The sequence below is a fragment of the Canis lupus genome, chromosome X (assembly GCF_011100685.1).
Source record: "Canis lupus familiaris isolate Mischka breed German Shepherd chromosome X, alternate assembly UU_Cfam_GSD_1.0, whole genome shotgun sequence".
Classification (NCBI taxonomy): Eukaryota; Metazoa; Chordata; class Mammalia; order Carnivora; family Canidae; genus Canis; species Canis lupus.
The window spans coordinates 75,569,458-75,673,923 of record NC_049260.1 but is presented as its reverse complement, the minus strand read 5'-3'; the positions used below and the strand labels follow the sequence as shown (position 1 = coordinate 75,673,923).

At 42.2% G+C, this 104,466-nt stretch overlaps 2 protein-coding genes across 6 annotated transcripts; one reads left to right on the top strand and one right to left on the bottom strand.

Moving 5' to 3' along the window:
* Nucleotides 1-28,272: 28,272 nt before the first annotated feature.
* Nucleotides 28,273-47,149, top strand: TAF7L (TATA-box binding protein associated factor 7 like). Of its 3 annotated transcripts, none has more exons than XM_038587865.1 (13): nt 28,274-28,565; nt 31,529-31,596; nt 32,528-32,606; nt 33,910-34,043; nt 34,701-34,827; nt 35,071-35,126; nt 38,388-38,429; nt 39,218-39,365; nt 39,687-39,800; nt 40,585-40,854; nt 41,051-41,163; nt 42,519-42,578; nt 46,289-47,149. In XM_038587865.1, the coding sequence occupies exons 1-13, from the start codon at nt 28,307-28,309 to the stop codon at nt 46,331-46,333; spliced, it is 1,515 nt and encodes a 504-aa protein (XP_038443793.1). In that variant the 5' UTR covers nt 28,274-28,306; the 3' UTR covers nt 46,334-47,149. The 3 variants fall into 3 exon arrangements, with proteins under 3 accessions (XP_038443794.1, XP_038443793.1, XP_038443795.1); XM_038587867.1 differs by lacking the exon at nt 28,274-28,565 and adding an exon at nt 29,135-29,288; XM_038587866.1 differs by lacking the exon at nt 42,519-42,578 and having other exon boundaries at nt 28,273-28,565.
* Nucleotides 47,150-49,850: 2,701 nt separating this feature from the next.
* On the bottom strand, nt 49,851-94,784 carry DRP2 (dystrophin related protein 2). 3 transcript variants are annotated; one of them, XM_038587862.1, is made up of 23 exons: nt 94,323-94,784; nt 83,416-83,592; nt 79,211-79,395; nt 77,190-77,346; nt 75,053-75,173; nt 73,029-73,297; nt 72,294-72,440; nt 71,732-71,810; nt 69,521-69,581; nt 69,146-69,207; nt 68,018-68,092; nt 66,588-66,789; nt 66,280-66,365; nt 64,555-64,712; nt 64,038-64,204; nt 61,847-61,958; nt 60,278-60,414; nt 59,902-59,967; nt 59,596-59,661; nt 58,604-58,747; nt 56,572-56,809; nt 54,275-54,395; nt 49,851-53,960 (listed from the first exon to the last, which is right to left on the bottom strand). In XM_038587862.1, exons 2-23 carry the CDS (start codon nt 83,530-83,532, stop codon nt 53,836-53,838), a joined length of 2,895 nt encoding a protein of 964 aa, XP_038443790.1. In that variant the 5' UTR covers nt 83,533-83,592; nt 94,323-94,784; the 3' UTR covers nt 49,851-53,835. The 3 variants fall into 3 exon arrangements, with proteins under 3 accessions (XP_038443790.1, XP_038443791.1, XP_038443792.1); XM_038587863.1 differs by having other exon boundaries at nt 79,211-79,374; XM_038587864.1 differs by lacking the exons at nt 83,416-83,592; nt 94,323-94,784 and adding an exon at nt 80,555-80,687 and having other exon boundaries at nt 79,211-79,374.
* Nucleotides 94,785-104,466: the final 9,682 nt, after the last annotated feature.

Sequence of the window (104,466 nt, the reverse complement as noted above, 5' to 3'; positions counted from 1 at the left end):
ACTGGGAGGCAGGTAAGTGCACTGATCATGTAGGGCATTATAGGCTATTGCAAGGACTTGACAAGATGGGGAGCCACTTGAGGGCTTTTAGCAGATGAATGATGTGAAATAACTTAAGTTTTAGGAGGGTCTGGATATTGTTTGGAAAACATGTACAGTAGTAAAAATAATGGCACTTTGAAGTACAGGAGAAATCAGGCTCTTAGGGCAAGTATCTAGTATATACTTTGTATCTGTATATCCCACTGATTTTTTTTTCCCCACAAAATTTAGTGTTCATGGAAACCCTCAAGTCCTAAAGGAAGGGTCCTTTAGTCTGCCTTATTCATTCTTCCTTATTCTTCCTTTTTGTTATACATTGCTGTTTTATTATTTATTAACTATATCATTCCTTCATTTAGTATTAAAATATTCTCATCACATTTAGACACAAACTTAAGTGTTTTCTTTTATAGTGTTAACTGTTTGCTCAGCTAATGTACATAATGAGAAAGAGGTCTGTCGGATTTATACAATATGCTTGAGCAGCAAGTATATGTTTCAACGCTACTAGGTACAAGATAATGGGAAAGAAAAGGTAAAACATTTGTCCCCCTCATCAAGGAGGTTAAGTATACCAGAGCAACAATTTGTGAGCTTTTGTTTGCTTTGTTAATCTCAGAACCTTACTTTCAGAATCTTGCTAGAAAGATGGTACTGTCAGATCTAAACAACACTCAGTATTCTCATTTCAATATTCAGAGTAGAATGCTTAAGACTCCAGATCTGAAACAAAAGGACTGGATTAGCAGACTCTTTCCCTGAAATGAAATCTTAGAAGCCTAATATATAAAATAGGAAAACAAAGCTGCTCAGGCAGTGGCAGGGATATCTGGAGGCCCACTATTGTCACCCCCACTCCTACCTCACCCACTCCTGTGGTGCCTAAGGCACTGTCTCAGGACCTCTAGGATTTTCCTAAGCATACTGTGAAAACTGAATCGAGACTATCCCTGAGGCCTATGCCCATGAGTTTATGAATGAACATTAGGGATGACAGATAAAAGGAAATCAAGAACTTTGTATTTATTTATGGTAACAAATCTCTATGGAGTTTAGGTTTAAAATTATAACAAATTGGGGCACCTGGGTGGCTCAGTGGTTGAGCATCTGCCTTTGGCTCGCTCAGGTTGTTATCTCGGAGTCATGGGATTGAGTCCCGCATCAGCCTCCCCACAGGGAGCCTGCTTCTCCCTCTGCCTATGTCTCTGCCTCTCTCTGTGTCTCATGAATAAATAAATAAAATCTTTAAAAATGATAAAATTATAACAAGTCAATAAACTCCATGTAAGATAACATTTACATGCAAGGCAATCAGTGGTCCTTTTTTTTTTTAAACCACTTCACTCCTATCACTACCTTAAAAAAAAATCTTGGCCCAGGAAGATTTTGTTTCAAAGACCACCCAATAGTGCTTCTTTTAAGACTTCATACTCTCTTCCAGCCTCATTTTCTGGACTCAAAAGAGGCTGGTGCAGAAAAGTCTGGTAACTTGCATTTTTATTCCATGGTAGAAAAGGGTTTGTTTAGATTAATTGAACTCTAGTCCAAGAACAACAGATACAGACCACAAGAGACAACTCAAAAGGTGTGGAGGAAAAAGCCAAGAACTATGGTAAGGACGGGTGGTACTAACCAAAGTTGTTGAGGGTCTATGCTGCCATTCCTTTCAATGAATGGCAGAGAAGGTGATCACAGCTGTCGGGGAAAGCAAACACTTCATGTCAATGACTGACTACATAGGTACTGAAAGTAACCAAGGCCTTGTTCAGATAGTTCATTTGAATGCTACACCAATCATAAGACAAGTCAAAAGTATCCAGTTGAGGGCTGGTTTTGTGATTGGCTCCCATAAAACTGCTGCCTCAAGGCAATGCCCAAACTTGATAACTGACACAGAAAGTGAGCCAACAGAAGAATAGATAAGAATATACACTAGGAGGTGACTTGGGCCATCATGAGGTCCCACTAAGATAAGCAAGTGGAACTGGTCACTACACACAGCAAAAACAACAAATCCTGCAGTAAAAGAAACTAATTGAATTACTACTTTATTACTCAGATAAGAAATGCTAAAGCAATTTGACAAATTGTTACATTCAGTAACACCTTAACAAATGAACATTTCAACAGTTAGCCATTTAATGTGTGAACTAGTAAAATTGGTGTTGTGTATCTAAAGCTATATATATTTTTGAAGATTTTATTTATTAGCACAAGCAGGGGGAGTGGCAGGCAGAAGGACAGGGAGAAGCAGGCTCCCACTGACCAGGTAGTCTGAAACGGGGCTAGATCCCAGGACCCTGGGGTCATGACCTGAGCCAAAGGCAGATGCCCCTAAAGCTGTATCTTTATTAAAAAAAAATCACTCAAAAAAAGCAAAGCCTATACAATATACACAGAAATACATAGAAGGGACAATTAAGACATAGCAAGCCAGGATTCAGACATACTGATTGGGGATTTATTATTATTATTTTTTTTTTATTGGTGTTCAATTTACTAACATACAGAATAACACCCAGTGCCCGTCACCCATTCACTCCCACCCCCCGCCCTCCTCCCCTTCTACCATCCCTAGTTCGTTTCCCAGAGTTAGCAGTCTTTACGTTCTGTCTCCCTTTCTGATATTTCCCACACATTTCTTCTCCCTTCCCTTATTTTCCCTTTCACTATTATTTATATTCCCCAAATGAATGAGAACATATAATGTTTGTCCTTCTCCGACTGACTTACTTCACTCAGCCTGATTGGGGATTTAGATGAACAAAAGGGCCAAGAGAATTTTGAGATGTATCTGCAATATAATGATAATAGCTATGCTTCACTGACGGTATGCATACCATTTGCCACGTATTGTACTAAGTATTTTACATGGGTCATCTTTTTAAAAAATTACAACTATGAGAGAGGAGCTACTACTACACTAAACTACCTCTTAATGTATTTAAAGATAGGAAGTAATGTTTCTTTAAAAGGTAGGGCCAGAGTTACCAGAACATTTCATTCTAGAAATAGCATCATATAGTGGAAAGAGCATAGGTTTTAGAGTTAAAGAAATCTGGGTTCAAATTCTGATTCTGCCTGCCAACACCTGTGTGATCTTAGGGAAGTCATTTAACCTCTGATCTTCAGTTATCTATAAAACTGAAATGGTAATGCCCACCTTACAGGGTTGAAAGAGAAGATCACGTGTAAAGCACTTGGCACACTGTAGATGCTTAAAAGGTAGCTATTTATTACTATTATTCAGAACTGAGCATCTTTGATAACGTAGCAGGGTCATTATCTGGGAGAACAAGAGAAAAGTCACTTAAAGAAGTTGACTAATTGAAGTGGCAGAGCTAATGGAGCAAATGACATTAAGAATTTTGATTTTTAAAAAAAGAATTTTGAGTTTTATCGCAATCAACGGGAAACTTGGGGAATTTTAAACATTGGAGTAATATAATATTTGCACTTTTTTTATGATAGTCACATAGAGGAGAGAGAGAGAGGCAGAGACATAGGCAGAGGGAGAAGCAGGCTCCATGCACCGGGAGCCTGACGTGGGATTCGATCCCGGGTCTCCAGGATCGCGTCCTGGGCCAAAGGCAGGCGCCAAACCGCTGCGCCACCCAGGGATCCCTTATTTGCACTTTTTAAATGACAACAGTATTACATGCATGTTTTAAAACTTCATATAAAATTATTTAAAATAAATGAGAGTCTTCCCCTTACCATCATGTATATATTTAGAAAGATCCCTTAAGCAGCTAGATGGAAGTTGGATTAAGGCAGAGAGAACGGTAGTAAGAGTATTTCACTAATTCAGGCAAGAGACTGGATGACTGGATTCAAATAGTGCAAGTGGGGACATATTAGGAATATGGGGGAGCTGTGAGAGAAATCTGGAGTATCATGGAAAGGAAGTAAAACATGATAGGAAAGGAGGTAGGGTGTAGAATAATGTGCCAATGAAAGGACGCCTTGAGGTTCAAAGGGCCAGCAAAGGTGAGTAGGGAGAGAGGAAGATATCAACTGATCATGTTGAACAGGCAGCAGAGAGGAAGGTACACAAATGACTATCCCCAGTTCCACAGTTCCAGTGTCTGGGTAACCCCTGGAAATGTTTCTTGCCATTTTGCAATTTGAGGAACATAAGGAACATCACCCTTGAGGAACATCACCCCTAAAGTCAGAAATACTTAAAAGATTACTCACAAATACAATGTTCTGTAAACTTATTTTTAAAAGATTTTATTTATTTGAGAGACGAAGAGAGAGCATCAGCAGGGGGCAGGGGCAGAGGGAAAGGGAAAAGCAGACTCCTGGCTGGGCAGCGAGCCAGGAAAGTTGAGAAGCCAGGAAGAAAAAAGATAAAATACCACTTGAGTTTTAATACAATACTTTGATAAGGAAAGGAAGCAGGAGTAGAATGACAACAAGGAAAAAGGAGCCAGGGACTCAGCAATATTTGTTAAACCGGACTTGAGACCTATAGTCATTTCCATAAGGCTTAAGCTATTTTCTATATTATGTGACTGACTTGTGTACTAAACTAGTATTGTTTAAAAACCGAATGTGGTCATCATATTGCTTGTTGTACCTTGTCACGAAAGAGGAACCATTATCAACACTGTCTAGTTCTTTTTCTTTTCTTTTCTTTTCTTTTCTTTTCTTTTCTTTTCTTTTCTTTTCTTTTCTTTTCTTTCTTTTCTTTTCTTTTCTTCTTTCTTTCTTTCTTTCTTTCTTTCTTTCTTTCTTTCTTTCTTGTCTAGTTCTTTTTCTAAACGCCATCTTTCATTATCATTTTGTGGCAGGATACACCACCTGGTGGAAAGAGCTAATCCCCATTATTCAAGCAGTTTCTTCTTTTTTCTTCCCTCAGGCAGGTCCCAGGGATGCTTTCTTTTCCTCTTAAAGCTGCTAACACTTTGGAATTCTTCTTCATACCAGATTAACTTTTATTCTCAATTCACCCCATTTTTCCTATTCAAGACAAGCATGTAGGCCCTTAACATGTTAAGGGTTTTGCTTTGAATCACTCTAGGGAAATAGACATGAGGACAAAATATAGAATAAATGTGAGAAAAGGTTTTGGAATTTCAGAAATTTATTTTTTTTAAGATTTTATGTATTTGTTCATGAGAAACACACAGAGAGAGAGGCAGAGACATAGGCAGAGGGAGCGTCAGGCTCCCTGCAGAAAGCCCAACGTGGGACTTGAGATCCCAGAATCCCAGGATTATGCCCTAAGCCAAAGGCAGATGCTCAACCACTGAGCCACCCAGGCGTCCTGAATTTCAGAAATTTCTAACAGTCAAGTGATTCACATTCCCTTCCTTACTGATATAGTGATTATTAAGATCTCCCTCAGTCTTTATTCTTGAGTGAGATTTCATCAAGCTTCCCTACTTCACACAAAACTCAGAAGCCATAAAAGATTGTTATTTTGTCTATATAAAAATTTTTGAACAGCAAAACTTTCCATAAGCAAAGTTAAAAGAAAAACAACAAACAGAAAACAAATATTTGAAACTTTTCTACAAAGGACTAATTTCCTTATTATATAAAGGGGCCCCTACATATCAGTAATAAAAGACCATTCAATAGAAAAATAGACAAAGGATATAAAGAGACAATTCAAAGAAATGGAAATACAAATGGCTCTTGAACATGTGAACATGTGAACATATTTAAGAGAAATTTAAAAACCGACACATATCATCTCTCACCTGTTAGACTGACAAAACAAAAGTCTGATAACACACAGTTGTGGGCTGATATAAGGAAACAGCTATCCTTACATTGCTTGTGGGGGTATAAATTGGTACCATCTCCTTGGACAGTAGTTTAACAATATCTACCAAATTATATATGTACAAACCTTTTATTCCAGAAATCTGACTTATAGGAATTCATCCTATAGATATACTCACATGTTCAAAATGACAAAGTTCTTCACTGCAGCATTGTAACAGAAGGGGACTGGAAACAACCCAAGTGACTCTCAATAAGATATTGATTAAATAATGTTGCTACAATGAGATACTTAACTCTTCAGCTATAAAAATGAAGAACCCCTTTATATACAAATATGGATTGAGCTCTAATATGTAGTTAAAACAGTAAGATTCAAGACACAATATGCTACCGTTTGTGTAAAAGGGAGGAGATTAAAATATATTTATACATTTGCTTGAAGAAGCATAATTATCTCTTTTTTAAAAAAAAATTTTTTTTTCAATTTTTATTTATTTATGATAGTCACAGAGAGAGAGAGAGAGGCAGAGACATAGGCAGAGGGAGAAGCAGGCTCCATGCACCGGGAGCCCGACGTGGGATTCGATCCCGGGTCTCCAGGATCGCACCCTGGGCCAAAGGCAGGCGCCAAACCGCTGCGCCACCCAGGGATCCCGCATAATTATCTCTTGAAGGATATTGTTAACACTGGTTGCCTCCAGGTAGTGGAGCTAGGTAGTTAGAGGGTAAGGATGGGAGGAGACTTTGCTATATATCTTTTCTGTATGCCTTTTGAATTTTGAATCATGTAAATGTATTACCTATTCAAAAATAAATATTATTTTAAAAATAAAATTTCTCCCCACTTCAGAACTCTGAACTCTGTACTAAAAAGTGGAGAGGTATGATGGAAACCACTTTCAGGAATAAAAGCTCTATATTTCAACTGCAGTACTTTCAGATGCCCACTAGTCTCAAATAGATTATTTCTATACCTAAGGATCTCAAGCAAGTGTAGGATAAGGGTGGGGTGAATAAGGCACTCACTGTGTGTACAGAACTTAAGGAGATACAAAAAGAAAACTTCCATAATCTAGATAATTCAGTATTTGTCAGTGAAAATTAATGCAAAAATCCATGATGAACAGAGTATCAGAATTTTAAAAAAGGACAAGATCAACAAAAGTGCCATACTGAGCCACATTGGAGTCTGAGGCAACAGAAAAAATGTAGGTCCCATATACATGTTTTTATGTAATCTTGAACGGTTAATTTTTTCCAGAACACTAAAACAGTTGAAAAATTGAAAAGTAGATACATTAAAATTCACAGCATTAAGATTAAATATTTCATTTACGCCCAGTCCAGAATTTATTAAAGTTTACTTTCCTGGCTTTAACGGAAGCAAATTCATCAATAATGTTTTCATTAAAACCAGTAACATAAAAAAAATAAAATAAAACCAGTAATATTTTCTTTTTTAAAAAAGATTTATCTATTTATTTATGACAGAGAGAGAGAGAGAGAGGCAGAGACACAGGAGGAGTGAGAAGCAGGCTCCATGCTGGGAGCCCGACGTGGGACTCGATCCCGGGACTCCAGAATCGCGCCCTGGGCCAAAGGCAGGCGCTAAACCTCTGAGCCACCCAGGGATTCCCCGCCAGTAATATTTTCATTAAGTATTTTCTGAGGCCTAATAAGAATATGTAGAATTTGTGGGAAGTGCTAGTAATGTGGTGCAACAGAAATGCAAGATAAATACTGGAGAATCTCAATAAGAATCACAAGGTAGACATGGGGGATGCCTGGATAGCTCAGTGGTTGAGCGTCGGCCTTTGGCTCAGGTCATGATACCTTGGTCCTGGGATCGAGTCCCACATCAGGCTCCCTGTGGGGAGTCTGCTTCTCTCTCTGCCCATGTCTCTGCCTCTCTCTGTGTCTCTCATGAATAAATAGATAAAATAAAAAATAAAACAATCACAAGGTAGACGTGGACTATTTAGTTATGCCATGCTAAGGAGTTTGCACTTTATTTTGAAGGTGATGGGGAACATCTAAAGTATTTTAAGCACATGTTTAAAGAAGATTACAATCACAACAGTGCCAAGGACTGAAGGACAAGACTAGATAGACTTTTTAAGTAAAAAGGTAATTCTGAGGTAGATAGGCCGGATTTTGATGACTAGAGAAAGAAAAAATGAGGATGACAAACCACTCAAGATTCACCCATTTACAACCTGTTCTGTATCCATATTATATTATACATTCACTCCTGAAATGTGTGAAAGGAGATAAATTACTCTCTCCTTTCTAAAAGGCATGCCAAACAGCTTTTACTTTTGTAACAGAGCTCACCAGAAAACTTGAGAATCATTCACCTGATCAATTTTCTCACATTAAAAATGACCCATCCATAATATATGCACATTTGTGACACACATCCTCCCCACCTTCAACTTAGTCCTTTGCAAGAAACTGGCAAGAAGAGCACCTGGGTGGCTCAGTGGCTGAGTGTCTGCCTTTGGCTCAGGTCGTGATCCCGGGGTCCTGGGATCGAGTCCCACATCAGGCTCCCCACAGGGAGCCTGCTTCTCCTCCCTCTCCTATGTCTCTGCCTCTCTCTTCCTGTGTCTCATGAATAAATAAATAAAATCTTTAAAAAAAATAAGAAAAAAAAGAAACTGGCAGGAAATCTGGTATCCTGCCAAATGTACCAAGACTTAGATAAAAATAAATAAATAAATAAATAAATAAATAAATAAATAAATAAATCAGCAGAACTTAGGTAACTAGTAGGTTGACAGTTTTGTTTTCTTTTGTAGGCAAGCAGAAATATTTTAAAATGAAGTAGGGCAGGAAAGAATCCATTTACATTCTTCTATGAAAGGGGAGGGCCTTCCCAATAAAGGATTAACAGCTAAGTCCGTGCTGCCTGCCATCCTAAGATTATTTTCCTTTAAAAATAATTCTTCATGGGATCCCTGGGTGGTGCAGCAGTTTAGCGCCTGCCTTTGGCCCAGGGCGCGATCCTGGAGACCCAGGATTGAATCCCACGTCGGGCTCCCGGTGCATGGAGCCTGCTTCTCCCTCTGCCTGTGTCTCTGCCTCTCTCTCTCTCTCTCTCTGTGACTATCATAAATAAATAAAAAATTAAAAAAAATAATTCTTCATGTCCATTTCCAGTAATGTGGTGAAAACAACCTAGAAGTCTTTCCATACTGTAAAACATATAGAAATACAGAATAAAATATAGCATCCTTTCAAATGTATAGGTGAGTTTGAAAGGAAGTAAAGGAAATCACTAGGGGTCCAAACACAAAGTGGAAAACCCAAAACTAGAGAATTTAGCAGGAGTTGAAGCTTTAGCTGGTTTAATGGTGGGATGCAGGTGGCTTAGGTTTTGGTGTTTATTTTCCCCTAAAGATTTTATTTATTTATTGAGGGTGCGCACATAAGTGGGGCAAGGGGAAGAAGGAGAGGGAGAAGCAGACTCCCCACTGAACAGGATCCCTGTTGGGGCCTCCATCCCAGGACCACGGGATCATGACCTGAGCTGAAGGCAGCCACTTAACAGACTGAGCCACCCAGACACTCCGTGGTTTATGTTTTGAAGACTATGCAGAGGCATGGAACAGAGCCTTGGGCCTAAGTAACAGAGCAAGGGGTTGAAACTAAGACAACTGCAGAAAGCTGAAACTTTCAGGACTCCCTACAAAAAAATGTATTCACTAGAATAGGGAAGACAGCTCCATATCTGGGAAGGTAGAAAAAAGGTCTCTCTATGAGGATTTGTAATTTCAAGCCTGCTTTTACATGGGTTTGGGGTTTAAAATGTATCCTGCAAGGTCCAAGAATGCTCCAGGTCAAAATAGTAGTAGAAAGCATTTCCTAGCTGTTGAACTACCCAGCAGAAGCAACAGAAAACAGCTCTAGAAGGACCAATCGTCCTCAAGATCCCCACAGGTAAAGCCACACCGACCACTATTTTTAATAAAAAATTAAAAAACACATGAGGTAGTACCCCACCATAGCCAATGCCTAAAGATAGAACAGCAAGATTAGACTCCAAATCCTCAGATAAATCTTTAGTGTTAGAATCATCTAACACTATCACTCTATAAAATGATTGCAGACCTAACTGAAAACATGAGAAAATGACATTAATTTTTTAAAAAGACCAACTATTTTTCATTGGTAGGAAGGATCTCATTTCAATCTGCCTGCTGTTAAATTAACATTTGTTGATTGCTGCTTTTTCCATTCTTCTTTTATCCCTGGCAGAAGAAGATGAACATGAAGTAGGAGAACCAGAGCAGAGTGTTTGAGCTCCTTCTCCTGGGGCTCTCCATTTGGCTAGAGCTACAAGGCGTGTACTTTGCCCTGTTTCTGGTGTGTACCTGACCATGGTGCTGGGGAACCTGCTCATCATCCTGCTCATCAAGCTGGACTCTGGCCTCCACATCCCTATGTACTTCTTCCTCAGCCACTTGGCCCTCACTAACAACAAAAAAGACCAAAATTTAAAAAAAATAATTCTAGAAATGAAAGGAAAATAGTTTTAAAATTAAAACCTCAGTGGAGGGGCACTTGGGTGGCTCAGTGATTGAGTGTCTGCTTTTGGCTCAAGTTGTGATCTCAGAGTCCTGGGATCAAGTCCTGCACCTGCTTCTCCCTCTGCCTATATCTCCGCCTCTCTCTGTATCTCTCATGAATAAATAAATAAAATCTTTTTAAAATAAATAAATAAATAACCTCAGTGGACAGATTAAGCCACAGGTTGAGCGCAGCTAAAGAGAAATAATGGTAAGCTGGAATATAGATATACAGAAAACAGCACAAAGAGATACAGAAATAAAAATATGAAAGAGAGGTGACACATAGAGGACAAATGGGATGAAAAAGTAATATTCAAAGAAGTAATGACTGAGGGTGTTCCAGAACTGATGAATTAAAGATGTGAATTCTCAGATTCAGGAAGTCTGAGTCCTCAGCAAGATAAATACTACTCAATTCCCAAACCACTTTGGTGAATCTTTAGAACATCAAAACAAATGATCATAATGATAATACTTACCATTTTTTATGTGCCAGGATTGTTCTAAACACTATTTAAAAGATAACCATTTTAATATATTAGCATCTTTTCTTCCAGCCTTTTATCCATGCATATTGATACATAGACATATAGATATATATCTTTTGATTCATCTATATATCTTTTATATACATAAATTTCAAAGAAAAGTCAGAATAATATTATGTATAATCTTGTATTCTACTTTTTTAACTCAATATTTTTCCATAAGCATTTTCCTGTGTCAGTAGGCAGCAGCAGCTGCAACAACATACACAATAGCTAACATTATAGTGTGTTGGTTACGACCATGGATTTTGAAGTCAAAATTTCTGTGTTTGAATCCCAACTCCCACTTACTAGCTATGTGAATATGTGAACCTGGGTAAGTGACTTGTCCCCTCTCTGATCCCACTTTCTCATCTATAAAAAACTACATACATCCTAGAGTTACTGTGAGTTACTATTTACTAAGCTACCTGCAAGCACTGTGCTTAACACATAAACTCGCCGAATCTTCCTTCACAAAACCCACATGGGCTGAAACTCTTATTGCCGCTATTTTATAGGTAAGTGGGGCTTAGAAAGACTAAGAAGTGATTTGCCCCAAATCAGCCAATGATGGTACTTCAACCTGAATTCAGATCTGTCTTGAATCTAGATCTGTCTTCAAAACCTATGCTCTTGATTGTTTTTTTTTTAAGTTTGTTTGTTTGTTTGTTTATATATTTATTTATGAGAGACAGAGAGAGAGAGAGGCAGAGACATAGACAGAGGGAGAAGCAGGCTCCTCACAGGGAGCCTGATGTGGGACTCAACCTCCAGACCGGGATCATGCCCTGAGCCGAAGGCAGACGCTCAACCACTGAGCCACCCAGGCACCCCTATGCTCTTGATTGTCACGCTACACTCTTCTTTGATATATTTGAATGGCTTCAGAGTATCTATAGATCATAAAGCTCACCATCGTCTTCCCCAAATGTTGCACATTTACATCTTTTCCACTTACTTATTACAAAAAAAAAAAACTGGTGAAGAATATATTTGCCCATAAAACATTGTGTGTGAGTTAGGTACCCTTTAAGGTAGTTACTCTGAAGTGGACTTACTAAGTCAAAAAGTATGAACATCTTAAAGCTCTTAATACATGCTGGCAAACTCCTTTCCAGAAAGGTCAAATTCATTTATGTACCACTGGTAGTGTATGAGAGTAGGGTTGAACATTTCACATATTGACCACCAATTTATATGCTTTTGTTCATGTTTCTTTAGAGATGTTCATTTTTCTAATTTTGTTTGCATTTTGTATATATTATATATGTTAGATGTGTATATATGTTACATATAATATATTGTCATATATTAACTTTCATATATAGTTATACGTTATGTATATTGGTTAGTGTTAGAAACACACACATTTGTGTATATATATTCTTTTTTGCAGTTCTCATGTAATTTTTTTTCTCATGTACTTTTTTACTGAAGTATGGTTGATACACAATGTTACATTAGTTTCAGGTGTTCAACATAGTGATTCCACAAGTCTATATAAGTCTAAAGTTATGTTCTGCTCCCCACAAGTGTAGCTCCCATCTGTCACCATATAACACTACTACAATACTATTGACTATATTCTCTATGGTATATATTTTATCCCCATTAGTTATTTATTCCATAACTGGAAGCCTTTACTTCCCATTCCCCTTCACCTGTTTTGCTCACCCCCCCTACCCCTGCACCTGTGGCAACCATCAGTTTGTTTTCTGTATTTATATCATATATATATTTTAACAATCTTTTTATTTTAGAATAGCTTTAGAGTCACAGAAATTGTGAATGAGACATTTGGCTGGCTCTCTCAGTCGGTGGAACATGTGACTCTAGATTACGGGGTTGTGAGTTTGAGCCCCATGTTGGGTGTAGAGATTAGTTAAAAATAAAATCTTTAAAAAAAGAAAGAAAAATCATGAAGATTGTACAGTGAGGTTTCATATACCCCACACTCAGTTTCCCCTGCTGTCAACAGCTATGGTACATTTGTCACAATTAATGAACCAATATTGATACCTTATTATTAACTGAAGTCCATACTTCAGTTATATTTTCTTATTTTTCACCTATTGTCCTTTTTTTGGTTCCAAATCCCATCCAAGATACCACAATATATTTAGTCGTCATGTGTCCTCAGGTTCCTTTGGCTGTGGATATTTTTATCTATCATATATTCTTGCAAATCTTTTACTTCCAATTTGTAATTTACTTTTCTCATTTATGTGTGTTTTCTGATGTGTATAAAAATTAAAGTCTATACATAGAATATATATATTAAATTCAAGTATATCAACATTTTCTCCTGTGATATCTTCTGCTGTCTTTATACTTAGAAAGTTCTTCCTTATACCCCAAATGAAGGAAATGTTTGCCTATATAATTTCTTATTGTTTCACATTTTCACTTTTCATGTTTATATCTAATTCACCAATCCATATGGAATTTATTTTGGTATGTAGTATGAAATAGAGGCCTAATTTATTTTTTTCCAAATACTGGCTATTTCTCTGAAACCCTATCTTACAAAATCCTTCCTTTTCCCACTGATTTCTGATTCCCTATTACCTATTAAGGTTTGCTTCTAGGCTTTCCATTCTTTTCCACTGTTAGAATGACCAACCATTCCAGTTTGTTCAGAATTGTCTCAGGCTTAGCACTGAAAGTTCTGTGTCCTGTGCAACCCATCAATCCTAGGCCAACTGTGATATTTGGTTACCCTATCCACTGCCTATTCTTGTGCCATTGCCATACTATCTTATTTATTGTTACTTTTAACACATCTTAATATCTAGTAGAGCAAGTACCCTCACTGTTCTCTCCAAAAATGGGCTGTATATTCTTCTAGATGAAATTCAGAATATTTTACCAAATTCCAAAATAAAAAATCCTATTGGAGGGACGCCTGGGTGGCTCAGTGGTTGAGAGTCTGCCTTTGGCTCAGGGCATGATCCTGGTGTCCCGGGATGGAGTCCCACATTGGGCTCCCTGCATGGAGCCTGCTTCTCCCTCTGCCTATGTCTTTGCCTCTCTCTGTGTGTCTCTCATGATTAAATAAATAAAATTATTTTTAAAATCCTATTGGGGTTGCATTACAATTATAAATAATTTGAGAACAGATATTTTTGCAATATTGAGTCTTCTCATGCAACACGGCATACTTTTCTTTTTTAAAAAATATTTTATTTATTTATTCATGAGAGACACAGAGAGGCAGAGACATAGAGAGAGAAGCAGGCTCCCCATGGAGAACCCGACGCAGGACTCGATTCCAGGAACCTGGGATCACGACCTGAACCAAAGGCAGATGCTCACCCTCTGAGCCACCCAGGTGCCCCGGCATACTTCGTTCAAGTCTTTTTTTATGTTTCTCATTAAAAATTAAAAATTCTTTTCATATAGGCACTTACATGCATTTTATTCCTAGGCAATCTAAAAATTTACACTGCAATAGGACATGGGATCTTTTCCCCTCGTTATATTTTCTAAATAAGTAAAAAATATTTTCACATATATCCATACAATTTTAGCTATATGCATAATTGTGAATATATGGATCCTTTATTTAATAACCACAGCCTGTTTTTCTTCTTTCTCTTTCTTTTGTTTTTTTCTCTGTTTCTGGCTTGGCTACCCCAACTCTTCTCCATTTCTACCTGTCACACATATTAACAACTTAATATATATCTTTCTATCGCCTCTATACAGAGATAAGGATAGATAGACAGATACACTTTTGATCATTGATTGTTTCTTAAAATGGGGTCATATTATATGCATCTTTAAAATTTTTGATATTTCCAGATTGCTAGTTACGACTATGATACTAAATATTTCTACCATCAATGTGTAAGATTACCTGTATGGAAAAAACACTTTTCCTCCTGTGTTTCTACTTTACTCTCGCACTACTGCCACACAATACTTCTGACACCAGATATGTGGGTTTACCACATATCGAGCAATTCTCTGATATCGGCAGGGTGTCCTACAATTCAATTCTAACACTATCTAGAGTTGGCATCAAATCCCACAAGTTAAGGGCTCACTCCCACGAGACTGCCCCACTTCAGACACCAGTTCAAAGTCCCAGGTTGTCACCTGCATTTTTACCGACCAGCTATAATTTGGGGTTCAAATGACCCATTCCTTTTTTTTAAGGTATATAAGCTTATTTTTATTTATATTTTTATTTTATTTTTTTTAATTTTTTTTCTTGGAGTTCAATTTGCCAACATATACAATAATACCCAGTGCTCATCCCGGCAAGTGCCCCCCTCAGTGCCTGTGACCCAGTCACCCCACCCCCCCGCCCACCTCCCCTTCCACTACCCCGTGTTCATTTCCCAGAGTTAGGTGTCTCTCATGTTTTGTCACCCTCTGATACTTTCACTCATTTTCTCTCCTTTCCTTTTATTCCCTTTCACTAATTTTTATATTCCCCAAATGAATAAGACCATATAATGTTTGTCCTTCTCCAATTGACTTATTTCACTCAGCATAATACCCTCCAGGTCCATCCACGTCGAAGCAAATGGTAGGTATTTGTCGTTTCTAAAGGCTGAGTAATATTCCATTGTATACATAAACCACATCTTCTTTATCCATTCATCTTTCGATGGACACCAAAGCTCCTTCCACAGTTTGGCTATTGTGGACATTGCTGCTAGAAACTTCGGGGTGCAGGTGTCCCGGTCTTTCACTGCATCTGTATCTTTGGGGTAAATCCCCAGCAGTGCAATTGCTGGATCGTAGGACAGATCTATTTTTAACTCTTTGAGGAACCTCCACACAGTTTTCCAGAGTGGCTGCACCAGTTCACATTCCCACCAACAGTGCAGGAGGGTTCCCCTTTCTCCACATCCTCTCCAACATTTGTGGTTTCCTGCCTTGTTAATTTTCCCCATTCTCACTGCTGTGAGGTGGCATCTCATTGGGGTTTGGATTTGCATTTCCCTGTTGGCAAGTGATGCGGAGCATTTTCTCGTGTGCTTGTTGGCCATGTCTATGTCTTCCTCTGTGAGATTTCTGTTCATGTCTTTTGCCCATTTCAGGATTGGATTGTTTCTTTGCTGTTGAGTTTAATAAGTTCTTTATAGATCTTAATAGATCTTATACTAGCCCTTTATCTGATATGTCATTTGCAAACATCTTCTCCCATTCTGTAGGTTGTCTTTTAGTTTTGTTGACTGTTTCTTTTGCTGTGCAGAAGCTTTTTCTCTTGATGAAGTCCCAATAATTCATTTTTGCTTTTGTTTCTCTTGCCTTCATGGATGTATCTTGCGAGAAGTTGCTGTGGCTAAGTTCAAAAAGGGTGTTGCCTGTGTTCTCCTCTAGGATTTTGATGGAATCTTGTCTCACATTTAGAACTTTCATCCATTTTGAGTTTATCTTTGTGTATGGTGTAAGAGAATGATCTAGTTTCATTTTTATGCATGTGGGTGTCCAATTTTCCCAGCACCATTTATTGAAGAGACTGTCTTTTTTCCAGTGCATAGTCTTTCCTGCTTTGTCGAATATTAATTGACCATAAAGTTGAGGGTCCACTTCTGCATTCTCTATTCTGTTCCATTGATCGAGGGGTCTGTTTTTGTGCCAGTACCACACTGTCTTGATGACCACAGCTTTGTAGTACAACCTGAAATCTGGCATTGTGATGCCCCAAGCTATGGTATTCTTTTTTAATATTCCCCTGCCTATTCGGGGTCTTTTCTGATTCCACACAAATCTCAAGAGGATTTGTTCCAACTCTCTGAAGAAAGTCCATGGTATTTTGATAGGGATTGCATTAAACGTGTAAATTGCCCTGGGTAACATTGACATTTTCACAATATTAATTCTGCCAATCCATGAGCATGGAATATTTTTCCATCTCTTTGTGTCTTCCTCAATTTCTTTCAGAAGTGTTCTATAGTTTTTAGGGTATAGATCCTTTACTTCTTTGGTTAGGTTTATTCCTAGGTATCTTATGCTTTTGGGTGCAATTGTAAATGGGATTGACTCCTTAATTTCTCTTTCTTCAGTCTCATTGTTAGTGGATAGAAATGCCACTGATTTCTGGGCATTGATTTTGTATCCTGCCACGCTGCCAAATTGCTGTATGAGTTCTAGCAATCTTGGGGTGGAGCCTTTGGGTTTTTTAGGTACAGTATCATGTCATCTATGAAGAGGGAGAGTTTGACGTCTTCTTTGCCAATTTGAATGCCTTTTATTTCTTTTTGTTGCCTGATTGCTGAGGCTAGGCCTTCTAGTACTATGTTGAATAGCAGTGGTGAGAGTGGACATCTCTGTCTTGTTCCTGATCTTAGGGGAAAGGCTCCCACTGTTTCCCCATTGAGAATATTTGCTGTGGGCTTTTCATAGATGGCTTTTAAGATGCTGAGGAATGTTCCCTCTATCCCTACACTCTGAAGAGTTTTGATCAGGAATGGATGCTGTATTTTGTCAAATGCTTTCTCTGCATCTATTGAGAGGATCATATGGTTCTTGGTTTTTCTCTTGCTGATATGATCAATCACATTTATTGCTTTACGAGTGTTGAACCAGCCTTGCATCCCAGGGATAAATCCTAATTGGTCATGGTGAATAATCTTCTTAATGTATTGTTGGATCCTATTGGCTAGTATCTTGTTGAGAATTTTTGCATCCATGTTCATCAGGGATATTGGTCTATAATTCTCCTTTTTGGTGGAGTCTTTGTCTGGTTTTGGAATTAAAGTGATTCTGGCCTCATAGAAAGAGTTTGGAAGTATTCCATCTTTTTCTATCTTTCCGAACAGCTTTAGTAGAATAGATATGGTTTCTTCTTTAAACATTTGATAGAATTCCCCTGGGAAGCCATCTGGCCCTGGACTTTTGTGTCTTAGGAGGTTTGTGATGACTGCTTCAATTTCCTCCTTGGTTATTGGCCTGTTCAGGTTTTCTCTTTCTTCCTGTGCCAGTTTTGATAGTTTGTGGTTTTCCAAAAATGGATCCATTTCTTCTAGATTGCCTAATTTATTGGCGTATAGCTGCTCATAATAAGTTTTTAAAATCATTTGATATTTCCTTAGTATTGGTGGTGATCTCTCCTTTCTCATTCATGATTTTATTAATTTGATTCTTTTCTCTCTTCTTTTTAATAAGGCTGGCTAATGGTTTATCTATCTTATTAATTCTTTCAAAGAACCAACTCCTGGTTTTGTTAATCTGTTCCACAGTTCCTCTGGTCTCTATTTCATTGAGTTCTGCTCGAATCTTTATTAATTCTCTTCTTCTGCTTGGGTGTAGGATCTATTTGCTGTTTTTTTCTCCAGCTCCTTTAGTTGCAAGGTTAGCTTTGTATTTGAGTTCTTTCCAGTTTTTGGATGGATGCTTGTATTGCGATGTATTTCCCCCTCAGGACTGCTTTTGCTGTATCCCAAAGATTTTGAATGGTTGTATCTTCTTTCTCATTAGTTTCCATGAATCTTTTTAATTCTTCTCTAATTTCCTGGTTGACCCTTTCATCTTTTAGCAGGATGGTCCTTAACCTCCATGTGTTTGAAATCCTTCCAAACTTTTTCTTGTGATTTAGTTATAATTTCAAAGCAGTATGGTCTGAAAATATGCAGGGGACAATCCCAATCTTTTGGTATCGGTTAAGACCTGATTTGTGATCCAGTATGTGGTCTCTTCTTGAGAAAGTTCCATGTGTACTTGAGAAGAATGTGTATTCAGTTGAGTTTGGATGCAAAGTTCTGTAAATATCTGTGAAATCCATCTGGTCCAGTGTATCATTTAAAGCTCTTGTTTCAGCACATGAGAAAATGCTCCGCATCACTGGCCATCAGGGAAATACAAATCAAAACCACAATGCGATCCCACCTCACACCAGTGAGAATGAGGAAAATTAACAAGGCAGGAAACGACAAATGTTGGAGAGGATGTGGAGAAAGGGGAACCCTCCTGCACTGTTGGTGGGAATGTGAACTGGTGCAGCCACTCTGGAAAACTGTGTGGAGGTTCCTCAAAGAGTTAAAAATAGATCTGTCCTACGACCCAGCAATTGAACTGCTGGGGATTTACCCCAAAGATACAGATGCAGTGAAAGACCGGGACACCTGCACCCCGAAGTTTCTAGCAGCAATGTCCACAATAGCCAAACTGTGGAAGGAGCCTCGGTGTCCATCGAAAGATGAATGGATAAAGAAGATGTGGTTTATGTATACAATGGAATATTACTCAGCCATTAGAAACGACAAATACCCGCCATTTGCTTCGATGTGGATGGACCTGGAGGGTATTATGCTGAGTGAAATAAGTCAATCGGAGAAGGACAAACATTATATGGTCTCATTCATTTGGGGAATATAAAAAATAGTGACAGGGAATAAAGGGGAAAGGAGAAAAAATGAGTGGGAAATATCAGAAAGGGAGACAGAACATGAGAGACTCCTAACTCTGGGAAACGAACTAGGGGTGGTGGAAGGGGAGGTTAGTTGGGGGTGGGTGTGACTGGGTGACGGGCACTGAGGGGGGCACTTGATGGGATGAGCACTGGGTATTATTCTATATGTTGGCAAATTGAACACCAATAAAAAGTAAATTTACAAAAAAAAATAAAAAATAAAATCGAAAAAAATAATAAAGCTCTTGTTTCTTTGGAGATGTTGTGCTTAGAAGATCTGTCGATTGTAGAAAGCAGTATATTCAAGTCACTAAGTATAAGTGTATTATTTTCTAAGTGTGTCTTCTCTTTGGTTATTAATTGATTGATATACTTGGCAGCTCCCACATTTGGGGTATACATATTCATGATTGTTAGGTCCTCTTGTTGGATATATTCTTTAAGTATGGTATAGTGTCCCTCTTCATCTCTTACTACAGTCTTTGGGATAAACATTTTACTGATATAAGGATGGCTACCCCTGCTTTCTTTTGAGGACCATTTGAATGGTAAATGGTTCTCCAACCTTTTATTTTCAGGCTGTAGGTGTCCCTACGTATAAAATGAGTCTCTTGTAGACAGCAAATAGATGGGTCTTGCTTTTTTTTTCCAGTCTGAAACCCTGAACCTTTTGATGGGGTCATTAAGCCCATTCATGTTCAGAGTTACTATTGAAAGATAGGAATTTAGTGTCATCATGATACTTATTCAGGCTGACAGAAGTTCTAGATAAAGCATCTTATTTCTGCTTACCTAATACACTTAGTGCACCCAGGGGGTGCTAGGGCAAAGGCACAGACTACAAAATTGGTAGCTGTTCCAATTCCCATTGCACAGGAGACACAAAGCTCATGACTAAGTAAGGGAACACGCCTATAAACAAAACTTGGCACATCTGTACGATTTTTTACATACACTGCACTTCCTAAAGTCAAGTCTAGCCCATGTAAAGAAGCAAAAGCTCTTATATATACACTTGTGCTATATAAACTCCGAACATCTACCAAATTCCAGTTTAGTGCTATGCTTTTTTCTCAATTAAATAAATCCCACAGCAGCTATAAAATAGGATAGTTCTTACCGATGTCCTAGTAGTTATTATTATTCCAGTGAGCCAAGATTGATAGTTTTTTTTAGGTTGATAATTTCTAATGTGTTATGACCCACCAATCAAAGTATCAGCAAATATGTGCAAATGACTGGTAAATGAGAAGAAAATACATCATGTTTTCCAGAGAAATGAGCAGTAGAGAAGCATTTAATTTCTATTTCACTATGATTAAGAAAGCGCTACTTCTGCCAGAAGAGATGACTAAAAAGGCAGGATTTTATTGAAAGGTTCACAGACAATCTCAATTTCTAGAGCCTGACATCAACTTTATCCTTATCTCAATCTGTTATTTGTTCCCAGAATGCTCCCTCATTTGGAGAATTTTTCTGGGAAAGTTGTTTACCTATAGTGCAGGCCTTGAACTGTGAGACTCAACTATAGGCCAAGTCAATGAGAGCTGAAGTTAAGTTTGCTTGTGACTTAGCACACAGAAATGGATCTGAATGTAGGGCAGAGACAGAAATATACTCTTGAGATAATTTTTTGTTATAGAAAAGTAAGTAATGTTTATGTGACTATTTCTGTGTATATGAGTGTATAGGTAATTATGGGAAGAAATGATATTTTGCTGATAATATCTGAGAAAAAGCGAAATCCTGAATCTTAGCTGGCTTATTCTAAACCTGACTGTGATCTCTGAAAAAAAAATTAACTTGTTTTTTTATATGAGCATTAGGTAAACATATTTTCAATAGGTTATAAACTGAAGACTGCTTACTGAATATTAGTTCAACCTACCAGAACCATTCCTCCAGATATGTATGACTACAGTGACCTAAAGAAAGGCAGAAAAATTATTAACTATCAATTCTAGAACACTGTAATATAATAAAGTAATACTGCAACTATTTATATTTTTCCTCAGGTTAAAAGACAATTGAAAAATGTAACTGAAAAAAAAAAGTAACTGTTCTTCATAAGCTTTAGTAAGGAGCTTGTATTTTTTCTTGTCACATTCATGAAACTTCTTTTATCTCATTTATGAAACAAGATACTTACCTGTTTTTGAAAAATATTGATTTTTTTCTGATTATAAAATTGACATGCATGTTAAATGCAAAGAAACAAGAAAATACAGCAAGTAAAAGGAAGAAAATGTGTTAATGGAAAGTAAAGCACAAAGGAGAGAAGAAAAGCTAAATAGTCTTTTTATTTTTATTTTTTAGTTACTTTTTATTTATTTATTTTTTTATTTTTTAGTTACTTTTTAAAAAGATTTTATTTATTTATTCATGAGAGACTCACAGAGAGAGAGCCAGAGACATAGGCAGGGGGAGAAGCAGGGTCCATGCAGGAAGCCTAATGTGGGACTCAACCCTGGGGACTCTGGGATCACAACCTGAACCAAAAGCAGACACTCAACCACTAAGCCACCCAGGAGTCCCTGTTTTTTAGTTACTTTTTAAAAGTTTATTTATTTATTTAGTTAGTTTTTTTAAGTTTATTTATTTTAAGTAATCTCTACACCCAACATGGGGCCTGAACTCATGAACCCAAGATCAACAGATGCATGCTCTTCTGACTGAGCCAGCCAGGCACCCCTATACAATCTTTTTTTAAAAATGTAGAGATGGCTCTAATAGAAGTGCTGCTGGTCATTTTAATAAATCCTATCTCCTTAAGACAGAGCTTCCTCCAATGAAAAATGCTGGAGCTGAGAGTTAACACTAAGCCAAAATTGAAGCCAGAGTGGCCAGACATTGTCTCCTTCCAGCAATAGTTCTTTGGTGGGATAAAATACTGGGATGGACAATTTGTCCAGAAATAAAGAATCCCTGTGTTTGAGCTACATCAGCAAAAAGACAGAGCAGGAAACTCCAAAAGTCCTTCCGTTCACAAAAGCAGGAAATAAACTGACACTGTCAAAATCAACTTTATAAGAACTCTAGAAGATAACAAAAAATTTATAGCATCTTTGCTTGTTGAGTGACATCACCAAAAATTGCAGACTAGGGAACTCCAGGGTTCCATCTCTCCACAAAAATATATAGATGTTAAAAGCTGCCAAATTTTGTGAAAAGTCTGGAATCTAGTAAAAAACTTACAATAGGTAGTGTAAAAAGAAATGGCTGCTTTGCAGTAAAAGAGTACAGTGGTGTTTCTGATCACCTGCCTACCAACTTCCTACTTCCCAGGTCTCCAGCAGCCAGGAATATGACATCTTGCAGTCATGGCACAGGTTGATACCACCAGAGAGAGCAATATGGGTCTTATTCTCAAAGATTAAGGGCCTGCCTTTATTTCACCTGACTTAGAGCATTCCTCAGGCTTTCTGGGTAGTTTTTGCAGAAAGCATTTAAAGGCAGTATTGTCTGGAGCAGCCCAGGAAAAGAATAATAATTAGGACAACCAATAGATAGACTGAAAGGCCTGAGAAAGAAGAGGCTGCAAAAGGAAATATGTGGGAGAATAAGAGTTTTTAATAGCTTTCATGTGTACTGGGAAATCGAGAGAGCCACATGCATGCCCAGAGCTGCACACATGATCAGAAAAGTCCTGAAAAGACCTAAGCTTTCACTTCTGGCTGACCTTCAGGATTTGTGCAAGCAAGAACTGAAGGCTAAAGCGGAGTCATTAATGGACTTGGCTAAGCATTGAAGGAGTCCCCCAACACAGAACCAGTTGGCAAAAATTGGGAGAGTACTTTTTCTTTCTCTTTTTTCCTCTTCTGTTTTTCTTTTCTTGACTCCAGGCATTTAAGGAAATTCTGTCAAAATACTAGTTGACCACTAAGCTAATTGAATGCAAATTCCACTGAACATATTCCAGAATAGAGACTTTACAAAAATAGTTTAGACTATTAAACATACAAACAACCACCTACATCAAGAAGCTAAAACAAAACCCGGGGAGTAGCGAGAATAATATTTCAAGGGTTGCCATATTGTAATATTCAGAATATCCAGTTTTCAACAAAAATTGCAAGGCATGCAAAGGAAGTAGAGAGCATGGCCCATTCACAGGTAAAAGGAAATTAATAGAAACTTCCTTGAAGAGATGCTGGATTTACTAGGCAAAGACCTTTTTTTTAAGATTGTAAAAATTTATTTATTCATGAGAGACAGAGAGAGAGGGGGGCAGAGGGAGAAGCAGGCTCCCTTCAGGGAGGCCGATGCGGGACTCGATCCTGGGACTCCAGGATCACGCCCTAGGTCTAAGGCAGGCACTAAACTGCTGAGCCATCCAGGGATTCCCCCTAGACAAAGACTTTAAATCAATTGTCTTAAATATGTCCAAAGAGCTAAAGGAAGCCAAGAGCAAAGAACTATAGGAAATCAGTAGAATGATGTCATACCAAATAGAGATGATCAATAAAGAGATATAATTTATAAAAAAGAACCAAAAAGACACTTTGGAGTTGAAGAGTACCATAAGTAAAATGAAAAATTCCCTAGAGGAGAGAGTTTTGAGCAAGATTTGGCCAAGCAGAAGAAAGAGTCAGTGAAATTGGAGATAGATCAATCCAGATTATCCACTCTCAGGAGTAAGAAGAAAAAAGAATGAAGAAAAATTAAGAGAGTCTAAGAAACTGGTGGCACACTATCAAACATATTAACCCATAATCCCATATTAACATAATGGGATTTCCAGAGGGAGAGAACAGAGAAAACGGGGAATAAAGAATATTTGAAGAAATAATGGCTGATAACTCCCCAAATTTGATGAAATACATGTATCTACATGCCAAGAAGCCAACAAACTCCAAGCAGGATAAATTCAAGAGACCCATAAAGATACTCTATAGTCAAATGGTCAAAAACAAAGCCAAAGAGAATTTTGAATGCACAAAGAAGTGATTCATGATGTACATAAGAGCCTCAATATGATTAACAGCCTATTTCTCTTCAGAAATCATGGAGGCCGGGGCACCTGGGTGGCTCAGTGGTTGAGGCTTTGGCTCTGGTCATGATCCCGGGGTCCTGGGACCCAGTCCTGCATCAAGCTCCCCACAGGTAGCCTGCTTCTCCCTCTGCCTATGTCTCTGCTTCTCTCTATGTGTCTCTCATGAATAAATAAATACAATCTTAAAAAAAAGAAATCATGGAGGCCAGAAGGCAATGGGGTCACATATTCAAAGTGCTGAAAAAAACTTGTCAAGCAAGAATTCTGTATCAGTCAAACTACACTTCAAAAATTAAGTAGAAATTAAGACATTCCCAGGTAAACAAAAAACTCGTTTGCTACTAGTAGATCTGACCTATAAGAAATGCTACAGAGTCCTTCAGGCTGAAATGAAAAGACGTTAGACAGTAACTCAAAGCCATATGATAAACTAATGAACAGTGCAAAGGTAGCTACAGAGGCAAATGTAAAAGCCAGTATTATCATATTTTTGGTTTGTAACTCCTCTTTTCATCTTATACAGTATTTAAAAGCAAATACATACCAATAATTATAAATCTATGCTATTGAACACACAATACATAAAGGTATAATTTGTGACATTAATAACATAAAGAGGAGGACAGAGCTATAAATAAAGGTAGAATTTTTTATATAATTGAAGTCGAGTTGTTATTAATTAAAATTACATTTTTATAGCTTTAGAATGTTATATGTATTTCCCATAGTAATCACTAAGAAATATCTATAGAGTATATATACAAAAGGAAATGAAAAGGGAACCAAAATGTGTCACTACAAAAAAAAAAAAAGAACTAAACACAAAGGGAAATCAGGGACAAAAAAAAAAAACCCCTATAAGACATGTAGAAAACAAATAGCAAAATATCAGAAGTCCTTCCTTATTAGAAATTACTTTAAATGCAAATGGATTAAATTTTTCAATCAAAAAGGAAGAAAGATTGGCAGAATAAATAACTATTGGGCCAAAGAAGAAATCACAAGGAAAAGTAGAAAATAACTTGAGACCAATGAAAATGAAAATGCAGCATAACAAAACTTATGAGATATAGCAGAAGCAGTGCTAAGACAGAAAGTTGCAGCTATAAGCCCATTTAGAAACATCTTTAATCTACAACCTTACTTTACATTTTAAGCAACAAAAAAAGAACAAACTAAACCTAAAGCTAACAGAAGGAATGAAATAATAATGATTAGAGCAGAGATAAATAAAATGGAGAATAGAAAAACAATAAAGAAAATCAATGAAACCAAAAGTAGATTCTTTGAAAATATCAACAAAATTGAGAAATCTTTAGCTAGACTAAAGAAGACTTGATAACACTGGAAAAGAGATTGAGGACATTACTGTTGACTTTACAGAAATAAAAGGATTATAAGAGAATACTATTAACAATTGGACATAAGCAAGTTGGACAGCCTAGATGAAATGGAAAAATTCCTAGAAACACAGTTACTGAAGCTGAATTATAAAGAAATAGAAAATCTCAACAGATCTATTACCAATAAGGAGATTAAGTCAGTATCAAGAACCTCTCAACGAAGAAAAACTCAAATCAGATGGCCTCACTGATTACTTCTACCAAACATTACACATATTAACTCCTATGTTTCTCAAACTATTCCAAAATATACAAGGAGAAAATACTTCCCAACCCATTGTATAAGTGAAAGAATCCAGATACAAAAGGACAAATATTGTATGACTCCACTTATATGAGGTACCTAGAATAGGCAAATTCACAGAAACAGAAAGTGGAATAGAAGTTACCAGGGTCTGTAGGGGAGCAGAAAATGGGGGAATACCTGTACATCTAGTTGTATAGGGGAAGTCTTTGTAAACAGACACAGTCAAGGAACCTGGGATTAAATTATGTATTGGGTCCACCATTTTACTACATGTGTGACATGGGTCAAGTTAATTAACCTTTCCAAATCTCAGTTTACTTATCTGGAAAGAAAACCCAGGAACATAGTTACACCAAACTCATAGAGCAATTGTAAGGGTTGACTGAAATAATGCATACCAAATGGTTAGCAAAGAGCTTACGCATCTAAAAGGTGCTCAACGAATGTTAGCTATTATTAGCCTTCCAATGGTTTCTGGCCCATAACTCAATAAATTTCTGTTGAAGGAATACATGAAACTGTATGTGCTATAATGATGAAATTGATCGAACCCACAGTTGGGGGAGAGGATGGGGTCCCGAAGAATTTATTGGAAAGACAGCAACATGACAAACCAGAGCCCAGAAATATATCTGTATGTATTTGACAATATTATAATATGTATATGATACGTTTTTATCTGTACATCAGTGGCACATCTTGGATCAGCTCTCTCCCAACAAGAGAAACCACAATTTTCATGCCCTTTGCCTTCTTGCACATCCCATTCCATTCTTCCTGAAGAAGGGGCTGGAAATCTGGCAACAAAGGGAAAAAAAATCACATAAATGTATGCCTGTATCTTAAGGGTAATTTTTGTCTCTTTCCATGAAACTTTTACCATATTTTAAGGATCTAATAAATATTTAAAATCAAATCTGGCAATGAGATTCTCAATTAACGTCTGTTAGATGATTGAATTTTAAGTGAGCAGTTACTATGTACCTTTCTACCTATAGGATGTTCCCATGACACTTTTGTCAGGGTACTATTTTTATTTATATACTATTTATATCTGACTCTTTTAATATTTTTTAAAAGATTTTATTTGAGAGAGAGCTAGAGAGAGAATGAGCAGGGAGAGTGGCAGAGGGAAAGGGAGAAGCAGACTCCCCACTGAGCAGGGAGTCTGATGCAGGGCTTGATTCCAGGACCCTGGGATTATGATCCCAGCTAAAGGCAGACACTTAACTGACTGAACCACCCAGGCATCCCTCTTTTAATGTTTTTAAAGTAATCACTACACCCAAGTGGTGCTTGAACTTCGGACCTCCAAGATCAAGGGTCACACACTCTACTGACTGAGCCAGCCAGGCATCCCTCTGATTCCTTTTTTTTTTTTTTTAAAGTTCTGAAGGGTTCCTGCCTGGCTCAGTCAGTAGACTCCTGACCTCAGGGTCCTGAGTTCTAGCCTCACAATGGGTATAGAGATTACTTTTAAAAATCAAAAAAAAAAAAAAAAAAAAGTCTTGAAGCAGATTTCAATGTTACTGCACAAGATAAAAATAATTAGGGGATTGGGAGAGAATATGGTTATTTAAGATAACAGAAAGATCAGCATATACCAGGGTGCCTGGGCGGCTCGGTTGGTTAAGTGTCTACCTTTGGCTCTGGTCATGATTTCCAGAATATAACCTGGAATTAGGCTCCTTGCTCAGCAAGGAGTCTGCTTGTCCCTCTCCCTCTGCCCCCCTCCTGTTCTCTGTCTCTTTCTCAAATAAATAAACAAAATCTTAGGAAAAAAGATATCAGCATATGGAAATAAAGTTCACAGTTGTTAGAGGTGGGCTGCAAAATTGGTTCTGAGCTTCCTAGCAGCCATCACAAGGAAAGTTAATTACATAATTCACATTGTCAATATGATTAAAAACACAATCAGCTATTTTAGCTACCAAAAAAATGGAATTTTTCCTTTGAGTTATTAAAGACTTATTTTGCGATGCAAATGCCTTTAAGAATATGCTGTACTACATGAAAAATTAGTTTCATTGGTCTATTTTGTATTATAACCCTTGATATAAAGATCGGTGGATGGATTCCAAAAAGGACCAAAATAATTCTGCCTATCTGAAACTTTGATAATTTAGCTTCACTGAATGAAAAAAAAATTGTTTTTCTTATTCAGGAGAAACGATTGTACAATAATTAGTCTTCCAAAAATATTTATCCGTTACGATTAAGTTTAGATATATATTAGGCAGTAGAGATTTCACCACTATCATCTCTAACAGGCACCCATGCTGTCCCTTAATATTATCCCTACGTCTTTAAGGAGGATACCTTTGACATCATTTCATGAAAGTTCTGGAAGCTTCAAACTCACGTGACTAAACAGGAAGCCATTTTACAACCTCAAGGAGCGTAGACCATGGAGCACCCTGAGGTACCGCCTCCCCGCCCGTTAGAAAATGATTCGACACCAACAGCTTCAACATCAGAAGTAACGAGCTCACAAGATCCGCAAATTCCGGTCGACAACGAAGCTGAAACCGCTGGCGACCAGGCCGCCAGTACTGCCAGCCGCCCGGACACCCAAACTCCAGGCGACCATGTCACCCAAGCTGATGCCGACAGCGGCAGCCAGGTTGTTACGTCAACTGCTGTGGAAAACTTACAGGAAGGGAAAGGTAAGTGGCTTTATTTATTTATTTTTCCTCATAGGTTATGGATATTGTTTGAGAGAAGCGAACCGCCATAAGTTTATCTGAACTGAGACTCCCTTTAGGTGAAATAAGTGCTTATCACTTGCACGTCCCCGTCTGAAAGGTGTACAGTAGTGTCTCTCGCTCAAGAAGAGAGCAGTTCATTAAGTTAAAGTATTTGGGGCACGGAGTCTAGTTATTTAGTGGCTTTGCGTGGCGGCGTGTTTGTCACCAGGCGAGGTCGCCTTGCCAAGGGACAAATCGGTAAAACCTAACGGATTCGAGGAGCAAACAAAACGTGCCTCCCCTTTTACAAATACCACCGTGTACCGCCCCGCAGGTGCCCCCCCCCCCCCCCCCGCCCCGTAGGAGAGGACTTTGTTTTGAAGCTTTGCTCAGTTAGGTCCCCGCGGCGCTCAGCGCCCCTCCAGCCTTCCTTGCCCGGCAGGGCACGCGGTGAACCGGCCGCCGCCTCGAGGCCACCCGCTGGTCCAGTTGGCCCCGGCCGCGGAGGCGTGGCTAGGCGGGGAGGGGCGGCGCGCGCGGCTCCTACCTGTCGCCAGGCGGTGGGTCCGCAGCCCGCCTCCACGCCCGCTGCCCGTGAGCCCACTCACGCCCTCGCCGGAACCCGCCCCCCTACCCAGGGAAGAGAGGCGGCTTCCCCCCGCGCAGCCTTTCCGGTCCTGGCGCTACACAGCCGAGCCGCGGGTGAGTCGGGCGGTCAGAGGGTTCCCCGGCGGGTCAGCGCCCCGCTCCCGCGCGCCGCGCTTAGCTCCGCAAGCCCGCCTGGACAGCGAGGCGCGAAGGCTGGGGACCCTTGGCCCCGCGAGAAGCTTTCCTGGGAAATTGGATCAAATCCTATGAGCTGGACTCATCCTTGGAAGCTTAGTGCCCCTGGGATAAGGATGGAGTGGTCATTGCTTCCAGATTGCAGCCAGGGACTGTGAACTTGAGAAAATACCAATTTAGGCTTGTGCTGACTTGTGCTGCCTGGAGCATGCTGTTAGGCACCCTCTAGCTGGCTACAATTCTAATGCCAGGTTTGATTGCGCTGCAACGAGGCGGCGCTGGGGGTGAACGGTGGAGAGCAGTCCTGTTAGTTTAATTACTTATCAAAGAGTGTCTGGGGAAAAAATGGATGCCTTTTCTTAAAAGAAATACGATAACCCGGTTCATTGGGTAAATGAAGGTAACAAATTTTTAAATAATTAAAGCTCATTTCAACTAGGGTTATCCATCTCCTCTGAAATTGTTTCGACTCTTAAATTCTTTAAGAGAGGAGATGCTAGAAAGGTACTGAAACGAACAAAAATGCCCTATTTGTAGTTCTGCAGAAAAATCTGAAGGTTACTTCTGATTTGATAAAATCTTGCCTAGCAGCTAGTTCTTCAAATAATCTGTATTTCTGCCCTCAATGTTGTATTTGCTACTTTTCATTCTGTTAAGCAATGTGCCCAGCTCCAAGATTTTTAATTTCATTTATTTTAATTAATTTTTTCCCTTATGTTTACGTTCAGTTTCTGTATTGTATTTAGATAGATAGATAGATAGATAGATAGATATAATTCTATGAAGCAGGAAGAGAAGAAATGACTATCACAAATAATCTCTCTCTCTCATCCTGGGTGTCTCCTTTTCCACTGCTGACCTCTCTCTTGCTTTCTATGCATTTCTGGTAGTTTCTGAAGTCATATTAAAGGACTGGTGAATGATTTCACCATAATAGGGTCTCAGACTCACTTGTATGTGTTTTTAAAAATGATTCCAATGCTTTTAAGTGAGATTCAAATGGTTTACAAAGTATTAGGAGCTGTGACTATCTGGAGATTTTAATCTAATTTAAGGTATAAGATTTTATAACTTGGTGTATAGCATAATGTCCTTAAAGCATAGGAAGACCTTGTCAGGTTTCATATATGTATAGCACTTTCTTTCCACCCTGTGAGAAAAAATTTCCTCAGCAGTGTGAGCCCTAAAATCCAACATGCAAGCCACTTACAGATATATCCCAAATAGGTGGAAAATTAGATTAAAAATAAAGATGAACGTTGATGAGATTATTCACTTTACAAAAGGTTGGGTTTTTTTTGTTGTTGTTGTTGTTTTTGTTTTGTTTTGAAATAAAGGAATCCATCTTAGGATTCCTTTAAATAACTTTTGGAGTATTTCAAGTAAGTGGTGGTTGTGAGAACTAAATGAAATAACAGACCAAATGCACACAGTGAAGTTCCTAGCATACAGAATGTACACAATAAGTGTTAATAATGAATTCATTAATTGGGTTTTATAATATTTCATATTATCCCTTCAAGAAAGGGTTTATTCTGTGAACTTAAATGTGCTCATATAGATGGCCTAGCCATAAGAACGGGACTCCTGACTTTTCTCCAAGGTAGCTCAGAGCCGTTGATGCTGACTTTAGAGTTGTAAAAGCTACCTGCTCTCCCACTAGCTTAATTCCTACCAATCCATTAAGGTGAATGAAATATTAAAAATTAAGCTGTTCTCTTCAAATCATCATAGAACATTTCTGCCAGTGGTTTTGGATGATTTTGGCCTTTGGTTGGCGCTCTTCCCTATAGAGGCATGTAGTTTGCTTCAGTAGCCACCACTGTGTTGATGAATTGTGGTCCTTTACCTAAGGGTCTAAGAATATTAAGACGACTAAATCATGTTTCCTAACAGCTGTTACTTCATTGGTTATCATGTAATTTGGGCTATCCTTGGAAAACGTGCATATATATTGGAAGGGATATAAGATGACTTTTAGAAATAATCAAGTTATGTCAAATAAGGTACTTCAAGGTGTGCAGGCATCGTTCCAGTGAGGATTATGGGCTAGATCTTGTATAATGTAACCAGTACTACCAGAAGTGGTCAGCAGAGGGAGCAAGATGAGTTTTTGGTCACTGTCAATTTTGTTTTTGCTTTCATGAACTCAAAAACAGAGATGAGTAAAACCCAGGATGAACCTCCTCATGAACTTGAGAACCAGTTTATATTGCGTCTGCCTCTGGTAAGAAACCCTTGTATCTCAGACCAAATATCTTTAGTACATATGTATTAGCTCTGCTTGGATCCTTTCTTTTTTAATTTAAATTCAATTAGCCAACATATAGTACATCATTAGTTTCAGATGTAGTGTTCAATAATTCATCAGTTGCATATAAGCTCTGCTTGGATTCTCTAGCATTTCTATTTAAGGTATGCTATAAAAACTAAGAACATTTGTTTCCCAGGAATCGTGTTCTATTAAACAGTCCTATCCTAGTGTGTACTCTTTTAGCTGAATTTCTTTCATCTTGTACATGCTGCCTATCATGTGGGCTGATTTCCTGACAAACAGCTGTGACAGTGAGGGATTCAGTCACTTACCAGAGGTGCTAACAGTCTGTTCACTGGACAGCCAAGATAAGACTCCTCTAAAATCCTTTCTGTCACCTCAAAAGGGGCAATTAAAGGGGGACCATCACTATTTCCTCAAATTCATCACCATGCAAGGCTCTTGAAGCTCATCTTAACATTGTGTTAGTGTCTCTTCTCCCTTTGATACCTGCATTCAAGTAGTATTTAGTCTAAGAAAGCTATATTAAAAACAGGTTTCAAAAAGGTATTTTCCCAATTAGAGCTACTTAATATACCCAGTAAACTGCAGCTAAGCCTTTCCTTAGCAACAACTGAAGGGCAGCAGTGAGACGCAGGAATGCAGAGCTAGAAAAAGGCATTAAAAAAAAAAGAAAAAGGCATTAACTCTAGCTAAGAAACAACAATGAGGTTAGTCAGCCTCACCCCAACTTGACTTAGAGCACAGTATGTCATAGTGCATGGCATTATTCTTAACATTTGGGAGGTTTAAGATTTAATTTAAGAGAGGACTTGTCTGTGACACATCTATTAGTTGCCAAGTAGACAATTCATCCTGATTTTTCAATCTACCTCCTTTTTAGGAACATGCATCTACTGTCAGGAAGATAGTACATTCCAGAAGTGTTGCCATGAAGGATAAACTAAAAATTGACTTATCTTGTAAGTAGTTAATATCCATTTACCATACATCGAACAGTAGCTTATTATGGGATTGCCATGTGCCAGACACTATACTAGATACTAAGGGTGTAGCAAAGAACAGGATATGGTCTCTGCCTTGAAAGACTCTAAGAGAGGCTTAACTCATTCTCATATCTTCTTTTTTGAGGAAAGGAACTAGAAATTATGTAATTTGAGGTAATTATTATAGTATGTATAAGGAAAAACATGGGAGTTGACTATGCAATTTGTATCCTGATTTTTGTCTCCTACATACAAACTTTGTGACTTCTGACTGTCCAGGGGAATGAAAAATGAATGTACTGTTCTTTGTTTATGAAAGTGACATATCTTTCTCTTTTGAATGATATTTATTAGGTGTTTTAAATACAGAGAAGTACATAAAGAAGAAAATTTAAAATGGCCTATAATGCCATCATTCAGGTAGCCCTTATTGACATTTTTAAAAAGGTAATACAAGTTCATAGTTAGAAAATTTAAATAAAACAAAAGTTCAAAAAGAAGAGTGAGACTCTCCTTTGCAATGCCCCAGCATTAATGCCAAAGGTAACTAATAATAACTTTCTCCTCATGTTTCCTTACATATAAAATTTTTATGCACAACTAACATTTAAATCGTCTATATCTTTAAAGGTTCCTTAAAGAATTAAAGACACAAAATGAGTCATGTCCAACATCATTCTGAATTTTTCTTTTTCACGTAATATTAGAAGATTACACTTGAATCCTCTTGTGTTAAAAAGGACATTCAAAAAAAATAAAATAAAAAGGACATTCATATTTGAGACATCTGGGCAGGAGTCAGAGTTGTCCATATATGAATATATATATATTCCTACGGTGCATGGATATTGTGTAGAATCTTATCTTTGTGGAGATTATAACTTCAGTTTTACTAGCACTATTCTGAGATCAACCCTTTCTTCGCTTGACCCTTTGAAAATATCCAGGTACAATGACATAAGTGAGTGCTTCTAATGGTGTCAAAATGAATGGGCTAGCATGGAGTTTGCCTTTCAGGAGAATGAAACCACTTCATCCTCATTTAGTTCACAGTGATTACAAGAAACTTAGCTGCTTTTGATCGAGCAGCATAAACATATACCCTGCCTTCTTTTCTCTGGGAAGTTACTAATTACATACACAATTCTAGCATTATGAGAAATAGTAGGTTTCGCTGAAAGACTAGTCTGTCCCACTTAAGTCTTCATTACTCAAATCCTAGGAAGCTTAGGAATGCACTGGGAAGATGTTAACTTTAATTTTTCCTACCTCTCTTCAGCTGATGGACGTCATGCAATTGTTGAGGTAGAAGAAATCTCACTAGCCGCAAAGCTGGTTGATTTGCCATGTGTTATTGGAAGTCTGAAAACTCTTGATAAAAAAACTTTTTATAAAACAGCAGATGTTTCTCAGGTATGGATGAGTTTTCTTAATCTACTAGCCCTTATACCCTTTGAGGAGTCCCTTTCTCCCTACTCTCTTTCAGTGCTCCTTCCCACTTGGTGAATGGCTGCTTATCATTTCTAATTCCAGCTCAATTGCACAGGAATACAAAGGCATGTTCTGGTTTGGTGTTTGATCCATAACTTTTGACTGTTTAATTTTATCCAAATAGCTTTTAGATAAAAAAGGTTTATGTTTGCCATTTGTAATGATTTTCACCTGAAAAAAATGAGGATCTGGGATCTTCTTCTGAACTTTCTGCTAAAGCAAGATGCTGTTAATTCTGGAAATTTATATTTGTTCTTTTCATCATCTTAATTGTTGACTTCCTGTTTGTCTTTAAATCAAAATGCTAAGATATGTTTGTTTTTAACATGTTTCCTCTGCAGTGGTAAGAATTTGAACTAAAACAAACAAACAAAAACAAAACCCAGAATCCATATACAATGCTGCTGAGACAGAGAGAACGAATAGGCATGTATATTAATACTTGGTTTTCTGGAAACGTCAAGTTAACAGTCTCCTTATTTCTATGCTCCAGGATTTCTGGTAGTAAAGATGATCGTGATTCATAATAATCCAAAATTTGTGGCCCAAAGTCAACTTCTTTATCTTTGTTAAATTTAGATGCTTGTGTGCACTCCTGGTGCTGAGCTCCAGTCTTCTCCGGAAGAACCAGTTACTTCTACTGGTCTCAAAGCAATTAGGAAAAGTGAAAAAGAGAGACAGAAAAAATATATCTGGAAGCATGGCAGTAAGTCACCGGCCCCTTGCTCATTCTGGCTGACTATATTTATCTGCTAAATCCTAATTACTTGTGATCCAGGGACCTGTTACCACACTTAGGTGTTTGGTTCATTAGGCATCCAGACACTTTTAAAGGAACAGGTCATGTCATGCCAGTGGCTTATAGCATGACCTTTCTCTTTATCAAATTCAGATAGAATGTGACTACTAACAGTCATATATGCATTTCACCATGTTGAATTTATTTTAGTTACTCCACCACTTAAGAATGTCAGAAAGAAAAGGTTCCGCAAAACAACAAAAAAGGTTAGTTTCATGCTATTTCCGTGTCTAGTGGGTAGATTGGAAGAGGATTATGGGCGGGGAGGAAAGGGAGATAATCAGTTGGGGATTAATTTGTTCATTCATTTATATGTTTGATAAACATTTATTGTGAGCTAAATGCCAGGCACTGTGTGGTAGCAATTGGGACTATATACTAACAAAAACAGACCTGATCATTTAGGGATCTGGATGTGTCATGAATTTGAAACTTCTGCTAATGTTTTCAGTTTTCAATTGCAAGATCTAGTTTTAAAGCGAACCCATCTAGAACCTGGGAATTGAGAACTGTGGTTATATTCCTAACCTTATCTCAGACTTGTAGAACCTAGAGCAAGCTATAGGAGTATTGTGGCTTGGCTTATTTTTTAAATTAACTTAATTTTGAAATAATTGTAGGTTCACAAGCAGTTGTAAGAAATAAAAGAGATACCATGTCCCCTTTATCCTGTTTTCCTCATTGTAACTTTTTGCAAGACTACAGTTCATTATCACAAACAGGAAATTGATATTATATAATTCACCAATCTTATTCACATTTCTCCAGTTTTACTTGTGTGTGTATTTAGTTCTGTGCAATTTTATCCCACGTGTATGTTTGTGGGCACCTACACAGTCAAAATACTATGTAGTTCTGTCACCACAAGGATCCCTCATCTCGCTCTTTTTTAAAAATATTTTTTAAATATTTTAGACGGAGAGTAAATGGGGGGAGGGGCAGAAGGAAAAAAATCTTCAAGCAGACTCCCCACTGACCGTGGAGCCCAGCACAGGGCTTGATCTCAAGACCCTGAGATTATGACCTGAGCCGAAACAAAGAGTCGGACGCTCAACCAACTGAGCCACCCAGGTGCCCCATTGCCCGTTTATAGTCACACTCATCTTCCTTATACCCCACTCCCCCAGTCTCTAACCTCTGGCAGTCACTGTTATGTTCTCCATCTCTGTAATGCTGTCATTTTCAGAATGTCATATAAATGGAATCATGCAATATGTAACCCTTAATACTGGCTTTTTTCCCACTCAACATAGTTCCCTGAAGATCTGTGCAAGTTGTTGCACGTGTCAATAGCTGATTCCTGTCATTGCTGATTAGTATTCTGTCATATGGATGTCCCACAGCTTGTTTAATTGTTCACCCATTGAAGGACATCTGGGTTGTTTTCAGTTTTCTACTGTTGTAAATAAAATTTCAAGCAGGTTTTTGTGTGAACATAAGTTTTCATATCTTTGGGATATATGCCCAGGAGTGAAATTGCTGGGTCGTATGGTACTTGAAAGTTTAGTTTAGTTTAGTTTTCAGAGAGGAGGAGGGACAGAAGGAGAGAGAATCTCTTTTTTTAAAAAAGCTTTATGTATTTAGAGGGAGAGAGCAGGTGGAGTGCAGGTGGAAGAGGGAGTAGCAGAGGGAGAGGGAGAGAGAGACTCAAGCAGAAACTAAGCACAGAGCCAGATGCTGGGCTCAATCCCACGATGCAGGAGATCATGACCTGAGCCAAAACCAGGGGTTGGATGCTCAAATGACTGCACCACCCAGGTGCCCCAAGAAAGAGAATCTTAAGCAGGTTCCATGCCCAGTGCAGAGCCCAATGTGGGGCTTGATCTCACAACCCTGAGATCATGACCTGAATCCAAGTCAAGTCAGATGCTTAACCTACTGTGCCATGTAGGTGCCCTTTGAACGATTAATTTTATAAGAAACTACTATACTATTTCCAAAGTCGCTGTAACATTATATATTCGCACCAGCAGTGTACATGTGATCCAGTTACTCTGCATCCTCACCAGAATTAGGTATTTGTCACTAGGTTTTTTTTTTTAGCCATTCTGATATGTAGTGATCTCATTGTGGTATTAATTTGCATTTCCCTGATGGTTAATGATGTCAAACATCTTCTCATATGTTTTTTTGCCGTCCATATATTGCACTTCAGTGAAATATCTGTCCATGCCTTTTGCCCATTTTCTAGATGGATTTCTTATTATTGAGTTTTAAGAGCTCTTTTAATATTCCAAATACTAGTCCTTTGTCAGATATGTAGAAATTTGCAAATATTTTCTCCTAGTCTATAGCTTATCTTTTCATTTTCTCCGCAGGTTCTTTCAAAGAGCGAAAGTTTTTTGTTTAAGTCCACTGTATTGACTTTTCTTTTTAAGGATCTTCCCTTTGTGTCAAGTTTAAGAACTCTTTGCCTAGCCCAGATCCTGAGGATTTTCTATTTCTTTTTTCTAAAAATTTTACATTTTATATTTAAGCCAGCAATCCATTTTTGAGCTAATTTTTGTAAAAGGTGTAGGTTTTAGTCCAAGGTTCGTTTTTAAAAATACTTTATTAATTTATTTGAGACAGAGAGAGAGAGCACGCACCTATGTAAGGAGAGGGGCGGGGGAGAGGGAGAAACAGGCTCCCCTTGGAGCAGGACCCCAGGATCATGACCTGAGCTGAAAGCAGATGCTTAACCAGTTGAGCCACCCACGTGCCCCTAATTCAAGGTTCATTTTTTTCTTGCATTTTTCACATCCAATTGCTCTAGCAATATTTGTTTAAAAGACTATCTTTCCTCCATTGTATTGCCTTTGCACCTTGTCAAAAAGCACTTGGGCATATTCGTGCATGTCTGTTTCTGGTTTCCCTATTCTGTTCTGTTGATCCATATGTTGATCCTTCTACTGATATCACAGTGTTGCTATATAAGAAGTCTTGAAACCAGGAAGGCTGTTCCTACTTTATTTTTCTTTGTCAAGATTGCTTTAGCCATTCTAGAGCCTTTACCTTTCCACATAAATTTTAGAATAAGTTTGAAGTTTAGAAAAAGTTTTTTAAGATTTTAAAAATTTATTCATGGGAAACGCACAGAGAGAGAGACATAGGCAGAGGGAGAAGCAGGCTCCCTGCGGGAAGCCCAATTCAGAACTCGAACCCAGGACCCCGGATCACGACCTGAGCCGAAGGCAAATGCTCAACCACTGAGCCACCCACTATGTCTATGGAAAACCGTGTTAGAATTTTGGTAGGATTTGCATTAAACCTATATATAGATCAATTTGGGGGAGAATTGACAGCTTTACCATGTTGAATCAGTCTATGAACACAGTTGCCTTGGCTTTTATAATGTTGGTCAACAGCATTTATTGAGTGCCTGCTAAATGTGAAACTAAGTTAAGAATACTTTTAGAATTCTTTAAGCTTTAATCAAGTAGAAAATCATAATATAACTTCACTGTTTATTGTGTTTTATTTCATAGCTCATTGATTTCAAACAAATTGAAGAAATCAGCTTTCCTGAGGTAGAGCAATCATCATATAACTTTACTGTTTACCCTTAGTATGTTTTCCTCAATAGCTTATTACTTTGAAGCAATCAAAGAAATCATAAAGGTTATTTTTAAGCCTTCCTTCTCATCTGCCACTGCCATACATGTAAACTGAATTGGATTAATTGAAAAATGGATTCATTGTTCAATGTGTGATAACTCCTAGAGGAAAAGATACAATTTGGCTAGTGACTGTGTATTCCAATCTGCTTTTTTCTCTGATACTTATTTTAAAAGCCATTTCTTGGAAGCCAGTGTTTGCTTTTACCAGCAGTTGTTTGCAATTGCTTGTTCCCCCCTGCAAAGTTCTAATTTCTATTTGTGGCATGACGAATTGGTTGCTGTGGAGATAATTGTCTAAAATTGTATTTAAAGGAGAACATGTAGCTAAGACCCAGTTTTTATAGGAAAATCTGTAACAATAAAGATATGAAGAAGTAAACCCTGGGAATTTGGATCGCTGGCGAAATTACTTCTAAAGAACAAATAAGGAATTGTAGTTCTTTGCCAATATGGATAAGGGCAAATAATTAATAACTGAGACCTAAGGTTGTGCCTCTGAGAGAGGTCTTTAACACAGAATTGCAGATTGAAAAGATTAGATGTATCAAATAATTTGTTTGAATGGGGAAAAAAGTTTACTACAAAAACCCTAGACCCTGGTGGGTATAAAGATTCTTTCGTAAATAGCATTGCTTAAAGTAGAAATTTGGTTGGATGTATATTGAAGAGCCTAATTATTTGAATTCATTTGTATGTAGGACAAGGACATTTCTGGAAAACACAGGATGTTAAATGACCTTACTGGTATCCCGCCTTCCCCCACTTTGGTTCAGTACATTGAATCTCCTGATGTGGAAAAGGAAGTAAAAAGACTCTTGTGTTCAGATGCTGAAGCTGTCAGTGCTCGTATCCTTTTATACTAAATATTTTCTGTGTTGTCTGTTCCAGCCCATATGCGCTTGCTGACAAGTCCTCACGTATTTGTGTGCAATTGTTGATGTGTAGAACTTAGGATTTGGGGAAATGTTACTTCCTAGCTAGGAACACTAAACTCACATGATAGAAATGTATTTACTTGCGTGACTCAATATAAGGTACTTCTTCATACTAGGAATCCAGATAGAATTTGGACTAAATTAAATAGCATTTTCAGCCAGAGTGCCTCTTCCTTTCCAACTGTGCCTTCTCCTTTCTTTGTACTTGTTCCTTGATTGCCCTACCTTTCAGGATGGGAAGTCATTGCTGAAGATGAAACCAAGGAAATTGAAAGCCAAGGCTCCATCCTGGGTTTTGCAGTGTCCCCAGGGCTAAGTGACTATATGCAGGGTCATATCTTGTCAGGTAGGTTTATAGCAGCAAAATAAGAGCTTCAGAGAGGACAGGTGTTGACTGTGTGAAAAGCCATTCTCCATAGACTCACTGGCCAATCACAGAAAAAGGAGGCCTTTGTCATTTCATCCATCGCTGGTATTCTAAATGCCTCTGGGCTCTTAGATACTCTAAATGTCTTGATCATTGAATACATGAATGAATGAATGTTAGTGTTTTGCATTTAGTTCCCTCATTGTTCTGGGAAGAGAATAATCTTTTTTTAAGATTTTATTTATTTATTCATGACAGACGCACAGAGAGAGAAAGAGAGAGAGAGAGAGAGAGGCAGGCAGAGACACAGGCAGAGGGAGAAGCAGACTCCAGGCAGGGAGCCTGATGTGGGACTTGATCCCTGGTCTCCAGGATCACTCCCTGGGCCGAATGCAGGCGCTAAACCGCTGAGCCACCCGGGGATCCCGAGAATAATCTTCCTTCAAGAAAATTATTTATAAAATGCATTGGTTTCTGGTGAATTTGAGGGGAAGGAGGATAATTGCAGCTAGAGTGGGAGTCATTTGAAAAGATTGAGATAGGGATGCCAGGGTGGCTCAGCGGTTAAGCGTCTGCCTTTGACTCAGGGCCTGACTCTGGGGTCCAGGATGGAGTCCCACATTGGGCTCCTGCAAAAGAGCCTGCTTCTCCCTCTGCCTGTGTATCTGACTCTCTCTGTCTCTCATGAATAAATAAATAAAATCTTTAAAAAATATAAAAGATTCAGATAGTTTCGCCTTCCTCTCTTCCTTAAAACCAATAGAATATGGTATGCTTCGGGAGATGTCCAGTGATTCTAGCAGTAACAGTGATGATGATGATGATGACGACGACGATGACAACGACGAAGACGAGGATGATGATGACGACGAGGATGAGGATGAGGAGGATGAAGAAAAGGACAACTATGGTGATGAGTATGAAGTTGAGGAAGAGGAGGAAGATTATTATGAAAAGGATCTGGAAAGGGAGCTACAGGCCAGGTTCTTTGCATCTGGCCAATATGAGGCAAAGGAAGAAGCCAGTTCAGTAGGTAAGTTATAAAGGAAAAACCAAAAGGGCGAGACAGACTGGGTGGCAGTGCTGAAGATTGACTCTAAACACATGTTAGATGCAGGACTAAGTTTGAGAAGTTATTGCTGAGATGTATACTGGAGTTTTAGTTTCTTTTTATCTCGGCCCACTAGTTTAGGCTCTGTTTAGATAAAATTTCTGTTTATCTCTGTTAGTCATGGATATTCAGAAGCAGATTCATTACATGGAGAGAAAGCTCCAAGAGATTCAATGCAAAGCACAAAGACAGAAGGATCTCATAATGAAAGTGGAAAACCTGACGCTCAAGGTAAATTCTAGCTGGCTGGGATAAAGATATCCTGATATCTTACTTTCAAAATTCTATCTTTGTGTTTCTACTCATGTTGTCTCTGTGCAGCATTCTTATTCATTTGCACACCTAAAGAGCCTCTTAGAAACCCCTAATAAAACATAGCCCTATTCCTTTTACCTGAGTAATTTTGATCATCTCACATAAGCATTTTTGGGAAGAGACCAGGAGGCCTGAGATAATAATCACCAATATTGAACATTTATCATAAGAAAGGCACATAAAGAGCTAACCATTTTACATGTATCATCTCATTTCATCCTCACATTCCTGAAATACAGGTACTGTCACTAGTCCTATTTTATAGATAAGGAATTGGAAATTCAAAGTTAAGTAACTTGCCAAGGACCACAGCAAGTGGTAAGACATAGATTGAATCCTGTTGTTTGTACCAAAATGTATTCATTGCAGTAAAAGAAAATTAACTAAATTCATTTCTAAATGTTATGATGCATGCCTGAAGAAAAATAAATATTTTGCTTTATTTTTGTTAATACATATTTCAACCAAAGGAAAATGTATGTTTAGGCCATGTTTGCATGCTTATTTTAAAGATTTTATTTATTATTTGTTCATGAGAGACACACAGAGAGGGGGAGAGACATAGGCAGAGGGAGAAGCAGGCTACCCGCAGGGAGCCTGATGTGGGACCCGATCCCAAGACCCCAGGATCATGACCTGAGCTGAAGGCAGACGCTCAACCACTGAGCCACTCAGCTGCCCCTGAATGCTTTTTTATTGTAAGGGAAATTCTGAAGCATCTGGAAAATTCCTTGCCAGATTTCATTTTCTGGAGAGCTGTAGTCATCAAAATGGAGCAACGTGACATAGAACGATACCTGTTTAGAGTGTTGTCCTTTAGAATAACCAAGTGATCTAATAGATGCGGGCACACTGTGAAAGATACACCCATATGGTATTATTATGCTGTTGCATGAAGTACTAGTTAGTAATAGTAATATTCTAACCTAGTGCAGGAAAATGAGTGAGTCAGCATCCAGTTCCAAGCCAGCTTTTTAAATAGTTCACCATAGTCAAAGGATTTGTGCTAAAACTAGAAAAAGGTAACATGAAGGCATTCTAACCATTTATTTTAGGGCAAGAAAAAAATTCTGTGTGTAGGGTTATACAATCAAATGACATGGCTCTGTAGTTAGGGGGTACAGTTTTTAGACTCCGAATCCTTTAAAAAGAGCGCTCTTTTGTTACAACTGACCATTTTCTTATCAAACCATTTGTCAAACTCTTTGTCTCACTTGATTCTCTTTTCCCTTGAGACTCAGCATTCATCATTTATACAATTTGTTTTCCAGAATCATTTACAGTCTATGCTGGAGCAGCTTCAGCTACAGGAAATACAAAAAAATGAGCAGGTGAGAAGTGAGTTTTTCAATCAACCAGAAAACATTTGATACAAAGAATCCCTCACCCCATCTCCAATGTCATTTCTGCTGTTCCTTTCACATAAGTAGTAACGGCCAAATATTTTAAATGAGGGTAGCAGGTTGGAAAGATTTTTGTGAAAACTCAATCATTCAACAGATATTGAATGCCTATTAAGTGAAAAGCACAAGATGTCCATACAGTGTTGAATAAGACAGATAATTGTGCTTGTCCTCATGGAGCTAACTATCTACCACAGAAGATTGGCAGTGAGCAAATTATCATACAAATATAAAAGTGCAAGTCACGAAGTGCTGTGAAGCAGAAAAAAAATCGGTGCTATTTGTATAAAAAGAGTTGTGAATTAAATGGAATTAAAATGAGCGGCCTCTTTGAGGAAGCGATATGTAAGCTTTGACCTACAGGAGAAGTCCAGGCGAAGAGGGAATGGAGAGCCTCTTGGGTGAAGCATATGCCAGGTCCCACGTTGGAGAAGAACTTGGCCTCTTGGAGGATCTCTGGAGTATTTAAAGCAAGGAAGGGAGTGACTTAACATAAGGTTGCAGAAGTAGGCAGAGGCCATAGCATATGGTCCCTTGCAGGCCATGATAAGGAGGATGAGTTTTAGTCTTAAGTGTAGTGGGAAACCCATGAAGAGTTTTAAGCAAGAGAGTCACATTTAATTTACACTTTTTAAAGATCACTCTGATTGTTATCTGGGGAATGGATTATAGGGAGGCAGGACTAGAAGCAGGGAGGCCAGTTAGGAGGCTGTGTGGTAGTCTAATAAGAGGTGATGACCACCTGAACTAAGGTGGTGGCAGTGGATATGGGAAGAATAGAATTTTTTTAACTGTAATAAAAATGTTTTTAGGGATCCCTGGGTGGCGCAGCGGTTTAGCGCCTGCCTTTGGCCCAGGGCGCAATCCTGGAGACCCGGGATCGAATCCCACGTCAGGCTCCCGGTGCATGGAGCCTGCTTCTCCCTCTGCCTATGTCTCTGCCTCTCTCTCTCTCTCTCTCTGTGTGTGACTATCATAAATAAATGAAAAAAAAATTAAAAAAAATGTTTTTATAACAGCTTTGTTGAGGTATAACTCATATGCCATACATTTAAATTGGACAGTTCAGTGGCTTTTAGTATATTCACAGAATTGTGCAACCATCACCATAATCAATTTTAGAACATTTTTATCACCCCAGAAAGAAACCTGCACTCATTACTAGTCACTCCCTGTTTCTTCTGAATTCCTCCCACCTGCCAGACCTAGGCAATCACAAATGTACTTTTTACTAATCTATTTTCCCTATTCTGCTTATTTTATTTAAAGGAAACACATAATATGTGGTCTTTTCTATCTGGTTCTTTCAGTTAGTATATTTTAAAAGTTAGTCTATGTCATGGCATGTATCAGTAGTTTATTCCATTTTGTGGGTGAATAATATTCTAATATTCAATGGTGTGTGTGTCTGTCTGTGTCTGTGTCTATGTGCACGTGCATGCATGTGCATGCATGTACATACCATACCATACATACGATGTTTTGTTTATCCATTCATCTATTGATGGACATTTGGGTGTTTCCCCTTTTTAGCTATCATGAATAATGCTGCCATAAACATTCATATATGGGAGAATGTAATTTAAAGATAGAATTGATGGGACTTGGATCAATTAGTGGGTGTTGAAGAAAGTGTTAAGGATGCATGCCAGATTTCTAACTGGAACAACTGTATTATTTAAAGCCATGAGAGAATGAACAGAGTGAAAAGAGAAGAGGTTAATGTGGGATAAGTGAGGGTCAACTGGCTGTACAGAAAATGGATGCTGACTTCAGCCCTAAAAAACTGAGGATCACAATTTCAAAGAAACTGGAGGCCATATGATGATGGGCTTAGCATGGGGCTTTTAAGGTGGAGACACCATCCCTCATCCCCACTCCTCAGACCAGCAAGGCGAGGGGAATTCTGTATATTCCCTTCCCCTCAGCAAATCACTTAACCAGGTACTACTTAAAACAACCACATGAACAGTTAATGCCAAATTACTTTAGGACCCACCAAACATCTTTGTTTCCGTCCATCTAAGTAGTATTGGGGAGTGCTACTTCCAACACAGAAATGTAGCCATAAACTTTATTCACTCACAGTCCTTTATGTTAGCTCACTTAGCGTAGATGGGTGCCCGCCTTAAGCTAGGTTCTGCAGGGAGCTACAAAATACTTACAGCCCAGTCTCTGCCTCCATCTGGAGAGAGATTCATGAGAGAGACAGGAATTTAAAGGAATTAGGGGTCACTTTTGTCCATAGAGATGAGGGAAGACTTTGTGGAGAAATGATGTTTGGCTGGAGCCTTGAAAGGTAGGGTTTTAATAAAGATATAAGGAAAGGAGGGCATTCTATATAGAAAGTACTATAGCTCAGGGGTGCTGTTGACAGGCTAGAGTTGAGATTTTTGATGGAAGGCATCATGAGCCATCAAAGCTTTTCTCACTGGGGAATAACTCAGGAAGACTTCTCTGCCAGCAGTAGGTAGGAGGAATTGGAGTGGAGAGAGACTAGAGGAAGATATGAGTGCTAGAAGGAATCAGAGCTTAACAATTGATTGGGTTTACAGGACAAAAAGGAGAACAAGGAGGAGTCCGAAGCCGGAGTGACTGGTAAATGGTATGCCACTAGCAGACCACAACAGGAAGGGAATTATTAGGGGTGGCGGGGGTTTGGGGGTGGAGAGGCTAATGAGTCAAATTGGAAGCATGGTGCCTTGGAAGTACTTTTGAAAATGGAAGAGTAGAGGTTGGCTCATGCAGAGAACCGATCATTGAAGCTGTGAGGCTTAGATGAGTTAGGTCGACTGTTTAGCCAGAAGTCTGAACCTGGAGGTGGTGAGAGGAAGAGCCTGTAAGGGGGAAAGAACTGGAGCATGCAGCAGTTGATATCACATCAGCATATGAGGGTAAAGAGCCTCTAAATTACTGTAGTAAGCAATTCTGGTAGTTTGGTAGGTTATGTGCAGCATAGAATCATTTTATAATGCTCTGTCCTTTCATTTTCACAGAATGAAAATTTACACTGGTACAGAGTGACCTAAATTGAGTAACACTCAGAAACAATCTTTGTCCCAAAGATAGTAATGTCTCTCTTAATGTTATTGGTCACTTTGCCATTTCAAGTAAAAAAGAAATTAAATCCTACATCACAAAAGGTTCAGGACTTCTGACTTAGAAAGAATCAGAATAAGTAGAACATCATCAGGACTCCTGACTGGTCAGGTCTCCGGCTCGGTTTCTAAGTATCTAGCATAACATGGCAAGAAGCAGCAGCTAAGACTTGGTTTAAGATCTGGTGTGTTCCGTGGGAGTGAAGGCTATCCCAGCTGCTTTATATTCTTCAAATGTGGCTACAGTGATCCCTCTGTACGCTTTTCCCAGAAGCACAAAGTCTTAACAACAAGCATGTTGAATTTTTAAGCATATTCAATTTTAAAGCTTCCTTTTATAAGTTTGGCACCATAAAAGAAAGCAGCATGCAGCACTCGACTTACCATGGCACTGTTCTTTGGAACACTGCAAGACGAAGATAACCCTATAAATACCAAATTACAGTAGTTCTCTTTGGCTCATTCAAGTAAATTCTAGGTCAAGTAATGGAACTTAAGATTTTGGATGAATTTTTCATGTTTTTCCACCTCTCCCTACAGCTCATTTCCCTACGGGAACAATTGAAATGTTTTTTGGAGAAGTGAGAGAGCCTTCGCCCTGGCGCAGGAACGTTGGATTCACTATCCAGCCTGAAGACTGGATGAAATTGTATGTGTTTCTGACCCTTTTTTTGAGTCATTTGTATTTGTTTATCTGAACTTTTGTTTTCTAGTCATATCTGAAGTTTAGGGTTGTGTAGAAAGGGACAGAATATAAAAACATAGTAGACCTAAAAACCCAACTTCAATATGGAACTTTGCTTCTCTTTATCAATTTGAGAATTGCTTATATTGCTTCTGTTGTGTTGATGCCATCAAATGATTCAGCCATGCTTGCCAAAGACACTCTAGCCTGAAGGCTATATAGCTGGTTTGAATATGTTTCCAGTTCCCTTTTCCTATAAATTTTAAATATTTCCTAAGACACAAAAAGAATCTTTTCTACAAAGATACAAAGATCCCAAAGGCTAGGACCTGCCACAGTGAATTAAGTGCCTACCTCGCAGCAGTTAGCACTAGGTTGTGTCCTGTCTCTGTTTAGGTGATAGGGGCTGCTTTCCTGCTCAGGGATGATTTCTTGCTGCTGTTAGCTTTGTTCTGTTGTGTTTATAAGTTGTGTCTGGTTATTATTTGCCAGCTAAGAGAATAGTTAGAGCAGAGATGAAATTTTGAGCTGTTATCTATATTCTGAGCCTCTTCATTGAAATCCCCACCAGAAAAGATTAGGAAAAATCAGATGCCTGTGATGCCTATGAAGACTCCCTTAAAAACCCTGGATGGGTTTGTTTTTTTCTGCTGTACTGTTAAGGTTTTCTGGTCTGTGTTCTTTAAGCAATAAATAAATTCCTCATTTTAAATGGATTGCTGTCACTTTATTAAATTGCTCCCATGATGGTTGTACTCCTATCCAAAAGAAAACTGGAGATACAGGCAATAAACTACCATTAGGAAATGACAAGATGGTGCCAGTACTGGGCCATCCTCCTAAAGAGCCCTTGGGATAACTTCTAATGAACTAAGCAGATCGTCTCCTATTAACCATATAGCACTGGGATTTCGAGAAAGTGTCTAGAGAAGTGATAAAAATGGCAGCTCCAAAAAAAAAATGGCAGCTCCAATATTCGAATCTCATTACATTGTAGTGGAAAGAACACAAGGTTGGAATCCTGGTTCTGCTGTTCACCTTGGGAAAGTCCCTACACCACTTAGAGCTCTAGTATTTTCTCATCTGGAAATCAAGGGTGATAATACTTATGACCAAGAGGCATCTGAGGGGTTTCTGGAAGTAGTCCAGCTAGACCCAGATCTAGTCCCAATCGACAAAGTTGGTGCTGCTCTAGGAAATGAACTCCCAAGTTTTCTGGGCCACTTCTAGTGCTCCCATTCCCAGTTGAAGTTAATCAGCTAGAGGCAGTGAAGAGCAGATCAATATGTATGGGCAAGGCCCATGGATGAGGGTGGAAGGCAAGGAATACTGGGGGCAAATGCAGAGAAGAAGTGGGGTGAAAGGAGCTAGACATGTTAAGGGCAAACAAAATGAAGACTAGGAGAGAAGTTAGAAGACCGCTTGAAGACCAAGGTGATGGGACACCTGGGTGGCTCAGTAGTTGAGCATGTGCCTTTGACTCTGGTCGTGATCCTGGGGTCCTGGGATTGAGTCCTGCATTAGGCTCCCCATAGGGAGTCTGCTTCTCCCTCTACCTATGTCTGTGTGTCTCTCTGTATCTTTCATGAATAAAGAAATAATCTTAGAAAATCATGATATAAAAAATTTTTTTTTTCAGGAGCACCTGGTTGGCTCCAATTGGTTGAGCATCTGACTCTTGGGTTGGGCTCAGGTCGTGGTATCAGGAGCAGACAGAACCGTGCTGAGAGGCAGGATGGTAGGGAAGACAACAGCAAGAGGCAAGGGCGAAGCCACATGTTGGCAGTCACCTTCCAAGCCCTCTGCTACCACATCTCACTGTAACCCAGGGCAACTGCTTCACCATGCCCTCCAGTCACCCAAGGCTTCCTGCCACCCTGACCCTTCACCTTACCCCCACCACGCTCGCATGCTCGTGCGCGTGCGTGCACACACACACATACACACAAGCACGCATGCACACACATACCATGTCTCAGGAAGTTTTCGTTTTTTACGGTCCCGTAATCCTGAATCTTGCATGTCGCAGACCTGTGCTGTCCGACATGGTAGCCACTAGCCACATGGGGGTTTCGAGCCCTCAGCGTTCGGCTAGCTTGAACGGAGATGTGCAGTAAGTGTAAAACACACACTGGTTTTCTGGAAGGCGAACTGTTCCATGCTGGTGTCCTGCCGACCTTGCACATATTGACATAGGCCACGTTGTCAAGGGTTGTGTGCAGGCTGCCGCAGGCCTTGGCAGAATGCCCCATGAGCCTCCCGGAACATGGGAAGATAGGCAGTCTCCTGAGAAGTCGCTACAAGACCATTTCTCACTCACCTCCCTATCTCCAGGGAAGCTTCTGGGAGGCGGTTTCTCATCTGCCTCCCTCATTGGAGTGAGGCACCAGACTTTCAGCCTGCCCCACCACCCCCAGAGGGTAGAGCAGTGTGGAATTGGCTACTCAGCAACAGGAGGTCCCACCATTCATGTTGCATGTCCTCGGGCCCCTTTTGTTTCAGTGGCAACCTGTGGCACAAGGGATGCAGGGAGGTGAGACCCTTGCTGATCTTGCTTTTGCTGCCTCTATGAGTAATAGAGTGTCTGGATTGATGTGGGTGTCTTGGGTTTTTTCCCAACTGATTCTGTCAACCCGCTTGACAATTTCTAAGATTTAGTGAAAAAACAAAAAAGGGATGCAGCGTCTCTCAGTAATTGTTTTATACTGATAACATGTTGAAATAATCTTTTGGATATACTGGGTTAAATATTAAAATTAATTTCACCTGTTTATTTTTAAAATCTGGCTGCTAGAAAATTTGTGTATGTGACTCGCATTAAATTTCTATTGGACAGTGCTGTTAAGGATTGGTGAGAAAAAAATTGGTGGTGGGGAAGAGGGACTCACAGGGTTTTATTCTGCCAGAAAATGGCATTTGAAAAAAACTATTGTCATAGTTTTATCGCCATAGCTACAAGAACACCTTAAACATATATATCCATAATAAAAGATAGGCCTTTGAATTGAATAAATGTAACTTTATGGAAACTCACTTCATTGTCCTGACTTTTCTCATATTGCTTTGGGCTGATGAAAAATCCCTCAGATTGATGAGGATGGTATTTAAGAACTATTGCTATAGAGAGCTCCTCCCATGAGGGGATAACTAACTGGCTAATTTGTGTGGGACCTTGAAAGGCAACCAATCTAGGTAACAGTAATGGATGGGGCCTAATGCAGGGGGGTTTCTTTTTTCTTTTTCTTTTTTCTTTTTTTTTTTTTTTTTGGTCCAGCAGGTGTTGAACTCATCTGGTGGCCTGTGTTGTGTAGTATTCCTGTGCCGCCTTGGCCCACCCTCTCTTTCCACACCCAAATGAGGGAAGGATGTAGAATATCAGAGTATAACCAGAAGAACCAAAGTAAACAAATACAAATTTATTCTTTTCGAAGCAGAATTCAAGGGAAAGGGGAAAAGCACCACGGTGAGTGGCAAAGTTAACCAATTTTTCCCCAGCCACACCCCTGTCCCAAACTTTTCTAGACTTGTGTGCCACCCTTGCCACTTCCCCCTCCCCTTGATCCCTTCCCCAACTTCTATTCCTGAGACCAGTTCTTGCAGCCAGCAAGCAGCACAGGAGCCTCCACTCTGGCCTCAGTACTGCCCTGGGGCATCAAGAACATTCAGCAGGTCACCCCAAATGCAGCAGCTGTGGAAGGAGATCGAGGCTAGGAGCTGAGCCCTGACCTTGAGCCTTGCCCTCTCCCACAGCCGGTGGTGCTAAGAAAGTAAGGAGCTCAAGTATTCCTTTGTTCCTAGGGCCAGATTTTGGCAGGAAAGCCTAGAGATAGAGCTGCCCAGCTGAGCAGCTAAGTCTCCACAGCCCCAGGGCAAGGCCCTCAATCTCTCCCCCAGGACTGTTTATTTTTAAGGCAGCTTACTTTCTTGGCTAGCTGTCACCTATGTCAGGGGAACTTTAATGAGTTTCTTGGCCTGAAACAGGGTCAGAGGCCATGAGTCGTTCACTACGAATGTGTGCTCAAGGAATGTTCTAAGCACGAAGCTGGACATGGAGCCCAGGTCCCAAATACACACCTCAGGCAGCACGGATATTCCTTAAAATTAACCTGGAGGGAAAGCATCTCCTGGCTTTGGCCTCTGCCAGACCTCAGGGTTTCTCCTTACTGTGGCCTACTGGCCCTGTTCCCGGAGCACAAGGGCCTCAAGCGGGTTTCTCCACAGGGAAATATTTCCAAAGCTGGGGACTTGAAGGAAATGGGCACTTGAGAGCCTTGATTTCAGCCTTGCCATCCTGGAGGGAAGGGCACATGTCCTCCTGGGTAGGGCCCTCCTTAGGGAACCATACAACACAGAGCTTGATATTTTATAGCCAGTTAGCCTTTCCTGACAAGTTCCCAGTCAACATAACCCAACTCTGCTCTCACTTGGAGCAGAGGCACCCTCATAACAGCTTTTGGGCCTGTGTCAGATTCTGTCCAGAATAAATCGCCTATCAATCCCAACTGTCCCCTGATACCATTTGACAACCACCTCAGCAAACACATTCCTTTCCACTGATGCTAATCTCACAAGTCGGAGGTTTTCTTTAGGCTGCCTGCCCAGAAACTCTCTTTGCCACTCCTCTGGCACAGGGCCATAAATTAAGCAGCCTCACAAAAAAAACCTATAGGAAACACAATACATGACAGATGCCTAACAACATGCAACACATCTCAGTAAATCTCACCCTAATTTAGATTCCCAGTGCCCAAGGACCCATTTACCTCACCGCGGGCAAACTGCCCACACATGCTGCTGTGATGGTCACTGGACCCTCGAGTGATATACTCATCTCGGGCATTAAAGTACACACAGGACCACACACAAAATGGCAATGGCCCCATTAGTGACAATTCAACTCTTAACCTGCTGCTTCGGTCCACCTACAGCACAAAATCCTACATAGCAAGATCTACATCTTTTCTACCATACCTAGCCCACGCAGTTGCCACAGGCCCTCAGCAGCCCAAGATCTCTTGGCGGGGGTGGGGAGGGGGAGGGGAAAGGGGAGGGATGGTTATGGAAAGGATTTTCAAGGACTTCCCCAGTAAAAGACTGTTTCATAACATCTGCCTTTCTATGGCTTAGGCAGGATATGCCTCAAAGACCCTGAGCTCCCTACCTATATAGCAAATTCCTTCTATCCCATTCCAGTCCACAACCAGGCCCCTACAATTATCCCCCCCACCCCCACCATAGACAGAGGCCCAGGCTCTGGTTTGGTGCCTGCCTACTACCTGTCCACCATACACCTGGATACCTAGTCCTCCCATCCAGAGACCTTATGAGCACTAAGGCAGATGTTGTGGTTAGGTCTGATAGCCTGGACCTAGGACTTAGTGCTCCCTGGCCATTCTAGAAGGGACTAGTCCTAGGCTTCTGAACCCAAGCTGCTGCCCTCCTTCCCCTGCAGCAGATACATCTTAGCTTCCCAGCAGTTCTACCCATGGCTGGCTACTTGATTATAACAGAGCACCCCCACTATCTCACACCCTCCTGATCTTGGTGGCAACCACTGCTTTCCTTAAGTCCCTGAGCCAGACCTAGGAACTGGAAGAGGCCGGGGGTATTCTCTGTGTCTTAGCCTGGCAAAGGCCAATAAAAGCCTATCTGTTCCTTCTTGTCTATATGGGATGAGTAAAGCTTGCCTTTGCTCTATTTTGACACCTGATCCTTTATTTAGGGGAGACCAGGAAAATTCATCCAAGGCCCAGGTCTCCAGGGAAGAAGATTTGGAATGAGTCAAGAGACCAGAGTGACCCTTTCTGTTCGATTCCACTGTGGCCACAGGCTTCTCTTGCTTTGGTCTTGAGGACAGCTCACCCCAAACATGAGTGGAGAGACATCCTAGGGGAGCAGCCAGGATGCCTCTATCTGTCCAACCAGAGGATGGGGCTAACAAAGAGCAAGGCAGAACATTAATACTTTAAGAGGTATTAGAATTTAATGTGTGAGTGAGGCCAGAGGAGTACTGAGGTACAGTAATATGCAGGATAGATATATATGTATATAAACAGGCAAATTAAATCAATTGCAGGGTTCTAGGTTATAAAGCTCCTCTTGTAAAATGCTGCCTCAGTGGGCTCTGACTCTGTTCCCAATTTCCCAAGCCAACTCCCTCCCCACCCCAATCACCTGCTATCCGCTCTGAACGGTTTCTGGATAAAGGGATTATGGTATATGTAGTCTAGGAAGAGTTAGTTTACTTTGAGGATTGGGTTCACCTTCCAGAGTTAGAACCGTTTTACGCAAAGGAAGGCCTTGCTGTTGTCTGGGTGGAAAGTGGCCAGCTTCCTGATTTGTGGCCAGTGGCTCCTAGGAAGGTGCCACTATTTAGGGTTGCCACTCGCATCTGCTTTATGATTAGCAGGGGAAAATCAGCCACCCCATCTGATTCCACCCGAAAGAAAGAAGGGTCACAGCCTGCAAGAGTATTGGGCAGTCACACTCCTCTAAGCTGGTGAGTGGCATCCCCTTCCTCACCCCAAGTACAGCAAGATTCCCTTGCTGAGGAAGCTGCTGCCCCTACCCCAGGGCTGTGAGGGCAGACCCGGCTGAGCTAAGGGTGGCTTCAGCTGGATCCCCAGAGCAACTCAGCTGGTGTCTCGGAATGCTGAGGCCTTCAGGAAGGAGGATGATCAGGGGGAAAAAAACTAAGCACATAAGTGTTTCTTTAATGTTTCCAAATGTAAGGTGTAAGTAGGAATCAGAATGAATTGGTCCCCCCTCCCCCCTTGAGGAAGGTCTGCCAGGGCCTGAGGCAGAAGGAACGGAAGATATTCAAAGGGGAAACAACATTAGGATGGCTAGAGAGGTACCATGAAACTAAAATCACAGGACACATGCTGCCAAAACATTTTCAGGGGCATGTTTTTTGGGGGGTGTGTCTTGGGGATACCTTTCTGCCTCCCTGAGTTGGGCCAGAGAATAGGGCTAACTCCTGTGGATTCATAATGTTGTAACCCTGGGGTCAGTAGGCTTCCTTATTTCCATAATTCCATGGAGAAGGGAAAGGGGTAATGGGCACTGCTTAGCTCTGCAAGGTAGATTCTCTGCTCCCCATCAGAATGGCCTCCAAGTGCCATTTGCCTGGACTACAACAGAAACATATGTCAGCGACTTGTCTCAAACTTGAGGGTTAAAGGGCACATTTCTATATTTGGAGGAATCGTGCCTCTCCCTCCTCCAGCCCTGAAGCATCCACTTCACATACCAGCCGATCCCTGCTGCTGCCCAGAGCCCAAAGAACTCTGGCTGAGGAATGTGGGCCCCATAGGGACTGGAAAGGTTGGGTGAAGGCTGAAGGAAGAATTTGCCAGAATCGGGAGAGGACTATGGATTATAGGATGGGGATCTGGCTCCATCAAGAGGCCAGCAGGGTGTTGGCAGTCACATCAGAACTTCGCACACTGGGGAAGGCATGGCGGAGCTTCTCCATGATGTCCTCCAGGCACAGACTGACATCTTGGCTCTTTGACCCCACATCATCTAAGTTGGGAAAGAGAGATTTGGGAAGAGAACTAGGGATCCCCTGAAGAGGCTAAGGGGCTGAGGTGGGATGCTGCCAGCTGAAAGACAAACACACAGTATCTGTGTCTTCCCAGCACACCTCGTACATAGGAGGTGCTCAACATACACGTGTAGAATAAGCAAATAAATGAATCAGTCAATAAGTCAATCATCCCTGATGCTAAGCTCAAAGCCATGAGGAAAAACCAGTCCCAGCCCTAGCAGGACCTTGGGTAGATCTGGGGGAGATGAAGCCATGGAGGAAGGGGCTAGGAAGGGCCGGAGGAACTTACCTGCAGCCTCAGTATCTGGAGTAGTCTGTCCCTTCTCTTGGGGATGACTGCCCTCTGACTGCTGTGGAGAGGAAGCTAGGGACGAGCTTGCAGAGCCATTGCCATCTGATTCGGTGGGTGGCTAACAGGAGGTAAGGCATGACTTTAGGGGTTTTGCTTTTCTGACCTTACTTTAACAGACTCCTGAGCTTAGAAGGGGTTTTTAGAGACCTCATGCCCATCCCTTTGCCCTTGGACTTTAAGAAGTTTTCCGTGGTGCCTCAAATAGTGGCTTCCCCTTTTAAGAAACTTTGTAGAATATTCAGTTACCAGTTACCTTCTTCCCTCAACAACATGTTCAAAGGCTCCCAGTTTTTTTAAGATTTTATTTACTTATGAGAGAGAGCACCAGCAGGGGGAGCAGCAGACAGAGGGACGGGGAGAAGCAGGCTCCCTGCTGAGCAGAGAGCCCAATGAGTTCAATCCCAGGACCCTGAGATCATGACCTGATCCGAAGGCAAACGGTAACCAACTGAGCCACCCAGGTGCCCCAAGGCTCCCAGCACTTATAAGGCTGGCATTGCACCTAAAGTTCTCTTGCTGTCACCTCAGCTATAATTAAGCTATTTAGTATCCAGCGCTCCCTGAAAACATAGAGCTGCACACCTGATCCTCAGTTGATGATATATATTAAGACCTCCAGGAATTCATCTAGAGGCTATCCCTTGGAGGATCTGGGGAAGAGGTATGGATTGGTATTACTTAGTACATAAAATGATAAGACAGTTGACCCTTGAACAATGCGGAGGTTAGTAACCCCCCACTCCGTGCAGTCAAAAGTCCACATATAATTTTGACTCCTCTAAAACTTAACTACTTTAAAAAAAAACTTAATTACTAATAGGCTACTATTGACTAGAAATTTTACTGATAACATAAACAGTAAACAAACTTATAGTTTGTATGTTATATGCACTACGTACTATACTCTTTTTTTACTTTAAAGATTTTATTTATTTATTCATAAGAGATACAGAGAGAGAGGCAGAGACACAGGCAGAGGGAGAAGCAGGCTTCTCACAGGGAGCCTGACGTGGAACTCAATCCCCAGATCTCGGAATCACGCCCTTCGTCAAAGGCAGATGCTCAACCGCTGAGCCACCCAGGCATCCTTATGTACTATATTCTTGCAATAAAGTCAGCTAGAGAACAGAAAATGTTATTAAGAAAAGCATAAGGGGTCAGTTGGTTGACCATCTGGCTCTTGGTTTCTGCTCTGGTCATGATCTCAGGGTTGTGAGATTGAGCCTTGTGTCGGGCTCTGCACTTAAGATTCTCTCTCTGTTTCTCTCCTTCTGCCTATCCCCCTCATTCTCCCTCTATAAAAAAAAAGAAAAAGAAAATCACAAGGAAGGGAAAATACATTTACAGTAATGTATAGCCACCTGGGTGGCTCAGTCGGTTAAGCATCTGTCTTCAGCTCAGGTCATGATCCCAGGGTCCTGGGATGGAGCTGTACATCTCCCTCTCCCTCTGCCCCTCCACCCCCACTCATGCACATTTGTGTGCACTCTCCCTCTCTCAAATAAATAAAATCTTTTTAAAAATACACATATAAGTTGACCCACATAGTTCAAACCTGTGTTGTTCAAGGGTCAACTGTAATAGGTAACATTTACAAAGTATTTACTATATTCCTGGCTATCATGCTAAATACATTATCTCATTTTATGTTCACAATTCCATGAAGTTAGTATATTACTATCTCTGTTTTACAGATGAGGGAACTGGGGATAAGTGAGGCTAAATAACTTTCCTGACACCTGACAGTCACTAGTGGGCAGAGCCACATTCAAACCCAGGGCTGTCTGAATCCAGAGCTACATTATGTCATATATTCTATCTCTCAAAGGGGAAAGGAACAAATGTAGTCAAGAGCCCCCTTCCCAGCAAAAATCTTTCTCTTGCCCAGCATGTCCAAACCTGCTTCTTTCCAGCAAACATCACAGTAGCAAAATCAATGTTTTGGACGATTCTTTGAACTGTGTTCCTTCAATACCAGATTCAAATGGGTTGTAGAGAAGTGAGCACTCAGAGTTGGCCAAGCAATGGGACACACTGGCCCCTTCCTTCCCCCACCTTCCCTAATTGTCAGCCCCATTCTCTTTAGAAAGTCATCCAACAGCCACTGCCAAGGAGCTTTTCCTTTCCTTCTCTTTGCTGCATTCCCCAGCTCCCCACTTCTCCAGGGGTGCAGGGAGGGTTGTGGGGCAGAGGTGGGGGGGTTGCTTTGGTCCTTCCCCTGGCTCCAGCCTCACCTGCAGGAGCAGCTCCCTTAAGCGCTGCAGCTGAGACTCTAGTTGCTTGTTGTGGTCCTCCAGAATCTGCATGCGGGTCTCGAGGCGGCTCTTGTGCTGCCGAAGGATCCGGGCCTCAGCCAGAAGCTCCTCATTGCGGTGGTCCTGTGCTAGCTCTGCAGAGCCCTCAGCCAGGGTGGGTGCCTCAACAGCCTCCTCATGCTGCCACTTCAGGCGTCTCAGCTCACTCTGGAGAATCCTATCAAGGACAGAGGAGCTGAGACCTAGGCCCTAACAAAGTATTGACCATCCAGCTCCCAGATGTCCCCTTGGACCTAAGTGTGAGCATTCCCTTTGCCCACCCCCGCCCCAGCTGTGTTCTTCCTCTTATGGCCATATGCATTCTTCTCCAGCACACATGTCATTTACTCTGCCATCCTTGGGCCTCAGAGCAAGAATTGCTGACATTTCGTATAAAAAATGTCTCAGGGCTTTGATGTACTGCTTCAGGGATTAATTCTGAACTTAAAATCAGGCAGGAACATAGTCAGCAAATAAATGAAGCATTAAGGGCCACTGACTCACCTACTCCACTTTTAGATTTTTAGATTCCAATGGAAGACCTAAACAAAAGATCACCTACCTTGCCTCTTCTCTCCACTTATCATCCTCTGTGGCCCACTTTGAACACCCATGCTGAATCATCAAGAAACAGATTCCAAAAAGATGGTCTACTTTGCAGGACATCACTTTTGCTTTGCAACAGAATCACCCTCTCTCCAGCGCTTCCCAGGGCCTGCCCACTGCTGACCTAATGCAGTGCTTCTCAAACTATCCATAGCCAAAAATTGGGGGGTGGGAGTGGGGAGTTCAATCACTGTGGACCCATAATGTCTATGGCTGTACACAGCTCCCATCACATATGACTTGCCACACAAGTTCAACACTCAGACCTTATTCGATGAAAAGTCCACCAATGATGTGCCTAGAAGACATGCCAATGTTGAACTGCTATAAAAGTTTCTAAAAGCCGACTTTGTATTTCTGTATTTATCTTGTCCTGAACCAGTAACGAATGCTTGACAGACCAGCCCTGTTCTAAGGACTTGCCACTCCAAGTAGCCTGTGGGCCAGCAGCAGGGGGTTCCCCTGAGCGCTGGTTAAAAATGCAGAACTTAGACCCTGCCCCAGACCTGTGAATCAAAATCTGCCTCTTACCCAGCATCCCAATTGACTCGTATACACACTGATGTTTGAGAAACACTGGTCTGAGGAATACTTTGGGTTCTATTGAATGCCCCCAAAGTGGCTTGGACCATTTGACCCAGGCCCCCACTGACACCCATACTTTATGGAGATTAAAGTCATCTTTGTCATTTTCACCTTCCCTCTTCAAGTCCTCAAACACTCCATGCAATGTCACCCTTCTCTTGTTTTATTACTTTCAGCAAGTGCCAAGTGCCTCTTTCTATTTCCAACCCTGAAAGTTCCTTGAGGCCAGAGACATGCATACTGCCTTCTGTAGTCTCTGTGTTCGCATTCTGTCTGCTTGCATCTACTGAGTACTTGAAGATATTTGAGTTGAGTTAAAAGGATTCAAATAATTATTAGAATAGCTAGCATTGGGCAGGCCCGGTGGCCCAGCGGTTTAGTGCCGCCTTCAGCCCAGGGTGTGATCCTGGAGATCCGGGATCAAGTCCCACGTCAGGCTCCCTGCATGGAGCCTGCTTTTCCCTCTGCCTGTGTCTCTCTCTGTGTGTGTGTGTGTGTGTGTGTGTGTGTGTGTGTGTGTGTGTGTCTCATGAATAAATAAATAAATAAAATCTTAAAAAAGATTAAAAAAGAAATCTGCCTGATTTCCTTTGAAATTCACAAGTGACCCTACGGAGGTAGATACTATAACCACCCTTCTTATTTTTTAGATGAGGAAATGGAGGATCATCAAATATAAGAAACTCAGTCAAGGCCACATAGCTCGATGTGGAAGTCAAGACTCAGAATTAAACTGTTTGATGCTCAAACCCACACAGATCTGTGCCATCACCACACCCACCGGTTCTCATCTTCTAAGTGTGCCAGGATCTTCTCTAGATCCCCCTTGTTTTCTGTAGCCATGCTACATGGAGCCTGTTGTCCAAAGGTTGGCTCCCGGTCTGTAATGGGGCTACAGTGCCGCAGCAGGTACTGGTCCTCATCTCTGCATGGATGTGGGGAGAGAAAAGGAGGGTGGCCAAAGCATTAAAGCAGGAAACCTCTCAGGGCACAAGTTCTCAGCTCACAGCTCAGATCCCAGGAGACATATGCCGGAAGATTCACTTCTAAGACACAGAGAGAGGGCGAGGCTATATATTGAGGGTGAAGAGGGACAGAAATGTTTAAAGGTGGCAGAGGTCATGGTTGAGGGTACAAGAGAGAGTGTTTTCAGGATGCTGGGGCTTCTGGGTTCTACCTGAAGCCCCCTGGGAAACAATGAGCAAATCACTTCCCGTTCCGTGCAGTTCCTGACGGCCTCCTCCTTTGCTTCCTCGCCACCCCCAGGCAGCTCACTGACTGTTTAAGTCCCAATCAGGGCCCACTTGATCCATGGCCAGTGGCTCCTAAGCCCCCTGAGCTTGCCAGGGGACCTCCCTAGGGATAAGGGGCCCCACCTCTGAGCTATAACACGAGAGAATCTCTCTAGTCACACTCCAGTCAAGTCCCTGCCATCTCCTCAGGGTGTGGCACTGGATGGGGCTTTGACATCCTGAGCAGGAGATAATGACTCACATCTGCAATGTTAGATGAGGGCAGATTCTTCTTCCTTCAGGGTTAGGCATGGAAGGATGGGCTATTGCAAGAGGAAGGGGCCTGGGAAGATGGCAGCTCAGTCAATAGAGGGCTTCTATTACTAAACACTGTGCCCAGAAACCAGCCTCCCTTCCTCAGGGCTTCTAGGACCCTAACCACCACACTTACCTCCCCCTTGAAGATATAGCCTTCCCAGATAGTGACAGAGGGATCCCAAGGAGAACTATTCTTAGAAAACAAGCAGCTGTGAAAACTTACATGCTGTCATCTGGGGACAGGCTGTCATTAAAGAAGGAACAATTCTGACTTTCCATCTCTGCAAGCCTGAGAAGAAAGAGCAGGAACAGAAGGGAAAGCAGGATGTGGGGCCTGCTTTCATCTCAAAGACACTAATCCCACAATAGGATCATTAGCTTTGGGGGCTGACCCAACCACCCCTAAGTGCTGGGCCTTACTGGCTGCCACATACCCCACTTTGTGCATCCCCCTAGTCTCTTTGCCCTCACTGGAAATCCCATCCCCCTTAGACTCTTTAAAATCTCCCTCCCCCAAGCCTGGTGGTACCTGCTGGCAAAATGCTCAATGCGGGAGTGTGTGTCAGCGTGTGGCAACATCGGGGAAGAGGCCAGCCTAGAAGAAAGCAGCGGACTCAGAGGACCAAGGAACAGGCAGCTGAGCAGTCTGTTTCCTTATCACCATCCCCTCCATCCCCCACCACCAAACTAGGGAGATGGGCAAGAGTTGATGGGAAAAAGGCTACAGAGACTGGACTCTAAACTATTTCTTAGGCCAGATTCCCAGTCAGGCCCAAGCTGAACTTCCCAGTCGCTAGTCGGGTTTGCCTCGGAATATGCCTGTAGCCCCTATGGGACTCAGCCCCTACACAGAGCACCCCCAGCTTGGCAGGGCCCACAGCCCCAGTTCAGCCCCTGGTACTCACGTCTCACTGTAGTCAGCCTCCAGCACCGATTGCACAGGCAGATAACCTCGCTGAGGGTGTTTGCTGAAATAATGCTTGGAGCGGAATTTGTTCTTTAAGGTTGTGGCAAAGTCCCTCATGTTCTCACTGGATGTGGTCTAGTGGGGGAGACAGGGCAGAGGGATTCATCCTAATGGCTTTGGGTTGCTGGGGAAGTGTGGATGCTCCCCTAGAGCAGGGAACATGACTGGTCATCTACACTTGTTCATGTCTACCACACCCCACTCTTAGAAAAAGGTCTAGAAGGATATAATGCCAAAATGTGAACACTGGTTGCCTTGGGGAAGTAGGATGGCGAGGTGGGGGCAAGGCTGAGGAGAGAGGGGGACTTTGGTTTTATACTTTGTACACCTCTATAGAATTTGAATCTTTTACAGTAAGCATATATGTGTTAATTTTTAAAGTATCTTTATATAGGGACGCCTGGGTGGCTCAGTGGTTGAGCATCTGCCTTCGGCTCAGGGAGTGATCGGGCTCCCTGTGAGGAGCCTGCTTCTCCCTCTGCCTATGTCTCTGCCTCTCCCTCTATGTTTCTCAAGAAGAAATAAAATCTTTTTTAAAAGTATCTTTATATAAATTCTAGGGGTGTAAAAGGTGAGCAGGAGGTAGGGGATCATCAATCAACCATCTCAAGCCAGTTTTCTATGTATGTTTATTTTGAAATGATAATAAAAGAAAAATAAAGGGCAAGCCCCTGTTCCCCCTGGGTCACGCATGTTTCTGTGCTAACAGAATTCGGAGGAGAGATGATGATTTGGAGAGATGGATTACGGGGAAACACACTGGAAGATGGAGTTGGTAGGATGGGAGAAAACAGTGGGGGGAGCTGGCAATATGCTTGGGACTTGGGGAGTATCTGTGAAGCAGAAAGGGATAAAAGAGTCTGGGGAGCAGAGTCAACTCAGGGAGCTAAGCATGGGGCTCTGGGTCCTGACCACAGCAGAGGAGAAATTCTATGAGTGGAGTTCAGGAATGCTGACCAACCTGGGCTCAGGTAGCTATGATTTGCACAGTTTCCAATGAAAATGAAGTAGAATTTGGGGACCTGGGTAAAGAACATACTCTTTTTTACCTCCAAGAGACTGAATAATTGATTTGAACAGAAACTTTGGTATTGACTGGAAGGGATGGAAGAAATGACAAAGTATCAGGTGGAGACCAGGTGACAGGAGCAATGCAGGAAGCTAGGTAGGAAAAATTAAAGTGAGCCGTGGAAGGAAGGCTAGTTGCCTGGAACTGCCTTGCTCTATCTTTTCCCCGAGACTTTTCTCTGCAGGAAAATAGTAAATGCCTTTTAAATGGCCATGAGTGCCCTGGGCTGCTAAAGCCAGCTATGGCCCCAGTGAGGGAAAAGCTCTGCTGGAAAAACAGAAAGGCCAGAATCCCCCAAACTGGTGAATCACCAGGACTGCTGGGAGAATGCTCCCCAAGGGAGAGCAGAATATAGTTAGTCCATGCTTGGCCAAGTAGATCAAGGGCCCAGAACCCAATTGCTGCCTCCCCTTCCTGCCCCACACAGAGGCTCCATACCGGGGTGTAATACTCCATGATGGGGTAGTGCAGCTTGTTGCCTTTGCTGGCCCTGCCTGTCAAGAAGCAGGTCTGACAGATGTCTACGTTAAATTGTTTCAGACTCCGGTACCTTGGGGAGACAAGAGGCGGTAGGACAGAGAATACAGTATACCATAGTGACCTCTCCGTTTCCCTACATCCAAATATACACACACACATTAGAAGGGGGTGAGGCATGGAGTCATAATGTGCGCAACCTTCTGTACATAACAGTGGCTGTGTCCTCACCAGATGACTCACCTTATTCTAAAGACCATAAGCCTCCATGAAATGTACATGGTCAGAGTCCCAGGACTCTGCGTGGGAAATAGTATTGCCTCACCATCTTTTTTACAAAGGTGGGCAGGGGTAAAGAGCTCTTGATATCAAATAGCTTTATTTTTTTAATTTAAATTCAATTTGTCAACATATAGTATAACACCCAGTGCTTATCTCATCAAGTGCCCAAGATTCACTTCCTGTCACCCAGTTACCCCATCCTCCCCCCCAACCTCCCCTTCTGCAATCAAATAGCTTTCTAAACGATGTCTCCAAAGGGTCCAGTCTCACAGGTACCACTTACTACATTGGAGAAGTTACACTTACAATACCAAGGCACTTGTTCTACTAGCCCTGGGCATGTTGGCTAAGCTATTTCCAAGACTTCTTTATATAATAATAACTCAGGGAATCTGGGGGCTCAGTTGATTGAGCATCGGACTCCTGATTTTGGCTCAGGCCATGATCTCGGGGTCGTGGGATTGAGCCCCAAGTTGGGCTCCACGCTGAGCATAGAGACTGCTTAAGGATTCTCTTTCTCCAGCACCTGGGTGGCTCAATTGGTTAAATGTCTGCCTTTGACTCAGGTCTTGATCAAGTCCCGAATCAGTCTCTCCCACTGCCTGCCACTCCCCCTGCTTGTGCTTTCTCTCTTTCTCTTCTCTGTCAAATAAATAAATAAAATCTTTAAAAAGGGGGGATTCTCTTTCTCCTTGCCTTTGGCCCCGCTCCCACTGCTCACACACACACTCTCTCTCTCTCTCAAAAAAATATAATAATAATAACTCTATTATTACTGAATATTGACTAGCCCTTCAGATCCAGGTCCAAAGCCTGGCTGAACTGCCCAGACCTAGTAGTATAGAAAAGTGAAATGCCTAGACTTAGAAAAGTCAGATGATCCAACATCTAATCCTGGATCTATACTACCCAACTGTGTGAACTTGGGCAAGTCAAATGCCACCTCCATGCCTCATTTGCTTATAAAAAGCAGGGCAGTTGTAAAGAGAGTGCCTTAATGCTTTAAAAAGTTTAAAAATGGAGCATTTTATGATGAAAGCCAAATTCAGGATAGTGGGAGGAGAAGGAGAATATAACCAGGGAAATTTCAAATGTGTTGCAATAATGCTTTCTTTCTTAAGCTTGGTGGTGGGTGCACACCAGCTCACAAGAGCCAGCTGTTAAAATTTCAGGGATCTTCCAAGCCAGTTGTTAAATACAGCCATTGTAAAATATATATATAAACTCAAAATTAAGTAAATGATCTTAAAAACAAAGGTAACAAATGCTCAGAACTCATCTCCTCCTAAATATTTTTCTATTATCTATGCCCTCGAGGTTAAGTCTGTCATAGCTACAATGTGGAAATGTTGTAACTAGTGTACAACCATGCATCTTTTCTCAACATCAGCCACAGTGGGAGTATTTACATCATGGAAATTAGCACATACTACAAACCAGGTTTTGGTTTCTGTTTGTTTGCTTTGCTTTCTGGGGAGTCAGTTGTGAACCACTTGCCAGCATACCATTTGGTTCAGAGGTGTTCTTCTATGTCCGGATGCTGGGGTTTCTGGGTTCTATTTAATATTCCCTGGGACACAATCAACAAACTATTTCTGCGCTGTTGCCTCCCATACCCCCTTTCACTTTTCTATACGTTTTTGTAGGTCTGGAATACTTCATAATATAAACTAAAACAAAAGGAAGTATTTAATCGTTTCCAATTTTTTTAAATCGTTAAACATTCTGCAGTAGAAAGGATTACCATATGTAGCATTGTACCATAGATTAGCTGTAGTTATATGATTATAGAATACATTGTTTAATGATGTATGTTTTTATATGTCACATGGTCTATTTATTCAAAATGATCAGGTGTTGCCTTCCCTACCTGAAGCCCTTGATGGGGCACTGTCTACAGATAGAGCACTTGGTCTGATGCTTCACTTGCTCAGCAATGGTGACCCGATGCAGAACAGCCAGCCATACCATGGATTGGGGCTCCAAGTTGACCCACTCTAGGAACTGTGAAGCTTCAATGACTGGTTTCCCAGTGCTCTAGGGAAACAAGAAGGCCAATGACAATGACTGAGGCCCCTATCCCCAGAATGGCCGCCCTTAGAGGGGCAGGAGAGCCAGCAAGGCCTGGGTTGGCCCGTGGCCTATCCTACAGAGGTGTCCACCTTTTGCCTTGTCCTAGTTGAGCTGTCAAACTGCCACCACCACCCCCTGCCACCCTAACAGAACTCTGATCTTAAAAGTCCAGAGAACCCTCTGGTTTGTTGTCCCATCTGATCAGACCTCCCTTTACATCTGAGTAGTTCAGATGAGAAGCCTCACTCTTAGTTCTCCCTCCCTTCTTCCCACCCACCCTGCCTCTCGTCATCCATCCCCAGTTCCATACTCACAAAACGGAAGCAACTGCGGACACTGGGCTCCACGTTGCTGCCCCCAAAGGCCGCCACTTCCCCCAGCTGCCGGGGCACCTGAATGGCCTCATGAAGCAGGACACCGAGGTGGCGCTGGTCACACTGGCTGCCTGAGTTGGCTACTTGGCTGAAGAGGTCTGCTGGCCACACCATAAGTCACAGCCACCCACCCACCCGAAGATGGAATGGCCAGAGAATGGTGTAAGGAGAAAGAGCAGGGAAGGAAGACAGAGAAAGAGCACACAGACTGAGCTAATGACTTTTGAAACCCGGAATACTTATAGGCCCATCCCTGACCTTCTAGAAGCTCATGGGGTCTAAAAAAAAGCATCCTCTGCGTTCAGAGAGAGAAAAAGAGACAGGCTCAAAGAGACAGAGCATCAGAAGCAGGGGGAGTGAGAGATGATGACAGAGAGCAGGCTGCATGTGAGACCAGTGCCAGACATGGATACAACACTGCCGGGAAAACAGATTCTCAAGAAGCAAGATGAAGGGGCATGGGGTGTAGGGGTGTCTGAACATGAGTCCCCTTCTACTCATGTAGCTCATGGAGTCTGGCACTGTAGTAAGCTCTCAATTCTCCACACAAATGGAAAGAAACCCTGGCATGGATAATCCACAAAGAGGAGCTCATCATCTAATAATTACCTCTAAATGATTATGGAATAGACTATGGTACTTGTATTTGAACATGGGCTATATCTGATCAGTGAGAACCACCTCCGTCCTATCCCGACCCTAGAGAAGCTCCTTCCAAGATTTTTGTCTTGTCTCATGCCATCACCTATGGCTTAGAAAATACTCAGAAAGCAGACAGCCTGCGTTTTAGTTCTGGATCTGTTACTGACTAGCTTGTAGGAGCTTGGGGAAATCATGAACCTCTCTATGCTGCAGTTTTCTTCTTGTAAACTGAGGAAAAATAATCACTGTCTGGTCTTTCTCAAAGGAATGTGGGGAGAAATCAATAATAGTGTTGCAATGAACATGCTTTGCTCTGTCTCCTTCCCTGTAAAGCTTTCCCAGACCACTGTCATCCCTCTTCTGTGATCTGATATAGCACATATCCTTTGCCCTTCAGATTATTCTAATTAGCACTTTCAAAAATGCTTCCTATGTATTTCTGTCTCCTCCTCTGGACTCTCAACAGCTTGAGGCAGGGACCATATCTGATCGAACCTTGTACTTGCCACACTTAGCACAGAATAGTACAAAATGCTGTACTGGATGGAGGATGGAGGGAAAGGCAAAGGCACTATAAACCAGAGAGGTTAAATATGACAGAAGGACATCCTATTCACCTCCCAATAATAACCCCAATAAGGATTAATAATTGTGCCCTGCCTGTGTAATCACATGGGAAGTCTCCAGTAGAATGTGTGACATGGCTTGAGCTTCCAACGGGGAGAGAGCTAATAAGCCTGATAGGCCACAGGATACCAGCTCAGACCTTGGTCAATTAATCACATTGGATCAGAAGAAGCCAACCCCCTTGGAGTGACACTAGAAAGAGTAACAGGCCTTAGATCCATCTTAGCTTTGGGCTGTTGTAGGTTCATTGCAATAGCCTGGACCACTATTATAATGTAGTCCGAGTAGTGCTCTGCTGAGTCATTAAGACGTGCCTTCTGCTTATTTCCACCCTTTCTCCTCCCACAACACCTCTCCCTATGCCCAACTCCACTCCAGACTTGGGGCTGTACTCACACTGCAATTTTTCTTTTACTTCTGTGCCACACAGACATGCAATGCCGGTCTTAAAAGACAGTGCCCGCATCTTTCCACTGCGACCACTAGGTTTAAGAGAAGAGACTGAGAACACGAATACATGTAAAGAGTTAACATCTTGGCATTAATTTCCCTCACAGAGTTGATCCCAGCAGGGCTCTGTGCCAACCAGGCCCCGAGCTGAGCTAAGTCCAAGTCCACTGTGGAAGCAACCTCTTCCCACCATGCCCACTTCAAATGTCCCACTGGATTTCACCATGGAGGCTTCCAGGGATACAAGCCCTTACCTATCAAAAACATTGAGGAGCCAGTTGAGGCTCATGTCCACACAGAGTGGCACATTGACCAAGATGCCTCTTTCCTCCTCCAGCCGTTCATATAAGGCAGTCAGGCAGTGAATGATCTCCACCACGTCCATCACATGTTCACTGGCCTGCAGATCATGCTCATTGAAGATCTCTAGGGCTGTGGTTAAAGTTACCAGGTCCACTGGGAAGGAAAAGAGACAGGAGAAAGTATAGCCAAAAACAGAACTCCTAAGGCTAGACAAGGAAATAGCACACCAGCATCACCAAGTTTGACTCAGTCTCCAGACCAATCATTTGTAAGTATGATACAAGATTGCATTTCATCAAAACTCTCATCCCAAAGAGGGGGATGGTAGTGAAAGGCCTCCTAAATTAACCCAAAATGTGTATATACTCATTTGTTCTTTGACATCAGCTTCAAGAAGATGGTAGGATGTGAGTAAATTCACCTCCTTTATTGTATTAGCTCCTAAAGGGTCAAATCCTATTTTAAGTCTCTCTGGCTTTACACACATTTCAATAGCAAATAGGTTTGTCCATGAACCTTGTTCTGAGAATCTAGATACTAGTTATGAAGACTCAGGTATGCCTGGGTAAATGTGATATACATCAGGAGGACTTTCTCATTTACTGTCAATGCTGGAATCTGCCTGGCCAGACATGCCTGGGCTGGGAAGATTGAATGGATAGTGTCCCTGAGAAAGGTCAGAGAGCACATTTTATTTACATCCACATTGTCCCCTAACCACTGGCACTTGATTCAATAGTTCTCCTGTGTTCAATAACCCTAAGATGGCAAAAGAACACAAGCCCCTGATGGCTCCAAACCTTGGGTTGAGATACTTCCGCCACAAAACAGTTGCTTGGTTATCTATGCTGGGCAGGGAAGGGACAAGTAGGAGGATAATTATGGGTTACTTTGGAAACAAGTCTGGGGTTTGGGGACAATAGAAGGCGCCTAGAAAGAACAGGTATCCAGAGTCAGCATATCCCAGCCTTCAGAAAGTTCCCACTAAGCCAATCAACAAGTGGTTTTTTTTTGTTTTTTGTTTTTTCTAGAGAATATCATTTAATACACTTGAGACAGCATCCATATAAAGTTAGCGTTGCTTTAAAAAATAAGAACCATAATATAAACCAGTAAAAAATGGGCCTGACTGGGCTTTGGGCAACCCCTGGGAGAGGGTCCTTGAGGTGGCCTGTCCCCTCCCCCACTAGGCAGGCCCTCCACCTCGTGGGGTAGGGTGGCCTCCTCAAAGCCAGCCCCAGAAGGCAGAACACTGACTCCAAGGGAGGGCCAGGACAGACAGAGGGGACAGCTGAGGTGGGATAAAAGTGGAAAACAGCCAACAGACGAGGAAGAATGGGAGTGGGGTGGAGGCCACAGGGAAGTGAGATGGGAAGCTTACAACGCAGTGCCTTCTGGACCCGGCGTAGCTTCATGGCAGTGCGGTAAGCTGAGAACTTAATGTTGTTCAGATCAGCTGCAAAGATTAGAAAGAGATATACTCCGATCAGGGAAATGCAAATTAACACCACAACAAAATACCATATTACACCCACCAGATTGGCAAAAAACAAAAGTCTGACAATAGCAGGTGTCAGAAAAGATCTGGATAAATGAGGAAGGCTGGTGGAAGGGTAAACTGATACAATCAGTTGAATGTAACAAGTTGGCAGAAAACAATTTGGCATCACTTGGTAAAACCGAACATTCACATATCCTACAACCCAGCTGGATATGGATCCTAAATCCATGCTTTTCAAGCATTTATTGACCAAGACGCATAGTAAGAAATTCATTTGACATCTGGGTCCGATATGTACACACAGTTGTGCATGTATAAATAACTGAATCAAGCACTTCAGGAAACACCTTGCTAGATTTGATAAAGTAAAAACATGACAAATTAACGTCAAATATGACTCTTGCTCAGGATCTGTTGCACTTTCAAATTTCTTAGTCTATTCACAAGGCACTGAAACAATGTTAGATCCAGAGACTGAAAAACATGCACACGTGTACCAGAACACATGTACCAGAGCTCCTTAGCAGCACTGTCTTTATTAGTTCCAAGTTATAAACAACCCAAATGTCTATCAACAGTAGACTGGGTGAAGAAACTGTGGTATATATAAAGGAATGCTCTGTAACAGGGAGAATGAATGAACTATATTCACATGCAGCAGCATGGATAATATTTGCAACCTAATGGTGAATCTCTCTTAGTAGTCAAAATTAAGCACCTGAAAGTCACAATAATCATAGCCTGGACAGCGTCTTTCAAAGCAGAAACGCATCTCTAAGCATCACATCTCTAAGCATCATTACGGAATGTGATAGTAAAATGGTTCAAGAGGAATGCAGAGCCTCCAGTTGAGGGAGGTGCAGAGGGGAAAGGAAGGAAGGCTGCTGGAGAAATGAGAAGGCACTCACTTCCACCCCGCCTGCTTGTTGAATGGAATTCCCTTCTGTTCTTATAGGAAAAAGGCAGCCAGATAGATCTCCACCCTATACAGGAACCCCGAATTCTTACCCAGTGTTTGGTATAACTCAGTCATCTTGGGATGGTCCCAGCAAGTGGTCTGAGCCTGGTGGCTACAAACAAAAGCATCAATAATACCAGGGTCCATGCCGCCCCACACACACACTCCCCCCCACACGTGTGCATCCCTCAGTGAGAGGTTGAACACAAGGAACTGCAGGATCTGAGGGTGAAGCATGAAGATCCCAAAGCACAAGCGTTCACCTTTACCCAGGTAGCATCTTGAGCTCTTGAGATGAGTAGGAGGACAAACTGGACTGGATGGGGGAATCCCAATAGATGAGTGACAGGGACAGGGAGAAAAAAAAGGCAAGGGAAGGTGGTGGGCAGGTGAATGACCCACTTCTAATTCAGATGGTCACTCACTTGATGTAGTAGGGAACTTTATTGGGTGAAATTGCTCTTTCCCAGGGAACTTGCACAGAGGCTGGTAAAGGAGAAGAGAAAGAGAAAGGAATTGGCCACTTAAGCTCTTTAGGCCCCTGGCAACTCCCCCGCTCTATCTTCTCTATCTTCCTAAATAGGAGGTCAAGCCCAAAAGGGGATGCCTGCTTTACTGAAGGTGGGGCAAAACTAATGAACGCACTTCTCTCTCTGAACTTATTTAGGGCAAGGGAAGAAATTGTCACTGATACCCTCATGTTTCAGAGATGTGGCAAGGGCATGAGCAGGAATACCTGGCCTCAGCCACACTGACCATCTTTTCCCTGAGCAGGCTGCCATCTCTGCCCATTCAGCTGCGGGTAGCTCCAGTGCTGCCGTGGATATGAAGTGGACCCTACTTTCCTCATGGAGCTCAAAGCCTTTCCCCTGGGAAGGTTAAGCCTCTCAGTCCTATGGGACAATTGGGAATGGTATCGCTTAATTCTCTCTGGTGAGGAATTACAGAAGAGGATGCCCTTCTCTGCTCCATGTCTTTATCTTTCAGATGTTCCAGGAGAGGCTTAGTTACCTGGTCAACCACCACACTGCAATTTCCCTGAGTATAAGAGCCCACTGTAGTTATAGCTGCACATCAGTTATTATAATAGGATTAGTTCTAACTGCCAGTAATATTTATTGAGTTCCTGGGGCGCCTGAGTGGCTTGGCAGTTAGCATCTGCCTTCGGCTCAGGTTGTGATCCCAGGGTCCTGGGATTGTGTCCCACATCAGGCTCCCCAAAGGGAGCCTGCTTCTCCCTCTGCCTGTGTCTCTGTCTCTCTCTCTCTCTCTCTCTCTGTGTGTGTCTCATAAGTAAAAAAATAAAATAAAATCTTTTTAAAAAAATTTATTGAATTCCTGCTATGAGCCAGATACCTCGCTAAGTGCTCTGTGTACATAACTAATTTTCATATCCGTATATTCTCACCATTGCCACTGCTACCACCCGGACCTGGGTCACCATAATGCCTCATTATGGTGGAATAATGCCTGGATTATTACACTATGCTTCCTAACAGATCTTCCTGCTCCCAATCTTGCCCCTCAACACTTGACTGTGTCAGATCATGTCAGCTTCCTGCTCAAACCCTTCCAAAGGCTCTCCATTCCATTCAGAGGAAAGTCCCAAGTTCTAACCATACCCTACAAGGTCCTCAGGGCTCTGGTCTCCTGCTACCCCTCTGCTCTCCCACTATCTCCTCTCTTTATTACCTCTACACCAGCCTCCTTCCTGTTCCTCAGGCATGCCCCTGCCTTGAGGTCCTAGAAGTTGCTGTTCCCTCCACCTGGTGTGCTCTTCCCTCAGACATCCACATGGCTCATTCCCTCATTTCCTTGAGGTCTCTACTCAATTGCCACACTCCTGGTGAGGTCTTTCCTGACTGTGCCATCCAAAATTGCAAGACCTCCCTCATCAAGTCCACACCACCTTTTCAATGTCTTCCCTGCTTTACTTTTTTCCCACAGCACTTGTTGCCAGTTTGCTTTAGACATATATATTTTTTAAGATTTTATTTATTTATTTATGAGAGACACACAGAGAGAGGTAGAGACATAGGCAGAGGGAGAAGCAGGCTCCCTGAGGGGAGCCCGATGCAGGACTCAATCCAAGGATCCTGGGATCACGACCTGAGCCAAAGGCAGACGCTCAACCGCTGAGCCACTCAGGCGCCCCACCTTAGACATATTTTACTTGTTTATGTTCTGGCCTCTCTGACTAGTGTATAAGCTCTGTAAGTCTAAAGACTTGTCTGTTTTGTTCACTGATGTAACTCCGGTGCCTGAAACACTACCTGGCCCACATTAGGTCCTCAATAAATGTTGTTGAAAAAATGAAGTTCTTTAACTCCTATAACCCTATGAGTTAGGTCATATTTACCCCTCTTTTTACATATGGGATAACTGATGTGCAGAAAGGTTGAGCTATTTTTTTTTCAAGCTTGCATGGCTATCAAGTCAAGGAGCAGTAGTTCAGACCCTGGCCTCTCTGACTGGAGAGCCTGTCGTTTCAACCATTGTACTACATTGCTTTATCCTGTGTGCTTCGCAGATGCCAAGATACACTGGGCTCCTCCCAGGCCCCCAAGGCACAAGAGTAGACTCTCTTGGAAGGTATCTGAGGTTCTGCTAAGTGAAGTCTAGTCTGTCTCACGTACAGGAGAGGAAGTGCTGTGACCCAGGCCCGAAGTCTCGGTGGGCATCCTGGAGCTGCTTAAGCCTCTCGCCAATTGACACCTAAAGCAAGAGGCAGAAAGTCGGTGAATTCATTCTAGATATTTAGTGCAGGATTTCCAGGCACCTCTGGAAATCTTCGTGAAGGCCCTCCCAGGCTAGCTCCTCTCTGGTTTTAGCTCTTCCCCCCATCCCTGTCGCCCACCTCAGCCCATCCACGTCACTCCCAAGGGTCAGAGAAAAGCATCCTTATTGCCAGGCCACAGTCACTGCCCCCATCCACCCTAAATGCCTACACCCTAGGCCCCTCTCAGATCCTCATTTCAATTACTCCCTGCAGCCTGGAGGTTGAGAAGCCTGTTCCCTGGCCCTAAATGCTCTACTACTCTTTTCCTGTGGAGGTCCCACTTTAATGCCTCTCTGCTTTCTTCTGGCCTGAAGAAGATTCTCCCAAACATGGTTCTATCAGAGCTCTTCTTTTTTTTTCTTTTCTTTTTTTTTTAATCAGAGCTCTTCTTGATGGCTCACTCCAGGCTTCTCTTCTACCTGTAGCTGTTTCCACCGGATATTGATCTGCTCCAGGGCCCGGGAATTCTCCATTGACAAGTGTACATCAGAAATGGCAAGTTGGTGAGCCAGGTCATTCACCAATTTCACTCCATCTTTCATGGGGGAAAATTCTTCTTTGAATAGCTACAGAACCAGAACCCAAGTCCCACAGCAAACAGAGAATGGGAAAGAGGAACTGTTAGTCATTCACCTCAACCCCTCCCTCTTCATTCAAAGGTTTTTGTTTAAACAGCATGACCCAGGTACTTGCTATGACACCATCTGGACTCAGGTGTGGGTGGCCACTGTCCTTACTCTCTTCCTTTTCTGCTCTCAGAAAACACCAGGGAGGGATGCCTGGGTGGCTCAGTAGTTGAGCATCTGCCTTTGGCTCAGGACATGATCCCAAGATCCCGGGATAGAGTCCCACACTGGGATTCCTGCGTGGAGCCTGCTTCCCCGCCCTGCCCCCCTGCCTATGTTTCTGCCTCTCTCTCTGTGTGTCTCTCATGAATAAATAAATTTAAAATAATAATAATAAAAGAAAACACTAGGGAAAGAAAAGACAGTAGAAGGGCAGAGGAGACTCCAGCTAAACCAGCCCCCCAAACCATCACTCAGGGAAAGGCTCATTTGCAGTCTGGGCCAACAATGAAGTTTCAGTAGCGGGGACTGGGAGGAGGGTCAGGTATCAGGGTGGACCATAGCCAGGTTAGGTAGGGGCCTGTATACCTTAAGAGCCTGGATGTGTTCAGGGAGTGAATCAATGAAGAGATCCCCAATGGGCTCCCATGTGGCTCGGACTCCCTCGGCCTGGGTCAGAGTATTGCTTAATTCCTCCATTGCCCCTTGAATCTCCAACAGCTGCTCTAGAGTGTGCTCAATGTGGCGGTGCTGGTCCACACAGCGGGCTGTCAGCTTCTCCCATAGTTCACTGGCCACTGTTGCCTGCTTCCACACAAAGCGGCTAAGGTTCTGGATCCGCTGTCTGGGAGAGGTATCTGTAAGAGCAAGCAGGAAGCCAGGTCAGGCCAACCCGGCAGGGACAGGCCAGGGAAGGAGGGACCAAGACAGACTTTTGTAAAATGTGTTCATGTGTGTTCAGCTCTATGTGCTTTATCACACATGTGGATTTGTGCGTCCCCCCACCACAGTCAGGAGAACATGTTGTTACTTTCCCCTACTATGAGGATTTCCTCATATTCTTTTTTTTTATTTCCTCATATTCTTAAAAAATGGACAAGGTAAAGAGTGAGTAAAATATTTGAAGAGGTGCAGTGAGGCAAGTCATTAAGAGTCTTATTTACATGACTCAAGAATGCTATTTTTGCATTAGTGTCTGCTGCCACTTCCATCCAAAGAAGGGAGGCATTTTTTGCCCAGGAGAGTTTAGCATAACTTACCCAAGCTTTTCCACCTAGGCTTCTAAATTGTTGGTTTCTTCTTCCTCCCTTAGCTCTCCCCTCAGAAGTAGATTCAGACCCCCACAACTCCAGGCTAATTGGAATTGCCCTGCTTTCTTTTGAGCTTGTCCTATGTGCGGCCCACTTGGCAGTAAATTGACTACTAGCTTCCTACCCAGGAGCTGGAAGTAAACTGAGAGATTCAACAGCTTTACAAAGGGCTCAATTAACAAAGAGTCCTTAGGGGCAGCCCGGGTGGCTCAGCGGTTTAGCGCTGCCTTTAGCCCAGGGTGTGATCCTAGGGACCCAGGATCCAGTCCCACGTTGGGCTCACTGCATGGAGCCTGTGTCTCTGCCTCTCTCTCTCTCTCTCTCTCTCTCATAAATAAATAAAATCTTTTAAAAAATAAAACAAAGAGTCTTTCCAGAGGATTCATAGCCAGTCTTGAAAGGTTGAGGACTCTTACTGAAGAAGAGAGTTCACTGGGCTACCACTCAGACCTAATCACCATGAATCCCACCCTGCTACCTTACTTGAACCTAGACTTAGAGTGGCCAACTCTACTGAGGGAAGGGACTAGAAGTCACCAGGATCAGTAGCAAAGATACACAGTAAATTTTCTCCTGAAATGTCATCACCTAGCTTTTTAGATTGTAAAAAGATTTTTTTTAATTTTCTGGTTGATTAGTGCATCACTGCATGTCTCTCTATGTTGGAATAAAGCAGTATGTTTTTTGTTTTTGTTTTTTAATATTTTATTTAAATTCAATTGCCAACATATAGTATAACACCCAGTGCTCATCTCATCAAGTGCCCTCCTCAGTGCCCATCACCCAGTTACCCCATCCCCCCACCCTCCTCCCCTTCTGCAACCCTTTGTTTCCCAGAGTTAGGAGTCTCTCATGGTTTGTCTCCCTCTCTAATTCTTCCCCCACTCAGTTTCTTTCCTTTCCCTTATATTCCCTTTCACTATATCGTATATTCCACATATGAGTGAAACCATGTGGATTGTTTTTCTCCAATTGAAAGGACATACTACTACTTTTATTTACTGAGTCAGCTCAATGCATTTGAGTCTTTTGTTTTTTTTTTCTTTTTTATATCTCATTAGAAGGCCACACATGATGCTCCACAGAGCCACATACAGCTTTGGGCCACATGTTTGTCTCCCCTGCTCCAGGTTCTGGTTCTCTTTGCTTTTTCTTGCAATGTGAATCTTGCTCCCTCTCAGCTTTGGACTCCTAAGAGAAAATTATCCTCCCAGATAACAGCTAAGAAAATGAGTTGGGGGAAGGCAGGAAGGTGTTTAGCAGTTCATTGTTAAGAAGACAAAAAAGAGGAAGACCACCTACCTTTGCTCTCAGAACGAGGTTCCTCTAATTCCTCAAATGGGTGCTGGGACAGGAAGGCCTGAGCTGACTCCAGCACAGAATAGATATAGGGGCCCCGAGACTTGACATCTTCCATAAAGGCCTATGAAGTGTAGCAACACAGTCAACAGGGAAGTAAAATCTTTCAATTGCCTTAAATTCCATTCTGCAATTGACAACCTTTCTTTTCTTCCATGCAGTTTGATCCTTTAGCATTATCATGTATCTTTGGGCTACCCAGACATAAAGAGGTGCAGTCCTCCCTATGGGCAGAAGAATGACTTTGACACTGGGAAGTCTATTTAGTATGAAATGGGTCTGTATATGCCACAAGGTAGAGAGAAATGTGGAGATTTAGGGTTGGGAATCTTGGTTCTCTGGAAGACCCAGAAAGTCCCTGTAAGAGGCTTAGAGAAATCAAAACCAGATAGACAGGATTAAAAGCATAATTTTACTCAAATTTTTTGTTGATATGCAGAGAAGAGTACACAAATCAAATATATACAGCTCAATGAATTTCCATTAGTGATTCCATATCTGTAATTAGTACTAAGATCAAGAAACAGAATTCCACCAGCATCCCAGAAGGCACACTCAGTGGTCCCTTCTGGTCATTATCTCATCCTTCCCCCTTAGGTAACCACTATCCTGACTTGTAATACCACTGATTAGTTTTGCCCATCTTGAACCTTATATAAATGGTATCATACAGTATATACTCTTTTTTTTGTATCTGGCTTTTTTTTCCCCACTAAACATACTGTTTTTAAGAGTCATCTGGGCTGTGGCATGTAGCTATAGTTTATTTTCTTGCTGTACTGTATTCCATTCTGTATCCACCTTTTAAATTGAAATATAATTGACATATAAGATTGTATAAATTTAAGGTATATAACATGTTGATTTGATGCATTTATATTGCAATATGATTGCCATTGTCACCTTAGGTACACCTCTGCTATGTCACACAATTATTTCTTCTAGTACATACTGTATTCATTTTTTTTTATTTATGATAGTCACAGAGAGAGAGAGAGAGAGAGAGGCAGAGACACAGGCAGAGGGAGAAGCAGGCTCCATGCACCGGGAGCCTGACGTGGGATTCGATCCCGGGTCTCCAGGATCGCGCCCTGGGCCAAAGACAGGCGTTAAACCGCTGCGCCACCCAGGGATCCCTACTGTATTCATTTTTAAGAAATATCTGGGGGTGGAAGCCTGGGTGGCTCAGTCAGTTAAGCTTCTGCCTTTGGCTCTGGTTGTGATGGATCGAATCCTGCATTGGGCTCCCTGCTCAGCATGGAGGGAGTCTGCTTTTCCTTCTCCCCTCTGCCTCTCTCCGCTGCTTGTTCTCTCTCTTTCTCCCTCAATTGGATGGATAAAATCTTTAAAAAAAGGAATATATGGGGGCTTAGTTGGTTTTGGGCTTAGTTGGTTAACCATCTGCCTTCCACTCAGGTCATTATTTTGGGGTCCTGGGATGGGCCCTGCATCAGGCTCCCTGCTCAGTAGGGAGTCTGCTTCTCCCTGTCCCTGCCTCCTACTTGTGCTTTCTCTCTCTTTCTCTCTCTCTCTCAAATAAATAAATAAAATCTTTAAAAAAAGAAATATCTGTTGTTAGTTTCTGATTATAAAATGTAATATATGTCACAGAAATCTTAGAAATCTCAGAAAAGCATGAAGAAGACAACTAAAAAGAACTCTAATCTCATTACCTAGAGTTAACCATTGTGAACTTTTTGATATAGTTCCTTCTTGTTTTTGTATGTGTGTATACATGCACACACATCTACATAGATTTTGGTACAACTGAGGTCCACCTGCGTAAGCTTTGTAGCCTATGTTTTTTCCACTTAACAGTATATTATGTTCATTTTCCCATGTCCCCACTGAAAATCAGGGCAGGATTTTAAGGGAAGCCAATTTCTGATGAAAGGGCAAAAGAGAAAAGGTTTGACTGACTCTGGTGGAGTGTTATACAAAAACCAGTAAAACTGTATCCAGCCTCCTGTTACTTCAGGTGTCTAAGCAGAGGCTAAGTGCCCATCTGTCAGAATACTGCAAAAAAGATCCTTTCCCAGCTAAGAGGTTACACACCACAGCCCCCATAATTCAAACCTACTGCATGTGTCTCCTTCTCCTGTTGTACCAGGGCCACATCCCCTTGCAAGGGCAGCTGAGCTGACAGTTCCTCATCCTTTTGGCTGAGCCAGTCAATAATCTCTTGCAGAGGGAGCTGAAGCTTTCCACTATGGTCTGAGAAGGCTTCTAGGCGAGCGCTGCACACAATGCATAAGACCAGTGATTTTCAATCTTTTTTTTTTAAGTGGCAAAATGTTTTTCCCCAAATATTTATGTGGAACTTTAATACATGAAACAGATTCAAGAGGAGCTGCTCTGGTTGAAGTAGGAGGAGGCCCAGAGCCCTCCCTCTAACCCACCCACCGAGGCTTCCAAGGTACCTTCACATGGAGTGCAGTACTAAAACCAATGAGTGAGTACACGGGTGGGGAGTGTCAGTGTGCACACTGTTTATTCAGTTGCATGCCCAGCATCAGGCCAGGAAAGGGGAGGAAACTGAGCAAAGGCATTAGGGGTGACAGCCGTCAGGTTGCCCTCTCGCCCTGGAGGAACTCCAATCATGCCGAATTACTCATCAACGGAAGCTTCTCAGAGCTGCCTTCTGAGCAGGAAAGGATACAGTAAGTAGAAAGGGTAAGCCAGGTGAATGAATGTGGGCACTCACATGTGTGAGGACACATAGAAGTATATGCAACCCAAGGGTCTCAAAGGATGACAGCACTGCAGGCTAGAGATTTGACATATGGATGGAGAAAAATGCGCATACTATAATCACCTCTGTATGCCTCCCTCCACAAATGAAACATGAGCTGAGGACCAAGTAAGTGGTAGCAAGCTGGAGGCCAGCCTAGCTATAGACATCAAGCCCATTTCCCTTCGCTGACAATAACTCTTCATTGCCTCCCTACCACTGGGGCTAAGCCCTGACCTAAATTATTGCTTCCATTAATTCTCAGAGCAGCAACCTTATGAGGTAGGTACTACTATTGCCTAGGGAGGTTAAGTAATCTGCCCAAGGTCACAAAGTGAAATCACTGGTCGAGTTAGGATTTGAACTCAGGGTGATTTACTCCAGAGCCTGCATTCTTTTCAACTTCTCTATGCCACCTCATTCCAGGCAAAGCCTACCAAAAGGCAGGCGTTTGGGCTTTGATAATAGGGATTGGAGAGGAAAAGTATGGGGGTAGGTTACATTGAGGGGTAGGGAGAAGAGGGACAATTGATACCAGAATTGCCTTCATGCTCTTACTGATTTACCCTTAGCCTGAGGAGGAATAGGTTTGCTGATAACCAATGGATGAGAGTAGAAGACATAAAAGGACAGGAAAAGAGCAGATAAGATCTACTGAGATGGAGACAGGACAATTATGAGAGGAAGAGGAGGAGGGAGCAATCGTATCCTTCATTTATACATCAGTGCTTTTAGGTTCAGAAAGCATTTTCATACCTTATAACAATCCTCACAACAACATTGTGAGGGAGTTAGGACAGTTTCTTCACTCTTTTTTTTTATAGTTTAAAAAAACAAGTGAAATCCAGATAACTCAAGCCACATATCCGAGGTGACACAACTACTTAAAACTGAGGCTCAATGGTCTCATTCATTTGGGGAATATAAAATAGTGAAAGGGAATAAAGGGGAAAGGAGAAAAAATGAGTGGGAGATATCAGAAAGGGAGACAGAACATGAGAGACTCCTAACTCTGGGAAATGAACTAGGGGTGGTAGAAGGGGAGGTGGGCGGGGGGTGGGGGTGACTGGGTGATGGGCACTGAGGGGGGCACTTGATGGGATGAGCACTGGGTGTTATTCTATATGTTGGCAAATTGAACACCAATAAAAAATAAATTTATAGAAAAAAAACAGGCTCAAATCCAAGTCTCCCAAATTCTGACTCAGGGTCCTTTCCAAAGTCCAGAGAAGGAAAGGGAGAAGTGGATGATGAGGCTGATGAGAGGGTGACACACAGGCTGAGAGAATGACAAGTCGCAGCAGCAAAAGGAGCCCCACACTGTCCCAGCCAATTGCCTAAGACCCCTGTTTCTAGGGGCCGGGCCTTACCGGAGGTTGTGAGACTTCTTTTTGATTTCATTCCAACACAGATTCATGGCTGGTGGTTCTAGGGGTCCAGCGGCACCAACTGACCCGTTGAAGAGCTTTGGGCTTAGGCAGGAAACCCCAGCACCATCCTGAGGAGGCGCAGGGGCAGTAGCAGCAGCTCTAACCTGGACAGAAACACAGATATCCTGTGATCCCCAGAGTGTGCCACACTCTGCTCTGCACCAAGCCAAGAATGGGACAAATGTGAACAAGGGGAGAGAAGGGCTTGTCCCAGGGTATGTTGGGGGGTGGTGCAGGGGACGAGCGAGATAAAGGAAGACTTCATGGCTCTGTTCACTGCAAGGTCCTCTCTTGGTACAGGTCAGTCACTTTTAACTGCTAACTACTATCATTATTACTCTTACTACTGTAAATTCTGCCAAGACTACTTACTGCCCAGATGGGATTCTGGGAGTAGAGTATTTGCTTTAGATAAAGATCTGCTCAGAATTACCCAAACACTGGCAACCACAGCCTTCAAGGTAAGCTGTAGGCTCACATTTCAGTGTCCCACAGTTTACCCAACCTTCTAGAAAAGAAAGCTGAGGGGCTTCCTCAAAGATTCAGGGAGAGAGAGTAGACCAGCCAGAGAGACCTATCAGTAATAGATGTCCTACTTCCCAAATGAATCTAGTCTTTGGTGTCCCCACTCCCTCTTCCTCCACCTGCATTTTCTACCAATCAGGAAGCCTAGAAATAGTCCTAAAGGCCACTGTTCATCTTCCAGGGGTTGAGAAAGAGCTAAAGCCACATTTTTGATCCTGCTCTCCAAACGACTCTGACCAGAGTCAGCTGCCGAGAGGACCAGCCTTAGAGCCTGCCAGAGGCTCACCTTGAGCACTCAAGTTCAGAGCCCATCACTTGTTCACCCTAAAGGGTATTACAAGGCTTGGGGGGAATGAGGGTTGTGCCAAATAGCCCTTAAGAAGTTCCCTACCTCTAGCACAATGCCGGGACTACCCAGCCAGGGGCAGAAGGGGTCAGAGGGAAGGAGAGTTTGGAGGAGGAAATCTCAGCCCATGCTGCTCAATCCCAGCCTGGGGAAACCCACCTGCCTGTCTGTCTACTTGTTTGCCTTTTGTAGAAAGAACATGGTTTTGGTGGTGGCTGAGACTCCTCTAGTTTCCCTTTCTCCCAAAACCACGTTTCCTTCCCACTTAAGACTCTCCAGGCAATTTAGGAAACCAATCATCACATTAAAACCACAGCTCACATCCACATACTGAAAGGGAAGTAAGGGAGCAACCGAGCTCAGGGGCAAAGTTCTGAATTCAATTACCCTGTGTCCCCAAGAGCTGATCATACCTGTGCTACCTGGGGAGTCCACTGTAGGATTAGGCAGCTCCATGATTATCCCTCAGCTCGCATCCAGAATCAGTGCCTGGTGAGCCTCAGGCAGAGTCCTGACAGGCTCTAAGCAGGCTCCCTCAGGGAGGGCCAGCAGAGCTGAGCCAGGTCAGGAGGCGGGAGCTGTCACCCTGTTTGTTTACTGACCCCCCAGGAATCTGGAGGGGGCGGCTATGTCAGGGCTCAGCTTGTGAATCAGAGCTTTGTCCCTGGGGAATTCCAGCTCGCTTCCAGCCTGCCACACCGGGGCCAGGAAGGCCCTCCCAGGCTGCCAAGGATGGCGGGAGTGGGATTGGGCATTCCACGGTGTTGAGAAGGGGCATGCAGAGGGTAGTTTCCCTTGATCTGTTTTCCCTTTCCATGGAAGACCCAAAGGACTCTGCCTCTAGCCCCCCCTCGGCCTCTCCGGAGTTAGGAGAAAGGATCAGACCACTTTGGTGACAAACTTCTGGTAAGCTATTTCCCCAAAGCCTGGCAGGAGGCTGGGCTTGGAAATAAGCCTTAGTCTTTAACTAATTAAGTGTGCTCAGAGGCAGTGAGCAATGTGTGTGGCACACCTGGGGATGGAGCCATGGGAAGGCAGGATCAGGAAGTTGGCCAGCAGAAGATTCATCTAAGCCCACCGTGAAAACAAGGGGGTGCTCTGCCCTGCCCTGGGGAGACAGAGAGAAATGGAGGGAGAGTCATTATCCATCCCCCCCAGACCTCTCACTGCACTCTAAGTCTAGGGGGAAAGAAATGGGTCTGTGGACATCCTCCTGGACCTCCTTAGGGGAGGGAGAGGGCAAAATGGAACCCAGCCGTTCTGTGCAGGGATCCAGTGCCAGCAAGGCTCCTGTCTTCTGCTTGTGCTGCCCTGGGCCACTGGTTTGAGGGGCAGGGCCCCTTCTGGAAGTGGCCACTCTTCCTCCAGCCGACTTGCCTGGGGTAAAGGTTAACATTCCCAAGCTAGGCCCCCACCCCTCAGCACTGAGGGAAAACACTTCATTTTTACCAAAAAGGGTTCTGTTCCCATCCTCGTTTATCTCCCACAGAGTCTTCTGGGCTTTCCACAGTTCCACATTGTTTCCATGCTGAGGCCCACCTACAGGAATAGCTGGAGCAGCTGCCTGACCCTTTCTGGGGGTCTGAGGTGGAGCTATTCTTGGTGGATTGGGGATGGCAGGGGATGGCAGGCCAAGAGGAGGGAATGGTTCTAGCTCTGGGTCAAAGCTTTGCTTATGGTGGGATGACTGGGCTCAAGCAAGTCTCCCAGAGTCCCCCAGACTGGGAATGCCCCAGAATTAGAAATGGCTCCTTGTGACCCAGCTACAACCAAGTGGTCCTGGTTCTGAGAGAAGTGTTTACGAAGAACTGAGCTCCACCCATATAAGGCTTTCATTCCCTTCAGACTTCTTAGTTTCCCGAATCCCCACTTGGTTCCCTTATTATACACCATCACTCGGACTCCCCTCTTGGTTCCCCCTTATATTTACAAGTGCCCCTAGCAGAGCCAGGTACACACTAGGCAGATGATGAATAACATTTTTTGTTCCCTACCAATGGCCTTCTACTTCTGGCTTTTGTGGCCAAGATGTTTGCTTCTCACCACAATCCCCAGGGGGCTCTCTCCTTATCTCTTGAAACTTTAAGACAAAGTGCCATAGGGAAGAAAGAGAAGAAACTGGACAGTGGTAGAGGAAAGGGGTTAGTCTTCCCATTATCAATCACCAAATGAAGCCCTCAGGTCTCTCTGCCTAGGTGGTGAAGCTTGGAGGGGGTGAACAGTGTACAGGGCAAGCGTTTTGGAAGGGCCCAAGCTTCTCAATCCCTTGACCCTATGTAAGTCCCAATCTGGGGAAGGGGTAGGTACACTAAGCTGACCTGGCTTGAGAATATGTTAGAGGCTGCAATTTCTCTCTGGTTAGATGTGGGAAGACCGCTCAGGAAGAGCTGGATGTTATGCCTCTCCAGACTTTTCCCTCATTATTCTCTGCAAAATGGACTCCCCAGCATCCACATTCTTAATCCCTGCTGCTGCTCTCCCTCCCTTCCTGTTCCCTGTATATTCTGCTGCTGTCTGTACCCTCAGCAGTGACTCAGCACCACAGCCCATCTGTGAGATACTAAGAGACACAGTACTTTTTCACATCCTCATGGCCCCTGGACCTCAAAGCATTGTAGGACAAGCCAAAATATATTTATGTTAAGTCCCCCTTGTCCAGTTAACCTTCTCATGGACCTCCCTCATTGTCAGTAAAGGGGACTACTTTCTCGGGATTACTGTCTCTTGTACATAGTCTGCCCACCTACCAACATACATAAGCAGGGACAGACAACACCACCATTCTATTCTTAGGGAGGAGAGAGGAAAGGAGAGACAGGTGTGAAGCTGGAGGGATTCTTAGTGGGGCTGAGCCAGGAGCTATAAGACTAAAGACCTGAGAGGAAGAGCCAATGGAAGGAGAACAAATATTCCACAGGTTCAGACTATAAAGTATGCCATAAAGAAGCTAAGGCAAAGGAAGGACCCACCTTGTCCTAGGTCATACTCCAAAAGGTCACTCTTCTGGGATCTCTCTTAAGAAGTTAACATGGAACTTGTCCCCCTCAGCCACATGGGCCCTACCCAGGCCAACACATTTCCTTGCCCCATGCCCCCTACAAAAGGCTTCATGAGTGACAAGGGATGAGCCAGAAGGAGGTTCCGTGGCCTCCAAAGGGTTTCGTATATATAGAGTCCCCCAGAATTTTAGGAAGCATGGACACCCACAAGAACACACACAGATCCTGTGTCCACACTTTTTCCACAGGACGTTGTCTTGCTATCAGCCTCTTACCTGAGGCTGGGGGCAAGTGCTTCGGAGGCTGCTGCTGTGATGGAACTTGTCAGCTGCCCGCCATTCATGACATCGTGGGAGGGTGTAAGGGCATCCCTGCATGACCATAGGTTGCATCAGAACCAAGGCTCATGGAGGGTGAGAATGGGCAATGCACCGACTGTTGACCATAAGCACCTGGAAAAGTAACAAGGAGAGGTTAAGAGTCAAGACCTAGAAAAGGCCTATGAACCCAACACTTACTCAAAGGTGCCTTCGCCAATTATGTAAATAAGTAGTCAATGCTTACTGGTCTACCCAGTAGTTTTTCCCAGGCTGCCATCTACCATAAGAGACTTTATTAAATCATAGACCAAAATAGTATTTATTGTTTATCTATTGTGCTTTGTGCTACAGACACAAAGATGATTTGCTGTCTAAGATCTCACAACCTAGACAAGAGGGTGGGGGAGATCAGGGTGGGGGGAGGCAGTCATATAAGCTCGTAACTATAGTAAAATGCTTATGTGGCAAGCACTATAATTGAGATTTGACCAGAAGGCTACGGGAGCACAGACTGGGCAACAACTAAGTCGAGAATGTGCAAAGATTTCAGAGAGACTGCATTTGAGATGGATCTCAAAGGACAAGTAGATGTTTGCCTAGCAGAGAAGGGTGTTCCCAGCAGAGGAACCCACCTATGCAAAAGTGGATGCCACCAAAAAAGGCATAGCATGTTCAGAGCACAGTAAGCTCCATTCAGCTAGAATTTAGGAGGCACAGAGATGAAAAAGACATGGTGCCTGCCCCCGAGGAGTTCCCATATAGAAAGAACAGGCATGGGAAAAATCAAGCCACAACGTGCTATTTGTATTAATAATAGAAGTATTTATGGGATGGAGTGAAGGGATAGATGAGTTGAGTTCTACCTGGTCATGTCAGGAAAAGCCTCCTTAGAGGAAATACACTTGAGTTGAGCCATGAAAGAGAAATCAAGATTGTCATTAGGTGTGGGAGATAAAACCAAATAATAATTTCAAACAGCACAAAATGAAATGTATGGTGTGACCAGAGTACAAGGCAGGTGTCCTGTAGGAAGCAGTAGACTAGGCTGAAAAATGAGGCTGTGGCCAGACTGTGTCATGCCTTGAATGACAAGCAGAGAATTCTGAGCTTTATCTTGTAGACAATTGGGAGGCACTGAGGATTTTAAGCAGGGGAGTGACTCGACCAGAATTGCATTTTAGAAAGAGCCCTCTGGCTGCTTTTGTGGAGTGATTCTCCCTGGGGAAGAACCTATTGAGAAGCTGTTATAATTGGCAAGCAGTTGCAGTGAGGAAGGAGTAGAGTGCACAGAATGAGATACTTACTGAAGAGGTAAAATACATTGAGCTCAGTGATCAATTGGATGTGAAGGGTGAAGGAGGTGAAGGAGTGAAAAGTTTCTAAGTTGGGAGCTGGGTGGAATATGTTGCCAACAGCAAAAGACGGAAGACAGAAGGAGCAAATTTGGTGTGGTAGGGAGTGAGGGCAGTGTTCCATAATAACCTATGCTTGAAACATATTCAGCTTTAGATGAGCTGCAAAAAGGAAGATATGAATGAAAAAGTTGGGTGCACAAATCAGTGGACAGTTTAGTGAATGTACACAAGTGTAATGAGAATGGGTAACAAAGACAATGCTTGCAAATGCTAAAAGTGCTATCTTTCAGTGTTGGGCAAAGACATGCAAACCCTGATCCAAAGGGCAGGGAGTGAGTACCTGTAACTCCTTATGTTGATGATTAAAGAGCCATCATTTTTATTCTCTATTTCAGTGGTTCCTAACATTTTAGGTATAAGGGCCCCTTCTTAAGATTAAAAAAAAGAATCTCACTTCACCCACTCATACCTACAATAGTAGCTGTACTTTTAGTACTTACAAAGTGAGAAAAAAAAAACACTCATACATTTAAAGATCTGTGGAGTTCTTGCATCGAGTATTCTTCCTTCCTCCTCAGGGGTCCCTGGTCCAAAATTGGGGACTATTACAGATCATAGAGATGCAAGAGTTTATGGTCTGAAGAACACTTTATTGTACTCAAAGTCTCTAAAGATTACACAGCTACATAGCTCCTCATGCTTGAAGAGATTCTCCAAAGAATGGTTGAAAAGATGGCTCTCTTATCTGACACCAACATAAAATAATTAGTAACTCAGATTTAAAAAGTATTACTATAGATGTGTTATAAGCATGAAGGCTACAAAAGACTTGCCGTCAGAACTTTTTATATTAACATTATTATTTTTGAAGATTACACAAGTATTGTATGTTCTTTAAAGAAAAACTGGCAAACACAAAAAATCACAAGGATGAAAATTAAAATAACCTATAATACTACCACCCAGAATATTACTAATAGGTGAGAAGCCTTACAGTAGTTTTCTATGAAAAAAAAATCCATACATATCTACTTGTCATCATATGATATATATCATTTTATATTATGCTTTTTTCATTTGCCATTTATATCATGATCATTTTAGAATGTCACTAACTATTCCTCTAAAACATGATTTCTAATGGCTGCAAAGGTGATAGAGCACTATGGGTGAGGCACAGGCTTTGGTATCATATAGATCTAGAGTCAGATCCACATTATTCATCTTAATAGCAGTGCAGCCTGGGATGAGTTAACCTCTCTGAGCTTCAGTATTCTCATCTGCAAAATGGAAATGACAATGATACTGCCTTCGAGAATTATTCTAACTACTAAAATTAATAATGTATTTAAATAACTTAGCGCAGTGTCTGGCAATAGTATACTGCTCAATAAATGCTAGCTGTAATCATTGTTGTATACTATTCAATTGAATGGATATACCATAATTTTAACAAGCAGACATAAGTCACACTGCAATGAACAGCCCTGTGCATATTTGTGATTCTTTTGATAATTTCCTAGAAGGGAGAATTCCTGGACCAAAGTTTCAGGCTTGTGATGCACATTTCTAAATCGCCATAGAAAAAATAGTTAGATCACTTTATACTAACACCAGCAATGTATGAGAGTGCCAGTTTCCTGGCACACTTGCCAACAGTGAGTATTCTTATTTCTAAAGTATCTTTGCCAATTTTATAAGAGAAGATGGCATCTTGAGGAGTACTCTGTACTTCCTTAATTACTAAAGATGCTTAATCTTTTCCCTACATTGTTAGTGACCAGTTGTATTTCTTCTTTTGTGAGCTACATCTTTGTCTCTTTTGAGGTCAACCTCTACAGGTTAACTTCCTTGCTTCTTATTTCTCTACTGCCCTGATGTCAGGTTATTACAAAACAACACCGCCTTCAGCCCAGGGTGTGATCTTGGAGACCTGGGATCGAGTCCCACGTCGGGCTCCCTGCATGGAGCCGGCTTCTCCCTCTGCCTGTGTCTGTGCCTCTCAATCTCCCTCTGTGTCTCTCATGAATAAATAAATAAATAAATAAATAAATAAATAAATAAATAAATAAATAAAATCTTTAAAAAAAAGAGATTAAGATGCTGAGACATGAGTGAGCCTGGACCTCTCTATCTCCATGATGTCCCACATTACTACCTATACATACTGATTCTCTTCCTATTCCTTTTAGTTTGCAGAGGCTGTAAGGAATTGGAGATGAATCTTAGTCCCCAGATGGCCAAGTGTAGGAAATAAGATATATTTTTAAAAAGTATAAGTTAAGGGAAAAAATGATTCATACCTTATGTGGTACACAGAAACCATGCTATGAGAGGTCACAGAGGAAGAAGTGTTAGCCTTAAATTGGAGGGATTTAGGACATATTTATGGAAGAGATGCTTATGAGCTAAGGTGAGAAGATTTGTACACATGGAGTAGTGTGAAAAATGCTTTGGTGGTGGAGCTAACTCTTCTGTGCTTTTCCCTAGGGCTCCTGCTAGATACCAAGCTGTGGCTGTCTGCTACTAGGAATACTCTTTCTGGTTTCCAAAGCACATAGAGGCCCTCCCAGGGAGATTCAGTTGGGAGACATTGTTTCTCTTTGGCAGAGATAAAAGCCTTAAAACCATGTCAGAAATACCAGGATTCCAACATGAAAGCAAAATTATTGGCTAATGGAAGACAAGATCCATGTCTGATATTTATTTCTATCCTACATATTTTTTTAAGACAGTGCCAGGTACACAGTAGGCACTAGTGAATATATCCTGACTTGATTTATGGAATTGAACTCCAATTAGGTAAATGTATAAGTCCTCAAATTTGTCAGTACAAATACCAGAAGGCATGAAGAAAAACACTGCAAATAAACACATATTTATTTGCATTTGGATACAGTGATGTATACAGAATATTAGCATTTGAAGCAAGCCTTGAAATGGCAAAACAAAAATTACAAACAACCCAAATTTCTATTACTAGGGGACTAGTTAAATAAATAATGGTATATCCATACAATGGAATTCTATATACCTGTTAAAAACATAATTAAGAACACTTTATGTGCCTCTATGGAATAATCTCTTAGGACATAATTTTAAGTAAAAAGAAAAGAAGAAAACGTAAGGTAGTTAGTTTACATTTGTGTAAAACCAAAAGGAAAACATATGTCTATGCAAAAAAATCACATGCAATAAAATAAAAATATACAAAAGAATCAGTTCATATTGACTGCCCTTGGAGAAGGGAACCAAGTGGCTACCAGACAGAGGTGGGAGAATGCTTTCCATTCCTTTGGGATTTTCTCTCTTTTTCAAACTGAGAAATACACTACATTTACACAAAGTGTATAAAGCATATGTGTAAAATATGCTGAATTATTATAAAGCAAATTCCCACATAGTCACTACTTGAGTTGAAAAACAGAATAATTACCCACATTCACAAAAGTCCTGTGCCACTAACAAGAGATGTGGTTTCGGAGTGCCGGGGTGGCTCAGTTGGTTGAGCGTCTACCTTCAGCTCAGGTCATGCATGATCCCGGGGTTCTGGGATCAAGTCCTGCTAAGTCCGCTGAGCAGGGAGCCTACTTCTTCCCCTCCCTCTACCCCTCTCCTCCTACCCAACCCTTTCTCTGCTCCCTATCTTGTTCTCACTCCCTCTCTCAAATAAATAAATAAAATCTTAAAAAAAAAAAAGGACACCGAAGAAAGGAAGCAGTAAGTAATTGGTTCAAAGTGATATTGTGAATATGGAGTGAGAAGCTGGGATTTGTATCCAGACAGATGTGTCACAGAATACAAATTCTTCACTGTTACACTATTCGGCCTCTGTAAATTCTAGAACCCAGGCCCTGAGGCATTGTATTCACTGGCTCCTAGCAAGCAGAGATTTTTTTTTTTTTTTTTTTTTTTTGGCTATGGGCCACCAGGTGGGAGCCCAAGCACTGACTCAGTTCTGTCATCCCCAGGCAGACACAAGCAATTAAGAGGATGCAGTAAGTCTGGGGTCTGGGGTATCACCCAGCTGGCAAACCCTACAGAACAGGTAGATGACCTACCTTTCTAGGACATCTGAAAAGTAAAATTCTGGTGAACTCTCCTAGTCTGACCTCTGAGCTTCTCCTGTGCCTTAGAACTCAGTAAATATATATTCTTTTAAATGAATGAGTAGTCTTTCTATCTATAGAGAAGTCTAGGAACCTATCCTATAGAAATACTTGCAGAGGGGCACCTGGGTGGCCCAGTCAGTTAAGCATCGGCCTTCGGCTCAGGTCATGATCCCAGGGGTCCTGGGATCCAGCCCCGAGTTGGGCTCCCTGCTCAGCAGGAAGCCTGCTTCTCCCTCTCCCTCTGCCTGCCTGCCACTCCCCCTGCTAGTGTTCTCTCTGTCAAATAAATAAATAAAATCTTTAAAAAAAATACTTGCAGAAATGGATGAGGATATCTGCTGTAGTATGTTTCTAATAGCAAAACTCTGCAATTGACTCAAGTGGTCATTAATTGGGGACCAGCTAAGTGGACCATATGTCAAAGAAGTGGCACAGCATGACGGTTAAATGTGTGCACTCTGAGCCAGGGCACCCAAGTTTGCATCCCGGCTCTCCTACTTATCAGCACAGGTTTGGACAGGCCCCCTATTCTTACTGTGCTTCCATCCCTGCCTCTGTAAAACAGGAATAATGAAAAGACCTACCTCTTAGCCTTATTGCAAGGAATTCATTCATAGTTTCTGACATCTAGGAAGTACTCAAACCTTGCCTACTATTATAGCCACACATGAAATGAAATATCCTGTAGCTGTTAAAAAGGAAGAGGTAGATCTATGCCCACTGATTTGAACAGATATTGAAGGTATATATTTTAGATAAAAGAAAACATATTCAAAATAATATGTCTGATAGAACATCAATTATGTAAAAAGCTTTTGAAAAAAAATCTACATGTGTATATGCATAGAAAGAAAGCCTGCAAGGATACACAAAACCGTTCAGCAATATTATTTCTAGAGGGTTGCATTGAGGGGGATTCTCCCTTTGATTTATACACTTGGTGTGTGTATATATGTACACATACATATACACATATACACACACATGTTTGTATGTAGGTATCTTATAACAAGCATTTACTATTCTTGGGGAAAAATAGATAAATAGGAAAGACTTTTAAATCATGAGAGGCTTAGAAAAGAACAAGGCATGTTAGTAAATTGAACACCAATAAAAAATAAATTAAAAAAAAAAAGAAAAGAACAAGGCAGTGGGAAGAAGATCCCCCCTCTCATGGGCTATAGATTCCTCCCTCCAATCAAACGTAACACTGAATGATGGCCCCCTCTCTCACAGCGCTGCCTTTCTACCTGACAGCATGGCACAAAGAGACAAGACACACATTTCATTGGTACCTAACCTTGTTGTGTGGTCCTAAAATAATTCTTGCAATGTAGCCAAAAACTGAGGTTCTGCTTCAGATGCTCTTACTTAATGAATAAATCATGGAGACTCGGGTTGTCAAACTGGGAGGGACCTTAGAGATTATCTAGACCAATCCCTCATTTACAAACAGAAACAATGAAATATGTTCCTGAGAAGTTAGCTGTTATCAAGCAATTTTGAGAAAGGAAGTTTATTTTCCAGTGAAAAGAATCAGAGATGCATCCCCATGGGAAGCATTTTGTTCTAAGGCCAATGAATACAATATATCTGAAATGATTATACATCACTGGTGGGCGTATAAGTTAGTAAACCATTGTGGAGAGCAATTTGACAATATCTCCCAAAAGTGAAGATTTTCCTACCCTGGGATACGATTGACTCCTTTCTAGATATATACCCAATAGCAACAGTCACATAAGAATATCTACAAAAGAATGATCCTAATAGCCCTGTGAGCCAAAAACCGGAAACACCCAAATGTCCATAAATAGTAGAATGAATAAATAATTCATGGCATATTCATTAAATGGAAAGCTATACAATAGTGAAAAAATAAGTGACCTAGAGGCACATGTCACAATATGGATGATTCACAAATATAACACTAAATTTTTAAAAATTGGACAAGAAAGGACGCCTGGGTGGCTCAGCAGTTAAGCGTCTGCCTTCGGCTCAGGGCATGATCCTGGAGTCCCGGGATGGAGTCCCACATCGGGCTCCTTGCATGGAGCCTGCTTCTCTCTCTGCCTGTGTCTCTGCCTCTCTCTCTCTTTCTGTGTCTTTCATGAGTAAATAAAATAAAATTTTAAAAAGTCTTAAAAAAATGAAATAAAAAATTGGACAAAAATACATCCCATTGATATACATTTTTAAAACATGCAAAGTGGTATATGCTGTTTAAAGACATATACGTAAAAAAAAATAAAGACACATACATATGCAGTGAAAGTATAAATAAACGCATGAGAATCATAAACACCAAATCCAGGAGAGTGGTTACTTCGGAGGGAGGTGGTGAGGTGAGGAGAAAGCTTTAATCATAGAAGGATAGACAGAGGGTTTCAATTCTATCGGTGATTTTTTTTCTTAAGCTGAGTGGTAGGTATTCTGATTCTTATTATATTATTCCTTATTATCTTTTTGAACATATAAAATTTTTCACAGAGCATCAGTTGAAAGAATGCAACAAATCTCAGGCTGAAAAGAATCCACACTTTTCCAGATGTAACAAAATACTAAAAGAAATGTATGAGATGCAAATACTGCACTCCAAATGACAGGATTATTCCTTAAACCTGTTTCATTTTCCTAGGACTAGTTTCACAGAAGAAAACCTGCTAGAGAAGCAGCAGTGGACTGATAATCAGGAGATGAGGGTTCCACTCTCTCAGATATTCATCAGCTTCGGAGAGGAGAACAATTTGACTAATCTCTTTTCACATTTAAAAATGTAATGTTGGACTAGATTATCTTACAAACTTTTCTATATGATAATTTCTTCCAGCTTTTTTTTTAGAGCAATTCTCAAAACCGTGTTTGCAAGATACTAAAGTGTTTTTCATGTAGGGGCACCTGGGTGGCTCAGTCATTTAAGTGTCTGCCTTCGGCTCAGGTCGTGATCCCAGGGTCCTGGGATTGAGCCCTGCATCTGGGCTCCCTGCTCATCAGGGAGTCTGCTTCTCTCTCTCCCTTTGCCTCTGTGTGCTCACTGTTCTCTCTCTCTCTCAAATAAATACATAAGTAAATCTTTTTTTTAAATAAAGTGTTTCCATGTAGGAAAGTGTTCCCTGGTCAAATCAGTTTGGGAAATACTGGGTTAAACGAAACTAAACAGATTTATTTATGGCAGTATGTCTTGGAGCCTTTAAGATGCTTAAATACATTGTGACTCTCTAAGAGGAGAATTCAGTTTTGAAGCATTTTCAAAGTTATTGGCCCACAGAATGCACCCCCACACTGCCACCACCATCACTCCTTATTTTAAAACAGAATCTATTAACATTCTCTCAGATCAGTGTTCTGTGAGACATCAGTTTGGTAAATGCCGTCCTGGAAGGATTTGTCTCACTTGCTATTTCAGTTTCAGATGTGTGATTAGAATCCCTTATAAGGGAGGAATGTAGTTTCATGGTATAGCTTCCATAGAGTGGGTTTCCTTTGAGTGAGTGTTGCTGGCAAGTTTAGAAGGATATCTTCTTGGGCTTCCTTGGTGAGAGCCCATCCTATCTGGCACTGTGGCAGATTTAACATCAGAAACTTCTGGGTGTCTATACTTAGAAGTGCTACATCCCAGATACACTCTCTAATTCTGGCTCTTGGGCCTTTGATAAGTTTACTGCTTCGAGCCATATTTCCTCCTTTGGGTGATTTTGGAACTGAAGGGTGGGTGCCCTGTCCCAGAGCTCAGAGATACTTGGCAAGAGCAGAATGCCTGGGGCCGGGGGCGGGGTGGGGGTGGGGGGGCTCAAATCTCATAGGAAGAAGAACCCTCTCCATGTGTCTTCTTCCCCCAATAGTTTGCAGGAAGTAGGACTGCAGGGAAGAGGCCGACTTGCCCAAGAAAAGAGGGGCTCAGTCTTTTTTCAGGGACAGGACACTTACCACTTCCACTGGCAGCACTGCCTTTTCAGGGAGGGTTTCCCTAAGCCGAGTCCACAAAATTCTGTGACCCTCTCCCCGCCCAAATCCCAGAGAGGAAAACCTCCCGAGATTTAGTGGTTCCCACAGGGCCTTTTATTTTTTTTTATTTTTATTTTTTTTATTTATTTATGATAGTCACAGAGAGAGGGAGAGAAAGAGAGACAGGCAGAGGGAGAAGCAGGCTCCATGCACCGGGAGCCCGATGTGGGATTCGATCCCAGGTCTCCAGGATCGCGCCCTGGGCCAAAGGCAGGCGCCAAACCGCTGCGCCACCCAGGGATCCCCACAGGGCCTTTTAAAAGGTGATTTACCTGAGGGTCTTTAATCTGGAAACAAGGATTTCTTTAGAAAAGTCAGGAGCTGAGGTGAACCCGACACAGAGCTTTCTAAAGGCTTTCGTTCTTTTGAATGATCAAAAAGAAAAGGTGAGAGAAAAGTATGCTCTCTTCCATTCAGCATGCTGCTACTGCTGTTGTCCCTCCTTGTCTATTCCACTTCACCCCAGCCCAGCCCAGCCACCTGCTTGAACCCCACACTCACGAGGCCTAGCCCTGCCTGCCTGCCTGCCAGCCAAAGGCAGGAGAAACCTTAACCACTTTGCAGTCTCAAGCCCACTTACCAGGCTTGGGGACCTGGGCCCGGAGCCAGGAAAGATAAGAAGACTGGAAAGAACAGGGTGTTTGACTCCAGGAGAGGTCAGCCCCATTGCAAAGCACGCCCAAGCGAATGCTTTTGAGTAGTGAAGAAGTATCTCCTGGTGACAAGGGGGTTGAGAGGAAACCAAAAGGAAGGTAAAAGGAGCCAGGAAGTGAGGGCGGAGAGAAGGATGTGCCTCCAGCACCAGGCTCCTAAGCAGAGCCCACTGGACTCCAAGGAAGCACTCCTGTGTCCTGTTTGCTGACTAGACAGTCATTTGCTCTGAGGGGGAAACCTGCTCTGAGGTCCCACGTTTCCTCTCTCCTCCCTTTTCAGCCAATGCTTTCCACACCCCTCCCTTTTCCTTCCCGCCAGGAAATCCACCCTTGGACAAGAAAGGTATGTCACTGAGAACAAACACAAATGAACACACAAACACATACACAAACAAATACATAAATAAATAATACCCCTCTCCTCCCTGAGAAGCAAACTGTGGACCTTCCTCTTAGTCATTAGTTGCTCAAATTTGGCTCGACTTTGCATTTCAGGGCACCGTTCTTCTCCCCACTCCGAGTCCGAGCAGCAGCTACTTCATCGTGGGCATTTTTTTAATGCAAGTTTTCCCCCAAAGGCACACGCAGGCAGCAGGCAGGGACACACACACACACACACACACACACACACACACACAGTACCTCTGGAGCTTCCCTTCCCTCAGTCCTTTCCCCTCAGCCGGCTGAGAAAGGGCTGAGAAAGGGCGAGGCTGGGGGATCCTTTCTCTGTGGCCTACCTTCTGATTTCCGTCAGGTCTGAGGAGCAGGCTGCAATGGGGCGCCGGCTGCCTCTGTGAATCAGCAAAGAAGTCCCTGAGACAGGGCTGCCGACAGCTGCCGTGTGCACACTCTCCCTCTGTCTCTCCCACCTTCCTGCCCTCTTCTCTCTCTCCTCCTCCTCCTCCCCTCTCAGAGCCGCTCTGTGTTGCTATGCAATCGCATCGGGACTTTCGGCGCGGCCAAGATACCCTTGGCTGGGCAAATGCTGGAAGGGCAAGGACAGTTTTTGTAAAAACCACCGGAGCCTTAGCGGCTGTCTCTCGGAGATCTCAATTCATTAGGAGCAGAGGAGGAAAGCGGAAGAGGCTGAGAGGCAGAAGGGGAGAGGGGGAGAGGGGGAGAGGCTTCCACTGGGGAGGAGGAGACAAAAGAGGCCCGGGGATCAATACGGGAGCTGCTGAGCGAGGAGCCTGGGCCCCAACTTCTACGGATCTTGCCCAGAGCCCAAGCCAACTTCAGAGCCAGCAGCTGGCAGGGTCCCTCGGTCAGCCAGTCCAGGATTCAGCTTCCGTGCTGGAGACTGAAACACTCTGCTCTAGAACTGTCATTGGTACCCAAGGTGCAGTCGTGGGCCAGGGCTGACTTCCTGTTACCCCAAAGTTCTCTGCTCACCTCTGTTAGCTGTACATGTCGAAAGAGCCTCCACGATGAGGGAAACAAAATGGACCTTGAATGATTTGAGAAAATAGATCTCCTCCATGCCTCTCCTCAGCAACTACCCCAGTAACCCTCCCTCCTGCTGTCCCTACCGCTTACTCCTTTACCACCCCTGTTGAAGAGAAGAGGGTAAAGCTCCAAACACCCTGGAGAGACCTTGGAAAATCCACTAAGGGGACAGAGGGGATTATAGACCTTTACAGAGTGCCCAGCACACAGTTGGTTATTTAATATTTGTTAAATGAGTGAATTGGATGGATAGATAGATGGACAGAAAGATGGATGGAATAACAGAAACTCACCATCACCATCCTCCTACACAAACATACTCATACCTAAAGGTTTAGCAGCTGCACACCAGGGCAAAGGAAAAGAGAAACATTCTTTCATCTTTCCACTTCTGAGAACATGATGCATGACAGAGAGAAACAGATTGATTTTGGGGGCTTGGGGTGTTACTTAACTTTAATAATTTGCATCTACAAATTCTATAAGCTCTGATGGCAGTGGAATTTAGAACAGAACATATTTCATGGCCCCAAGGACCTGGGTCTAGTGTTTACAAAGTGTTTACAGAGACTCAGAATAATAATAATAATAATAATAATAATAATAATAATAATAATAGAAAATCCTCAGGAAATAATTAGTGTGTAAGTGTATGTGTGTGTTTTCTTTTGAGATAAAATTTTTAAAAACTTAAGCTTCTGGTTTCAGTAAAAGTTTAACGATAAGGCCTAATCTCTTTGAACCAAGCAAACAGGGTTGCCTCGGTAGTTCAGTGGCTGAGTGTCTGCCTTTGGCTCAGGGCATTACCCCCAGGGTCCGGGGATCAAGTCCCGCATTGGGCTCCCCACAGGGAGTCTGCTTCTCCCTCTGCCTATGTTCTGCCTCTCTTTCTGTGTCTCTCATGAATAAATAAATAAATAAAATCTTAAAAAAAGAAAAAGCAAACAGAATGGGAATAAAATACTACCCCCCTTTCCAGATAGGCTTTCAAGAGTTGCATGAGTGGCTCCTCCTGCTTGGCCAAAGCAGCAGCCAGGCCTCCATGCAGGTGCAGAAAGGGTCTTTGATTCCCAAAAGACCTTTTGGAAGCACATACGTCTTCTCAAACTACACACCCTCAGCAGAGCATTTCTTAGCTACCCACCCTAGCCTAGTTCTGGCTATGAGCCCCAGCCCCAATCTTAGCCCTGGCAGCTTTCAGGGTTTCTCAACACCATCCAAACATAGGGTCCCAGGAGTCCTTTAGAGCTAACTTGGAATGACCTGGAAGGGAGGGTTGGCTAGAAGAAACACCAGAGAGAACACTCTGAGAAATTATTTGGGCTAGTACAGATGCAGAATGACTGCAACAGACATACACCAAACACATGGGAACCTGACTCACTACTCACCCTAGCACCAGCTCACCAATAAGCCAAACAGAACCAGGGCCTAGGTCTAGAAAGAGGAAGGTGAACTGAAGGGTGTACTTGCTCTTACATTGACTGCACTTGGGCTTATCCAGATCATAAGGAGCACTTGGAATAATCCTTTTCTTTTTCTTCCTCAAGAGAAAGCATTTAGGCTGCAGATACAAAAGTACAGTACTTGCCTCAACGGAAATAAACCCACAGAGTTTGTTTTGAGGGGTATAAGAAAAGACTTCCCGAAATCTCTTTCCCACAGACCCCATCATGATGGAAAAGACCTCCCCTCCTTATTTCTCTGTTTAAGGCACCAACAGCTCCTGTGAAAATGGGAATGTTACCTATGAGACAAAAAAACATTAGACTGTTATCAGCTAGTTATAGATCATGCTAATAATGATAATAATGGCTAACATTATTGAGCATATACTACAAGCTATCCTCACAACACACTTAAAATAGCTTCTCCTATTGCCTCCATTTTACAGATAAAGCACTGTAACATAGTGAGGTTAAATGACTTGTCCAAGGTCACACGGCTAATGTGTTATGGAGTAAGACTTATCCTAGATCTCTCTGGGCAAAGTCCACATGATGAAACACTGTTATATTGCTTTCCTTCATCTAGTAGTGGCCTGAACCGATGTCAGGCCTAGGTAGGTCACTGAGACAAATGTGAGTAGGGCAGAAGAATTCCCAATGGTTTTTCCATCCTTTCTGCCTTTCTCAAGCTATTTCCTCTATGCACACTGCCTCCTTTCCTTTAAAGGTTAGAGACACAGGGACCTCAGAAGCCAGACTTCTCTCTCTCAAGTGTCTCAAGTGAGCAGACCCCAAAAAAGAAGTTGGTTCAGGGGCATCTGAGTGGTTCAGTCAGTTGAGCATCTGACTCTTGGTTTTTGGCTCAGGTCATGACTTCAGAGTCCTGGAATTGAGCCGCACATTGGGCTTCACACTCAGCGTGGAGTCTGCTTGTCCTTCTCTTTCTCTGCTCTTTTCTTTTTACTCTCTCTCTCTCATAAATAAATAAAATTTAAAAGAAAGAAAGAAAGAAAGAAAGAAAGAAAGAAAGAAAGAAAGAAAGAAAGAAAGAAAGAAAGAAAAAAAGGAAGGAAGGAAGGAAGGAAGGAAGGAAGGAAGGAAGGAAGGAAGGAAGGAAGCAGTCCTGGTGGCCCAGCGGTTTAGCGCCACCTTCAGCCTGGGGTGTGAACCTGGACACCTGGGATCAAGTCCCATGTCGGGCTCCCTGCGTGGAGCCTGTTTCTCTCTCTCTCTCTCTCTCTCCCTCTCTCTCTCTCCCTCTGTCATGAATAAATAAATAAATAAATTTTTATAAAAAGAAGGAAGGAAGGAAGGAAAAGAAAGAAAGAGAAAGAGAAAGAAAGAAAGAAAGAAAGAAAGAAAGAAAGAAAGAAAGAAAGAAAGAAAGAAAGGAAGGAAGAAAGAAATTGGAAATTGGTTAAGGCCGTGCATGGAGTATGAAAAGGAAAAGATATCATTTGGGGAATATAAAAAATAGTGAAAGGGAGTAAAGGGGAAAGGAGAAAAAATGAGTGGGAAATATCAGAAAGGGAGACAGAACATGAGGGACTCCTAACTCTGGGAATCTAACAAGGGGAGGTAGAGAGGGAGGTGGGCGGGGGGTGGAGGTGACTGGGTGATGGGCACTGAAGGGGGCACTTGATGGGATGAGCACTGGGTGTTATTCTATATGTTGGCAAATTGAGCATCAATAAAAAATAAATTTAAAAAAAGAAAAAAAGGAAAAGGAAAGACAAATGACCTTGAGATGAGGCAGAGTCCTCCAGTTTGCCATGGCTCCCACCTAGCCTACTATACGTCTCTCCTTTCCTGTATTTGGTCAACTGGCTTAGCCCCTGTGGGCTTTTCACTATGTTCCATCTCACAGGCCACTGGAGGTACATACTTGACCGTTGTTGGCCTTCTGAGGCATTCAGAGAAGAGTTATTTGTTTTTTCTCCTGGAGCGTATTAGGATAGACAGAGTTTCTAGTTGTGTTGCAGGAGAGGGAAGAGCTTGGGATGCCTGGGTAGCTCAAGAGTTGAGCATCTGCCTTTGGCTCAGGTCATGATCCCAGGGTCCTGGGATCGAGTCCTGCATCAGGCTCCCCACAAGGAGCCTACTTCTCTCTCTGCTTATGTCTCTGCCTCCATCTCTGTGTATCTCATGAATAAATAAATAAAATATTTAAAAAAATAAAAGGAGAGGGAAGAGCTTTCCTTACCAGCTAAATAGATAAGTTCACCCTGACATTTAAACCCCAAGGGAAAAAAAAAACCCAAGGAGACTCTCTCTCACCCAGGGGACATCTGGACAAATCAGAGCAAGGACATAAGCTAGCTTTAACTATTTCTCTGAGGAGGGCAGAGAAAAATCAAAGTGGTTTGGGCCATAAGCTTTGACTGTGGCCCGCCCCTGATAACCTGTAGAAGAATGCTTAACACCCACCATGGTGTCATTGAGCAGGACTCTGTGAGGTGGATAAGGATAGGTAGGACATTTCTCGGTAGGTAGAGAGAAAACATGTGCCAAGGCACAAAGCCCAGAAAACTCAGCTTGCTAAGGGACTGCAAGTACTAGTAAAGTATGGCTAAGTTAAATTATGGATATGGGTGAGAAATGGGAGGTGGTAGGAGATGAAGCTATGGAAGCATACATGGAGGTGCTAGAATACCATGCTAAGGATCATTTAAGATAATTTTCAAAGGCAAGCAGCATGATCAGATTTATGTTTTAGAAATATTATTCTAAAAAAACGAAAACAAGGGGCACCTGGGTGGCTAGTGGTTGAGCGTCTGCCTTTGACTCAAGTCGTAATCTCGGCGTCCCAGGATCGAGTCCCACATTGGGCTCCCTGCAGGGAGTCTGCTTCTCCCTCTGCCTCTGTCTCTGCCTCTCTCTGTGTGTCTCCCATGAATAAATAACTAAAATCTTAATAAAAAAAGAAAAAAACAAAACAAGACAAAAAAAGAAAAATTATTCTAATGGCTTTCATGTAAAGAACAATTATTGAGTTCCTACTACACACTAAGTCTGAGTGGACGCCAGAGGCACAGAAAAGATGCAGAGACTCTGAAACTGCCTTGGAGTTGCTCACAGCCTAATGGGTGAGACAATTAAACACGAATACAATAGAATAAAAAAAAACGAATACAATAGAATGATAAGTGCAGTGAAGGATGAATTTGAGGTGAGAAAGGCCAGACACTTGAGTGCCTGGTAGGGGGCAGTTGCAGGTACTCATCTGCTGGGGGCCTGAAGCAGAGGATTTGGTAGTGAGGGTAAAACACTACCCTCTCATGGCACCTGGGTGGCTCAGTTGGTTAGGTATCTGCCTTCAGTTCAGGTCATGATCCCAGGGGCCTGGGATAGAGCCCCATGTCAGGCTCCCTGCTCAGCAAGAGTTTGATTCTCCCTCTGACTCTCCGCCTGCTTGTGGTCTCTCTCTCTCTCTCCCTCTCTCTCAAATAAATAAAATCTTTTTAAAAAAAGAAACCAATATTCTCTCCCAGTGTATCTTCCTCATATTATCTTTTTTTAAATCATTTCTTCCTAGCCTTACTACTTGCTAGGTTGCTAAAGGAGAAATAAACTGTGAATAGATTTTTGTGCTTTGGAGGGGTGGGGGGAAAGGTAGTCTAGTAATTCCCATTGCTGTTCCACAACCTTATTCATTGGCTCCCTGGCCATGTTTACCAAAACGACTTCAAATTGTTTCTACTCTTCTCAAATGCTCCACCATCTACTTCAGCAAAAAAGTACTCTTGCTTTACTGAGAAGGTTGGGAGATACCCCTGCAAAATGCTTTTCTACCTCAGAATTTCTTCCAGTTTTCTTCCCCTTTTATCTTCCCCAGACAAAGCAAACCCCCATTTCCCCCTTCTTCAGGCCAATACCTCTGCTCATGATATCATAACATTCTCTTTCTATCACTTCTGGAATTTATTTCCATCCATTTTCTTCCTCATGCTTTCATCTTCAGTCTTTTCCTTGCTTCTGACACTTTTCCTGCCATCTACATAGACGTGAGGACCAGGAATTTTGTTGACTTCTGCAAGCTGAGAAGTGGAAAAATGTTTCCCTCCTAGAGAAGGGCCCCTTCACACCTACCCCCTGCCACAACCCACCACACACACATAACCATGTCCAGACTGTTTTCACAGACAAACTGGAGAAAGTTTAGAGGGAAATAAAATCGTCAGGGAAAAGAAATCCTGGGTTTGAGGTCAGGCTGGCGAGTCAAAAACAGCACTAAGAAAATGCAAAGTGGGGATCCCTGGGTGGCTCAGCGGTTTAGCGCCTGCCTTCGGCCCAGGGCCTGATCCTGGGGACTCGGGATCGAGTCCCACATCGGGCTCCCTGCATGGAGCCTGCTTCTTCCTCTACCTGTGTCTCTGCTCCTCTCTCTCTCCGTGTCTCTCATGAATAAATAAATAAATAAAATCTTTAAAAAAAGAAAATGCAAAGTGTAAGAAAAATAAACCTCTGGGGAGCCTGGGTGGCTCAGTCCATCAAGCACCTGACTCTTGATTTCAGCTCACTTCATGATCACAGGGTTATGAGATCCAGCTCCCTGTCAGGCTCTGCAATGGGCATGGAGTCTGCTTAAGAGTCTCTCTCTCTCTCTCTCTCTCTCTCTCTCTCTCTCTCTCTCCCTCTGCCCCTCTCACCTCTAAAAAAATAAGAATAAACTTCTGTCAGTTATTTACAGAGTGATCTCTACCACTTTCTTTTCTTTATTTAGCAAAGATTGCTTCCAATGAATGGGGATTTCATGCAACAAAACTAAAAGGGTTAAGTAGAGAGATAGACAAGGGTAAAATGCCTCAGGGGAAGTTTGGATGTGAGAATGAGTTAGACAGACAGTAGGAGGAGGGGTTTCATTGAGTGTGTATGACATAGGCAAGGAAGCAGGAAATTAGGAGATAAGTTGGAGGGACACGTTAAGAATGTAGGGGCACGATGCTGAAAAGGCTGGATTTTGTCATTGGAGTTGATAAGAAATAATGCAAAGCCATGACAGGCTGAGAACGGAAGTCACAGTGTTGTCCCAGTCAATGTTCTGAGCACCCTCTGCGGCTTTTGTTGAACATCTCAAAATGCAGAACTCATCTTACACACTTGGTTACCTTCCACCCTCTTCTACTGTTCTTAAAGCTTCTGCTAAATCTGAGCCAGCAGCTGTTATATAACCAAGTATTATGTTCTGTTTGTTTTCAAACATATTCCATTTAGGCCAAAACCATTTCAGTTACAGTTAAAGCAGAAAGAACACTGAATTAGGGGTCAGAAGACAAAGGTTCTAATCCCAATTTTGCTACTATATTGTTGTCAACCTTTTTGAGCCATGTTTTTTTTTTCTCTTCCAGAAAGAGGATAATATCTGTCCTGTTCACTTGATTAGGTTGTGAATCAAACAGGATAATGAATGTGAACCTATATTGAATAGATTGAAATTATAAAGCGCTATTCAAACATAAAAGATTATTATTTCCATTGCTTCCAGGTCCTAGTGATTTTCCTATCTGCAGAAGACATAAAGACCTGAGATTCTAATATTACACTGTATGTTAACCAACTGGAATTAAAATAAAAACTTAAAAAAAAGAAGACATAAAGACTCAGAGTATTTGACGACAAAGGAAGAACTGCCAGGAATGTAATTAGCTCCTGTTTCCATGATAGATCAGATATTACAGTGCTTTAGGAGGACATACCAACAAGGCAGTCAGAGTCTTATTAATCATCTTTCACATTATCAATCTTCCCATCCTCCTGGCCAGCCCAGAATGCTAAACACATGTACACACGTACTAATAGCATTTACAATGAGATTCTAGGCTAGGATATAAAATGCACTAAGAACTACTGGTTTTCTAGGCTAACAAGAACAGCTACTGATTTCTACTTTTGATTATGTTTAGGTTGCTGGGGCAAGGTGGGCATTTCTTGCCTGTAACTTGAATTGAGAGGGGGAAGGGAATTAATATTTTTTGGGCTCACACTCCGTGCCAAACACAGTGTAAGGCACTTGACAAATGTTACCTCCTATAATTCTCACAACAACTTGGTGAAGTAAGGATTATTATTCCCAACTCTACAAACAAGGAAACTATGGCTCCTAGATTTTAAGTTACTTGTTCAAGTTTATTAAGCTAATAGGAAATGCAAGCTGGAATTCTCTTCCAAATCCCTCCAACTCCAACGCTGATACTCTTCCAACTTCTCTCCTTCCAGACAGGGCCTCAGTATTAAAAGTAGCACATCCTAGAAATCACCACTTCTTGGTGCATTTAAAAGCACAATAGTGGGAGGCACCTGGGTGGCTCAGTCGGTTAAGTGTCTACCTTCAGCTCTGGTCATGGTCCTGGGGTCCTGGGTTCAAGCCCGTATCCATCTTGGTCACCAACAGGTAGAGGCCTCTTTCAGGGATACTTTTAAATTTAAGTTGTTTCGAATCTAAAGCAAGCCTGGGCCTAAGAGACAAGAGCCATCAATCTTTTACATCAGGTAATGAGCTCCATACAGCACACAAAAAGAAAGGCAACATACTTGCCTGGCAGAGGCAAAATTACAATTTCAAGGTAAGAATTTGTCAATAATAAAAGGACGCCTAAGACAGTGCTGTTCAGCAAATAATCAGGCAAGCTCTAGCCTTTCCTTAGATTCAGTCTTAAATTCAATCTTATATGAGTGGGTAGAGTCAGTAGGTACCTACTTACTATGGTTTAAGGAGGACTGATATGCTATTACTAATCAAAACGACTTCCCACACTGGCCCTGCCATGAGGCCTACGGTTCCCTATTAATCACTTCTTTCAGGTTAAGGCATCTGTCAAAATATAAGTGCTATCTTCAGTCACTATACATTATACTCATTAGTTTATCACTTTCATTCTAATCACCAGACAGGTAGGAGACACAGGGCAAATGACTTCGAAGGGGAAGGCAGAGGGAAAGATTCAATGTGACATTTGATGATGAGAGTCCTGCAGGGCCAGATCAAGACATTTAGAAATCCAAAGCATCAAAGAGATAATGTCATAAACCCACAAACCCACCTAAAATTCAAGATAAAAATAATAATACCAACCTGTAATATAAGCTCAACGAAAACCTGATCTTTCCCATAATTACTACCATAATTATTTTTATTGCTATATAATTCACTTTTTAAGAGTATACAACTTAACGACTCCTAGCATAATCAGAGTTGTGCAACCTTTGCCACAAGCAATTTTACTTATTTACTTTTAAAGATTTTATTTATTTATTCACGAGAGACACAGAGAGAGAGGAAGAGACATAGTTGGAGGGAGAAGCAGGCTCCCTGTGGGGACCCTGATGTGGGACTCGATCCTAGGACCCTGGGATCAAGACCTGAGCCAAAGGCAGATGCTCAACCACTGAGCCACCCAGGTGCCCTACAACAAACAACTTTAGAACACTTTCATCACCCTACCCCACCCCTGCCCTGCCCAAACCCCTGTATCAGTCATCCCCACGCCCACCCTACCCTCACCCCCCCACCCCCGCCAGCTCTAGGCAATCACTAATCTACTTCCTGTCCTTGTAGAGTTTCCTATACTGTACATTTCATATAAATGGAATCATACAATATGTAGTCTTTTGTGTCTGTCTTCTTTTATTTGGCATAATATTATCAAGATTCTTCCATCTTGTAGCACGTGTCAGTTCTTCATTCCATTCTTTGGCTGAATGATATTCCCCTGCATGGATATACCACATTTTACTTATCTTTTCCTCAGTTGGTAGACATTTGAGTGGTTTCCACTTTTTTGGTTATTATGAGTATTGCTGCTATGACCATTTGTGTACAAGTTTTTGTATGGGGATACGTTCTCAATCCTTTTAAGTAGATACCTAGGAATGGAATTGCTAGGTTATATGGTAAACTGTATGTTCAACTTTTTGAGAGACTGACAGACTGTTTATCGAAGTGACTGTACCATTTTATATTCCTACCACACCAATACTTATTTTTTTA

Excerpts from the sequence above, each read along its gene's own strand:
- TAF7L (XM_038587865.1), top strand. The coding sequence starts at position 28,307 with ATGGAGCACCCTGAGGTACCGCCTCCCCGCCCGTTAGAAAATGATTCG. Across the intron at positions 32,607-33,909 it reads ACTAAAAATTGACTTATCTT|CTGATGGACGTCATGCAATT; the intron begins GTAAGTAGTTAA and ends ACCTCTCTTCAG. Across the intron at positions 34,828-35,070 it reads ATATATCTGGAAGCATGGCA|TTACTCCACCACTTAAGAAT; the intron begins GTAAGTCACCGG and ends AATTTATTTTAG.
- DRP2 (XM_038587862.1), bottom strand. The coding sequence starts at position 83,532 with ATGCAACCTATGGTCATGCAGGGATGCCCTTACACCCTCCCACGATGT. Across the intron at positions 64,713-66,279 it reads AGTAAAAGAAAAATTGCAGT|ACCTCTTCAGCCAAGTAGCC; the intron begins GTGAGTACAGCC and ends TGTGGCCAGCAG. Across the intron at positions 64,205-64,554 it reads TCCGCAGTTGCTTCCGTTTT|AGCACTGGGAAACCAGTCAT; the intron begins GTGAGTATGGAA and ends TTGTTTCCCTAG.